This window comes from Strix aluco, chromosome 4 (assembly GCF_031877795.1).
Source record: "Strix aluco isolate bStrAlu1 chromosome 4, bStrAlu1.hap1, whole genome shotgun sequence".
Classification (NCBI taxonomy): Eukaryota; Metazoa; Chordata; class Aves; order Strigiformes; family Strigidae; genus Strix; species Strix aluco.
In genome coordinates this window covers 17,109,450-17,210,506 of record NC_133934.1, presented here as the reverse complement: position 1 = coordinate 17,210,506, position 101,057 = coordinate 17,109,450, and the positions used below count along the sequence as shown (strand labels likewise).

At 39.4% G+C, this 101,057-nt stretch overlaps 2 protein-coding genes across 10 annotated transcripts; both read left to right on the top strand.

The window, feature by feature from the left end:
- Positions 1–28,703: 28,703 nt before the first annotated feature.
- On the top strand, positions 28,704–94,107 carry PROM1 (prominin 1). Of its 9 annotated transcripts, XM_074822175.1 has the most exons (28): positions 28,704–28,850; positions 35,194–35,599; positions 51,992–52,050; positions 55,200–55,226; positions 56,763–56,968; positions 64,162–64,282; positions 66,993–67,056; positions 69,360–69,449; positions 70,118–70,141; positions 70,776–70,993; positions 71,396–71,470; positions 72,663–72,726; positions 74,503–74,662; positions 76,714–76,866; positions 77,692–77,815; positions 78,220–78,323; positions 78,728–78,812; positions 80,134–80,280; positions 80,551–80,622; positions 83,291–83,383; positions 84,114–84,140; positions 84,511–84,564; positions 86,590–86,670; positions 86,749–86,817; positions 87,361–87,453; positions 89,016–89,131; positions 92,388–92,428; positions 92,659–94,107. In XM_074822175.1, exons 2-27 carry the CDS (start codon positions 35,380–35,382, stop codon positions 92,404–92,406), a joined length of 2,565 nt encoding a protein of 854 aa, XP_074678276.1. In that variant the 5' UTR covers positions 28,704–28,850; positions 35,194–35,379; the 3' UTR covers positions 92,407–92,428; positions 92,659–94,107. The 9 variants fall into 9 exon arrangements, with proteins under 9 accessions (XP_074678276.1, XP_074678273.1, XP_074678275.1 ...); XM_074822172.1 differs by lacking the exons at positions 92,388–92,428; positions 92,659–94,107 and adding an exon at positions 89,562–90,570; XM_074822174.1 differs by lacking the exons at positions 92,388–92,428; positions 92,659–94,107 and adding an exon at positions 89,562–90,569 and having other exon boundaries at positions 84,123–84,140.
- Positions 94,108–97,108: 3,001 nt separating this feature from the next.
- Positions 97,109–98,950, top strand: FGFBP2 (fibroblast growth factor binding protein 2). The gene has a single exon (XM_074821371.1). The coding sequence runs from the start codon at positions 97,132–97,134 to the stop codon at positions 97,756–97,758; it is 627 nt and encodes a 208-aa protein (XP_074677472.1). The 5' UTR covers positions 97,109–97,131; the 3' UTR covers positions 97,759–98,950.
- Positions 98,951–101,057: the final 2,107 nt, after the last annotated feature.

Below are 101,057 nucleotides of genomic sequence, written 5' to 3'. Positions count from 1 at the left end.
CCCCTTAAATTCTCTGAGAGTCTGGTAGGGGCCCAACTGGGTGTGAAATGTCATTGTTTTCTCTTGCTCCAAGCTCCCTAATTGTTCTCATGGTTTTGTTCATGATTATTAGGGATTCATTGAATATCTAGCAGTGCATCTTTAATGAAAGGTCATAGCTTCTCTGACCCTGGGTGGTCCTCTCAGAACTCTAGAGGGAGAACAAACCACAAAACAACAACAACAAAAAAGAAAAACAGCAACCCCAAATTTCTTGTCTATAGATACAGTTCTTTATTTCTTTAGGTTTTCATGAAGAGCTCCTGTCTCAACAGTGAAATAAGAGCATCAGAGGTTAAGCAGTGAATAAATTGAGTTACTCAGTTCATAAATCCATAAATTCAAAGCAGTGATATTTCAACTAAAGTCACAGTTGCCAAATTAATTCCAAAAGCACACACAGAGTACAGTGTACATTCATAGTGGGAGCATTAAGGAACAACTGTGTTTTCCATAGGATTATTTAATTAATCTTTTGAAGCCTTTCAGATGTTCATCAGCTGAGCAGAATTTCCCCTCAGGCAGAGTAGTTTTACAATCACAAGTGTGCTGTTAATTTACTTGCCTCTTAATTTAGAGTGAATTTGTTAAAACTTTTCAACTTGGTCTTGTTTTTCTGTCGTGCAAAATTGTGTGTGTTCTAAATATTAATTTCAGAAATCTGATTTTGTAAGTCAGCATAGTTGTTGAGATCACTGCTGTTAAAGCTGGTATTTGCCCAGTTGTGGCTGCTATGCCAGCTCAGCTGTTGGGCTACAATTCTGAATCACTTTGGTAGTGGTAAGCAAGGATGAATGCAACTTAATTATAGCACAAATGCAATCAGTCTGTGAAACTTCTGAAACATTGCAACGTATTTTCTTAGAAACTGGGTTATTCCATTGTGCGTAAGCTAGGAGTTGTACCAGCTGTGTCAGTCTTGGGTAATTGTGGTTTCAGAAATGCTCTTCACAATTACTAAACAAAGTTTGCTCTTAAACTTCAGAGTAATTGCTTTTTCTTAGAAATTTGGACTATGTTAATTTTGCTGATTCCAAGGAAGCAAATAGTTTTGTGTAAGCACGAAGCAGCTAGCAAAGGGGGCTCTAACACTGTGAAAGTGGTGCAACAGGACCATCTTCATCTCAGGGAAGTTTTTCTGTATGCAGTGATATGAAATGCTTAGACTATGAAGGCTATCAAAAACACCTAGCGTATCATTTCTGTATGTCTTTCGCAGAGTAGTATCTTCCATCGGCCATGCCAACTAAGCCTGGACCTAGCTACACTTTTTTTAGGACCTCAGTATCTGTTATACTCTGATTTAGAAAAAATGCTGCCAACTGAAGAGTTGTAAAGAGGGATCATGAATATGTAACACCAAAGAACACTCTTTAGTAAGCTCACAGCTCTAATAAGAGAAAAATCAAAAAATATAGTAAGTTTTTAGAATATTTCCTGGTTTTGACCACAACACTATTATCATGTTTGCAATGAAATAAACTCAGATTTTAAAATGTGCCCTCTTGTAAATATGCTGCCCACCTCTACCTCACAGCGACTGTTTCAGGCTGTGAAGACTGTCATTTCTTCCATTCATTACTACTTTGTAGGAGAGTAATGCTGTCAAGCAGAGCCAAGGTTTCATTTGTAATTGGAGGCAGTTTTGTCTTACAGCTAAACTGCAGAAAATGTTGAGAGAGAGGAGTCAGTTCTTTGTGAGCACAAAGGTGTGGGTTGCAGCAGCACTACCTTGGCTTCTAATTTTTTTAGGGTGAGTGGTGCAGTTCTATTGTAAACTTTGTTAAATAAATCCTGTATTGAATAGGCAAACATTGCATGGATTATACATTATATTACATTTACTATATTGACATATTTTTATCACAAACTACTTGTTAATCTGAGATTGGTGGTATAAGAGCAATGTTGCAAGGTAAGAGCAAGTTTTGGTGTTCAGGGAAGGTTCAGGTTTTATATCGGTGTTGCTTCTTCCCATCCATGCTCAGTTTGTTGGACCAAAGCAGTAATAAGTTTCTGTCTATGTTGACTGCTCTGAGTATCGGAAAGAGTAAGTTCCTCTGGTGCCCTGTCCTCACAGATGCTAATATCTGCTGTTCCTACTGAAAATAAATTAAGTATCAAGGTAGCTCAGGAATCACTTGTTTTATGCTGACAGTTTAAAACAGGTAATTCAGTGAAGTGGAATTTCGGAATCGTGGGAAGTGATGCCTCTAATTTACTGAGAAGTCTGGCAATGAAACTTAAAATCCAGCACTGGACAGCACATTCTTAGGCTCGGTACACCAAATCAAAACAGGAACGTGTTTGAGTTCATGCTAGCAATTACAATCCTGGTGACAGGACTGTCAGTCCAAAATTTTCCTGCAGATTTGATTTGAACTTGACATTCTTGTTGAAGGCACCAATATAGCCATCAGCCAGCTTCTTTCTATAGCTAAGGCAGCAGGAGCTGTGCTAAACTAGTCTCTTCTGGAAACAATTCTTGAAGTGTCATGTATATATGTATCTAACTCAAAGCTGTGGGATCTTGTTTTCAGGTCAGTTAACACTTTGTGCCCTTTGGACTCCTGCAAGGTGTAGCTGGAGTGAAAATGAATCTTGCATTGAGGCTTGGCACCAGCTACTGATTTGAGACAATGTCCTTAATACAGTAGCAGAGAACCCACCTATTGGGCTGATGTAAAAATTTGAGTTGTCTTTAGTCACTTAAAATTTCCTTGACAACTGAAGGAGAGCAAATTCTGCTCTATCTGAGGTAATGGTTTATGGTACTTGTTTGGTCATTTAGTGACTACATGCTGTTCTGCCTCCATGTAGGCAGGAGTAAATTCTCTAGCTTTTTGTGGTAGACACTCATTTCTTGAAAAGCAAAGACCAAAGCCCCAGTGTGTATTTAACAAGTGATTCTTTACAGTAGATGTTCTGCTAATGGCATCAGAGTAATTTTGTGGAATTGATTTACCTGCTTTGTACATCTTATGTTCAAAATGGCAAGTTGCGTGAGTTAAGTTTCAGCTTTTGATCTGAATACACATGTCACTTACTGCTATTTATTTAATTGATTTGACAAGTTTAGTTTCTAAAACATTAACATTCCAGTAGTCCCAATTTTCTATAATGTAGATTTTTCTCCCAAGGGGCCTGTGGGCAGTAGGTGTGCTAAGCTCTTGATATGCTAACCAAACTGCAAACCCTAAGAAAGAAAAATACAAGCTCCATAGTTTCACATAACCAATGTGAGGAGGAAGATAATCTCTGGTGTGAGCAGCCCATGAGAGCAGCAAGAGAACAATTCACAGTATACTCAGTTTGCAGGTCTTACAGTTTACTTGTAAATTCTCCTTACAGTTTAAACACCAAGGAAATGAGCTAGATCTTAAATCTGTTTCCCTTGCTGTCATTTCGGATATGTCAAATTTTCATTGGTTATTCTAGTGTTCATCCAGGCCATAATCTGCAGGGGGTTTCTTTTAAGACAAAAGACTGAATAAATCTTGTCTGTAGAAGAAAATACTCTCACTGGAATTTAACTTGGGAAGGGGTCTTGGACTATTAAAAAGTGTTGGTGGTCTTATTTTTATAGTGATTACCTTTTCTTCCTCTAAAGACAACTGCTGGCTTTCAGTTTGCCATAATATTCCAAGTAGCTGTCAGCAGCCTGTTGTGAATAGTGAGATGGGGATCAAATTGTCAGTGTTATGATTTCACTACTGGATAATATGAGTACGAGGACATCTGGTAGCCTTCAAACACAATCCTGCAATGGCTATAAACTAGAGCTCCCTAATTATTGAGAAGCTGTGGCCTAAAAGCAACATGAAACCTGTTAATTCTGTTTAGCATGTTGTGAAGCATTTGGAAGTCTTTCCTAGTGTCTTGACGAGGAATTGTTCAGGATAATATTTTCCACAGAAGAAATAATCAGTGACTTTTCTCCTTCTGCCCACTGTGGGGTAATGCTTATCAGACTGGGGCTTTGAAAGCCTGTGTCATTTATATGGTTGCTAATGATTTACAACGAATATATATATGATTTCATTTATTTAAAAACAGTGAGGGGGGGGCTGATAAATAGCTTCAACCCATGGAAAAAAAAAAAGAAATGTTTGAAAATAGCCTCTGCAAATGAAGAACTTCATATATGAAGTGTAACAGGAGGAATGACTTGCATTTGGGTGCATGTTTCCAGAGATGCATTTGTATATATTCACAGGGTAGGGACAAAGTGTAGTGTAAAGTCTTCTTTCATTGTCATTCCACACTCCAAAGCTGTGCCATTTTGTCACTTCAACTGTCAGCCTAGCCTCTTCAAATCAACCGAATGGTCCCTAAATGAAATTTGGCTGTAACACTAGTTACTGGGTCCTTTTGTTCCCCCAGTTGGACACCTGGTCTTTGAAGCATGTAGTTGCCCCTGCAAAGGTACATGCTCAGGGCTTGGGGAAGGTCTCCCTTTGAACAGCATTTTCTCTGATACCAGATAAGAAGCCCTTGTAGAGCAAGATCTGGTTATGTAAATGAGAACAAGCCCCCTTGTTCACGGATAGGTGTAATCCTTGACTGACTGAGCTGGAGGATAGAGGGGGGGCTGGCTTTGTGCACTTGATAAGAGCAGGTATTTCCTCTCCTTTTTTACATTGCTCAGGAATTTAGCCAGGTATGGTTTCCCTCTGCTGATGGGTGCCAAGGTGAGGCTATGGCCTGATGTGAACTCTGACAGGCTCTCCTGGATGTAGATTGCATGTAGAGAAGAGAGCAGAAAATGGAGGCCTTTGTTAAAACCCCCTTTGTAACCATAAATAATGAACCTTTGTATCGCAGTACAGAAGTTTCCTACTTGACCTGATGTTGTAGTAAATGGTACACTTGCATCCAGAGGGAATCATTTAGAAAGACTTCTCTTGCATTTCAAAGCCAACAGCTAAGTGCCCAGGGGAGGGGTGAGGGATGGTGCTGTGGTGATGGTGATGATGATGGTGTGATTTGACTGGCACAGGAAAAAGGCAGACGGGCTTTGTTCCATGTAAAATGGGGTGGGGTTGTGTGTGGGCATGTAGCAGCCTGGCACATACACTATGGGAGATGGGGGTAAGAACATCTGAGCTACAGCCAGTGCCTTGTAGAAGGCAAAGGAGGCATTTCTAAGAGTTGTCCTACAAGTACAGCAGCTCCAGCCCTTCCATTACTGGACATTTTTAAGCTACTTGCCTTATTAGGCCATACATACACACAACAGTCACAGTTTCTAAAGAATTGGGGAAGACAGTCCAGTACACTAGGCTGGAGCAGCCAGAGTATTTTGGGAGGCCAGTGTCATAATTTAGGTCTTTCAGTTTTATTCTGCTGTCTTTTCCTCCTTGTTCCTCTGTGTTGGTGCTCATCACATAGTCCAGCACGGGTGGCTGGGTTCCCTGCCACAAGAGCAGTGGAGAGCAGCTTGATGTCAGGGCTGAGGTTTGTCCTCTGAGATGTTCAGCTGGTTTCTGCCTGTTTTGTTTCGGTACTCACCACTGAACTTGCTTGTTTTACTTGTCTACTTTTTTTAACCATGTTACTAAAGCCTGTTTCGTGGTACCAGAAGCTGGATAGAGCTACTTACTCTAGTTCAGGTCCTGTTCAATTCATGTACTTCCTGATATTCACTTAATATCTTCCTCAGTCTTAAATGCCAGAGATTCCACAACCTTCTGAAACAGTAAATAAGTACACTGCAAATGCTGTTACTACCTGTAGCAAACTTCCTACTGTCTGATTTAAATCTTACTGAAATTTAACCCCCCCTACTTTTTGTCCATCCTGGGCATGGAGAATAAATTTAACCTCTCCTCCTCTCTCTCTCTTTTTCTCTTGGATCCTTGGCAGCTGACACTGCTTCATGTTTCCCTTCAGGCTCCTTTGCTAAACAACCCCAATGAGTTCAGCTTCTCTTTGTGCAGGCAGCTTGTCTCAGGCTTGTCCTGGGCACAGAACTCCTGCTGATGCCTTCCAACCCAGCTGAGCTGAGCCTGAGGATTACATCAGATGGCTTTTACTGCCATATCCTGGTATGGGATTTACTACTTTAAAACAGGATGCCACTTTGACCCAGGAGAGTTTGAATGCACTGTGAAATCTGTATGCTTTCTATGGAACTGCCTAACTGTTCCCAAGCCTGCATTTGTGCTGTAGTGTAGTGCTGCCAAAATGTAAAATCCTGTATTAGAGTGGCTTAGGTTTAATTTTTTTACCATCTGTTTCTGCGGTTAGTCAAGTTTGTTTTGAACTCCTGTTCTGTAGTGTATCCACAGCCCTTCCTTTACCTTTCTCTGGCACCAGCACAATACTACTGATTAAAAACACTGAATGGCAATGGAGCATGAAAAAACCTCTGCAGAATCTTACTCCTGTGTGATGATGAACTAGTGAGAAATACTCCTCAAGCAGGATTTCCCAATAAGCTTTGTCAACTGCTCCAAGCAATTTTAATCTGTACTATGTTTTCTTAGTTTGAAAATATCATGTGGAAGAGTATTAAAGGCCTCATGAAAATCAACATATGTGATTATCTGCTGCTTCTCACCTTATGGTGTATTACGCTGTTGAAGGGAAATGCACTGGTTTTAAATTTATGCTGGCTTTCATTCATCATCATGTTACTCTTCAAGCACTAAAAAAGAACAAAACCCAAATCTGATTACTTGCCCAGAAAAATTTTGGAAGACTGCAGTTGGTTTGATCTATCGTTTCCTTTTTCCCTGCTCTAAAGATTGATTGCTCTTTTAAATCACAAGAAAACTGCTAATGACTCTGTTAGCTACTTTTTCGTGTTTTTTGTTTTGGTGCCTGGGATAAGACCTAAGCTGAGTGAAAAATCTCACATACCTCAGTACTGATGTGGGAGGATCCGTATGAGTCCCTGTGAAACTGCTGGTGGTATATTTGGTAGGGAGAATGGTGGGTTTGAACTGCTGTGTTTTGTCTTTGTATGATGTTCCCAGAAAGAAGGTCTATATGAATGGAGTAAGAAGCTCTCATGTTGTGCAAAGCCTTACTAATGTGTCCTCAAGTACCTGTAGGGACAAAAGGAGGAAAGTGCTAACCTATCACCAGAATTTATGTTTATTGAAGGACTTTAAGGAGAAATAGGGAAGAAATGAGATAAACCTCTGAAGTGTCTTGTGATGTCCTAATGTCCAGTGATGAGAAACAAGAAAGCAAAGTTCTGTCAAAGTGAGCCAGGCAAAGCAATGTCCCACCATGACCCTCAAAAGTGAGGGCTGTGGCTCTGCCCCTGTCCCTGTCCTCTGCTGGCTCAGGGAGAAGGAGCAATATGCAGCTCAGGCAGTATTCAGGCATCTAAAATGTTCACTGGAGGGATTCCCCCATATTCCTTCCTGTCCTTCCCTTGGATTTACAATAATGACCTAATTTCTTCTGGTCCTTAGACTTTAGTCCAGATCAAGCTGTTATTTCTTACCAACGGGCTCCTGTTACTGTTTTCCTCCCAAATCTTACTTAAAGCCTCCCCATCCTGGAAAGTTGGCAGGCAAAGAGGCTTTCTTTGTCAAGAGGATTCCCATCTTCCTCAACAGCTCATGCAGTCATCCCATGGCTGTGGGTGACAAAGCCATCTTAAAAACATCATCTTTGTACTTGTCTCCAGGAGGTATTTGGTTCCACCTGATCCTTGATCAGAAGGATTGGGATTCACAAGTCTAGAGCAGCATCACCACTACTTTCTCTCCTGTTCAAGCCTTCCTTGAAAATATCTTAATTGAGCAGCCAGGATCACTCAGTGCATGACTCTCAGCTGTCTTCATGCCTCTCCAGTGCCTTCGGGGATTGAGTGCTGACAGAGACCCCATCTCCTGGGCAGAAGCCCTTCTATCATGTCCAGCTGAAACTGCACCAGTCCCTGCTGCTTTTTCCTTGCAGTGATGGCTGTGAAATGTTTTTTTGGCATGGCATTTATTTTCCCCAACAAGGAGTGCATCCTTACTTGCTGGCAGAATATTGGAGCAGCAATTTAAACCATCTTTAATCTGGTGACTACCTGTTAAGAGCAGAAGCAGAGGAAGCCTGCGATATGTTCATTTCCTTTCTCTTTACCCTAGCAGATAGAGTGAGCAATGAATCACTTTCTTCATAACAATATTTTTAGTGGAAGACTGTTATCATACCTCTTACTGATCATCTTTTTTTCTAGACTAAAGTAGCTTAAAGGTCTTTCCTCTAGACTCTCCATAATTTGCCTGCATCTTTGAAGTGTTGTCACCAAAAGTGGAGGCAGTTCTCCTGTCAAGGCTTCTTTGGGAACAAAACCAACAGACTAATTATTTCCTTTCTGTTTTATGCTCCTATTAATGTATCTTATAGTTGATAAAGCAAATCTTTAAGTTGTCTCTGTCAGCATAAACTTTGGACATTTTCCACATAGGAGCATGGCCAACTGCACCAAGTCTGGGCTAGCCTTTAAAAGGATTTAGATACTAATTAATATTGATAATTAGTTAATAATAATTAATATAAAAATAATGCTGAATACTTTTAGAAAACTAATCTCTTGCATATTTTGTTGATATTGTCCCTTGTCTTATTAAAGTATGATAGCCACAAATATGGATTAATGGTTTTCTTTGGGACCCCAATGCCTTGATTACAGATAATCACAAGTTACTTTATTTCAAGATTTAAAGCAGGCAATTAAGATGCAATATTGGCTCCACTTACAATGTCACTATCTTGACATGAAATCCTAGATATAGCACTGTGAAGGAGAGATGAAAGTTGCAAGCTTTGCCTGATATCCTTTGCAGTTCAATAATCTACATTTATACTTCCAGTGAAGTGTCAAAGATTTGGATGTTATATTTTTGGATGAGAATTGAAATAAAGTACTTCAGGCAAGAAGTCAAGTCCCTGAGCCTGTACTCTCAGTGGAATACCAGCAGACCACAAAGAATCACAGAGACATACTTCTCCCTGACAGGTTTGCCGTGCGATGAATGTGTGTTACACGGTGCTAATTTAGTGTAAAGACCCCACTCTTGTCTATAATATCTAATAAAAAAAAAAACAACAAACCCACAAAAAAAACCCCATACCAAAAAAACCCCACAAAAAAACCCCAAAACCTCACAAAACCCACTCCACACTGTATTTTTAAGGCAGATGATAACGATTCCCAGGACATTGCAACTTACAAAAATCTTCAAAATGATGTGGGGCAGCTCGTCAGATCTAGCTGACTTTTCCTAATTAAAACAAGTTCAATTAGTAATTCCTAGATTGTAAATTGAAAGCAACAATATAGCTTGCCCTTCAATGCAGTAACATTTAAAGATACCTTTAATCTGAAGTAATTAATTAGGAAATACACTATAGTTTCCCCTAGGCAACTCCCCTGGCAAACAGCTGGCACTACTTAAAAGCTTGTGCCTGCTTGAAAGTGATATACATATTAAAACATATACCCCAAATTCTATAATAGCTTTCATTTAAGCCACAATCCTTTCTGCTTTTTGAAATGTGCAATAAATCCCCGTGCAAATATAATATCATGCTTTCACATTTCAGCCAACAATCTCAAAAACAATAAATCTCAATTAAGCTTCACAGCAGCACATTCTCCCACAGTGGGACATAAAAGACTATTTCTGCTTAAGAAATTAATTAAATGAAGAACAAGGAATCTATTTCGCTGACCTAAAATCTGTCTCGTAGTAAGGAACAAGGCCAGAAGGACCTATAGTGTTGGTCAATCCTACAGAACTGTACTTTCCTGAAACAAAGGAAACTATTTCTTTTACTGACATTGTGTTGGGCTTCATCAAGGGAATGTGCAAGGGCATTTCAGGCCTAAGCTTCAGGATTATCCATTCTCCATGGATAAAATTCTGAGCAGGTTCACGCCTCTCTTTAGCACTGTGATTGATACACACCATGATATTTGAAAAACAAAAAGGTTTGGATACCACTTTCTTTTCTTGGACCTCCAGGACATCTTTTTTATTATTATGCTTTTTTTTGGAAGTTTTTGTCTGTAACCTTAAGAGCTGGAGGCTTTTTCTCTAAAACAAATACGTAAAATGCAGATTGTCATACAATCAGAAGACTGCAGGCGTTACAGCCTTAGGAAATACAGCAAGTGCACGTGTTGTGAGACTGGCAGGACTGCAGTGCAAAAATGAGGCTTACCACCTTAACTAAACATTTTCTCCCAGGGTGAAATACTCCTCTACTGCAGAGAACCCACAGAAGTACTTTTGCATCATATTACTGTATAATTATACAGGCTTATTAAGAGCAATCATAGTAAGAACTGCACAACTCCTAATTCCCGTCTCTGTCATAGGCACACTAGTGAGGGTTGCCTTGGCTTCATTCAAGACAGCAACTAGAGCAGACGCTTTTATAAACAGGGTTAGCTGATATTTGTCTTCCAGAACAATTTACTTTGAAAAGTTGTCACAAGTGTTGAGTTTACAGTCACATATAGCTCTCTAGAGCTAATAATATGATAATGCAGTGAACACTTTTTCTCTTTCCTTCTTTAATGTATATGTGAGAATTCTTAAATCTAAGTCTTTCTCATTAAAGAATGTGTCTTCCTCTTTCCTGACCTCATGATTTCTCAGCATCTTTGAAAGGCACAATTAGAGATGAGAAGGCATGTCTGCTCCAGATCTAATGTACCATTGGTCCAAATTTAGTATGGCAGTCTAAAAATGATAGTACACCTTTGGTGAGGAAAAGTATACAGTAATTATATCTACCAGGTAAGTTATGACTGTGACAGCAGTACTCTACTGGAGCTTCTCAGTTCATCTGTCAGAAGTGTCGTTGGCTGTAGTAGAAAGCTAACAGTAGAATTTGGATCGGGTAAGTACTGAAAAAGTATCTTTTCTCTATTTTCATTCCATTCGAGCCACATCCTCCAAAACACATCAGTCTGTATGTCTGTTTCCCAGTCCTGTCCTAGAAATTGTTCTTAAATATGTAATGAAATTCAGCACTGGTCACATGCATGGAGGATGTGCTCTGAATGTATTTCCCTCACTAGCAGGAGTATTTGTTATTTGATAACTATAACTGTACTGAGTCAAGGCCAACCACTGTGCTACAGTTCAGGTTTACATTGTGTTAAGGGAGCTATAAACATGTGTTGGGAATGACCATCACTGTATAGACAGTTGGGGATAGTAACTGATGATCTGGAAACTTGACTTGAGTGAGTACCATTTGCTTCTAGCTGTATTCACCTGCAGAAGTTTAACAGGAGCATGAAAATAAAACAAAACAGCAATGTCTATTGTGCTAAACCAGGCAGTTTCATCTGTTCATTACTCTACTGAAAAATAAGTTGAAACTATCTAACTCAGCTTTAGGCTGGAGTTTTGATAGGTCAATTCTCTTCAACAAACTCTTTGAGTAGTTCAAATTTATTTGTTTTCAAGAAAAATCACAAAATGTAAATCAAACACTGCTGTTTCAAAATCCAAACGCCTGTATGGTTGTAGCATATAGAACTGATCAAGGATTTAGTAACTGTTTGAAACAAGTTTGAATTAGACTGCCAAGGCTTGCTGTGGGGCTTCCCACACACTTTCCTTCCTAAACTGTGACCAGTTTTCAACATCCAGCCCCTCATCTCAGTGTGTTTGTTTCATGTTACAAGGCCCTTCTAACACCTGAATAAGCTCCTTTAACCTAACAGTGTTTTATTTAACCCAGTGGTTCCCACTGTAGGTTTACAGGAGAACCAACCATGGCAGAGTGCAATAACCATCAGAGAAAAGGACAGTGCACGAGCATACCAAACAGCAGCTGCCTTTCCAAAGAAGACCCTGTTTCACGGGCTATAATGAAGCGATGGAAATAAGTGCAACTGTGTATTAGTGCCCAAACGGGGTTGTCAAGAATTTCTCATTTCCAGTCACTTAGGATCACTTTTTCCAGAACATCTGGTATTGATATTAATAATCTCTCCCTCTTTGATCTTCCCATTTTTTTACTGCTTATTGCTCTCTCACACAATTAGTGCACATTGTTTGTGCCCTTTTATGGCCACCATATGTTGGAAACCTGAACTCTGCAGGGAGACTCAGCGCTGCACAAGCTGTTGCAGTGTTTGAACAGACCTGCTGGAGTTCTGCCAGGGAAGGTTGCTCTGGACCCATCCTGCTGGATTTGTCTCTGTCTGTTTTCCAGACCCTCTAATATTCCTGATAGCTCTAATGATCAGGGAAGACACTTGCACACACACAAGCAAGAGGTGGTTCATCTAATCCCCACAGATTTTCAACAGTTGAGAGACTGAGCTGGAATCTGATATCTGTGAAGGACTACAGGGAGAAATTTTCCAGGTTTATGTGCTGCTCTGTCCAGTTGTTGTTTGATGTTCAACTCAGAAATATAAAACACTATTGTCACCAGAAATTCTTTTGATGAGTAGCTGAGAGTTATTTCTAGTAGAATAATTATTTCCTCTGAGGTTTCTATTACACACCAAAAAAAATGCAAGTTACTCAGAAAACAAAGTAAACTTCTTGCATGTTATTTTGACATGAGAGTCTTGGATTCCTTCAAGTAACAGTGATTGCAGCCCTGCACAAGCAAAGGCTGCATAAGCTCTGGATGTCTCTTAGATGCTTGACAAAGGGTCAGATGGGGCACTGGGCTTACAATTTTTGGATGTCAGACATCCCTTCATGTGGATCTTCTTTACGACGAGTGCTAGTGAACAAAGGGTAGCCCAATGTGACAGAATAACAGTGGTGTTGACACTGCTTCATTCGGTGATCTTGCTTAGAGGTGTCCTTACTTCTGCTTTGGCTATTAGCATGAATAGACTTAGAGAGTCTGGTCCCATTGTATGAAAAAATGTTGCGTAGAACACAACTGTGTAAAAAGAAAGGGTTCCATTGATTTTGAGAGCATGAAGGAGCTCTCCCTGACCAACGAATGCCATAAGGAAGGCAATATTCACCCTCTATGGGTAATAAAGGGATGTTGAGTGATGATGGCATGGTATGATATAGACTATCACATTGAGTGTAAGTATCACAGGAGTGCAAATAAAACTCAAAATTCTCCAATGAACCGAATTGCAGGTAGAGAGAAAGAAATGGCCATAGAGGATGAGATGACAAATAGTTTAAATCTTCCCTTTGTTTTTTTTTTCCTCATGGCATAAGCATAACTGGGTGCACTTAGAAAATACTGAGAGAATGCTCCAGATTGAACAAAAATATCTCTATTTCTCTGCAACTGGAATTTAAAAGAACTGATTTTTTTTTTTGTATGCCTTCAGGGTGCATAGTGCTCCAAACCACAGGGGGAAGAATGCCATCTTCCCCCTTTAAGCTGGCTATAGACTGGACTGTGAATATTGAAAACAAGACTCTATTGCAGCATGATCCAGCTGCCAGCTTGAGGACGGACATCTTCTTTTTTCATGTTCTTCCAAACAGGTAATGGGAAAGGCTTCAGTGTTGTCATTTTCTTGGGGAAGAAGTTTTTCCAGCTCAAAAATAATTCTTAGGGAATTGCATGAGTGACACTTATTCCTTTTTTTTTTTTTTCCCTTTTAAACATTGTTATTTCTGTGCCTTTAAGCAGCTTTGCACTGTGAGTTGCATCTATTTTGAAACCTAGAGACTAAGTTTTGTATGAATACCAGTTATGGAACCTGAATCCTTATCAGCAAGAGTCAAATCCCACTAGTATTGCATTTTGCATAAAATATTCAAAATGAATTATATGTATTTGTAGTGCAAAGGAGGAGTAAATTAGTAAATAGGGGAAAAAAAGAATTTATGTAGGAAAGCATGGCCTGAAGTGTGTATCTGAGACTTGGGAAGTTACGCATAATGAATAGGTAAGTGTGCTGTTGAATTTGGATATTTTCTGTAGGTGGATGATGGAAATTGCATAGCACTGATGTGTAAATAATGCACATACACTTAGTAACTCTGACCCGTTGTTTCTGAAACAGAGGAGAATGTACCAGGAAAAGCCTGACAATAATGCTCAAAATAAGTCTCTAAGCCACATGACCATATACAGCTCCCAGCAGTCATTACAGAGGCAGACTGACAATCTGGGAATTGTATTTTCATGATTCCTTCTCCCCTCCTGCCCTCACTCATCACATGGGGTTTTTTGAGACTATATGGATGGGGGTTTCCAATGCATGACTTGTTCAAATGGCGAACTTTTCAGTTGCCAGAGGGTAAATTCACATAAAATGTCTGTTCTCTTTGTGTGCAACTGAAAATGAGTATATACACAATCTAACTTGTTTATAAAACCTCAGAGATGAACATGTACTGCTGTAGATGAACCTAAAAGAACAGCTGGCTCAAGCTAGATGCTGTGGATTGGAAATACTAATTAATGTTTTTCTAAAGGCTGTATCTCATACTGCAATTCACCCCAGAACTAGGGAAAAAAGATATTCACAGCAAGACACAAAGCACTGCAAGTGTTTGTATGCTACTGAAACCTTCACTCAAAAGCAGTACAATTTTACCCTGAGCTCTTCCACTGCTTCCACATCCCTAAATGGCTCTTTGCAATAGATCACAGCGTTTGTCTTTGGGGAAAACTATAGTAAACACAGAAGGCAGGAGGGAACTAGTTTTTCTATATTCTGATATCTTATCTACTGCCTTTTTGCTCTGGTAATTGCAGTGGTCTTGGCAGTGGAGTAAGCCCCAGGTAACCCTGCCTGGTGGGAGCATGAAGAACTGTGGCTTCTCAAAGCGGAGCCACACGCTGGGGAGTCTTTTTTCAGAACGTCCTTTAATGTTTTGATAAGTAAAAGTAACCAAGTCTTGTGAAATCCTGAGCCAATAACTCCTCTACATATTTTTCCCATTAAAGAGGACAAGAAAACCCCATTTGCCTTGTCTTTGATCTCTACAGATTAACTGGGGGAACTTAGTCGAAGATTTGGGTCTTCCTCCAGTTGACAGCAGTGTTCTGGTCTTTATTTCAGTCTGTAGCCTCTGAGGCACCAGGATTCCTGCTGTCCTAGCAGACCTCTCACAAATAAAATAATGCTGTGGCTTTGGTAGCCTCCCATTACACTTTTTATTGCCTCCCTGACAAAATGTCCCTTCCTTGCTGTTTGTTGAGAGAGCTTCAACAGCCTTTCCCTTACTGTATGTTAATAAGACTGATGGAAGATCTTTCCACAGTACAGAACCCTGAGCTTTGTCCCCGTCTGAAATGCCGTCTAACAAAAATGATAAAGGAATTAAATCTTCCAGCAAGCATCTCAAATAGATGTGATATTCATGTTTGGAGGTGATGTATATTTTGCTCTGAATATGGAAAACTAGCTCCTGTCCAGTGCATTCAGAATGGATAAACAAGTCATGCATAATTTTAATGGTGAAAATAACTTTGTATGGGTGACAGAATGAGGATAAATGCATTTAATATGAAATCCTGTTTTATATATGGACGCATAGGCTGTATTTCTCATACATGATAGCATAATTTCTAAAGCATTTTTAAGGTTTTTATAGCACCAGTTCTGCTTAAAAGAGAATTCACCAGACGGTGTGGAAACTGTCCCCCTCCTTTAAGGGCTTAATACATGGGCAAAACAGACTGTTGCTGAAGACAGAAGCCTGATAGGGATGGCAAAAACCCTACAACAGGCAGCCACTGCCTCCTTTGCTTACAAGAAGGGGAATTGCTGCTGGTGATGAGGGTTTCGGCTTTGTGGGGCAGGGCTGCTCTGGTGGCAGGGCAGAGGCAGATCTGCCTCCATTTTTCAGTGGGACCTGTATCAGGGAGATGTTCACAGGTAAGAAGCAGAAGTTCAGCTTTGTCTACTCTGTTAAGACCTGCATTGGCCTTGTCCCATTCTGACCTGTGTGAAGTTGAACCTCTGTGCAGGATGTGAGCACTCTGATCTCAGCTGAGCTTCTATAGTGTTGTGGGGGTAGCAAATAAAAGCATGAAATGGTGGCTAATATATATTTGGAGTCTTCTGCCCTGGTCAACGGCCATGATAGCTGCACAGTGTCATGCTGAAGGCAGGTTTTCTCTCAATCAAAATACGACAAAAGGAAAAAGCTCTCAATGATGCCTATGCTGTAATTTCATTTCTAATGGGTATTCTACTATCTGAAACAAAAGCTCAGTGCTGCCAGGGGGTTCTTGCATGGATATGACTAATATAAACAAGTATTCAAAAGTGATTCTTCCTTTGCAAGCTGATCCCATGGTGTATTTACCTAAGCCGTTCTCTTCTGGGGGTAGCTTGGTGACACTCTTCAAGTATAAGAATCACTAAACTAGATTTAGTCATGCATACTTGAGTCACAGCCTGGTGTACTTAATTTAGTACAGGCCATTAAATATTTTTACCTCTGTATTAGGGTCAGGACAGGAGAACTAATCAAGCGAGATTCACTGAGGCTTTGTATGTCACACAAAGTACTCAAGCTAATCTTCCACACTCAAACTTACTCCCCACCACATGTGACTGAGACAGAAATACGCAGGGGTCACGTATTTCATGTATACACACATACGTTTACTCATGAGTTTGATGAGACTAGTGTGCATGTGTGCAAGGGCAACATTAAACATTAAAACCATCTTCATGCAAAAGCAAAGCCTTTCAAGGTAGAGATAAAGATGTTCAAGGTGACAGCCAGAGCAGAGATGCAGGATCGCCAGCCTGGTCTGACCTGAAGATATTTTATTGGTACAGATACACCATGGATGCATTGCAGTGGCACAAAATACTGCTTACTTCAGCATGGCTACCCCTGGTGCAGGATATGTTCTCTGGGGTTTCAAAGCATGAGATTCATTAATATATTAAGAGATAGTTACACTGGTAGAAACATCCTTGCTACACAGAGGCCTGAAGTAAAAAGATACATTTGGCACAATCATTTTAGAAATCTTAATCTATTTAGCCTCTTTAGTATTCATCTTGTTAAACATGTACAGCACTAAATAAATTGGTGCTACTTAAATATTTATCAGATGTCTCCCTGCATGTTTAAATAGCAAGTAGGCAGCCAGTCATAAACATCAACTTTTTTTTTTACCATCCCTCCAGGATCATCTACGTTTCTTCTTTTCCCCTCAAAGGCTCAGCATCACGGTCACCCCGGTGCCACCAAGTGGGGAGAAGTCGGGCAGGGTCCGGCAGGCTGTGTGGGAGCACTCCAGGAGGCTGGGATGGAGCCTGGGACCCCCCTCAGGGCTGAAACCCAAGTCCCTGGCACAGCAGCGGGTCCCCTTTCCCCAGGCTGCAGGCTCGGCTGTCTCAATTGGTTATCCAGTGCTGCTCGGGGCACTGAGCAGCCATTCCGGCGCATTTTTATTTGAAACAAGTTTTGTTTACCCCCGCGATTACAAATGTCACTGCGGCTTCAAGCTGTTATATTATTATAACCTTTTCCTGCAAATAAGCTTTAAAAAAACTGGTTTGCATCATTGCCAGGAAGCTAAAAAGCAGAAAGGAGTCAACTATTTTAATATGAATTACAAACCCATAGCAACAACCATTAACACGGACTTGTCCCACACCCCATTTTCAGTGGTGACTGGTACATTTTAATGGTGTGAAAGTTTGTGTCAGGTGCACACAGGGAATTGTAACTAGAATTTGTTTCCAGCCATGTTTCACAGAGCGCTGGTGCCAGTCAACCTCAAACACAGGTCCTGACAAGATCACGCTATGGTACAGACCTGGGTTCTGATACCAAGAGTTTAAGCCCTACAGAGTCAATGGGTTCAGCAACATGAGTTTCAACTAGCGTGAGTGATGGTGGGGCCAGATACACAACCATTTATATTCTGCACTTCAGTAGCATCTTCCCCCTGAGCAGCCATGCACTTCACAAGCATTTTCATTTCCCTTTTATGACAAGGAAATCAATGAAAAGACAGGTTATAATAGCTTTCTATCATATGTATAAAAAGTTGGGGACAAAATGAACAAAACCCACCAGAACTCTCTGACTCCTAGTTTTATGCTACTACCACAAAACCATGCTTAACCCTGCTCCATGTGCACCCAAGAAAACTGGCATGTCAAACTTTTCATTGTACACAACAGGGTGGTTACATATTAATGGTTCAGTAGCAGCCTCTGAAGGCATTTCAGCTGGGGTCTTTTGGGACCCATTTCAGTGTCTGCCAATACTTTCCTCATGATACAGATAAGGTAGTAGAGGCTGTCCTTATAAAATAAACAACTGATGCCAATTTGAGAGACACAGCAAGCATTTTGGAGACAGGATTATTCAAAATAATCTTTATAAACTGGGCAAGTCCTAAATCAAAAACATGAAATTAAAGAAAGCAAAGTGAAAAGGAGAAAAAAAAATAAAACACACAAAGAACCCCCAGGAAATACTTGCCTGGGTGGCAGTACTGCATAAGAGATTCTGGATATTGCAAGGACAACACACACTGAGTATGCACCAAGGATGGGATGCTCTTACCAAGAAGGGAGATTCAGCAGTGCATGAAGGAGAGGCTAAGTATGGTTTGGGACATCAAGTTGCTTTCCTCAGGAAGAGAACCCTCAGCTGGAGTCGCATGTTTACACAGGGGAACTGTATGTTTTAAAGGACATATGCAAATTGGAGAGAGGTCACAAGACAGAAATGAAAACATGACTCTTAGGATAGCTTTGAAGGACTGGGCTTTGATCCAGAAAACAGAAGGCCAGGGGAAGGACATGGTAACATGTTCCAGTGCATGTTCCAGTATTTCAAATACTGTTATAAAAACGATGACAATCAATTACTCTCCATGTCCACTGAGGGAAGGATGAGCAGAAACAAACCTAATTTGTGGCAAAGAATATTTAGGTTAGATATTAGGAAAACTTTCTAATTATGAGCATAATTAAGCATTGGACCAGACTGCCTGAGGGACACAGTGAACTTGCCTTCACAGGAGGTGCAGGTTGGCAAGTGCCTCAGGATTCTCTGGGCAGACTTTGCAGATGGGAGAGGGAACTGGGGACCCTTCCTACTCTGTTTGTATGCCTACATGGTATTTCTGAAGTTCCAAGATCCAGTGACCAAATGAAATGTAATATTCCTGACACTACCGTTTGTCTTAATATTCATCTGGTCTTTGTAGCAGCTTCTGGAGCAAAAGAGAGAGACTAAAAGTTTGCTCCAACTGATTAAGCAACGCAGTTGATAAGACTGAATAAATGTGCTCCAGAGAAATTTTCTTGGTCACAAATAAGTTCAAAATTACTTCATACTATGATCAAAGCACTGCTAAATCTGTGCTAAACCTCTTCCTGCCCACCAAGAAGAACTGACATTCTGCAGATTTGAAATACAGCAACTGAGGCATCCTGGATACAAAGGTTAACCTAGACAGATTAATATGAGCTTGTATAAAGCTCTTAATGCTATTCCAAATGCTAATAGTGACTGACATTATAGGGTTTCCTGGAACTGATTTAGAAAGACGAGAACTGTTTGCAATAAAAAGTCTGTTTATCTAATAAGAAGAGCAAAAATTCCTTAATTACCCAGCAATTTAACCAATTATGATCTCATTTAACAGACAAATCATTTCTAAACATGGCATACATCTGCCTGATTTTCCCAAGACACTGTACTGTACCATACAGGGTTCTTCAAACAGGGATCCAGAGGCACTTCCAAAATATATGCTGACAGAAAGCTGTGAAAAAAGGCAAGTTTTATTATAACCATTTTGCCAACCGGGAAAGCAAGCTGCAGCAAGTACAGTGTATTTCTCAAGGTGAGAGAGAGGGGGACAGACAGATTTATAGAGTTTTAGCTTCACAATGTCTGACCCCTAGTTGTTTGTTCCAAACCTTGGGATACACAGCTCCTGGTTAAGCAGTAAATGATCCTCAACACTCTTCAGAACATAGGTGCTCTACAGAGATGTTTTTGAAGCTTTACAGCCATGCACATGCGTTTCCTTTTTATTTCAGCCATGCACATGCTTTTCCTTTTTTTTTTTTTCGTTTTAGTGAAATAACAAATACGAGACTATTGTGAATCTGGCAAAGGCATAACGGGAATTTTGAGAACGTCAGGGAGCTGAGCCATTTCACTGAGAGTAATCTTAGCTCACAAATAGAACAGCAGTCCCTGGTAGTATTGCAAATCCTGCTTCAGCAGCAAAAATGTCTTAGAAGATTTTTTTTCCCTTCTTTAAAGTCAGTGAGAAAACATATACTTAAAATCTTTAAGTGCTTTTGCCAAGAAAGGCTGGACCATAAGATCCTTGAGGTCCTGTCCAACCTGGTATTCGATGATTTTACAATTCTATGATTTAAGCATCCAATTATAAAAATACTATCCCCCCTCCTCCATCACAGAAGAACTTCAATATTAAAAAAGAAATTGGGCTTCTCAGTCAAAATCAAAAGACAAGATATTTAATTTACTGTCTTTCAGATGTTGCAAAGTGACTGCAGAAATAAATAATGGTTATAATATACACAAACTTAGGCTGGAAATTCAACTGGAAGGATTTTTCAAGTATATGTGGTATGCTGTGTCACTAAGTACAAACTAATAACATTTGATGTATACCAGAATTCAGATTTGGCTGACAGCTACACACACATATTTCTCCTCTTGTTGGGCTCGATGCAAACTGTATTCCCATCCCAGGGTAGACATTGTTTCCTAGTCTTTCTGGGAATTTTCACAGATTTCACATAGGCAGGAAATATTTTTCATGTGATCTCTCTGCTCTTGCTTTGGCAACTCCTGGGAGGAATTACTATGCACACTTTTTTATAATGTTTTGCTGGGTTTTGCTCTATCTATTGAGATATTCTGCAAGCTGCTTAAATCCAATTAAAAAACCACTGCAATGTGCATGTTTGGTAATATGAAACAGCTGCTAAAGAAAGCTCAAAATACATCTGATGTGCATTTTTTAATTGCATGTCTTTACTGTACCAACTCTCACATAGCTCATACAGAATATATAACTAATATGTTTTACTGCAGTGAATTGTGGATTACTTTTTATAGGATGATTGCTTCTACAACTACAGCATGATTTGGGAATTTATTTATTTTCCTTACTTCAAATAGCAGAGGGTAAAAACTACAAATCTGCAAAAGCAAATATTCAAGCCTGCACAGAGGCAAATGCTAGGATGAGCAAGGTACAACAGAAACTGAGAACTGGTAGCCTTGAGAAACCTTTACCAAAATATGGTGAAAATTACTATCGTTTGTACTTGTAAAGTTAAATACAACAAAGCAACACAAAGTTCCTATGTTTGTGGGAATAACCTGCCTGGCAGGTAGCTGCTCTTGATTGTCCTGTAAGGCCATTCTGTGACTGCCTCTTCAGATAGGCAGGATGAAATGCAGAGGAGTTAAATGAAGTGTCCAATTAGCGAGCGGAGTGAGAACAGGAGTTTGTAATCTAAGCTCAGACTATTAGACCTCCAGCTCTTCAAATGTCTGTAATACAATGTTCAGGGAAATAAAGAGCAGAAAGACTGCCACAATATGAGTCAGGCTCAGATCTATAGATAAAGCATTAGAGTAATAAACAATGGCTTCCAGATTTGTCAAAAGACCTTTTCTACCTTAGCAGCTGTGCAGGATTTGCAGGCTTTATACACTGAAGAAAATATTGCAGATTTCTAGTTGGAATTGGTGCCAAAATCCCAATCTTCTATCTGTCATGTCCACTTCGGACCACTGCCTCTTCCAAGCACAGACCCTCTTTTTCTACACTTATATAGCTTGTACCATACTTGCCGGCAGGGAAAGCCAACAACTTTCAATCACAGGCACTATTTTAATCAAGTGACCAGGCAATACCGGTGCTGATGGGTGTTAAAACATATTATTTAACATTTTTTTTTCTAATATTTAGTTCAGAAAAGGAGAGAAAAGTATCAAAGCTCTGCTTAGCAAGATTCTCTTCAAGAATGGTGCTCCACTGTCGTAATAGCTTTAGTTTGTCAAAGGAAAAGACTAAAAGAATCTCATAAAGGTCAAATGGCACCAAACAGTGTTGAGCCAAGATGTAGATGTTAGACTTGAAGACTAGTATCACCACTGAGTGGTACCACACCTAATCCTTTGGTATTGCTTGGTACTGTGAAGCCACTGCATTGGGCATCACTGTTATGAGGCTGTTCAAAAGAGTAGAAAAGAAATTGGAAACTGAAACTAGACAATTCAGGTGAAGGCTAAAATTTTAATCTTTAATAATGAGAGAAGATGGGCATTCAGACAGTTCACAATGCAACCAAGTTCTACTGTCATCTGAAATCTAGGTACATCTCTCCAGAAGTCTGCCATACCTGATGAGCTTGATGTTGAAACTCGTATGTGAGTCGTTATGGCTTCATGTATGTTGTGCATGTGAATCACGTGCAAGGTAATCAGAACAGTCCTCTCTGACTTAAAAGGAAAACCCCATAAATCAAGAGGCTTATGAAACAATACTCGATCATTCATTTCTTCTCCAGATGCAGTGCAGACCAAAGAGTTCATGACTTGCTGGAATCCCTTTTATGAAAGCAAGTGACGAGAAAGTATGATAATGAAATTTAATCTTTGTTTTGCCCAGATTATGTGTGCAATGTCTTTGTTTTCTGTGCCTGTGTGGGCCTCCATTCCCAGGTCAAAGTGTGCAGACTGTGGGATGTGCTCAAGTGAACGACCTGCACCCCAGACTTCACTATTCCTTGAACCGTGCCAGTCTGGAGACTACATGTGAACTAATATGCAGCCAGACACTGGAAATCTGAGCAAAGACCAAACCAGCATGACAACATGGATGCGTCCCTGCTGTACTGATCAGCTCAACTGTGAACTCAAGCACAGAGAGAGGGAAGCTGTAGCCTGCAGCAGGGCAGAACTGAGAGGTACGCTGTCGCTCTTGGAGCACGAGGCTGGTTCTTGCTCTGCTGCCTGCACAAATATAGCTATGTGCTACCTCTTACTCAGGCTAGATTTTAAGACTGCAGATTAACTTTAAAGCAACAAACCTCAGGTATCCTCCAACAGTATATGTGTTCCCTGTTCTCAGATGCTTAGTGTTGCCATCAAATACTTATAATATGGAAAATCACTTGACATTCTGACATGGAAAAAGGCAAAGGAGCAGAGTTAAAGGTCAGCTTCTCTTTTTTACATCTTGTGTGCTTCAACAGCCGGAAGACTTTTCCCTTTCTTGTTCTCTCATAGTTTAATCAGCAGGGAGGTAGAATACAGGAAATAATAAATTAATGAGAACATTAGGGAAAGAAAAAGCCAATCTCTTCCGTAAAATTCTGAAAACACCTTGCTTGACCAAAAAAAAAAAAAAATCCTTCTATTATAGAGGAGAAAATGGCATTTTGCTTGGAGCATGTTATCATCAGGGCTGCAATCTTTTCCTCAGCTGTAATGAACATTTGAGTACCAAACTTGAGAAGACCAAGGAGGGAGCTGGAGCTGTGAGGTGGCAAAGGGAGAAGCTGCACTTCTGTTTTGCATGATAACGGCTTGCGGATAGTAGATGCTGTCCCAGTCATTCAGTGGAAAATGTGGGCTTGGGATGGGGAGGCACACAAATGGTATTTTTTTTACGTGTGCAGTTTAACATGAGGAGAGGGAGGGAAAAGTTCACCACCTAGACCAGAAGCCTGGACAAGGTAACAATAAAAATTGTTCTCTATCCATGCAATAAGAAACTTAGGGATCAGATACTCAGCATGCCTCTGCAAAGGGCTTATAAAACCCAGGCATCTTACTGTCCTGGTAATAAATTTTCAGCTGAGGTACAATAAGATAAATCGTTATACCTTATAAAGTTCATTTGAGGAGACTTGCAGTAGGTGTGAAGTTAATAATAGAAACTAGAGCGAAGGGGTCCTGTCAGGTTAATCCTGCGATGTGTGTCGTTTGTGTGCTTCCTGCAAGATGTTGTAGGTGGTGGTGTCACTCTCCCTGAAAACATAATGAACGGATGCCTTCCTTTCTTGTATTTTGTTGTGCTACAGATTAGTTTATACTGGTATTAAAAATAACCTTCTTCCAATCTTCTTTACTCACGTCAGACAGAATTTACTCCAGAGCAAGCAGACAAAAGAAGGTCACTGCAGCAGCTAAGCTCCTAAGGTAGGATTACATTTTGTGGGAAGCATGGGATAGTTACTTTGCACTGAGGGGACTTCTGCTTATCATAGGGTCACAAACAGAGCTGAAAACTGATCTTTTTTTTTTTTTCCTGACAACTGACTATCAAGATCGATGACTTTGCTTCTGTGCTAGCTTTCATAAGTGTACTTGGTTTGGCTGGTTAGTTATTTCTGTAGTGTTTTGTTCTTACTGACATACAGGTACTCTTATTAGATGCATAGCTTGTTTAAACTGTATAGTACAGCCTCTCCGGCCTCTGTCCAAGCAATCCAGCTCAGATCCTGGCTTTCAGAAGAGATTAATAAATTAATTGATTAAAACAAAACCAAAACAAATACATAAGCCACAAGAGAGAACAAAGAATCTTATCAGTCCTAATGTCCAGGTGTCCATGACTGTAGCCCGAGGTGAGGCAGCAGGCATTCCTGACATAGTAATTAATCAGGATGTAAAACATCAAAGCTTGTGAGCAGAAATAAAACACAGAGATGATGGAAAAGCAGACTGGGGGGGAGATCATAAAAGAAGCTCCAAGCTCCAAGTACATGCATCATGTAATCCCTGTCATTTTGTATCTTTGTTTAGCTGTGAAATCTGTTATAGCAACTACTAGTGGTTTCCTCAGATGAAAAGTGATGAATATAATTTTTAAGTTCCTTGACAAGTTGTCATGCAGATCTATCACAGTCGCGAGAAGGGGGCACAGCAGTGTATAATGGCAAGACATGTGTAGCTGACAAAACATCAACTCTCTGAAGGCATCCTAAAGTGATATACAGCAGGATAAATCTTCCGTTCAAATGAAGGCAATCCTCACTGAAATCATATCCTAAACTGGCATGAATCAAAGGTCTACAATGAAATGTCATATTGTTTTCTAAGTTTGAGAATGAATGTGAGTAAGATTGTCCATTTCCTTTTTTTATTTTCCCTCAGGAGTAAGAAATTAAGCAAATACACGGCAGGCTATAGCACACAGCAATTGTGCTGTTTCCCACCATTTTTGTGGATCCTAATAACTCTTTCAAATTTTATGTGTTTTGCATCTAATACAGCAACACATTCCTCCTGCCTGCTATGACCCCCATTCACTGCTCTCCCAGAGCCTGCAGAGCCTGGGCTAGCCTGGCTCTGGCCTGGTATAGTTCACAGCTCGGAGTTTGGGCCGTGAACTCATACAGCCCATAATCCTTGCATCCCACAGGAGAATTAAGGATGAGGAGGGATGCAGGTGTGTGTGTCAGAGAGGGGAGGAACAGTGCCAATGGGGAGCTGAGCAGAAGGAGGGCATGGGGTACGTGGGTAGCTGGTGGGTGCTGCTGGGCAGCATTAGCTAATTGGGAAGGCTGGCAGAATCCAAAGGGCTAAGTCAGACCTGAAGGGAAGGGTGGCATCAGGCAGCAGGAGGGAGGGCAGAGCTATGCAGAGTGCACAGTGATAGTAGGCAGCAAAGGACTTGGAGGGTATAATCCATGGAAAGCTGGGCAAAGTGGGCATGCATTGGGCTAAAGGGTAGAGCTGACAAGAGGGATAGGTAGACTGATTGGATTTTGGGGTGTTGTCAGAATTCACTCTTCAGCGTGTTCTTGGCAAAGGGTGTAAACCACTTTTCTCCATCGCCCTGGTGCAGGGAAGGCATGCTCTCCCTTACCTCCATACACCCTTCTCTCCCTGAACACACACTCAGGGAACAGACAGGAGAAGACTAAATGCAATATAAGTGGTTTTCTACCTCGATGTTTTTCTTTTTGGGAGGTTGAAAGGTTGGAGTTATGATTTTAGATCTCTTCAGGCAATGCTATGCCTAGCTTAACTTCAACTAATGAAAAAGGCTATTTATCTAATAGACCTTTAATCATGAGCTCTACTTAAAAATCAATTACATGATACAACCATTATAGTTAAGCTCTAAATCTCATGTGCCTTCCTGTTATCGGAGGATTTTCCTCTGAGATAACAGAGATGATTGATACGCAGCCAGATTTTCAAATGCTCACCACAGAGTACAGGCCAGGTTTTTTCGTCCAGCTGTTCCTGTTTTGGATGCTTACAAAGCAGGTTTTCAAAGGCCTTAGCACCTACTGCGCTGTGGTTTGAAAGACTGCTTCCTCATTTGTGTGAGCAATTAGGGGTCTAGCTGTCTCGGGAACCTGACCACAGCTCTGAGTGCTGAGATCATTTAAAAGTTTTGGCCACAGAGAATAAAGCCAGAAGGCATCTTGATTAATTTTAGCCCAATCGCCCTAAGGCACAAAGCACCACAGATAAAAGACAGTTCAGTCCCTGGAGCACAAGTTTTCCTGATCCCTTCTAAGCCTGATAAGACTCCACACCGTTTTTACACGTTCTGCTTCTCTAATGTGACTGTGTTACACTGTGCATGCAAACCACATACCAGCACATCGTTTGCAGTGCCCACAGCCAAACATCAAGCAGGTAAGCGTGCAGCTAAGCAAGCCCCAACACAGCTGTGGTTTGGATGGCAGGGAGACGGAGAGCGAAGGAAAAGGCTGCAAACTGGTGCAGTATTTCCCACTCTACAGCTGTCTGCCTCTACCTGACACGCAGTTAGCGGAGAAGAAACATCAAGGAAAGGTCAACAGCTGCTCAGAGCGCTTTCAGGTCAGACATATACTCGGGGTTGCCAGCAATGTAATAGGAGGCAGCTGAAGAGGTCATGCTTCCATTTACCATCTCACACCGACAAGCTCTGACATTTTAACTAGGTGCTACTCAGAGAACCCATTTTCAGCACCTAATATGGTATAAATTATCTTAAATCAGTCACTTCCAGAGACCTTAGGCAAACTCCTTGTATCAGGCTAGATACCAATAGTACAATGAAACTCAGATGTGACTGGAAAGTTTTCTTATATCGATGGCATCACCCGTAAAAAAAGCAGGAAAGCTGTTAGACATGGATCATACAAATCAGTGTTGGCTTAGTCTGCTGAAGAAATGTCTCCATTCATAGTGCTGGTCTCAATTTAGTTTCAATTTTTCTCCAAAAGCTAATATCTTTTCCTGTAACTCTAGTTGCATGTCCTTGTTTATGCACACTACAGACATTTCTCACCTAGAAGCCCTGTGGTAGCCTACTATAAATGGTAGTAAACCTATAACTTGTATAAATTAGTAATCCAAAAGAAAATCTTAGTGTCTTTGGCTCCAGCAAGGCAAGATTTCCTGAAACTTCATTCCATGCTGTTCTCTTCCACATTTCCACATTCTCTTCAAGTTCCTACAGAATATTCCACCCTTGCAGTTATTTATCACATAGCCATATGCCTTCACTCTGCGGTTTAAAATCAGTCAATGAGGCCAAGATGGTCTGTGTTTTCCCCAAGACTTCAGCACTGACCCTCTTTGACACACGGCTTAAGGTGCATATGAGAACTCTAATTAGGTCAAGAGCCTTTCTTTGAGCTCTGTGCCACTCCATTTTGGGTTGTACCATTATATATCTTCCTGCTGAATAAGTCCAGGATTAGCTGTGGTCAGAATAATTGTTCTACGTGCAGACAATGTGGCAGCTTGTTCTTCGATGTGCGTTGCTGACAAATGCCCTGAGCTGAAATACAGGTAGAGTTCAGCAACACCAAGTACCATTTGTGGCAAAGCTGTTCGATGTTTGGCCAAACTTGCATCAGCAATGCAGACTGCTGCTGTAGCCGTAGCCTTGATTTCTTTCTGCCTGACAAAAGGGAGACTAACTGCCTTCTCCATCAGTGTTTTAAGGATTTCCAAGGAACCAGCATGACCTTGGATCTCCAGCACAAATTCTTGCTTTGCCTCAATCTGTGTTGTTGAATGACAGAGGGTCTAGTAAGAGAGGTAAGAATGATGTTTATGTTTTAATATTGCAATGGGAGAACCATATTAAAATACCAGAGCTGCAATTAAGAATCACAAAGGACAGAAGGAGGAAAGTGCAGGAGACTTTCAAAGTGTGTATTACTGTATTGCAACCTGTAGGAAAAGTGCTTCTCATTTTACCAGTAAATCACTGGCCATCAGAAACAAGAACCACTTCGGAACACAGATACCGGCCCTAAAAGAAATGCTAACCCCATCAGGAAATAAGGACACCCCTCGGGAAGGGTAAATCAAGATGTTTTCCCAAAAGCTGATGGGGTAAGTCACCTTGATGGGAAAAGCAAACCCGCCTGAACTCAAACCGAGCCCCAGGAGAACTCGCCGAAGAGGGATGGCACGGCCACACTCGGGGGCGCAAAGGCAGGTCGTGCCTCGGCGGAGGCCGCTCGGTGTCGGGGCGCCCTCCCGGCCGGGAGCAGGGCAGGGGCCGGTCCCGCCTCGCAGCCGGTCTGGCGAGCAACAGGTCACCGATCGCTGTGTGCTCCCGCCCGGTGCGGGTTCGGTCTGACCCGCTCGGCCGCCTTTAAATAGCCGCGGCGCGAAGCCTCCGACCCCCTCCCCAGCTCCCGTTCACCCGGCGGGTCCCTCCGGGGTTAAACCCCTCACGCTCCTCCCTCTTCCTCCCCCCTCCAGCCCCAGCCTGTCGGGGTGGTCCCGCCGCCCGGGCCGGGGGCAGAGCCCGCCCTCCATAATCCATGCGCGGGCGGCACCGCCACCGCCGCGGCGCTCTGAGGCGGCAGCCGGAGCGGAGCGGGCCGGACCGTGCCCCGCCGCCTCCGTCTCGCTTTCCCCGCTTGGCCGGTGAGTGCTGCCGGGCGGCGGGTATGTGAGGAGGGGTCCGCGCTGCCCGTGGCGGGGCCGGGAAGGCAGCAGCTGGGGGTGGGGCTCCGCCGCCTTCCCCGGCTGCTCCCGCCGCGGGCGGCAGCGAGGTCCTGGCCGGGAGAGCGCGGCCGCGGGGCAGGAGGGGGGCCCTTCCCCCGCGGGAGGAGAGGTGTCGGCGGGCGGGTGAGGGGAAGCCGGGGGGGGGGGGGGGCGGGTGGCCGTCGAGGAAGGCGGGCGCCCGAGGGAGCGGGCCTGCCTGTGGGGAGGAGGTCGGTGGCGATTCCGGGGGGGTGCGGGGGGCTTCGCCGAGGCTGGGAGAGCGACCTGTGGGAGCGGGGAGCGGTGGGATGGAGGTTCTGGGGCGGGAGCTCCGGCCCTGAGAGCGTGGGGTGAGGCGGGGACAGAGGGGCCGGTCTGTGCTAAGGGAGCCGGGGAAGCGGGCTGGCGGGCAGGGGCTCTGCGGGAGGGACGGGTTTGGCCCGGGGAAGGGGCTGCGGCACGGCGGGGCGGCGTGTGCCGGTCCGCGGGGAGCGAGGGCGGCCCCGCCCGCGGAGGAGAGCGGGGCGGCGGGCGCGGCCGCTGCGAGCGAAGCGGGTTCCCTCCCCGGAGGGCCGCGTGTGGCGGGGCGCGCTAAGGAGGGGTCGGGGGCCGGCTGGGAGTCTCTGCCCGCTGGAAAGAGAGGAGTGGCGGGAGCGGGGCGGGGAGAGCCCCGAAACCTCCGGGGAGAGGGAGTCGCTCCGCGGGGAGGAGGGCGCCCGCTGAGGGCACCTGCCCGGGGCGAGGCGGGGGGAAGCGGGCGGTGGGGCCTGAGCGGCGCCGCGGAGGCGGAGGGGGCCACCGTGCTGGCCTGGACACGGGCTCGGCGGCGGCGGGGAAGGCAAAACCGTGCCTTGGCTCTGCGGCGAGACTGTGGATGTGAGCGGGGAGAGGGGCCCGTCCGCTCCCACCCGGGGCCCCTCTCGGCACGGCGGCGCGCTGCGGCCAGTGCCGCCTCGGAGGAGTTAAGGGAGGCGGCGGTGCTGGTGGCTTCCTGCTCAGTCTGCACCTGGGCAGATCGCGGCAGCCCAGCCCGGCTGGTCAAACCTTTTTCTCGTTAGGGGTGAGCGCTGCTGCGAGCCGGGGAGCTCATCCGAGAGCCGGCGGGAGGGGGCAGCTGGGGGTAGCAAACGCGCGCTGTGTCTTCCTCTGCACACGCGTGCAGGGGAGCTGCTGGAGGAACTACCGAATCGGTCGGTATTCCAGCAGAGGCAGAGCTGCGGTACCCGGGCCACTATGCAGTCTGCAGATCAAGTACTTAGCAGCGTGGTAGAGGAGGAGGTCTCTGCAGGTTTAGTAATGGGAAAGACGACGACGACGACGGAAAGACCTGGTCTGCCCGTGGAAGTACGGGGGGTCTGTTGTCGCAGCACCCTGGTATTGGGACATGTACTCAGCCCTCGTCAGTTCACATCTGCCAAAAAACTGCCTGCTCATGCGCTGGCTTTACTGTGTGTTAAAATCTTCTGTGTGATGCTGAAAAGTGCTCTCACAAGGAATGCTCTGTGAATACTAGGGTAAATGCATCACTTAATTTTTTTTTTTGTTTTGTTCAATTACTCAAAATGTACTTTAAACGTTTGGGCAGTCAGCTAAAAATCAGACCTGCTGATGCTCTGGGGACGATACCTCACTTGGAATTTTTACAGGTCTGCTTCTGTTGTTTGCAAATGGATGTGACTTGTAAAACAGCACGATTTTTTGGTGTTGATTTATTTATTTTCAAGTTAAATACCTGTTCAAAGTGAACTGGGTTCCGAATATCCAGTTTTTCCTGACTTGAGCAGCTGCTCATTTTGAGCATATAGCAAGCATGTCAGGTGCATACTGAGGCTACCTTATGTGGAAGATTCTATTTGGTCTTTGTCAGTGCTGCCAGACTCTGTTCTGCACTCCCTAGTGCTTATTAAGTTTATTTGGTTCTTACTCCTCCTATAGCAACAGGTTGTAATTGTTGGTAGGCTTAGGACAGATCTTGTAACAGAAAACTGTACCTTTTTAACTTGCCAGCATCTAACTTGTCTCTTGAATGGGAAGGCGGTGGTGTGGGGTTTTTTTTAATGCATACTTAGGAGCCTTAGTCTACCTGTAGCTATCGGTTTTGTGGCTGTTTTAATTGATTTCGCTCTTCTGGTGGTTGCTCTCACTTGAGCAACCTCACTCAAGGGGATTGTGGACTTAGATTTTCAAATGACTCATTAAAAAGTGTAACAAACATAGCCGGATCCCTTGTGTGGGCTTCCTATGGACAACTGCATCTTCCACCATCTCATCCCATCCTGGTTTACTGCTAGCAGGCTCCCACATGGAGCTTTAGCAGTCTAGCCTCTGGCTTGATTGAGTTTCAGTTCACAGGGTTAATCATCATTGCATCACTGCACTGCAGTGTTGTATTTGCATGGATTGCAGTGTTAAACACAAGGAGGCCAGTCCTGTTGAAACAAAGAGTTGGACACCATGCTGTTTCTGAACTCTGTTATTTAGAATTAATATATCATGGAAGCAGTTGCTGAACTCTTCTGCATCTCTTGCTCAGTCTACCCTTCCCCCTCTTAAACATACAGTGGAGTTGCTGAAGCTTTGTTGGTTTCGGAAAATACCACAATGTTTTTAATAACAGGTAGGATATATCAGAGATACAATAATACTGTATCATACGTGGTAGAAGGATGATGATGTTCTGCACAGGTAGTGTTTAAAACCCCAGGAATTATGTTTAGTGGCTTGTACATGTAGAATGTTAGTGACAACCACAGAATAAAAAGCCAAAGCTGTAGTCTTTTAAAGATGGACACTTGCAAACCACACAGAAATTATTATACACTTACATTATTATATATCTCATTAAGTACTTAACAGGGGTTGTGGGTTTTTTTTAATTAAAATGTAGTAATGAAATGGATATCTTTGATAATTAATGTAAGCACTTCAAAGGTTCACACAGCTTCTTTTCATTCACTATTTACTTGAACTTGGGGAGAGTTGTACTGGCAGTTACTGTAGCTCACTGACTGTAGTGATGCCACGCTGTTTCTGAGGAAATGAGATGGCCACATGCTGCAATGAAACACTGCTATGTAATTCTCTTTATATGTGTCACTCGTGTGTGTGTCATTCTTGCAGTTCTCACAGTAACAAATTTCACGGATAGATTTTTCCTCTTTAATGCTCTTTGTCTAGCATATTTGACTACTGATATGCTCCCAGCTAAGTTTCTTTTGGATACCAAGATAACTGCTGGGAGCTTTTTACATCGGAGTTATTTTTAGGTAGGTTGAGTACATGCTGAATGCTCAGAGGTGTCCTGAGTTACAGGTTTCATAGTGTTTCTGCAAGTTCCCGGTCATTATTAACGTAACCTTGAAAATATATGAAGTGTTTTATGTAGTGTGGAGAAGATCTGGTGTCAGCCTGGAGGAATTGCCCAGTAAGGTTATATATACCATGTTTGTCATGATATATTTCTCCACAGAGGGAGAGGAAGACAGTGTGGTCAGAATTCTGCAGATTCTTTGATTTGCAAGAAACCCACCTGCTTTGCTGAAAAATTCTGAACTTTATAAAAGCTTAACTGGAAATTAGGAAGAGTTGGAGACTTCGGTAGTCTTTGTAATTGAAAGCTAATAATGAGTCACCACTTAGCAGGATATTGTTTGTACCTGCAGTACAGGTAGTGTCCTTAGCAATTTCATTAGTGTCTTTGTCTTAAAACCAGTATTATGTCTTGTATGCCAGCTTTATGTCTTGATTAATACATGACTTCACATTTGTAGCAGGCGTAGTGTTTATTTCTCTATATTGGGAGGACAGTGTTTTATTTGCCTATTTGAACAGTTAGATACACTTTAAATTGTCCTTAACATAAAGTCTAATAACAACAACAAAAGTTGTATGTACTTTCTCTTCTTCTGCCCTCTCTCTAGTGTAACAGCATGCACTACAGAGAACATATGCCCTGTCTTCTAGCTTTGATTTAAGACACCAGTTAGGGAGGCCATCTTCCCCTCAGTTTCATCTTTCACAAACACATCTAACATTTCCCTGTATTGCATGCATTTATATCTGTTTTCTTAACTTTTGGAATCAAGGCTCAATCACCATAGGTGAGCTTTTTCTCCCGACTCATTGAAGTATTGCAACTGTACTTGAGAAATCTCCGGAAAACTAAACTTTACTTGAAAAAAGTTTGAACAGTTTTTCTAAGAAAACTAAGTTGAACTGTACTCTATTAGACTTGCACAATCTTCACTGTTCTGTTATTAAAGCAAAATATTTTTTTTTTTCACTTAGTTCTGGTCTTGTGACATTTTGTCCCATAGAGTTTCTGTAGATTTGAGAATAAACTGCAGCCTAAGCAGTTTTCAGTTTCTGACCATTTCTACGTTCAGCCCTAGTGTGTAATAGGTGCATGAAAGAAAATTCCACTGAAAAATACCTTTTAGGCTGAAGAAAAGTAATCTCAAGAAAAAAATTGAAGGAAGAAAAATATTTTTGGGCTGGACTTTTTTTCTTTCATTATTCTTTAACAAAACATTCTTTTCCAGATAGGAAAATACTCATGGTTTGATGTGTTCTAAGTTCTTGTGCTCCTGTGTTGAGCATCATATTTCAAAGTGGTTGCTAACATTGCCTTTTTGAATAAGCCTTGGATAATTCTGCTATTCATAGCATTATTACTGTTCATTCTTCTTGGTTTTCACAAGCCATGAGGGGGAAATATAGATTTGAGTTTTTCTTCTTCACTTGATTGGACTTCAGAGAAACAAAACTGTCTCTAGTTCTTTGATTGGGTCTTGTACTCCTCTGTTCCATATTTTTCTTGATCTATCCTTTGATTGCAGTGTGGACTACTAAACAAACATGCAACATGGTTTCTTGCAAGTCAATACTGGTTTTCAGACAGGTAGGCTGTGTTTTACCAGACCATAAAGCATGGGAGAGACCTAAGTTTCACCTTACTACTGGTTTTTAAGTCTTTTGTCTTCAGCATCCCTTTGACCTGGAAGCACCTTGGAAGTCAAGGTATTGGTGTAGGATTGGGCTGGCCGAGGCTGTGAGGTGTTTGTGTTATTTTTGGGCTGGCTGAGGGTGTGAGGTGTTTGCTGTCATTCTTGCAAGTGAATGGTCTGAACACCAAGGTGGAGATTAAAATGTTCCTGTTGGGTTGTGCTGCTGAAAAAGGCGACGGAGACACAACTATGCTAAGCAAAGGCAGTTTGTGCTGAGTGCTCCCCAGTTTGAAGTGGGCGGCTTGTTACGAGCAGTGTGTTCCCAGCTGTCCCCACCAGTGGCACTCTGGTAGATCACCAAAGACATTTCAAAGATAAGCCAGTCTGGGTGAGAAGGTCAGTGTGGTGATCCCTGGCACACTCAAGTATGTGCGGCTTCCAGTCAGAAAGAAGCAGAAGTTTTCTGTTGCCTTTTGTTTGGCCTTTTTTTTTTTTTCTGTCTGTTTCCTTGAAGGCCCCCATGGCCCACGCTGAAGTGAAGGAGTCTTGACTAGCCACAGATAGATGACAGTGTGGTCATTTGTTTTGTTGGAAACCCAAAGGGGTTTCTGTTTACGTTTCTGAAGTGGTGGTTGATTAAACTGCTGTGACTTCATAGATTCAGAACATTCTTAAACACGTGTAAGCATCCAGAGTCATCTTAATGATACTCAGCTTTAGCAAGCTATGAATAAAAAGAGTTGACTTCTTCAGTTCCTAAGGAGAGCCTTGAGACAGTCTGAGTTAATAGAAGGTAATTACTGACACCCATTGTTACCTGTCAGGAGGGTGAAATTCTGTTGGTCTTTTGTTTTTGCTAACTTTTCAGTGATGATTTAGAGTAGCTGACATCCAGAAGGTTTTACTGAAAGGCTGAGATTAAAGAAGCTACAGGATGATATGACTTGTAGTAACTGCTATCAACTACGGTAACATCAGGTGGTTGATTAAATGCATTGTTTAACTGTTGTGGCATGACATATTGTGCTTAGAAGTGTAATTCATACATTGTCCCTTTAGTTTTGTTTCCCTTGGAGCTGTCCCAATGCTCAGCTTTGTTTGGTTTTGAAAACTCACTGACCTGGAACTATGCATAATTGTTTTTTCCCCTCTTTCAAGTACACTGTATGTAGTTGACCATATTATTCACAAACCTCAATCCTTTTTTTCTTTTCTATCCTATCTGGCTTGCTTTTACAACTATTGATATGTTCAATTTCCAAAGAAGATTGCAGCTTATCTTGCACTTTTCTGTTTTCTTGCACACACTTTAATGAGCTCTTTCTTGTTTTTGCCAGAGATGGTGCGCTGAGTCATTTCCACAAGAGGCTTCTGTACCACTTCGAAGCAAGAATACATTAAAGGTGTGAGGGCACACCAGCCTTTTCCTGGCTAGAAGGCAAACCCTCAAGTGAATGTATTGAAGATTTCTGGACTTGGTGGAACAAATATCTCTACCTCCAGTTTTATGAATACTGCTAGCAATGGCTGTGGAACTCTGTTTGCTGCTGCTGCTGCTTTGTGGAAGTACAATTTCAGAGGTACAGCCTATATACAAGCCACCTCCTGGGACTTTGGATTTTGGATTTGTACCAGCCAAGACGTATGATACAGGTGCATACCATGAACCTGGGCCAATAGGAATTTTGTTTAAAATAGTACATTCATTCCTGTACTTAGTGCAGCCAAATTCTTTTCCTCAAGGTAAGCAGATAAACTACTTCTTTTTAATAAAGCTTTGTTATTGACATGTTTGTCCTATTGTAGATGCCAAGACCATAATCTGGAAGTAAATGATATGAAGGGCTTTGTTAGTACCACATGTTATGAGTCATCCCTTCTTCTAAAGGAAAATTTAGGATGTCGGAGAAGTGTGTGCTTATTGAGGTTGCATTGATTAAAGGTGGTTTTTGGGAACTCTGTGTGTTTGTGGCTGTGGTAGTTGTATTTTCCAAATTTTCCTAATTTTCCAAAACGCTTCTTGCTTCATTTAGCTCTTAAAAGAAAATGCTAATGTGTTTGTATAATACTGACACTTAAAATTATATGGAGGTGAATCTTTAATAAAATCTAAGGTTGCCTTTGGTTTGTAACTGATACCTTTTGGTGGTTTAGCTGTAACTGTGTATGAAAGGCGTTTATATTATTTTATAGTACATCTTTAAATTTACATATTAAAACCTTCAGTAATTTAGTCTTAAATAAATTCTTTGGTCACATCCCGATGCGATACCTGTGAACTATTATTTGCTTGTACTTTTGACATTTCTTGAATAGCTGTAGAAGATTGAGCTCAAATGAACTTGAATGAATGAATTCTATTTAGACAAGTGCCTGGAGTCCCAGGTGTTAACCAGGAGAGCAGAATCCTGGCCTGTTCCCTGCAGGATCTGCCTTCTGAGCAGGTCTTACACAAGGTGTAATGAGGGCAGTTGCATGAAGCTGACAGTAATGTCACCTTTTCGAGGCACTGTTTCCAGATACCTCTGCTTTTGTGGCCTCTTCCTGCCATTAAATACGCAGATGAACTATTTGCCTCTCGGAGATCTGATATGTTAGCATTGTTATCTGCATTCAGCTCTTAGAAACAGGCCTTTGTTCTGCCGAAGACATGCTTGAATGTTCTCTTATGATTGTGGAAACTTGATTTCAGTGAGATGTTTACTATGTCTTTATATTAACAGGAATTTGCTCTGTAACCTTTTAAGTCAAATTTAATATTATGGATCCTAAGCATGTAAATAATTATTGAGTATAGAATTTGTGATCAAGATTATAGTCTTGTGGGACTGCTTGTGACAAGTTCTGCATCGAGTAGGTGTTGTGAAATCCAGCATTAAGGAGAAAAAAGTCATCCAGAAGTAAATCATTTGTTCTTGGCGTGTAAGTTTTGAACATCTCATACCTCTCCTTCCTTCCTTGCAGATACTTTTTTGCCAAATCAGCTATTTTTATAAGTTTGGCTTTCATTATTTGCATCAGGTGAGGTCTTTTTCCCATGCCCCTGTATACCTCACTGCAAAATACAGATTTGACGGATCATGTTGGTTTGAGTCATACCATTTAATTGGTTAATCCCCATAATCTCTTTTGCCATATGCTGTTCTATTTTCATATTCAGTGTATTAATGGTGTGGTTACATATTTGAAATGTGGTGTTTTGTTTTTTTTTTTAAACTGCCAATTTGAAATACAGTTAATTCTGATTCAGGGATGAAAATAAACATAATAGCAAATGGGCACAAAAAGCAAGCCTTTTGATGTTTCAAACTCAGAACTTTGTCATTCCGATTGGGCTGGTGCTTCAGAAGAGTTAGCTCCAGGTTGATGTCCCGGTGTATTGCATAGAACCATAACATAGAGGAGAAGCGTGATTCGTGTGCAGGACTTGGTATCAATCGCTTAGACCTTTGATCTTAATAGTCTTATACTTTTTCCTAATACTTGGAAATATTTGATGTTTGGTTTTTCAATCTACTGTTAGTACTCATAGCTGTGAGGAAAAAAAAAGTGACAGGATTGTCAAATTGCATGTAGATATTCCTGCCTTCACAAGTCATCTTTGTGCTTGCAGTAGAGCTCTGATGGAGCTGAACATGTTACAGTGTAACTAACATTCATACTCCTTCAGTCCCAGATACGCCTTTTATGAAGAAAGCTAGTATGAGCTTTATGCTGTTATGGTAAAGCAAAACATGAAGTACATCACGAGTCTTTGGGAAACATTCTTAAAGTATTTGCATGCTTACTAAGCCTTTATTTAAATGTTCTTGTATGTTACTTAAAAGTTGAAAAGGATCGCTTAATTTAAAGGAAAAAAAATCAGTCAAGAAATATTTGTAAGATTTTTTTTTTGGTTAAATCTAAGTAATTACTTCTAAATTTGTTCCTGCCATCTAGTTTGTGGACATAAAACTTAGTCTAGATTTAATAGGTAAATTATTAATGGGATTAAATATAGTGCTTGCTTAAAGCACAGTAACAGAACCAGGGCAAGGAACTGTAACTCCTTAAGACTTTTTTCAATTGCTGAATCTTTAAGGCAAGCACTGTGCTCTTTGGATATGGCAAGAAACTAGTTTTTAAAAATTGAACTAAGATACCTAATTGTAATGCTTCAGTGAGTGTAAACAGATTCTGCTTTCAACTCCACCAGTCAAATACTTTTGTCCTCGCTAGATGATGTACTGGTGTAAATGGGAGTGAAGTTACCCCTAAGTGGAAACTGTTAGGCAGGGAAGCAGCCTCTGCTTTGAGTTAATGATACACTGGCATGGAAAAGACTGTGTTTAGTCACTGATTAGCTACCTGAGATTCACTAGGTCACTTTAATCTTGCTGTGCCTTGGTTTCTCCATTTGTAAAATGGAGCTGAAGGTGCTACTACTCCTTTTGTTGAGAACTGTGTAGGATAGAGCATCAGTATTTCTTCCTGTTAATAGCACCACTGACAATAAATTGATGATAACAGGGAAAGTACAAGTTGTTTCTATCACTCAGCTAAGAGGACATCTAATGAAACAAATTGTCGGTTTTTCTCTTAGAATTTGTCATAAACTGAAGCATTAATTTATTAAGTCAGTTCATGGTTGTGACATGGTGCATGTCACCTGTTGTGTTGGAGACCTTCAGATGTGGACTTGGTGTAGACAGAGTATGGTCACTATGATCCTCTGGCTGTTACAAATATTTTATGGTTTTGTTTTTGTTCCCATGGAAACCAGTTGTTAGTTGCAGTAAAATGATGTTAATCTGAGATTCCACTTGCTTGCAGGATGTGCACAACAAGTCTTCGGCTTCACAGCTTGTAACAAAATGTGAAGAGTTCACAAAGAAAACAAGCTGGGAATAAAGCTCTCACTCCTCCTATTTTTAGGTGAAATAAGACAAAAAACTTACAGGCCTGTTTACTGTACTCTGTTGTACCTGAATGTATTGCAGTACAACTGTGCCGCTTATGTTAAGTTACAGCTACTTTGTTCCAGCTTCTGCTTTTTATTCTGGATAACCCTGTTTCCGCTGTAAGCGTGAATAAAACTTTAACATAAAAATCAACTGTTTAATGCAGATACTTCCTGGGCAAAACATAGTGTGAAAAGTTAAATGTACTATTTGTCTGTGGGGAACAAGAACAAGCCTGGACTGCACCTCTCAATTATGTTTGTGGAGTCTTCACTTGTTGAACAGTTTGAGCATAAGACTGGGGATCAGAACTTGACTATTTTAATGCAAAGTCCTGTCTCTGATCCCTTTTGGTCTTCCTTTCTCCTCACCTGGTCAGCCTTTAAAGCAGCTGCTAAGTGGGGAGTTCAGCAAGTTAGTCTTGTGTCCCCTGTCTCTGCAATTAATATCTCACACGAGTGTATTCAGCAATTAAAACACTTTAACATTTTTTTAAATAAAATCACATAACTTGATGTGAAAATAAACAGTGTATTGATAGCTAGTATAGCTGTAATAGAAAATGCATATGCAAAACTGTTGTTGTAGGTAGGTTTGAGCTTCTAGGATATTGGGGTTTTTTTGGTACATTAGCTGTGTTGGATGTGAGATTCTAAAGCGAATAAAAGACTTTATCACCGCCTCAGCTAAATACTCTGATATTTAGTCAGATTTTTTTTTTGTATGTGTAAAACTAACTTCTTTGCCTTTTGTAACTATTTAGTTCTTGGTTGCCTGTTTCTACTTTAGTTTTGCTTCCTGTTAGTAATCTTCCACAGCTCTCCTACAGAAAAAAATTGCACGTGTCTGGATGTTGCAGCACTGGAACTAAACTCAGCTACATGTATTTGGTAATCCCCTTTTGTTTTTAAACTTGAGACTTTCCAAGGAACTTGGACATGTCCACACCAGCATGTGGTGAAAGGCCTGTGCTCTGGCTCTGACTTGAGCTCTGACTTATGTGCAGGTGCTGCAGTCTAGCAACGTAAGATACTGCTCAGGTACCCAAAGTTATTATGACCTTTTATAAAAACTTAAATTAATATCCTTTTTCCAATTGTGTGAAGTCTCAGAATTAGTTTGGGTGTGAAACTGCACTGGTGTGATAAACTTCTTTTTTTTTAAGCTGGTGTTTGACAGCTACCCCCCCCCGTGCTTGTGGGCTGGTTTTCTTAAAGCTTACATCTGGGAGTTGGATTAGGAGCACAGATGCAATTGCTGGCGCAGGAACTGAGAAGAAGGGAAGAAGTTCAAGACCTGCCCTTTAGTTAGCTGTTAGATTGGCTAAACCGTATGGTGAAATGACAATTTCAGTAAGCTGTAGAGTCAGTGCCTCCACCACATCCCTGTAACTTTTTTCCAGCACTGTGGCTAGGGCTGTGACGTGAATTTACAGTAGTAGCTGAAGTGTGTGTATCAAAAAAGCAGGTTTTGGTGACAGAAGTTATATATAGCAAGTAGTGGTGGTGTCATTTGGGTAGAACTGGAATAAGAAGGCGGACTCATAGTGCTCCTTTTTTTGCTTATATGTTCTATACATTTAAAGAAGTGTCTTGTGTCTAACATTGGAAATACTGAAATACTGGGGAAGATGGAGCAGCAGGAAGATACAAAATAAATTAGCCTCTTCTTTTCTCTGCCCACTTGTATACATTTAAGGAAATAGTGTTTAAAAAAGCATTGCTCACTTCATTGCTCACTTCATGCTGGGAACTTAAGAGATGCTCTGCTTGATGACATACCCATGTAAACAAAAAACACTCTGAGAATGTTTCTGAAGCAGATTTAAGGCCTGCTTTTTTATTTTCTTAGTCGTCAAAAACGTAATTCCTTTTTCACTGAACTATTCTGCAGACTGATAGATTGCTTGTCAAAAGGATTTTTTTTGTGAACGGGGAGGGAGACAGGTTTTAGGGAGGGGAGGCTTATACAGATTATCTACTAGAGGCTGCTGTAGAAAACTACAGTTGCAGACATTAACACTTCTCTGTCTTCCTGCCCACTTCTTTTGGATTACATAAACAAGGAATTTCTTGCAGACAGGTGTTATGTGGAAAATATGCAAGTCATTTTTTAATCAATGTAGCATAGCTAATCATCTGAAAATCTTGCACTATAAACATATCTGGAATCCTTTCTCTACAGTATCCTCAATGCTTGCCCTGATCTGGTTTGGTACAGCCTGCCAGCTGTGCCTAGGAGAAAAAACATGCCTTGACAGCAATTGGAAAATGACAATTCAGCTTCACAATTTCAACAGTATTGGGACAGAAGGGAGAAACTACTGAAAGTGAGCCTCAAGAAAAGTTTGAGGCAGTTGGGTTACTTTCTGTGAGGAGAGTGTTCAGAAGTGGCATTACCACAGATGACTGTGGTAATAGGCTGGAGGGCACCTCAAGCAGTACTGTGCCTTTTGGAGACTAGGTTATAATAATAAATAAAATGGGCCTACAGTTGTGTGATATTAAGACTCAGCTCTTATTTCCCAAACGCAAACTGCCTTCCACCCCTTCCAAATTAGGCAACTATGTCCTTTCTGTCTGTTGGGAATGTTTCCTGGGAAGTGGGTTGGACATTTTCTGGGTGAGGTGCTGACTTGACCCTGCTGATAGTTACAGCATGGGAAGTGCCAGACCAGTGCTTGAAACTATCCTGATCCTGTTCTGTTTGTCTATAGACATTAATGGGAGACAGAAGGTAAAACCAAACAGCTGATCAGCAGTGTTCCCTGCCTCAGTGTGCGGGGGATAAGCTGGGTGCAGCTAAATTCGGGGATGCTGACTACAAGTAAGGGAAGGGTGGGAGATACAGGATGGTATTGTGACAGAAGGTGACCTTGTTGTTTGCTCATCATTCTAGGTAAAGAAGCCTTGTTGATAGAGTTTATGTATTTTTAAAGAAAAAAGCAAAGGTACCATGTCCTAAAAATGCATGTATCTAGATAATTAGTACTACTGTGTGGTGTGTGTAGTGGGGGTGGTAACATTAGATATGTTGAATGTAGCGTGGTGTGTGTCTACTAGCAATTACAATAAAACACTGAATTAAGCTTTGCGTGCATTCATCTTTCTTAACTTCTCTGAAAGATTGCCCACCCCATTTATTATCTCATAACAAAGAGATAAGCATGTTGGGCATCAACTTGGTCAAAGCCTAAGTTTTGCCTTTCAGATGCCAGTGCACAATCACAGAGTACCCGATGTGAAGAAGGCCCTCCCTCTATTAACAGGAAATGTAAACCACTAAAGGCATGAAAGCTTGTTTGAGACTTCCAGAGCATATGTACAGCATCTTGTATGGTGAGAAGGGATGGAAGAGGTTTAGAGTCAGCCACATCCTCTAGTAATATGTATTGTGTGTGAGCTTCTTTGAAAATTATCTGTGATTGCAGATATCTTAGAGGTTTTCATGCTACTCTTCTGGGGCTCAATGATTTTCCTGGTTTAACAATGGCAACTACAGTGCTGTCCATCCTCTCCCTCTATTTAATTTTTACAAGCTTATCTATCTACATAGTGTTGAACCTCATTCTCTTTTCTAACTTGTAGTTATGGCACTGATGGGAGGAGAGAGAGGGGATATCACTGAATTTACTAGAATAATGTTTTCACAAGCCTCTAAGGGACCTCTCAGTTCCCTCATCTTGGCTGTTATGAAGCGTTTTGAGTTAATCACATGAGATACTGTATGGATGCTGCCTGTTATTGGCAAAACAATCATTTGACTTTTTCTCTTCTTTGTTATAGACCATCATAGTTAGATGACATTAGCCTAGCCCTCTCATTTTTTGTCTGACAGCTTGCTTAGGTGGTTGTTTACAGAGCAACAAAATCTAAGTCTTGTTCAGCGATGGCTTTTACTTGAATGATGTCAGCCAAAGTAATAAGAATTTGATAGATCTTTGCAACAAATCCTTATATTCAATGTTTAATTACATTAAAGACTATGAGAATTAGATTTTTTTCCTCTCCCTTTTTCTCACTGTGTTTTTTTGCTTCTCAAGATGTTTTGTGTAACTTCTAGATCTTAACAAAAGTGATGCTTTTTTCTAAGTGAATATGCACTATTCAAAAGTTCCTGGAGCAAAATAAATGTGTAAGTATTAATTTTAGTGGGTTTTGTCATCCTTTTAACAGTATTAAATCTTTCCATATTGGTATTAAAGCTTTTGAGTATGATTCTACCATTTCCAAAAGCAAGTTATCTTCTTGTGAGAAGGGGAACCAGCTGCCACAAATGTCAACTATTGTAGTTTAAACTAACTAATCTATCAGTATATACATCTTAGTGTAAGCCTACCAGTTACAAAAAACCCCCACAAACCTGCTTTGATGCTTTTTTGCAATACAGTTATATTTCTTTTCATCTAAAACCAGTTCTGTGATTAAATTATGACCTGTATTGCATCATAACATAGTCAAGATCTTTCTTTTATTTGAAAGTATACCAAATGATTTTATTTTTGTGAACCTTTAACCATGATTACAGTGGTGAATGAATATTCTTAGGACTACTGAGTATTGCTTTAGCTGTTTAACTCAGCTGAAAGATGCCTGGGTGTACCTGTACAGAACAAATACAAACTTGAGGCCTAATTTTCTTCAGAGTAGCAACTTTTGCTTTGATTTTTGAGTGAAGTAGTGTGATCTCTGTAGTAGTTTGAACCAATATGTGCACCACAGTTATTGAACATATGTGGAAAATTGTGGGCCATGCAGAAATGGATAAACAGAGGGAATCCTGAGGAATCTCAGTGAAGCTGCCAGAACGCCAGTCACTGAAGTAATTAAAAGCTGGTACCAAAGGGATTCCAGCATGTTGTTCCCAATTATCTTGTACCTAAAGGGGACCTACAAGAAAGCCAGAGAGGGACTTTTTACAAGGGCATGTAGTGATACGACAAGGGGTAAGGGTTTTAAACTGAAGAGGGTAGATTTAGATTAGATATAACAAAGAATTTCTTCACTGTGAGGGTGGTGAGATACTGGAACAGGTTGCCCAGAGAGGTTGTGGCTGCCCCCACCCTGAAAGCGTTCGAGGCCAGGTTGGACGGGGCTTTGAGCAACGTGGTCTAGTGGGAGGTGTCCCTGCCCATGGCAGGGGGTTGGAACTAGATGGTCTTTAAGGTCCCTTCCAACCCAAACCATTCTATGATTCTGTGATGTGTTCATATTCCCAATAATTCAATATGAGAGGATTTTTTGTGCTTTCCTCAGTTTACAGTAACTTCTGTGGAAAGAAAGGAGTAGGAAAAATGCTGCTGTTCATCCAGTCTAAATATTTACTACTTTGATCAAAGTTACAAGTCCAATATGTCTACACAACCCACACTATCAAGAAGTTGCTCAGTCTCTGAAGTGTGCTAAAACAGGCAAGCATATACAGTGCACCAAGCAAAATCTTTATCCATAATCTGTCGTAAATCCTTACCAGATGGTGGCCTAGAGAGAACTTTAGGTAGCTACTCCAAACAAAGTAAGTGGCAAAAAATAGCTGCTGTGGCATAAACAATGTGCTACAGAAGTTTTGCTGTCTTCAGAAAATGAGAAAATGCAGTTTCTATGTGTGGAATATTTCTTCAAAGCTTTCTACTTGACTTTGTCTATGTGATACATGCAAATTTATTGCAGCCTTCCCAAGCAAAGATTTTTCTAAAGATTTGTCCCTTTTTGTTCTTTTTCCAAAACTTCAGAAGGAACAGAACTAACTTTGTAGCAAAAAACAACTAGAAAGTCCCTACAAAGGTTATTTTCAAAGGTGAAATCTTTCACTCTAGGTGTCCTGTAACAGTCAATGTTGTGGCAATTTCTTTTTTTCTTTAAACCTTTTCCCAACCAGGTTTTTTAACATTGTGCGTGTTGATGGAAAGCAGAATGTGCCTGAACAGAAAATGTGACTGCACTAAAGGAGTAAACTCAAGTTTGGGGCAGCTGTAAGGTGTGAGGATTTTCTGTGGAAGACTTAAATTACCTGTTTGGACTTCCTGACTAATAATAACCTTGAGGAAGCTAAATCTGTAAGACTTCCCTTCTTTAATCCACGTTTTTGGGAAATTGGGGAACTTTTTGTGTGCACAAATGAAGTTAGTTAACTATTACTGTTATCTAATCCACTGCTGTGTAATATCTTCAGTGGATCAATGGTATTTTCTGCCAGGAGCGATGCAAAGGGGATCTCCTTTTAATTTCATGTTCTGGTTAATGCAGCCTCCTCTGGTTAAAGCTTGCCCTGTTTAGACCACTTCTACAGTTTCAGTCTGGCTCATAGCTGTTCATTTCTTCATTGCCTACTTCATATTGCAGCTCTACCCCTCACATTGCCCCTCACTGCATCCAGTATAAGCCAAGACTCAATTCTAGGTGGTCTAGTAGCTTGTCCTTTCAACTATGAATAAAGCAGTATGTGCTTTACAAGTCTGCCAAGACCTTAAAATGCATTTACTATGTTTTCACTTGTGTCATGTTGTGTGTTGTTGGATTTTGAGACTGAGCCAGAGTACTGTAGGATCAGCATGTAATTAACAAATGCGGAGTCAGGGAATGGAAATGGATGATGATCGTGTTGATAAGAGGAAACAGCATACTGAAGGCAGAAGCAGGTGAAAAGACAGGTTGCAGTAGCAGATGAGATGAGAAGTTAAAATACTGAGGCAGTTTAGTATGTATTTGTTGGTTTTTACCTCCATTCAAACAAATTCTTCCAGCCATTGTAGAAAAACAGGTTCTAGGGCTTCATTTTGCACGTCAGTGGTAAGGTGCAGCAACAAGGTTCCTCTCTTACTTGCCTCTTTTTCTTGTCCAAAGACATGGCTGATGGTTTAAGACTATAGTTTTTGCACATTATTTCTTTAATGCAGGTGAATAAACAGGTGATTGAACAGAAAATTTCCTTTCACCATCTCTGTAGTGTAAGTAGGTGGTCTTGATTGTGGGCTTCAGAAGCGAGGGAAGGTAGGTGTCACTTGGGAGTTCTGCTCAAGGGGAAGAAGGCCAGAGTGGCCTCTTGTGAGGAGCAGGAGAGTGGAAGCTGAACCAGCCTGATGTTTCCAGTAGCTCAAGGAAGAAACCTGTGAATTGTATAAAGAGGTAGCTTGTCTAAAATTTGTGGGGAGAATTTATCTGAGAAGGCTGGGTTTTTTGCTTCGTTTGGGGCCAAGGGTTATGGCCCAAGTCTGTCTGAGGGAGATGTAAAGAGGGGAGTGACCCTTTTTTTTGAATCTGGAGTTGGAAAGGAATGGTCTAGACTGTATGAATGAATGCATGGATTAGACTCCTCATCTGTGGACTAAAGTGGTCTCTTACTGTGTGGGAAATGAGAAGATCCCTTCGCCTCTGAGACTTCCCACTTGGCCTACAGAGTGAGTTTTCTTATTGCTCTGCAGAAAGAGGACAGGCAGCATGGGGTGAGCAATGCAGCAGGACTTTCTCTGCAGTCTCAGCACCAACGTGTATGGTGGATTCTTTGGCCATCAACATTCCTGAGCTCCCACCTTGCTCTGCAGTGGAACCAGAGCCAAGTGTTGGCTGTGTGATTACAGTAAGAGTGAGCAGAGGTGTTATGTGGCAGTAAAGGGGAGGACCATGGGTTACCTGCTGAAGGAGACCTCTTCAATGGGAGCTAAGTCTGGCCATAGTAAAGGCTAATGGCTAGAGGCTTTCTAACTTTGGGGAAGCAACCAAAGGCCCACTCAAGCCAAAGCAAGTATTTAAAATGTCAATAAAGTGAACTTGCCATAAAACTTGCTATAAGATACCTGAAAGGTTTTTATCTCTGATGGGAAGTCTGAAAGGCTAATATAGCTTTCCTGGTTTTCCTGTACTTGGAAGAATTATTTGTTAGTCTGAGTCATAATTAGAGAGGAAAAAATCGAAGCTTGAAGTCATTTTAATTAACTAATTTCAGGCTAATTATTGCTACTTACTTATGACACTAAATGTGGTCAAACTGACCCATATTCAGAGAGATGCTGAACTGTTCAGTGTGTGTGTGTAGTCCATTGACTCTGTTATAGATGAAGGGGAATGAGAAGAAATGCTATGATATGCATTAGAATGAGATAGCAGTAAAGCAGTTATTAATTTATCATGTATATTATCTATGTAATTCTCCCCTGTTCTGAAAAATCTCTATTAAGTGTGACATGAATGTTTCAGTCATGGTTCTTACTGGTTTGCTTCAAGTCCTTTTCAGAATAGAAGCCTAATATGTTATATTATGCATGAGAAATAAACTAATTTCTGGCATAATTTGATTAATGCTGGAGTTGCACTGTAACTGAATGGACTCAATGGAATTGTTTGAGTGAAGAGGAAGCATAGCATTCCCAAAGGTTTTACTCCAACTGTTTTCCTGTCACCTAGATTTGAAAAGCTTTCTTGGCAGAAGAATTTGTAATTAATTTGTGTTGGTACTTAATATCCAGACAGCTTATTTTTAAATCTCTATTATTTTTGCTGTCCCTTTCTGTAGAGCAGTTCTAAGAAGCAAGCCTAGTGCTAACCTCATTTTCTTGTATGGGTAATGAGATACCGCGTGTATGTACACAATATGTGTGCAATGCAGGAGTTGGTGATTGTGTTTTGTTAACCGGGGCTCCTCAGAGGTGCTTAATATTTCATCACAAATTGCATTGGTAAATTAACAGTTCATCTGGCTAGTTAGATTTACTAGGGCAGATGGCATTTCGCATGTGTGATGAGAGCAGGAAGGAGACAGCAAAGCAGTAATGTAATTAGCTGTGTAAATGAGCCTCACAAGGTAAATCTCTTTAACCCCAGTGATAAAATGTGTTCTCTGCTAAAGCCTTGGATTACTGGTCCTGTGAAACAATGTGTGCAGCTGGTCAAGCCGAGATTTCAGAAGTAATCCCGTTAATTTGAAAATAGAGGACATGGCTGCTTTATCACACCTTCCTAGCACTTTTATATTTGAAACAGAAATCAGCCTCAAGGTGGTACTGTACCAATAATGCAGATGAGAGTTGTGTGGAGTTACCTTAGTTCAATTTAAAATAAAAACTTATTTGAATGCTAGAGATGAGATGTTCTAGCTAGGGAGGAAAGGTGTTTCATAAAAGCAAACTAAAATCACAGGCTGAATTAAATGTGAGCTGAGGTGTCTCTTCAGTGTGATACAATGAGCAGCGTGGCCATAACTGAAAACATGATGCTTGTGTTTACACAGTACCTGGCACAGGATGTTCCCCCGCTTAACCCTTAACTGCTGCACTAGTAACTAGTATCAATGTGCATAAAACCAAATAGAATCAGAATAGTTTGGGTTGAAAGGGACCTTTAAAGATCATCTAGTCCACCCCCCCCTTGCAGTGAGCAGGGAGATTCTTGATACTGCAAAACCACTAAGGCATGTTTGTGCTTACAGATGTGTGGGTGAGTAACTGCAGGTAATCTCGCGTGCAGTTATAGCCAAAATTATTTTTTTATGGGAAATATATATGACTTCCACATTTAATTTGAAACTAATTAGCTGGGAACGTGTCTATAATCTAGTTGATACTGAAACCTATTGAAATAGTAAATTCACAGTAAAGACTGGTCAATCACTGTGTGCTGCCTGGTGAGAAAAACACCCTGAAGCGTCATGTTACTTCTGAAAAACCATTACAAAGCAAGTAGTAAATCTTTATTCAGCAGAGAAATCTCACATTCTGGAAAATTAAGAGGAAAACATGGGCTGTGTAATAGGGGCCATTGCGCTATGTATAAAACCTGTATTGTTCTCACTATTTAAGTTATCCATGTGGGAACTTTTTCTACCTATTTTCAGTCTTTCTTGTTTATTATAAACCTGAAGCTGTTTTAGTTTATGATGAACAGACTTTAGAGCCTCTAAATTTCAAAAACACATTGAAAATGCTGTTTTCTGCATCAGTTTGTCATAATGTATTCAGGTTGATTTCTGTCTTTTTTTTTTTTTTTACTGGCAGGCTATAAATTATGGAAACAGTATAAATAAAAACTGTGAATCAGGAACATTCTGAGCACTTTAAGCATATCACAAGTAATCAGAGCAGTTTTGGGTGGGTTTTGTTTTGTTTTTTTAAGTATTGGATGTTCTCCTTGGAGATGCTGAAAACCTGACTGGACACGGCCCTGGGTAACCTGCAGTGGGTGACTGCACTGAGCTTTTGGACTGCACTGGAAGATCTCAGGGGGGGTCACTTCCAGCCTCAAATATTTTCTGTTTCTCTTGAGTAATTTTACGTATACATACAGATGTCCATAAATATATATGTGTGTATAGATGTATGTAAAACTTGATGTAAAATGTTTGGGTTTTTTTTAATTTTCATTTTAATTGATGATGGGGACACACACTCAACTAAAGAATGGGTAAAATTTTTCTACTTTTATTTAACAGGAAAGGCTCATGCTTTTAAAATTTTATCTTGTGCTGATTCCCAACAGTAGGAAATGTATTAAAGGAAGCTTTTGTCAGTAATAAGATTTAGCTTTGTTACATGCTTCCTGGCAGTGCTTTCACTCCTCCATTAAATAATTTATAATAAGAAGTCAGCATGATTGTACGATAACTTTGAAATAATTTAGATCAGAAGCGACCTCCGGAGGTCGTTGTGTCCAACCCTTTTCCAAAGCAAGATGAACCTCTGAGTTTGGAGCAGCCTGGAAGTGAGGGCAGGATGCTGGAGGCTCTCCTGCTCGGTTTCAGAGTAGCATCAAGGAGGGTGATGCCACAGGGTCCCGGGCAGTCAGCTCCTGTGTTTGGCCGCCCACATGCAGACGGTCTGTACTGCTCCATGCCACCAAGGATCACAGAAGCTATTCCTTTTTTCTTCCTTCCCATTGCATTCGATAAAAGTTGGTAGAAATTTCTCTTTAGCAGCTGTTCTGTGGTGTGTTGTCACACAATGCTAAGTAGTTGAATAAATATGTAAACAAGGGTTATTTTAGCCCTTCTCTTCTCCTGCTTGCTAAAAGGCATTTAGCTGTAGAGAAAATTCCTTGCATTATGTATTTTATGCACCAATGCTTCTTAAATTTACTTATTTGATAGGTATATAGATATAAACAAGAAGAAAGAAATGTTGCCTCTGCTGAAGAAAAAAATTGTCTAACAGCCAGTGTGAATTAAATTTTTGGGGTTTGCATAGTTCTGCCTCATTTGGCTGTACACTTTCTTGACACTGAAACTCCTAGAGAAACATGGATGGTGCCTGGGATGGTTTTGATACAGGGAGGGGGCTCTGCTGGTCCCATTGTGCGAGAGGTCTCAGAGCTGCAGCGGTGGATCAGTTGCTTGTGCAGTGGTGTGTGCCCTTTCCTTCAGCAGACTCCTGACTTTCAAGGTGCAGAGCTTGAGAGGATTGGCAGGAATGTAACTGTTGTTCTTCCCAGGTGCTTATTACATATGTTTTGGGTTTACTTCTGTTACTATGGGATTCAGCCTTATCTTCTAGCATATGTATGGTCTTTCCAAAATTAGGTTGCCTCACCTTAGAGAGTCCTTGACCATCTGCTGCTAGCACTTTTCCTGTATTTTAGAATATACTTCCTGTCTGTGGATAATTTGAAGCTTGAGACTCCAGTGATATGTTGACAGATTTTACTTTTTGGTCAGTCTTGCTGGCTGCATCTTCCTTGCAGAGAGTACCTTCCTTGAAACAGCTGTTGTTACCTCGCTGTTGTGTGCTTTCCTTCCTTGGGCATACTTTTCTACAAGGAATTCTTCAGGATCTCTTCAACTTGCAGATCAGTCGAGTCCATGTTCTCCCTGTAGGATGTTGGGGAGGGAGGACTATGGATGCAGCTTGCTTAGGGGTTTCTTTTCCTGAGCCATATACAGGCTTAGAGAGATGTGAGATCACACCCCCTGTGAACTCACTGAAGATATTTCGTCAGTGCTACAATAAATTCTGAGAGGGCTTGGATTTTTTGGGAGGAGAACAGTCAGTTTTGAACCTACAGGCCCTTTACTGATCCCCAGGATAGGTAACTTACAGGAGGTTTTTCTGAAGTACGTTGAGTTGCGTATGGGGAGACTAACAGTGGGGCAATAGTACCATTGGGGCAATAGTCCAGCTCTGTATGAACATGATGGACAGAGTGCTTCTCCTTGAGGTGTAGTGTGCTCCTTCATAATGTGTTTCCTCTTGGCCAGAGGAGACTAGAAGTTCAGACAGTCCTGCCTCCCAAACGTCCAAACACTGCTGCTTGTAGATAACCTAGCATGGAGCACACCCAGAGCCACTGATGCCCCTCTGAGTCAGAGGGTCTGCAGAGCTGGGGGTTCCTCTCTTCAAGTACAGGGTGTCACAGAAATGACCAGGAGCCACAGTTTGCAGCATAGTTCCCGTAGGATTGGCAAAACCTTGGTGGGGGTAGGCTGGTGATCCATTTGTTGCGGTGGCTGGGGTATACTGAAAGAAGCTGGTGTGGTGAAATCGTATCTGTAATGTTAAGTGGCACTATTTGTGTTAACTTTCTACTTCCTTTTTTTTTGATGGTTGTATTTTGTCTATATTGTGAATAAGTTAGGAGTGAGTGTGTTAGATGGAGCTGTATGCACCGTAAGTTGCCACGTGTTAGGCTTTCTGATTTATTTTGGCAGTGTTGCATACTCTAATGCAGAGGTGGTTGGTCCAGAGACACAAAAAAAAGGAAAGAAAAAAAATTAAAATTGGGATAATGTTGGCAAGATAAGGGCCTTCTTCCTTGTACTATTTGATCAAGAAGTTATCATTAACATGCTTGTTTTTCATGTTGTATATCTAATTCTCTGTGTGTATATATGTATGTATGCATGTATGTACTTGTCGTAAACATGAAGCAAAACTGATACTCAGAACTTTGTCCAAGTAATTGATAAATTTGTGACTAACTTTTAGTCATGATTCTATAGTACAGAGGATGACCTCGGAAAACCTTCACTGTATTTCAGTGGGAATTGATTAATTGATAGATAACCTGGTTATCTTCTTGTGACTTCATAAAATATACGGTGGATTAAACATGTTGTTACTGGACAGGTTTATGGAAAGACTTATGTGCTTCCCAATTCTGTTGATGTCTGTTCTTAATTTCATCTTGCCTACTTAACAGTAGAATTCATACCATCCTCTTTCCCCTGTTTTTATTATTTATGTTTAAAACTCTGGAATATTCTTGCTTATTTTCAGATCTCATCAGAAAACTAGCACAGCAGAAGTTTGGAAATACACAGGGCGATTATCAAAAGGTAAATTGTCTATGTGTATCTGCATAAAATAATGAAAACAATTATTTTGAAATTCAGTTTTGTTTCTAAAACAGGAAATAGTATTTTAAGGCTATAACAACAGGATACAAGAATGACATTTGTGAATGATGTGTGTGATGGTTTCATACAGAATTTGGGACCAGAACCTTTCAAAAGATACTAAGCCACTGTAAAGAAGCTACGCATAGTTAAGGCTAACTTATAAATTCCAGCTGTAATATGATTGTGGTGTCTGTTGCACAAAGACTGAAGGCTCTTTGTATTGAAAATTACTGCTTTTATTTAAAAACATTTGGAGAGAACCATTAGTGCTCAGCTCTCATGTTAGTGTCAGCTATTGTTCTCAGAAAGCTGAATTTATATGCTGGTTCTGCTGCCTTTGTAAAACAAAATTTCCATAGCCTACTTATAAAGTGTATTTTAGTTTACATAGTGTGCTAATCACACCAAGGATATTTTCCATTCTCTCTTTAGGTTTGTGATTATCCTGTTACAGTGGAAATTCGTAGGGTACTTGGTAGCAAGAGAAGATAAAACATAATGTGGATCTGACTTTAGGCTGTTCTCAAGGACAGTACCCCATCTTTGAAGCAATGTCACTGTTTGAGTTCCTGCAGTAGGAACCTTAACCAGGACCATGCAATGGACATGTTACTTCGTACGAGCTACTTCCTTACAGTCCCTGCAGTATGGTGTACCAGTCAGGAAGATGAGTATGGAACTTGGCATACAGGCATTGTGCTATTGCCTTGAATCAGGATGACCTGAATGATCTTGAGATTTGACGGGGGGAAAGCCTTGTGCTTCCATGCCTTCCTGACCATGAGCCTATCACTCCAGTAGCTTGATAACCTCTGAATGACATCCGAGCATGTGGATGCTGTTATGCTGCATCAAGTGACTTGTCAATCCTGTATGCTTGTTTGGTGGGGCTTTGAGAGCAGTGCATCACAGATTGTGCCTGTACACCCAGTGAAGAATGTGGGGTGGACCTGGTTGGCAGAGTCTTCGGACAAAACCAGTAGACCATAGGTGGTATATATGAGTGTGAGTATAGGATTTAGTAACTACTATGAAAATCACGAGAAATTTGAGACTAATGACAGCTGTAATCCAGCGTAGTGGAGATACTTGCTAAAATACTGTGTGGTTATAGAGTGGCAATACAGTATTAGGTGTGCTTAGGAAGTACAACAGATACAGGCCATTTACAGGTCCTAAATTTGACCTGAATACAATGCAAAAGTTTAAAACAAATTTGGAAGAGGAAAATCTGAGGGACTTTTTACTTGTCTTGGTAGAAGACAGAAGCATCAATGAGAGGTAGCTGTGAAGAGGCCAGTATGGCTGTGGGTGTGCCCCTGGACGAATTCCCAGTGGCGATAGGGAAGTGTGAATGTCAGTGAAGGGTGTGGGTAAGTAGTTAGAAATGTTGCCTGTAGTTTTGATCACTCAAATTCAGGGAGAATGAACTTGGAGTAGGATGGGTTCAGAAAATGTGTATTAGGATGATCTCAGAAACACACAGGTCTTCAGAGGAGACTGGAAGAGTTTGCTTAGCTTAGCAAAATAACTGATAAGGGGGGTGGTTACTCTTTATAAATAAATATATAAATAAATATACTCTATATAAATAAATATGAAGAAGAAACACCAGGAAGAAAAAACTGCTATTTGGGCAAAAGATGGTGCTATCACAGAAGCAAAGGGGCAGAAATGGGCTATCCATGTAAGAAGACTTGCTAGTTCACCAAGCATTGGGAACAGCCCTTCAGTAGCAAGAACGGGAAATCTGCTTCTGATATTTATCCTGTTAAATTTCTACTGTTGTTCCTCGGTATCCTTTTTTTTTTTTTTTTTAAACCTATTTGTAGAACGTGTTAGTGACCCAGGAGGCCCTTCCCACTTCTGTGCTGCATGTCCCTGTGTTCCCAGTTGGACTCTTACCATTAATGTTTCCCCGTCCCCTGTCAGGAAGAACAATCTGCCAGGACAGCCTAGCAGCTGAGCGCAGCTGCTGTGCTGGCCCAGAGGGGGGCCAGCTTGCTGCTGCTGCCGCCATTGCTTTACTTCTGTTGGAAGATGTGCTTACTTAAAACCTTCAAAATCCTACTTAGTACCAGATTTCTAAAGGAGGATAAGCATTTGTTTTCCTCCTGTTTAAAGTATAGCTCCGAGTATGAGTTGGAACACTTTAAGCATATTGTCCGGTAGAAGCTTCATAAAGATGTGTGTGGTGCTGAAAAAACTTTCCTAAGATTTAAGAACATTTTCTGATTCTCATGCATCAGGCTTTGGGTTGAGGGGTCTTGCTGTCTTTAGCTCATCCACTTCCCTTTTCTGCTTATGAGAAAGGGTAAAGCGTTATAGCTGTGAACTTGTTATAAAAAGATGAAGGGGAAAAATACAGGAAATTTTATTTCCATTCTGGAAACAAAAGAGACATTGGGTTCTTCTGAAATTCCTGTCATTGAATATTTAGTTTTTGGTGTTTTTCTGAAATTACACCTAAGAAATCAGTTAAGAACCTGATAAATAGACTTTCTCAGTCTTTCTTGAATGCCTTTTTCTTTTTTACTTTTGAATAATTTAAAATAAACCTCTGCCCAATTAGTTAAAAGTGAGGGTGAATTTTGTGTGTAATGTGATATGGTCTCAAACTGCTACTAAAACTGCTGCTTTTATGCCCCAATAAAATAAGTGTTGAAGAAGTTAGGAATATCATAGGTCAGTTCTGACAGGTGGAATTCATGAAGAAATCACTAAACCACATAGTAATGCAATCTCTGTCCTTCTGTAGGATGTGTTGGGAATTACATGAAACACGCTCAGCGCAGAAATAACTCATCTGTTGTTGTTTTAAGTTGGAAATATTTGTTGGACAACTAGATTCCTTTCACTTACCAAGGAAGCCAGAAATTACCTGCTATGTATTTTATTGTAAATAATTTTCTGTAATTATTTAATGGTGCTTCTATGCATTATTTTACTTCAGTGGCTTTTTGTTATTGTTTCTGTGTTGTTAATTGTTTTAGTCATGGTTAATTATTCATTATTCACATGATATTTTTTTTTGTGCATGCTGCCTGTGTATTACACACATTCTCCATTTGTTTTGACTTCCACAGCCAGAAAATGTTGTCCTGACTCTTCAGGTAATGTCTTATGGTAGATGTACAGCTCTGAAAAAAAACTAACCGTGTCTGTAAGCACTACTTCTATCAAAACATCCATAACTATTTTTAATGTTACTTAAAATGTGTTCTTCTATCTAACCTATTTTAAAATTTATGTTGTCAAATAATTCTTAGAGTGTTCAGGTAACCGGAGAACGGTAATTCTTTTGCAAAATCTGGCCAAGTTCTTCCTAGCATCTAGTTTGTATTTTTCAGAAGGGATTAACAGCTTTTAACCAGCAGTTGTTAATAATAATAATACAAAAAAAATATTTCATCCTAGAATTGGTAATTAGGTCAGAAATTTGCAACTCTGCTAATGGTGGTGGTTGCTGTATTTGGATCAGTTGGTAATTAGGGATTGTGAGGGAGGGCATCAGCAAAGCTGGAACTGGAGCATGATTGATAGCTTGTGAGAAATTGTAACTAACTTTGCAGGACAATACACAACCTCAGTTTCATCCTTTTACTGCCAAGTTGCCCTTGTGCTGGCAGATTAGTAAAACAGAAGAGGACTGAAAGTACTAGTGTGAAATTCATTCTAAAATTGGGAAAGGAAAGGAGAAAAGAGATTTATCAGGGAAGAAAGACCACTGGGACATGCCCACACTGTGCTGTTTAGCTCTGTGCACAGACACCTGCCCAATCTGGTTCTGGATGTGTTGGCTTTGTGTTCGCAGCAGAGGGAAACAGCATGGCCAGCTCACAGCTTGTCCCATGGAAGCCACGCTGCCTTGCGAGGGGGCTGTGCCAGGGCTGCCTGGCTTCTTGGTCCTGGGGCACTTGCACTGCTTCCAGCGTAAAAGCTAGTTAGGATACGTTGTACTGCATTGTTCCCTTTCACTCCTTCCAGCTTTTGAAAGCATCCTTTCAGTTGCTGCTGCTTTGCTGTTTGGCAGCAGAATAAATATCTTTACCTGAGAGAGCTTAAAATCCACTCCTTCATGTTTTCCAGTCCCTAAGCAGTTTTAACTTCAGCAGTTTGGAGAAACTTTGCCATTGCAATCCATCATGCAGTGAAGTACTTCCCTTGGTAGTTCATATGAACCTTTCTACTCATAACTGATTAAAAAGGAGAACAAGCTAAGCCTTCTTCCCTCCTCCCAGATGAAGTGTTGATCTAGTCAGCCTTGCTGACATTTGTGGAGCCTTTTTGGAAACAGATGTGAGAAACAATAAATTTGGGGTCCAGGAAATCAAATGTCTTAATTTTTAGCCTGTTTCAATTGCATTGATTCACATTTGTTTCTTATGAGCATATTTCTCTCTTAGCACTCACTCCTGTAGTTTACCTAGCTAATATTCTAGCTAAATAATTATTAACTATCAGTATCTACAATGTTATGTATCTTTTTGTAGAAAAGTTGTCAATTACTGACACAATACACCAAGTCCATAACCTTGGTAACTTAGTAGATGGTTTAGTCTGTAGTTTGATTTTTAATTATTTGCTCTATATTGATTGCAGTTACTGTGTGATATCTGCTATTACCACTATTTTTGTCTGAATTACAGGCCATCTACTATGAAATCGGTTTTATAGTCACCGCAGCCTTGGGATTGCTATTTATTTTGTTACTGCCTCTTGTGGGACTTTGCTTCTGTATGTGTCGTTGCTGTGACAACTGTGGTGGGGAAATGCATCAAAGACAGAAGAAAAATGCTGACTGTCAGAGGAGCTGTTTTGCAACATTTCTTTTTGTTGCTTCTTTAATAATAAGGCAAGTGTAACAAAGACAACGTATGAAGCTTGGTATAGCACTAATTTTGCAGTGTCATATGACAAATAATGTTACTGTATTGGCCTACAGGTACAGAAATTATTTTATTAGTCTAAGTAATATTATTGCTTATTAAAGAAAATGTGACTGCATTAGAAAAATGCTACTACCATTGCTATCCCTAGGTCATTATGTACTCACTTCAGAGGAATGTAGGTGTGAAACAAAAAAAATTAGGCTTGAGTTTAGCAAATGAAGTTTTTGCCAGTCTCAAAATGGCAATTGCAGAATGCTGCGTTAAACTTATGAACATAAGATACTGTGTCCTATGTTCAATTACCATCCCATAGAGAACTTGAGGTACAACATACTGCTTTGTTCTCGATAGTGTAGTAGTGGTGAGAAAAGCAATTGTGTGGCCTCCTTCAGCACATGCTGTCCTCCAGATTTTCTTATTAGTTCAAAATAATGGGTTTTCTTTTGGGCACCGAGTTGTTTAAACCATGCATGCACTCACTGTAAAATCCTGGTGTTTGGAGACATTTTTGCACTATTGGTGTTAGGAGCATACTCCTGTTCTGTGCTGGGTGTGGAAAGGGTGATGAAGGATTACAATCAAGACTTTTCTTTTCCCTGTAGGTGCTTTCAAAATACATTGTTTGCTTTTAGGCTTTTTATTTTCCTTCAACTTCTTAAGATTTTCACCTGCCTACTATCCTTATTTTGTGATTATATTTTTTTTTTAAAAAAATCAAGTCTCTTGATCTGTACTGTGTGAGTGTTCAGTCAGGTGGGACTTACTTTGTCACTTCACTGTAATCTAGAAAATTTTTTTATTTTTACTACTGTTTGTCATGACAAATTGAGACCATGCCTGTGCTCAAATGTAGGCCACACTGATATTGGGTATGGGAACATGCTCTTTGCTCCCTGGCATCACTAACAAACATGACACTTAAGTTGAAGACTGGAATGCTGAATGGTATTGTAGGTGATAGGTGCATCCCTGCCATGATGACAAAACAGAAATTCTTCATAGTACAATGGTGCCTCAAAGAAAGTAAGTTATTAAATTACCTCTCAGCATGCCAAAACTGAAGGCAGCCTACAGAGCTTGCCAGCTATCTTTACACTGTGTTGCAGGATGCTCTTTTGCAAGATGTTATGTTCTGGTTATAATGGCTGAGGAAAGTTGCCTGTCAGCAGAGGAATCAAGAGGTTGCCCCCTTGTTGGTCTCTTTAACTTGCGCATTTGCTGCCAGCTATTTTTGTAGTATGAAGCATACCCGGCATTGATAAGTGCTTCTTCCCAGGTCATGACTGGCAGATCCCTAGTAACATGCTTTCCAGGACTAGGGAAACTGCCTCTCTAACTCATCTTTTTATTTTTCCTTTTGTACAAGACACCAGGAGTATCAGATGCTTACCCTAAGGGAGGGGTTGGTCTGAGCTGTCTGCAGGTTTCCACAGGTGGAGATAATCTCATATGACTCCCTGGCTAAATCTCTAATGCTGTGAGTGCTGTGCAAGGCAAGATAGGACTTTAAAGGGCTAATATTACTGACCACTCAGGTCTCCAGTACGCCTCCATACAAAGCAGGATTCTGCTGCCCTTCCTGGATCTTCTTTCACAAGGGAAGAGAAGATGCTGTGCCTGGATCTATTTAAGCCCATGTCAGCTTGCTTACTGCTGTGCTGAAACACAAAAGGACAGTCTTGTTGGTAGCCATTGCCCCAACAAAAAAAAAAATGGAGAAAGCCTGAGATTTGCTTAAACTGTTTCTTCATTTCTTATACTCTACTCAGACTAAGTCTCCTTGTGGATTTATTCTCTACTCTTCCCCCAAGTTAACATACAATTTCAGCTTAGGTGGAAGATTCACCTGTAGTTGCTCTTTGCAAAATCACAGTTCTCAAGGACTGTGCCACAGCTGAATACATAAGCTATGACAATCATCGAAAGAGTTTAGTCCTGTGCAAGTTAAATGCTTATGGCTACTCACAGACAGAGCCAAAAGAACAAAAACTTAAATGATCCCCGTTACATCAGAATGTGCCGTGAAATCACTAAAGCGGGTCCTCTCATTGTTAGGGTATAGTTTAAAGTTCATGCAGTATTGAGGACCTCCTTTGGGAGTATGTCTCCCAAACCCCTGACTGGAAAAGTGACTGAATGCCGTAGGCTCCTTCACCAGCTGCTGTCCTGCTTCAGAATCACAGAATCATTCAGGTTGGAAAAAACCCTTGGGATCATCGAGTCCAACCATCAGCCCTACTCTACAAAGTTCTCCCCTACACCATATCCCCCAGCATCTCATCTAAATGACCCTTAAACACATCCAGGGATGGTGACTCCACCACCTCCCTGGGCAGCCTATTCCACTGTCTGACCACTCTTTCTGTGAAAAATTTTTACCTAATGTCCAGTCTAAACCTCCCCTGTTGCAGTTTAAAGCTGTTTCCTCTTGTTCTGTCACTAATCACCTGTGAGAAGAGACCAGCACCAACCTCTCTACAATGTCCTTTCAGGTAGGTGTAAGGAGTGATGAGGTCTGCCCTCAGCCTTCTCTTCCTCAAACTGAACAGTCCCAGCTCCTTCAGTCGCTCCTCGTAAGATTTATTCTCCAGGCCCTTCACCAGCTTCGTTGCCCTCCTCTGCACTCGCTCCAGCACCTCGATATCTCTCTTGTATTGAGGTGCCCAAAACGGGACACAATACTCCAGGTGTGGCCTCACCAGTGCAGAGTACAGGGGGACTATCACCTCCCTACTTCTGCTGGTCACACTATTTCTAATAAGAGCCAGAACGCTGTTGGCTTTCTTAGCCACCCAGGCACACTGCTGGCTCATGTTCAGCTGCTTATCAGTTAGAGCCCCCAGATCCTTTTCTTCCAGACAGCTCTCCAGCCACACCTCCCCAAGCTTGTAACAATGCATGGGGTTGTTGTGGCCCAAGTGCAGGACCTGTCACTTGGCCTTGTTGAAGCTGATCCCGTTAACGTTGGCCCACCAATCCAGTCTATCCAAGTTTCTCTGTAGAAGGTGCACTTAGCAAGGTAGGCATCCATCAGAGTACCCTGAACCCACACCTCTGCCAGTGGAGCTTTGCTTTAAAGACCTTCCAGTGGAACATACATATAGACAGCTGCTGAAGGGAACGGCAAGGATTTCTAGGGAATGGACTTCTTCAGGATTACTATCTTAAGTGTATGTTCTGCATCTTCCTCTCCCTCTTCTTGCAGTGCCAGCCATTCTGGGGTTTTCTCAGTCAAAGAATCAGAACTTTGAAGAGCAGGAAGCATAAGTCGTTTTTTTTTTTTTTTAATTAAACTTTTTATTTTTTCAGTCCTTGGTATGGAAAGGCAGGTCCAAACTGTCTTTCCTTTGCTGGGAAGTACAGGTCAAATGCATAGTAGAGAGTATTAGTAGGGGAAAGACTCTGAATCCAGAGCTTGCAATAGGTTGTGTATATAGACAACAGCTGTTGAAAACTAGTAACATGGGGATGGCTTTTTTATGTGACAGGGTGCAAGTTCACACTGACATATATATTCTGTTAATGTAGATTTTAGAAGATTTCAGCTAGCAGATTTTAGTCATGAGGAACATGATTTCTTCTCACTTTTCCACTGACATAGAGCTTTGCTAATTAGGATGAGGTTTTAATACTAAGTTTACTGGAATGATGTGTAAGGGAAATACAAAGATGACAGATTTTTTTTTTTATTTAAAGAAAAAGATATTCTACTTAAATCTGCCCTCTGAAGGTGGGGCATATGTGGGAAGTATACTTTCCTCAAGGAGAGGTATAAGAAACAAGACAGAAGACTTGTGATTACGTACACAGTTGTTTATCTTAAATAGGCCTTCAGTGTGTCACTTTCCAGTATATGCGCTTTGTGTTTGAAATACTTCTTTTGGTAGACTGAGTCAAAAATACATGCAGTGGTTTTGGTAACTTACTGTTTTTATACATGAGTGTTGTCCTACAAAGTAGGATTCTATTGCTGAAGAGCACAGAATGTAGAAATAATCTGTCACATAGATAGATGAGTAGGTTTGATATTCCACATTTATCATTAAAACAATTATGTGCTTTTCTTCAGAGGTTAACTGAGAGTTTAGGGACAGAGACCTGCTATTACATCTTATTTCCTAGTCGTCTGCAAGCTTAGGCAAACACATGGTTTCTCAGGGAAAGAAATGTATTTTCATTAATTCCTCTACATTGTAAAAGCAAGGAAGGGACATTTGATATAAGTTCTTTCTTGAAGCTGTGGCTATTACTATGTATGAAGCTAGGGAAAGCCAAGTCTGAAGAAAGGGAATGATCCTTGGTATCTTGGCAAGTACCTCATGCAGGCTTCATAGAAGTCCTCTTGGCTTTGTAAGATTGGTGATGTATGTTGTTCAGGACCTTGGAATCGACACTATCAGAAAGAATTGGTGAAAAAGTTGGTACAGAAATCTCTAGCCCATTATTTTTTAAATTCATTAGTAGTGAGGAAGGTGACATTCTTCCAATATGTAAATTGGTTCAGGATTTCCATTCTGTGACTTGGAAATTTTTTGCAAGCACAGCTAAAGGAAAAGCTTGAGTCACCCCCTGCAACTGGATTGGTAACATCTATATTGGTCTGTGAAACCTGACAAGAAATTAAGTGTGGAATATCTGACTCCTAAAGAGACTGTTTAAACAGTTCTCTAATCTGTTACAGAAAAGGCATGTCCTGCTTTATAACTTTCTTCTCATAGTTGCTTATTGAATGTGCCTCAAGGCTCAGTTACATAATAAATAGATTTTTCCTCTCTCCTGTTGTGTGTTTGTTTAGTTACGTTTAGAATGTAGCTGCAGTTGTTCTGAGTGCCTTGTCTGCTTAAACCATCCCTGCTATCTTGTTTCCTCCTGCTCCTTCCATTTAGGAGACTGAAGAAAAATGATCGTGGTCAGGTCTTACAAAGTACTGCTTTGTTAGCTTCCAACTGACCTTTCTGTTTTGTGAGCCTAACATTGAAAGGACATAAGAACGCTGGCTGTCCAAAGAACAAGGATGTTGTTATAAACTCCGAACCTCAGAGTGACATACAAATGTTTACTTTTCCTGATAGCTTGAGATAGTTTGTCTTCTGATTTAAAAAAGAAAGTTTTAAAAACAATTGCCATCACTATAAAGTGAAAAGAAATAATACATTGCATGTGTTCAAAATGAAACCACTTACTTCTGCTTATGTTGAAAGTTACTCAGTTTCTTGGCATTTTATGTGTTCTGAATTCTCATGCCATGGGTGGTAGCTGATGATAATGGCCGGTCCGAGTGTTGGTCATAATGGAAATAAAACTATGCCATTTGCTGTTAGTTAAATAAGTAGAAACATAAATGTTGGTGTCCCTTTGTTAGTTAGTGACTTCTGGGAAGGTAGTTAATAGTCAGTTTCAGAGACATAGCTGTGAAATTTCGGGTAGAGAAGCAACTTCTTTATGTTGAACTCTGTCATCCTGTTCTGAGTATTTTTGGATATTTAGAAAAATATTAGTGAAGTGATCCTAATATATGCTACAGGTGCTGGTCTAGTCTTGCAATCTCTCCCTGTATCATGCTCCGAAATCAGAATTTTCCTACTGAGAGTACTTGTCAGAGCAGTAAAAATTCTTGTAATTGAGACCAGTGTTACTGGAGGAACAAGCCTTTACACTGTGTAGAAAAGCAAAATAAAGATGAAGATTTGGTTTTGGATTGCTGATAAGAGGAGACAAGCGTCATCAGGGTGTTTGCTCCTGTCTTGCCTGGATATACAAATCATGTTATTTTAGGTATCCATTTGCTCTCCACCATCTCATTTCTCATTTATGTGGCTGTATTATGGCTTCCTTTGAGCACACATTATTTGGAGCAAGAATTATACTTACCATATACATTTTGCCCCATAGGGACCCTGGTATGGGTTTTCTCTAAATCTTATTTGAAAATATTAGTATTTAGGTCTTCTTGACACCCCAGCTCAGGAGGTTTGACAGTCTGGGAGGAGTACAATACCATTGGTGTTAGTGACTCCCTTCTCCTGTCCATCAGGCCTTTCAGGGTACTGCCTCTAGTACTGAGCTGTTGTACTGCAATGCAAAGTAAGAGACTTGAGCAAGTGTGCCATGCAGGAATTGCCTGTAATGCACCTGTCTGCATCCTCTAGACAATCTTTTGTCCTTTGGAGAGGTGTTGTGCATGTGTTGAGAGGATCTGTGCTGTCTACCAGTTAAATCTATGGAAAGTTAGTGCTCAATCCATCAAGTGGGTTTGTAGTCAGCCTGCTTTTGAGGCTATTACTTCTCTGGTGGCTACTCTTGATTATTCTGGTGCTTGTCTGAAAGGTTAGCTGTTGTGAATGTGAGATGTTTAAAAACAAAAAGTCATCCTTCTGTTTAAGTCTGGTTTACACCTAAACTAAACAAAAAAACTAAGGATCATGTATGCTAAGAGAGCTTTTGAAGCCTCTCATGGGACTTTTAATTGCCTTTTTACTTACTGTTTGTGCAGATCTGCCATGCTGTAATTAGAATTTTACAGTGGGGAATGATCAGATGGAAAATAATCAGCAGCAGTGCTGACTGGAAGTCTAGCTCACTTGCCACCTTTTGTTTTAGTATCAGGAAGTACATATATATTAGTGTTAAGAGGGACTACTTGTATGCTTTTAAAATATCTATGCAGTTATGTAAGTAAATTGGGCCATATGAGTAAATGTTGAAGTTTTCAAATGTAAAAGATTATTTTTCACAGCTAATTTATGAGCATTTACTTGTAGCTGTGTCAACATTAATAATACTTGTAAAAGAGCCTAAAATTTCTAAGTCTCTGTACAGTTTACCTAGGGTTACCTGTTACACATTTTCTGACAGTATCAATGCAAATGGATAAGTAGCTGTACGTTAATAACTTCTGAAGACTTTGGGTTAACATTGCTTTTTCCTTTCTTCTTTTGAATTAGCAGTACAATATCGGTCCTTATGGCTAACTCCTGTACTCTGCCTCATGGTGCATGTGAGAACTTGTAGTAAGAAAAAGAGAATGTAAATTTATGAAGACCTTTATTTGGATAATGTAAACTTTTTTTTTTCCCTGTAACTTTTTGGTTCTGTTTTATGTCAAAATGGGCATTTACAGTAATAAATAAATATCTATTATCTGTATTTTTTGTAGTGTTGGAGTGCTCTGTGCATATGCTGCCAACCAGCATTTAACTAACCAAGTCCGAGGAGCAAAGAAACTGGTTAACAGTAATTTTAAAGATCTGAAAATTTTCCTTAACGACACACCAGCGGTAAAGAATTTTTTCTTTATGGGGAATGGGGGTGGGAGGGAGGAGGTGTAAGAAGTATTGCAGAAAATAATTGTTTCTATTTTGTATAAATCACACCTGCAATATTTTTGTTTATTCTTTGTGTGTCAGTCTCACAAAGTAGAACTAATGATACAAGGTAAGACATTTTCACACAGCAGTAAATGTTTGGGAGTTATCCTGATGGATCAGCATTCTTTGAGCAACTTTTGAGTTGTGCTCCTGGAGTATGCTGTGATGATTCTTATAGGTCCTTTTTCCTCCTACTGAACTCGTGTAGATCGCTAGCAGAAGGTGAATCATTTGGAAAAATATATTTTTGAAAGGAATACATACAAAAAAAAAATTACACGAAAACTTGGATTCCTTGTTGCTCTCTTTTGTTTCCTTGTATTTTGGACTTACTTGTATGTGCTCTGGGACTGAGCTACAGTAACTTCTTTTCAAGAAGTATTTTTGACTGTTTTTTCTTAAAACCAATGTAATACTGTGCCGTACTGAACAGGAAAGATTCTCTCCTTTCTACTTTCAAACTTTCCTTAGAGTCCCAAAAGCAGTCCTCTGCATATCTTTTTTGCATTGAAAGAAAAAAAAAATGCTAGTAAGGAAGACATGTGAACTTTCCCATGGACAAATTTCAGTTCTTCTCATGGATTAGAGGAAGAAAGTCCAGTAGTCCTATGACCTTGGCTTTCATTAATTTTAATTAAATTAATCTGTTTTACTTCCATGTAACTGATAAATTAGATATAGGTGGAATTCACACAACTATGTGGGATCCACAAGTGTGGTAGCATCCCAGTCACAGTAACTCTGGGCTGTTTTTCTGCTGACAGGACTGTATGAGAACAGGAGACATCTGGGGATGCCATTAAATGTTTGCATATCTGGAGTTGTTCTGTATACAATTATTAATTTGCTCATAGTGTTGTGACAGTCTAGTGATGGAGGTATATGGCAGGAAGTGGAGGTCATGCCAACAAACCTCTCTCTTGAAACAGAGTGCCTTTCATCAAGTCTGGAGCTGACTCAAGGCACAGAAAGATGTAATGAAACCACTAGACTCCACAGCACGCTGAATGCCAGCAATAGGAAATGTTGGAGTAGAAAATCTGTTACATAAAAGTAACTATCTTAACAGAAAAAAAAAATAGACACTGCTAAAAAGTTAATAAAAACACCTGAATTATTGAATTTAAAAGTGTCAGGACTCGAACACTTGTGCCAGGGATTCCTCAAAATCTCACTTAGGTAGTAGGTTTTTAGTTTCTATGCAGGATTATTAATTTTTCTTTTTTAGACGTGATGACAGTGATGCAGTCACAGGTATATCTTCTAAGTCACTTTGTCAGACAAGATACGGGAGTAACATGTATACACACATTTGTAGGAATTTATTGAGGATAGACTTCAGCTTCTTGAAAAAGTTGCAGAATCCAACTAATTGGCTATAAAGCTTTGAAATCCTAACTGATGTCCTTGACTTACCAGGATGAGGTGTACAGCATATAAGAGGATTTGTAAAAAGAAGTCACATGTTAAGAGTTCATGTCATAGAAGATTTGCGGACTATGAGTATAGAGTGATAACACTATTAGTTATACAGAATCGCCTTTTGTCTGTGACATTGCTGGAGACAGTGCAAAACCTGCAGCCCTGCAAAATTTTAGTCCTTAGGTTAGCCTGGGAAGACAAAGCAAACAAATAAACAAAAATATACCTACAGCCTTCTTAGTAAGAAATTATCTTTTTTTTTCCCCTTCTTTAGAAACAGGAGGTCTGTATCATACTTTGCCATTTAATTACATCCACTACTGTGTGATCAATAGGTTGGTTTGAGTGTGGCTTTTTGTCTTTTTTTTTTCCTTCACTCCACAAGAAGTTTGAGATTGCAGGCCAGATAAACTTTGGTACACATTTGAGTCACCCATTGAAACCCGTTTGTCAAGTGTGTTAACTTTTACATTAGCTCAATTGTGGTAGAATTTGTAATGCATTATTTTAAACATGCAGAAATCGATGAAAGTTATTTAATGTCTTTTCAAAATTAGTATAGTAAGATTTCCACTTGGGATGGTTCTTTGTTAGCCTTTTGTCCAAACCCATAATCTGGTGATAACTAAGTTGCTGTTTTATATTGTTACGGTTTCTTGGTAGAGCTCTGGGCCAAATCCAGCTGTGGGTAAGGAAAACCATTTGCATTAAGACAGAGAAGCCAGCTCCTTTCCGCAAGAGAAGCTCTGAGAGGCTCCCCAGATACAAGCCAGGCTGGTCGGTGATTGCTTCAAAATTACCACCCCATCAACTTGCCACATGCCTCTCTCTGTGAAGTAGGAATTAATGCTGCTAGAAAATCAAATAACAGAGATGAAGACATGCAAAACCTTATTGACCTGACTCACTTGAAGCCTTCATAAGGCCACAGTTCCTGCTACTTAACACTTTTTAGCTGAATCGTTTACCTCAGAGATGTTCCAATTAAGTAGATTTGCCAGTTAAACACATCTTTTGCTATGTGTAGTTCTGCCAAGCAAGGTTTTAAAATACTTAGTTAACTGAAAGCAGTAGAGAGCCAGGATTTTGGGGGTTTGCACATATTTTGATTGTTTCAAAGTGGCAGTTTGACTCATTATTTGAAAACATTACTTTTTTCCAATTATTTTAATAGGTTTTTTTACCATCTTCTTTTCAGCAAATTGACTACTTGGTGAGCCAGTACAACACAACTAAGGATAAAGCACTCTCTGAACTAAATAGTAAGTACTTTGATTTAAGGGGGGGGGGGGGCGTGGGAGGGGTAGCAATGTGTATTTAAAGACTTCAATGACATGATGTAAATAGCTCATAATGCAAAGTGAAATTTTATTTATGAGAATGTGGTTTTCAAGCAGAAGTGCTGTTCTCAGTGGTAAATGAGACTAAAACCCAAAATTCATTTCATGTAAAATGTGTTAGAGCTGGTATTATGCATATTGTTTCCTGAAAGAAGTCTTTTATTAAATTGCTTATACAATAAGTCAGGCTAATATTTTATTTTCTTTTTTATACTTCAGTAACTAGTAGTACGTAATGATCTTTTTAGAATATTGTTCCTCAGTTTTTACCTATGGAGCCAGATGTCAAGGAACAGAGCTACTAGCTGTTTTGATGGTTCCAACGAGTGAGAGATCTCTGTATTTGTTTATTTTTGTTGTTATACCTTTGTCTTCTACTCATCTAGAGTTGAGGTATAAGCTTATCTTCTTTATAAAGCTGCTTAACCTATTTGCCATTTCAGAATGAGCAGTTGAAGAGCAGGAGATAAAACTTGAAATACAACTGCTGTGCTTTCCCCTTCAGCACAGTTACAATGAGGCATCACCTTTTCAAGCTCTCTAAACAGAAACAACCAAACCACTGATTTTTTTTTTTTTGTAATTTAAGCATCAGTTTCCAAAACTGATAATAGAAAGGGCCAGCCATATTCAGTGCAGATTAGAATTCAAGATGTGTTGTTAGCAGGTGTTAATAAATGTGTACAGGTCTGCATTTCAGACTGAAGTGAAATACAGAAATACCAAAACTGATTTTAAACAGGATTGTTGCTGAGATCAAACTATGCAGCGTGCCACTTATTATAAATTGACTTACCATGCTCAGAATCTATGCTTCTGTCTAGGTTTAAAACATATTTTAAAGGTAGTTTTCAAGGCAGCCAGCTGGGCATACCCTGAGGTCAATGTGTCTTGTCTATATGAGGCTACTAACACACGTTGAATGTGATTGCAAAAGTAGCAGTAGTAGTTAAGTAGTCTTCTTACTTAATTCTAGGCAGGAACATTCTGGTCTAAAAAAATGTGTGTCATCTTTAAGTCTATAATAATAATAATAATAATAATAATAAATTTACATCTACATTTCAAGTACTACCTTGTAGCTTCCTAGGCACTCCAACCCAAAATTTCCAATTAAATATTTGTTCTCAATGCCAATTTAATACGTTAGTTAACAGGAACCTAGCTGGATCTGTGATGAGAGTGCTCATTAATAAATAAAGATAGCTTTTATTTTTCTTCAAGTACCAGAGTTAAATGTGTGACACCTGGGAACAAAAGGATTTCATTCTAAGGGAATCATCAGTATCATAAACCTCAAGAGAAGTGTAGTTGAGTTCAGTGTGCCCACCCTAAGGAAATACTGAAAAGTGTTTTCTGCTTGATAAAAATTCTTATCTCAAGCCAGACATGACAGTGCTGACAGTAATGGATGCTTCTGTACCATGCAGTATTCCCATCTCATTAGGAGCAAAGACCTCAAAAAGCTGTTTACCATGATCTGAAAATGGAGGGGACCCAGCGACTACCTAAAGGATATGTTACATTAAGATGTTTCACCAAACTCTGCTTGGTGTTTGTCTTCTTGCTGAACTAAGTGTCATTTCTGTTTGTGGGCAGTGAGATGGGAGGGTTTGGAGGTGAGGATAGCTATGGGTAAGCATGAAGCCAGAGCTGTGAGTATCAGTGCTGAATGCACTGTGTGAGTGGGCAGGGACTGGAGACACGTGCTTAACACGCTTAAGGGATTTCAGCGGAGATGGCTGGCAGGTCTGGGTTGTGGGTGACCTTGACATTCCTGGATACATGAGGAACAGGAGAGGGGAAAAGAATCCCTTTTCTAGTTTCTCTTGCACTACGAAAACAGTGTGTGTAGTGAAAGAGTATGCCACAAAATTCCTGTCCAGATGTTGGACCTCTTAAGATTGATTGTGGAAAAAAACCCATTTCCAAAAATGGTAGATGCAATGAAATGCGTATTTTGGAGTTTGTTGAAATATTAACCTATATGGTCAAGTGCTAGTGAATATTCTCTGCTGTATTTTGATTTACTGCTTTCACTTATAGGCTTGTAGGAGAACTATGTTCCTGCATTATCTTCTGTCACTAAGTTCTGACTGTCAGACCTTTGAGAAGTTTTAATAATATGTATACTTTGTTAAGTAAAAGTCTGACAGCATCTATGCTAAGAGGTAGATTAAATTGAACTAGTGTGTAATGGCTTTTTTTATCGCTCCATAATACAGATGTTGGACCTTTGCTTGGAAGTAGAGTTCAAGAACAGTTGGGAAAAGAAGTACATCCGGCACTTGATGCAGCTCTGACAATGGCAGGAGGTAAAGATGTACACATTGTTGTGTTAATGTTCTGTTATCATGGTAAGACAGGTATCATCTTTGTAGTGCACAGTATGGGATGGTTTTATGCAGTACCATGATTCAACTTACCATTTCTCTACAGGCCTTGATGTTTCTTTTAAACTGAGGGTTTTGTATATTTTAAGGCGCTTAAATGTATTTAAAAACTGAATCAAGATTTATGTGCTGTTGATACCTAGTTTCAGCAGTCATTGAAGAGAGATGAAGTCTGAATTCCGTGCTCCAGCTTGTTGTCCCTTTTCACTGAATATAAGGGAGACTAGGAAAATTGCGCTTTAAAAGCTGTCCATAGGTCTTTACAGGTTAGTCTTTGACAGGTCAAGGAATGAACATACATTGGCCTCATTCCTGTACGCTGCCGAGCTTCTTATCAGAATGCTAGCCATCATTTCTTCATGGTGTCTTTGAGTTTAGCATTGCTTATGCTTAGTTGTCTCCCTTTAAAGAAGATACTCCTTTATTATTTTTTCTATTTAAGGCTTTTTTTCCAGAATCAAGTACAGCTTGTAGAGCAAAGGGAAAAGCATCTGTGAACTTGAGTCACTTTGCTTTTTTTTACCCCTGAATTCTTTCTCATTCACTCGTCATTCTCCTTTTTTGCTTTATTTCTCTTATTTGTCTTGAAGTCAAAGTGGAAAGGGCTATCAAAGGTAAAATCATGATAGAGCCTCGTGTTGTGTGAAGTGCACTTTATTTTTGTAACTTGTGTATCTTTAGTTGTATCCGTGTGGTTTTTTTGTCTTACTAAACACCTGTTCAGTGGTTGGGTTTTGTTTGTTTGGTGTGATTGGGATGAAACTGAAAGCCAGATAGTGTTGAACACTCATTAATGCTTGGCTGATACAAGGTGATCTCTTTCCCTTTCATCTTGTAGCTACATAATTTGTGAGTTGGATTATAAACAAAATACTGAAAATACTATTTTGTGGATATGGCCTTCCTTTTAATTTCTAATGACCAAGTGTTAAAGTTCTTTACTGAAACCACTGAATAAGAAGAGGTAGGGAAAGGGTAGAAAAGAGTTTTCTGGGAAGTGGATAGAATCTCAATAAAAGTAGCCTGACTACATTTGTTTGTAGGAAAACATAAGTGATGTATTTTTGTGCACAATAAATATGTATTCTGTGCTAGAGGTTTTTTTCCCGGGAGGGAGGCAGGGTTATTTAAATCAGTATTGTTAGAAATATCATAGCATTTACACAGGTGCACTTTCTCTTCATATCTGTATCTATAGACTGGTTTCTAACTAGTTTTTTTTTTTTTTTAAACTTCACATCCTTGCAGCCATCAGAGAAACAAAGGAAGCACTGGAAAATGTGAGTGTCTCTGTAGAGGTTTTGCAGGAGGGAACAGAGAGGCTTCATGCAAACTTGACAGATGTTAAAATGCATCTAAACAACACCCTCGGTGATTCTGCATGCTCTGCAGCTCAGGCTGCTTCAACTTGCAATATCATCAGGAATTCTTTAAATCTGCTGAACATCAATGCCAATTTTAGTGGGGTAAGAGAATATTTTTCAGATTCTTACAGTGTGATTGCCTTGAATGAGCCCAGTGGTATCTCTGCAACTTAATGGCTTGGTGTGTGCTGTGACTTGTGAGATAAGGGACCTTCCCTTATTCTGTGTTTCTGGGTAATTCCAGTCACTGTTTTAATCTTCTGTGTGAAAGAGGATAAAATGTGTGTCAAGCAGCTATGTTAAAGTGCTGCTCTGGGCAGTGAAATAATCTGCCCTCCCAAAAATGCTGAGGTTAAGCTTTGGTTTTGTACAGCAAAGGTTTCAGGAGTGTGCTAGAAAGATTCTACTACAAATTGTCTTTCTAGTTTCTTTACCTTTTAAATATTTAGTAAATTAGCAAGACTGTTACTTTGATGTGACTAAAGAATGCTTTTTGCTTCCTAGTTGCCAGGAGTGAGCGCACAGCTTGCGAAGGTCAATGACGTCCTTAAAATAGACCTTTCTAGTCTGGTTCAAAAGGTATGTTTCTTGACAGACTTGTAAACTGTTAATCAATAAACTGGAATACTTGCAGATCCCTTGTTTTCCCTTGGCTTTCTCAAACAGAATTCTCTTGTCCCCACCCCATCCTGCCTCATGGTGGATATCTCTCTATTATTATCCCATTGTTTGGCCAAGATTTAATATTTGATAGTGTGAATATAGTGCTTTATATCCCCAGGGTACTACAGATCAAAAATGTATTGCTAATTGTCTGCTTGAAAGAACAGTCCTTAAAAAACAAAGGTAGAAACATGGATATGCCAGCACGCTCTGTATTTTTTGGTCAAACTAAAGAAACAAAAATCCACACTCTCCTAATTAGTTGTATTGTCTTCCAGCTTTTTTGAAATATGTCTTTCAAAATCTGTGTGTGCGTATTTGATATTAAATCTGGTGCAGTGGACCCAATGTCATTACTATTAGTATTTCTGCAAGACTATCTACAAAACACAGTGATTTTCACCTAGGAAAAAAAAGGCTTAGTTTGAGTAGTTTGAAAATCTAGCAGTCTGAAAATGTTTGCTAGGAATAGAAGGCACTTTCTGAAACCAAAGGCTGTGTGTTAGGGGGCTTAGGCCCCTGCCTGCTTCTAAAATGATCAGGCCTGCAGGGAGTAAGACTTCAAGCATCCACTGCAGTGGCTTCTCCTTTCTGTCCAGATGAGCTACTGAGCTTGGTCCCTGTGGTTTAGACCCGTTCTTTCCCTTTCTCACTGAAGAAAGCATTGCAGTGTCTTTAGAGGCAGTTGGATTTCATTGTGTAACATGCATTTCATGTTAAGAAGGCATAGACTTGCAAAGAGGAGGTGTTTGACTGGTACACAGGAACTCCTTTCACTTCGTGAGGCTTCATATGTGCACTCTCAGTTTTATATGAGGTACATCTGACAGGCAACAGTACTATAAAGTTTCTGATGTCTGTGACCGATACATGTAAATTTAAATTCAAATGATTTTTTTCAAAGAATATCCTGGAGAGCAAACTGAATCTGAGATATACTTGAGTTCCTATTTTGCTTGGACATTTTCTAACATACAGTGATAAAAACATATTTTTCATAGTATGTACATTTTAGCATGTGTATGCCTTTACTACCTGTGTAAAAGAAAGAAAATTGCAAGTAATTTGGCAATGAGAAACTCATAAATTTTCCAACTTTTATTCTTAGGGTTATGCAGCATTTAATGATACTCCAGACTTAGTGGTGAATCAAACCAGGAACATTTTATCAGGTGGGGACAAACTATCTCTTCACTTTGATTGTTTAATGCTGATGTTTTTACATCACTTACTGATTTTTTTTGTTTGTTTTCTTTTATTGATAATGTATTTCCTGGGCTAAAGATCATTGAAAATGGAAATACAAATAATATTTTTTTTTTTAATTTGGTGCCACCAAAAAAACATAGAAAGTAACTGCGTCTTAATGAGAACCCCAAATTCAATCTAAGAGTAGACCATATGGTATTTTATGAAGTTTTATACTGCTCAAATAATGAGAAATCTTGGGATCCCAACTGCACACTGAAGCTTTATCTTTATTTGGTTGAAAAGCTAATTTTCCTTGACCGATGTGTCTATGATGTATTTAGGAGTTTGTTAAAAAACCCGAACCTGCCTGCTGCTGTATTAAAGTGTAGTGGATGGCGAAGGGGAGGTAAAATATGCCTTAAGGATAATTTAAATGTCTGTCTTAATTGTTTTGTTACTTGGACTTTACACTGTTACTCTTTGGCAGTACCTGGACACTTGACATTTGAATAAAATGTAGTATAGTGTATGTATACTAATCTGTTTTAATTTTTGTTCTTGCATTATGGACCTGTTCTGCATATATAAACAGCTGTTCCTTGTAAGTTTTTCTTCTTTTTTTTTGTCCTCCTGGGCAAAATGAAACACAGTATTTATACAAGCATAGCATACTGTGTGAACTTGCCTAAAATGAGCCAGTTTTCCAAAACTGATGTTACACTTTTCATTAGGAAGTCTAGTGCAGATTTACTCACTTTCTGTATCTGCTGATACACCTAAACACAGACAAGTCATCTTAATTTATATATTTATAAGTTGTTGGGGTTTTGTCTTTATAAAAACTGAGTTTGAGTTACAAAGCAAATAAAAAAAAAATACCTTTACTAGAAAAAAATTGCATTTATTTGTAAACTTCTTTTAAAAGAAGAGTGTTTTGCTACCTGATTGAATTTAGAAGAGTAAACATCAAAACAAACAGCCAAAAACTGGTTGTTTGAGAAAGAGGAAGGTGTTGCCTACTACCAAACAGCAACCTATAGTTATGCATCCTGCTGTTCCAAGTATGTTCCAAGTTGAAAGAAGGGAAAGAGTAAACAGAAACTGCATTTTAGAAATAGACAATATGTGTAATAAGAGAATGAATCATGTCTTTGTGTACCTAAATAGTGTGTATCTAAACTGTAAGTATAGGGTAGCATGTTCATTCATAATTTGAGGAAATGGCTTAATTGATCATTATCTCAAGAATGTTGCTAACTAATTGGAATGAATTCATTTAAGCAATCTTTTTAAAGAAGATTTAAAATAACTAGTATAGATCCTGAATATAGGCTCCTTCACAGTGTTGTATTCCCAAGGGATGAAGTTTAAATAGATTTTTGATCTCCTCTTTCGTAAACTTAGTGGCTAATTGTTTTGCTCAGTGTTACCATTTGCAATATTGCGTGAAAAGCAAGATTTAAGCTGGCTAGATAAGAAGTGACATAGTCATTATGACGACAGGAAAGAGAACTCTGGCTCGACATCTACATCTTTCATCATTAAACTGAATGCTAAAAATAAAGAGTGTGTTTTAAAATGCCATTGTGTTACTTTGAAGCTAAATGTTTGTGTTGCCTGCTTGTCTCTTCCTCACACTTGTCTTCATGGCTTGCTTGTTACATGTGGCAAATGGCTTAATAGCGTTTTATAATGCATACATGGAACCTAAATTTCTTCTATGAATCTGTAATGGTGCAGTATGTTTATTCTTCTAGATATCAAAAGCGTGCTGGAATCCATTGGTTCAAATATCACTACCTTCACAAAAACACTGCCTGTCCAGAAGATTTTAGCAGATTTGATGGTATCTCTTACACAGAGTGAAGCATATGTTCAAGATTATTTTCCAGTCGTGGAGCAGTATGATTTCTACAGGTATGTACAGGAAATAAGGCAGGAGTCAATTGCTACCTGTGGTTAATACTTCATAATATTTTAATGTTCTGTAAAGGCGATTAAACTATTAATGATGAACACAGTGAAGCAAAGATGCTATAAGGCAATTGTTTGTTACTGGCATTTTGGTAAAAGCCAAAACTGCAGTTAATCAACAATTGGATGCTGTTCCACTACAGAGCAAGAGGTAGTTTCTAATCTGTAGATCTTCAGGTCTTTTTCAGGAAGAATAGGTGTAGGTAGATATCAAAGATGTAATGCATAAAGGAATGGATTGTTTCACAGTACCAGGGTGACGTCTTATTGAGGGCTTGTTTTTGTTGAGTTGCAGGTAAGTTGCGAAAGCATAGGACCAGAGAGGCCTTGAAGCCAGTCCCTCTTTATTGCACCCTTTCTACCACAGAGGAGGAGTATCAGGGATTCTGCTTCACACCTTGTATATCTTTAGGCACCCATGCTACTGGTGTAGTACTTGTCCTTGTGAGTGCATGGGTTGATTGTACGGTGAGAAAAAGATATTCTTCCTATCTGAGACTTGTGTGACTCCTGTAATTGAGTAATAATCTCATATTTTGAAGCATAAAGCTTTTCATTTCATAGCATTTAACTTTATCCAGATTTAGTCATTTCAGTCCTCAAGCTCATCAAGTTCTCCTACATTTTGACACTTCAGTTGATCCTGTAGTTGATAATTCCTTCTATCTTTGTGTCATAATCAGTTTCACTGCTACAGAATAAGTGTGCTAATGGCTTTAATGCAATGTTAAATAAAAGTGAGCAAAAGACTGAACTTGGAAGAACCTTACATAACCTTACCTTTAGCCCATTCCTTATATGTCAGTTTTTGAGGTGAGCCTTAATATGACAAATTATCAGTATTTTCTTTGAAGCTCAGATTGCATTTAACCAAATAAATATATTGCTTCATTCTGCTACAGTATGCCTCTGTTAATCTTGCATTTAAATTCAAAAAAGTGGAGAAATAGATCTCTTCTACATGGTACTTAAATACCCGTTCTTGTCAAACCTAACCTAGTCGTACCTCAAGTACAAATGAAACCAACAAACCTGTAGTTGTCCAAATTATTTTCTATCCATCCCTTTCTTAATTACAGGTGCATTATTTGTAGTTTTTAATAAGTATTCTTTTACAAATGTGCCTGTCAACATTAATGTTTTTCTTTACTGGCTGTGCATATTCATTACGATACTCCTTTTTCTGATTTTTTTGGATTCCTGTTTTCTCTCTACAAAGGTACAGGGAGGAGAAAGGGAAACATAAGAAATATAAGCTGAGAGAAGTGATGACAAAAGAGTAAAGAAAGGGCAGGGGAGATTGGGAGTGGGTGAAAGGCTAGAATGAGAGATAAAATGTGTGAATAAATGGATGTGCTCCAAATAGTTGGGCCGATAGAACTGTTATGTGATTTAATTAATAAAAATGAAAGTTCAGTTCCTATCCAAGACCTTTGTCCTGATCAAGTTCTATTAACAGCTCCATACATTGAAAGCATTCCATCACAGATACACAAAGCCTAGGTTTTAATAGCCTTAAATACAGTTATGTACAATTACAAGCATAACGCACTGTGTGAAAAAAGTAGTAAGCCTTACAGTAAGAGCAATTATGTACTTCGTGACCAATGGCCACATTCATAAATTTCTCCATTGCTTCTTGTATAAATTACTGTTCGAGCATCTGCCTCCTCTGAGTCATTGTTTGCTCCACTTGGTGCACTTTGATGCTTCAGAACAGTCCACCTGCAGTAACTGGGGTTGGGAATACTTTGCTCCTGTGGTGTTTGTTCCCCAGGCCTTCAACAGCAGCTGTCTGTAATCCAACAGTGATTATGTTCTGGCCCAAAATACATGCTAGTGTAGGAGAACCATTTTTTCATTCCTAACATTTGTTGCTCAAACAGAACTGCGAGTGGGCCAGTTGGGACTATAGTATTGCATTATGTATTCTGCAGGTCTCCAGTGTGTTCTTTGCATGCTAATAACCAAGCACTTTGGCTTTTATTCCTTAGGTGGCTGGGTTGTCTCATTCTGTGCTGCATGGTGGTCCTGATTCTGGTCTTCTACTGTCTTGGATTGCTATGTGGCACCTGTGGTTATGATAAACATGCTTCTCCAACAACCAGAGGCTGCATCTCCAACACTGGAGGAAACTTTCTTATGGCGTAAGTTTCACTTATTGGTGAAATAAAATAAAGGTACCTGTAGAAGGCTGTTTTTATTGATTTTGAAAAGAATTTTTGTTTATTGATGTATATGTGCTGAAAAAAAATAGAACAAAAATAAATACTGATCTCGCATACTTCCACTGAGGGACTTGGGGATTTTGGGTTGCTCTCTCATTGAGGATCGTAGCTGAAGAATTAAATCTCTGAATCTACTGTTGTAGGTGAGTGCTGTAGCTAATGAAATTCTTTGTAAGTCCGTTTGGAAATTGCAAAAACTGGGAGCAGATAATTGAAAATATAAAGGGAATTCATAGCTTTTTAGTATGATTGAGCATTTGCTTGAAAGAAAAAAACAAAACATGCGAGTTGACAAGAAACACTTGACTTTCTCAGAGCACTTTAGGAGGTTTGAGGTTGCTCTTGGAAGTTCTCAGTAGTGGTTTAATATCATTTCTACCAGGCACAAGAGAAGATTGCATCTGAAATTTGTCTAAAACTCTTTTGAGAGCACAAGGCTAGAGAGATGAATTTAAAAAAGAAAATTACATGCTTTTGTGGCTCTTAAACTTAACTCTTAAAAGAGTTTGCATACCCGATGCAAATATGAGCATTTTAGATGCGCTTTAGCTGAAGACTTTACAGGGCTGAAACATATAAGATGTTTCAGAGGACAAGAACATATTTGGCAAAGAGAAGTATTTCAACCATCTGCCAGTTTTCATATCTCTATTATAGCTGCTAACTGTTGGCTTTGCTGTTGCCCCAAGTATATATACTTTGTTCTTAAAAAGCAAAAACTTACTCAACTTATTTCTTTTTCAGTGGTGTTGGATTCAGTTTTCTTTTCTCCTGGGTGCTGATGATTGTAGTGGTGCTCACTTTTGTCGCAGGTGGAAATGTAGAAAAACTGGTCTGTGAGCCCTTTGAAGATAAAACTTTATTCAAGGTGAAGTTATTCAAGTTATTAAACAACGAATAAAATCCCCATGAGTCCCAATGGTCTTGTCCTTTATGTATTGCATTATTATTTTTTATGGAACACTTCAAGTGAGTTTGGATCTGGTTTTACTTTCCCCTTGCACACCAGAGACATTGATCCTTTCTTAGTTTCATTTGCTTTGCAGTGTAAATACTGCATGCCTATCTTCCTTTGGAAATAAATTTTTCTGTGATTCTGCATTTCATGGTGACATGGAGCTTTAATATTCACTTTCTTCACCAGAGAGGTTGAATTCACTGTTTTGCTTATATTTCCATTAGTGGGTGGTAAGCTTAGGTGCCGGTATGTGTCAAAAGATCATGAATTGAAAACTCAGAACTATAGTAACATTACTGAATTTTGTCTTCTAGGTTTTGGATACTCCCTACTTACTAAACCAACACTGGAAAAACTACCTTCCTGGCATCCTGTTTAAAAATCCAGATATTAACTTGACTTTTGAAAAAGTGTACAGGTATTAAAGTTACAGTTAAGATTTAATTCTATTTATATGTACCGGTTTTGTGGTATGCTTCATATTTCCAGCACATGTAAAAATCACACATATTCCAGAAGACATTCTGATTTTCTAGTGAATCACTAGCAAAAGCAATTTTCTCCTATATATGAGTTATTAGAGGTAGTCTTAGCATAATATTGTATAACGATACCAGTTGAGCTCTTTGATAAAATATTTTGCATCTTTGAGACCTGCAGAAATTAATTACTTGCTTTATTATAGACTCAGCTTCAGAAAATATAGCCAGAATTTTTTTAAAGGGCTGATTTTCTTAGAATATGAAAAAGTTGTTAATCATTCTCTTAACACTTGTTCCTCAAGGTGGTTTTTAGGTTGATGTATGTATGTTTATTTTATAGTGATTGCAAGGAAAACAAAGGAATTTATACTTCCCTTCACCTAGAACACATGTTCAATATTGATGAATTTCTAAATATTAGTATGGTAAGTAAAGAAAGCATGAGTGAGTGCATCATTATTAATGAAGACTGGAGAGGTATTTGCTCTTAAACACAGTATAGCATGTCTGGGTTTTATGGGATTTTGTTTTTTATATACAATACATCCCGCAAGGAGGCAAGAACTGTCCAAGCTAATTTGAAAGAAAGAAATCTATTTACAAATAAGATATTCTTTACCAGTCTTAGTGGACCATGGAAGTTTTTCTGATGTGCTGATGGGTGGTGATAATAATGTTGGTTTTAATTTTGAAACTTACATAGAAGGTTCAAATTTAGCATCTTGCACAGGCTGCTTACTGTGTTTAATGGGTCTTGCTCTTTATATAAATGTCTTCCTTGGTGTGTTCTCTTCTGTTTCCAGTCAGATTTATGTTGATCGAGGACATGATATTCTGTGCTCCTAAGAATACTTCTGATTTTGGTGGGAATGGGTAGGGATAAAACAAAATCTTTTCAGTTAAGCTGTAATAATACATGACTGCACTGTCATTACATGACTTTGCTAATTTTGGGGTTGCCTAGAATATTCATTAGAGCAACCCCTAGGGGATCTATGTTCCATTCTGCCAGGCACTGTACCCACACTTCATATATACAGTCCCTGCCCCAAATAATATACAGTTAAAATGAACAGGGAACATTCACTAAGAGAGAAAATTTATTTTGAGTTTCTGCAGCAGGCTGGGAAGGAAGTCAGGTTTCCCGATTCCTCATCTACTTTTCTGTGCCCTGTGCAGGACAGGTAACATTTTAGGTTTGGGTGCAGTGCAGGAAGACTTCAGGTAACAATAAGCAAGTCATCTTTAGTCACCACTAAACATATTTAGAGGAGGCACATTCAGTCCTGTGGCCAATACAGCAAACAGCGTCTGTCCTGGCCACAGCTGAGATACTGATTATCTAGGTTTCCTTGATTAGGGCCAGGGGTAGAACCTAAAATTTTTAAGGATAACATTTCCTGGAGGGGAAAGAGAATTCTGTTTTATCTCAGTCTCCTCTTAGGAGGGACCAACTATTCAGAGAAGCCTGCTTAAAACTTTATGGAAGGCAAGTAATTCATTGGTATAAAAGATGCATAGGTAGGTTAGCACATGGCATGGCTAGACTGTGGATACTGCAGGGAAGGGAAGAACATTATGTGGTGGATTCTATCAAAGTTAATTAAACTGATGCAAGCGAAAATCAATGTGTGCTGCTTCGTGAAAGTGATGAGTCAGCAAAAGCAAGATGCTTGAGGGGGGTACTACAGAGAAATATGCACTGGGTGCAAACTACTTCTGTGCTGTGTTTTGTTTCCCTCTCAGTATACAGAAGATGTAGCACTTAAAATTGAACATATTCAGATAAACCTCAGCAAAATCATTCTCCTGGATGAAATTGGGAAGGAGAATCTTCTGGATTTCAGCTCTTCAGGAATAGAAGGGATAAACTTTGCAGCATATTTGACAGAGGTGAGACTGTAGTAAACTAAAGACATGAGTGGGACACTGCATAAAATGAAATATTTAACGATGGGCAGACCAGAAGAATCTGCTTTTGTGTGAAAGGGTGTGTTTTGAAGAATAACAAAACTTGGAGCAAAAGCACTTCAGAAGTTGAGGTCAATAAACATTAAGAAATAAAGGGTAGACAAAGTAGGTGGTGTGGTTGAGTGCAAGCAGTCTGTATATGCAGGAACAACATACTCTTTTTCTTTCCCTACTGTTCACATCTTGTTTCAGATCAATAAAAGTGTTACCAAGGTTGATCTTCTGTCATTTGCTAATGACTTAGAAGCAAGAGCAGACCAGCTGGTAAGTTTAATTCTCTAATACAATAATACATAAAATGTATTGTTTATATGGTATGTAAGTATAAATACATAGCCAAGTATTTAGACTTCCTGTGGGAAAATTCTTGTACTTCAGACATTTATATACATGATGCATTGTCACGTAAGGAAAAACTTTCAAAAACTATATTGCGCATGAGCTGTATTTAAATACTGCTAATTATTGATTTTTGTATTCTAAGTGTTGTACACTTTCTGCTTTGGAAGTATAATTTCTCAAATTCCACTGTTTGCTTAAGAAACGAGGGGTATATTCTGTTTTGAGTATTTCCTGTTATGCTGTCTGCATTTTAGGGTCCCAGTTGGAAGAAAAATTGTTTAGATCGTGATGGAAAAGATGATTTGAATTAATTTTTCAGTTAGTGAGGAGAAGATTTTGCAATCAGCAATAAAATTAATGCTGTGGCAGCTCATAAGGGTTCTAATGAGAACTAGAGCTCCATTATGGAGGGAGAATGCACAAAAGAGATCATGTCTGCTCTGAAAAGCGTTTTGAATGCAGACACATGGACAATGGTTAGAGGGTATAGCTACAATGTTGCCCACAAATGAATCTGTAGAATGACACAGCTGTGTTAACAGATAGTGAATATTCAGTTGGTATGTTTGTATGCGTGTCAAGGTCACTTTTTTTTGAAATGAAAGCCATAGTTTGGATGCTAGATTGGACACTGGCACAAGACAGATTCCTCCCTTGCCATGTAGAAGAGAGAATTATGCTGCACATGTACTAAGATTGCTTGAATCACTAAGGGAAACAGACAGCAGAGTGAGACCATGATGTTTGGAATTTATCAGATACCCATCCCTCCTCCAGGGAGAGGAGGGCACCAGTAGAGGGTCCTGGTGTGTTTGTTCCAGGTTTTTGCATAATTTGATCACACCTGTTGCATTTTTTTTTTTTTCTGCCACACGTACACTCATGTCAAGGTTAGGCTGCATGATTGTTTTGTGTTGTAGTTAGCATCCTCTCCAAGCACCATGGGTGAGCCACACGTTTCATCATGTAGGTTGTCTACTAACTTGGACAGATAGCAGTAGCTTTGGCCACGCTTCATTTCCATTTTTACTTGCTACTGTGCCATATTGAAGGTTATACAGGTGGGGAGTTTTCACTGTTGTTTTGGGGCTGTTTTCTAAAAGAAAGCTGAGGTTCTTCAAACATGTTACGTCTTGCATAAAATTACCTCGGAGATGTCTCTTTAAAGGTATATTCCACATAGTTCTGTAAAGAAAAATATATTGTGCTCATAGGTTGGTTTTTCATTAGTTTTTGTAACAGAATTTAAAAGAAGCATTAGAATCGAGAATAGATCAGGCAGAGTAATTTCTTCATATAAAAGACAAAGAAAAATACAATATGAAATGTGTTCACTGTCCCAATGTACATTTTTATTTCTTCCCTGTGATGCTCTTAGGTGTAATCTATGAAATGTCAAAAAAAAAAAAAAAGGCAAAAACCAAACACAAAATAATCCCACAACAATATGATGTATTACAAAAGTTAAGTTGTTTCAAAACTGATGCTGGTTTCCAAGGATATTTTAAAATCCCACTTTTTTATTAGTGATAGCTGTTAAAGTTTACAAGAAAAATCAATTAAAAGATAAAGTAAAAGCTTTTGGAATTAATTAACTTTGGTCGTATAGTTTGCATTTTCTGGCACCTTACACAAAATCGAACATATGATTGTACACTGGAGTGAGCAAATGGAAGAAAACTTGCATCAAACCAAGGGGTCAGGTTGTGGAGTAGGGAGCAATACCACCCACAGGTGTTGTTAGGGAAGTGAATTCAGCTTGTCAGTACAGGAGATGAAGCATCCTGAAGCTGCTCAGTGTCTACAGCTGACTGCTTACATGAACACTTCACAGGAAGCAAACACATCTCTGAGCATTGAGGTCTACCATTATTACACTTCCAAAATGGAGTTAGCAGTGTGTATGCAGGAAGCCAAGTGATCTTCCACCAAAAGAAAATGGAAAAGAAATGCATTTCTGAGAGGAAGAACAAATTTTACAGTATTTTGTAAGAAGTGTGAGCTTCAGACAGGCATTTGGAATCAGAGCATAAACTTGTATCTCCTAACTGAAAGGTGGGAGGTGCAGAAATGAAAAATACCCTTCACAGATGCATTTTCAAGTCACTGACTGAAAATATTTAAACTTCTGTGCCCTTCAAAGTAGAGAGTGCCTCGGGGTGATGTCCACAGTGCCCAAAACAAAATCAAGTACCTGTGACTGGGAGATGCTTGTCCCAGCTGGGGTGCTGTGCTGCAGGGTTCTTGCAGTGAAGTCTGGCTTCTGGCGAGTGAGAGGGGGATGTGCTTGCTCTTCTGTATTTAAAATGACTTAGTGCACCATGTGAAAATTATCTTCAGTTAAATCTGTGTTGATAATGTTATAGCCAGGAAAGCAGTATAATATATCTGTTTTGGTTGCTGAGGTTTGAATTATTAACACAGTGATTTTTTTCCCCCCCTTGTGTTGAGGAATTCAATTTGCCATATCCCGTTGCTAGCATCAGCTGTTCTGCAGCGGATGAGTATAATGTGCAACTTTCATTGTTTTTTGCTTAGTTGGAAAGCTTTGAGACTACTGAACAATGCTGCATAATTGAATTTTTTGCAGCCAAAAGGAGCACTGGAAAATGCCTTAAAAGGACACGCAAACAGCATTCGAATGATTCATAACCAGCAAGTCGTTCCGCTAGAGCAAGCTATGGTAAAATATTAAAGCAATATTAAAACACATTTATAGACAATATGAATCACTAAATCTATTAAATACAGTTTAGAAAGCTGGACTTCGGCTATTATATAAGCATGGATTGCATTTGCATTGTGTCACTGAAGAGTAATCTGGTTAAAGTATGTGTTTAATAGTTTTCCTACTTATAATACTACTACTTTATAATACTGTCTAAAATCATGACCTTGTTCTTCCCCATTTCTTTGTATGTATTTGTGATTATATATGAATAAAAGAGGAAGCAGGAGAGAACTTTATAAAATTCTAACACTAGATCACTCTTTTTTTTTTTTTCTTACCATTTGTCTTCAGTAATAAAAGTAGTTACCACTTTTACAGTTTATTTCTTGGAGTTAGCAGTCACCTAACAGTATTGAAATTGGAAACTTCAAACAGCAGTATTTAGAGCAAAAGAAAAATCTCTTTCATTGATGCTGTAAAAGATGTGAAAGGGCTTCTGACTGACTTTTCTGGGCACTGATTTGTATAGTATCAAGCTGTGAATCTCATATGCTGTGTATTGTTATTTCCTCTACATAACATGAAGACTTTTAGTTTATCCTAGCATCTGATACAGTATTTCTGCCCCTATCAAAGCCCTCTTGTAAAAAAGCATTAGGTCTTTTGTTCCACTCTGATTCTGTGCTGTTCTTTCCTAATTAACTCCTAATTATTCTCATCTCTTTTTCCTTTTACAAAACTGACTGTCAAGAAATATATTAAAGCTAGGGTAAGTGCTTTTTCCCTTCTGAAATTGCACAATATAGAATTCTCTGAACACTTGGTTCTGATTTTAACTGTTCTCTCTTTCATCCAAATAAATCTCACTCAGTTTATTGGTACTAACTTTAGTTAAATCTGAAGTCTTCCAGTACACGATTCATAACTATGTAGTGCTGTTGGTCAAATACTGATTCAGTGATTAAAACCACAATATATGAGTTTTAATACAACTGTTGTTACTATATATAATGTGATATGCTGTGTTAGAAACAATCTATAGAAGATCAAAGCATGCTTATAATGTTAAAACAGTTGGGCTCTTACCTGTAGTAATGACTTCAGTCTTCTTCTTTTCCCCCCCTCCTCCTTTCTAATAGAGCACTTTAAATCAGAGCATTAGGTTGCTGAAGAGGACATCATCTGAACTTATGGTAGGCTTTTCTTTCTGGCAACAGGACCATCTTTGTGTGTTTTAAATCTTATCTGCTGCATATGCAGGGCATATATTTTCAGTACAGCTTTTTTTATTTGTAGCTGTTCTGTTATTGGAAGAGATTGTAATGCATTGAGGTAGTAACAGGGATTTAGATATCTATCCTGCATAGCTTTTTCTACCCTGTCTTTCCCTTCCTTATAGAGAAGGGGGGGGGGGGGGGGGGGGAAGGAATTTTTGGGATATTTTTTGAAGTATGAATTGTAAACTTAATTGTCACGTGATAATGCAGTACATGGAACTGTACTGAATCTGTGTTATTCATGTTCCTAAAAATGTAGTTGTGTTTTCTAGAATCCTTGAATACAAAACTTGTGGGGGGGGGACAACCAAGAAACAAAACACACATATACAACTGAGAAAAGAGAGCTTTGCGATTCACATCCTTAACCACCTCTTGTCCAATGTCCAGCTCCCACTGGGGCCTGTTTCTTTAGCATTGTACTGTTACCTTCCTGTTCCTGCTTCTGCAGCATCAGCCTCGCTGTGGGAACCTGGATCTGTATAGAGGCTTCCCCAGGGCAGCCCATGTTTCTTCTCTACGCAGCAGTTAGTGCCTGCACCCCCAGTGAGACCAGCTGCTCTGCCAAACTCAGGAGAATAAGCAACAGGATGGTCACTTTTCTGGCAGCAAAGCATTCTATCGCCACGGGCCTGCCTTGGCTCTGGTAGCAAGAATCCAGCCACACTAGCTAGCACTTAAAGAGTCTGTTGTGTTTTAACCCCAGCTGGCAATTAAGCACCACATAGCCACTTGCTCACTCCCCTGCCCTGTAGTGGGATGGGGGAGGAATTGGAAAAAAAAAGTAAAACTTGTTGGTTGAGATAAAGACAGTTTAATAGGACAGAAGAAGAAGGGAAAATAATAACAGTAGTAAAAATGGTAATATTAGAATATGCAAAACAAGTGATACACAGAACAATACACCTGCTGACTGATGCCCAGCCAATCCCCAAGCTGTGGTGTCCCCTGGTCAACTCCCCCCAGTTTATATACTGGGAATGACATCATATGGTATGGGATATCCCTCTGGCTCATTTGGGTCAGCTGTCCTTGCTGTGTCCCCTCCCAGCCTCTGATGGCAGGGCAGCATGAGAAGCTGAAAAGTCTTTGACTTAGGATAAATACTGTTTAAACACAACTAAAACGTCAGTGTGTTATCAACATTATTCTCATCCTAAGTCCAAAACAGCACTATACCAGCTACTAGGAAGAAAACTAACTTTATTCCAACCAAAACCAGGACAGAGTCATAGTCAGAACAGCTTGTTCCCATTGAGGTTGTCACCCATCCACAGCAGCAGACCAGCTAGATTTCTTTTAGAATCTGTGATTTGAACCAGTATGGGGAGGTAAGAACCCATGAAAGAAGGTGTTGATAAGAAAAAGGATGATGTTTGACCCTTAAGTATATTTAAGAAACATCTCTACAGTTTCAGGCTGCATGTACATTATCCTTTGTGTGTGTTCTTTGAGAGACTTTTACGGGGTTGTACATATATTGAAGGAGTGTCTCAATCCTTTTGAATATTGATTCCAGCATATTCTAGCTGTATAGACTAATACTCTACTAATCATGAGTTGTAGTAGCACATGTTTTCCTACTGTTTTGCCGTGCACTCTGTGTGTCTGTAGTGTATATACATACATTGATGAAAGTATTTCTACACTTAATGAAAGGAAAGAGAATGGAAAACGGATCTAGTATATAAATTAGTTACAGGAAAAGATACTGTTTGTAACCACAGATACATTCCTTTTTTAGTAGTGAGAGAGTTTTGTCAGATGATCAAGAATCCTTAGGCAGGCTCATGTTCTGTGTGGAACTGCACGTTTTGTCAGGTTTTGACAGGACAGTGATGCTGTTTTATCAAGAGAATAGGTTCCCGACAATGGCTGCAGAGCCACTGTAACATCCTGAAAGGGATTTATTTATATTAAACACCATCTCTTCCTTTCTAGGTTAAGGTGAAAAATGTCATTAGTGCTGTTAATGCTGCCCAGCTTCTCATAAATAACAATGCTTCTCTAGTTATTGTCCAGGTAAGCTTTATTTGATGAAAGTACATTAATCTATGATGTCATGGAGATAGACATTCACTTACTTCTGTCTGTTCCTAGGAGACAAAAAAGTACATGGATACCATAGTTGGCTACTTTGAGCAATACGTCGAGTGGGTCAAGGAGTCGGTAAGGTGCATTTGCTTCATTGAGAGAAGCTGTGTTTAAAAAAAACCTAAAAAGCTAAATAATAATAATAGAAATGTTACTTTGGTAGCATATTTTATAGTTTCAGTTTGTAAGATAGTTGTACTTATTATGAAGGGGAAGACTTTTCTTCTATAAATAGTTTTGTTGTTTGAAGTAGAATAGAAATTATGAGTTCTGCTGATTGGAATAAAATGCAAATTTAACATAGTATCATTTCTCCAGGGCTAGCCTGAAGTCTAACATTTGTGCTAATATTGCACTGAGCCTGATCCTGCTTAGTTCAAATTGATGTCATTAGCATCTTGTTTTATTTTTCTTTCTTTAGCTGCAGCCTTTGAGAAAGTAAGCTGATGTTTTAAAAGATGTTTGGTTGATAGCATATCCCACTGGAATTTATTTTGAATTTGGATAGGGTGAGAGATAACAATTTAGTAAACAGTATCTGTAACTGCAAGCAAGTTATGAGATTCTTATTTTATTCTGTTAGATACTTCAAACTGTTTTTTTAAAACTGTCTTTCAGATTGCCATGGAGGTAGCAGCGTGCAAGCCTATTGCCAATGTGATAGATACAGCAGTAGATATTTTTTTATGCAGCTATATAACTGATTCTGTGGTAAGAACTATTTTCTGTTACTCAAAATTGGGGCATCAAGTGGGAAATTCTTTGAACATAAATCTGCATTTAATTATTCTGCCTAGACTATTCTGAAGTATGATAATAAAGTATCACATTCAAAGTTATGCAAGGAAAAAAATGTTCTGATCTGAATCAAGTCCAAAGGCAAGCCAGTGCTGGACTTGTTTTAGGTTCCCATTAAACTTAGGCAAGTTTATAAATTGCTATAAATTAGCAAGAATTCTGTGAAATTAACTGTTCTTACTAAATTTCTTCCAACTTGAATTGCAAAGTAAATACAGTACTATTGGTTTGGAATAAAAATTCTGGAAAGGGTGGGTTTCAGTTTGCTTGATTCTGAACCACCTTGAAAAGCATAAAGATCTTGAAATGTTTACAGCTGAAACATCTACTTAAGGGGATGGGGTGGGGACAAGAAGTGAGTGAGAAATACCAAGGAAAAACTTTCTCAGGTATCTTTCCTGGTATCTAGAAAACCTGAATGAGGTTTTATCACTTGACTTAGAGCAGACAGATCTTGATTCATACTGGTGCAGTGGACCCTTTGAGCATAACTGATAGCAGTATATAAGGGCAATATTGGCTTTTTCATCTTGCCAAAAGAGCTTGGAAAGAGGACAGCATGTATTAGAAATAGAAGAAGAAACCACATGCCTGGAAACCACCTAAAACATTTCCTAGCTGTTATTTAGCTTTATGACACTTTTAGCCAGGTCTTAATCATATGAACAGTAAATGCATGTCATCAATCAAAGCCAAAGCACTCTAAGCTTGATAATGTTTAGCCATGAAGTGCTTAACCTTGAAAATGCTTAACCGTAAAAACCTCCTAACCTGCCAGAATCATAGTGTATTCATTGATTATCTCTTGTGTTAGAGTTTCTGTTCTCATTTGTGTAGCCACTAACTGGTGGGAGATGGACCATGATTGGTTCTATCCTGATGATAGAACTTAACTGAGTCACTTATAAGTCAAAGTGCCTCCAGCCAACACAAATCAGATTTGAAAAATCATCATTTTAACATCTGGTGATAACTCAGTTCAACTGTATGTTAATGAAATTAGTTACACAAACAGGCTGCAGTTAGCAAGTTAAAAAATACCTTGAGAAAGTGCTGGAAACTCAGATTTTGACAAGAACCGCAAGAAAGACAAATACTTTAAAATATCAGGAAAGGAAAAAGAAGTAATGTGGCTAGTAAATTAATGCTGAGACACAAAATTACTTTCTAGCCTGAGGCTATGTTGAAATAACTTCTTAGGGCACTCTGGCTGTATAGCTTTGAGCAACTTCGGACATAATCCTGTTTGGTTACATTGGTGGTGTTTTTACTTTAGTTCACAGTGACAGTGAAAAATGCCTAACATGCCCTGTTCCACACTAGTATAAGGACCCTCAGGTAGTCCACAAGATCAGTGCAACTAATTTCTACTGTGTTCTTCTAGTAACAATGCTTAGAATATCCAGCAAAGATTTAGTACTTTTCTGACAGATTTCCTCTGTGATCTTTTTTTCCTGGATTTTGCTTTGTTTCAGAATACCTTCTGGTTTGGTTTGGGAAGTTCTTCAATATTCTTAATTCCTGCCATAATTTTTGCTGTGAAACTCTCCAAATACTATCGTAGAATGGATACAGAGGATGTATATGATGAGTAAGTATATACTCTTAAGTAAGCTAAATGGCAAATGGATTGAAATGTTTTTCCTAGTGTCTCACATGAAGGCGCTATAATCCTTAAACAGTCTGTGCTGTCACATTAGAATTGCATGTTCTTGTGAAATACTGCGGGTTTGGGTTGGTGCCTGCAAAGTGCTTCATGCAGGTGGGCTTTGGTTGCCTTGACTTGCCGTGATTCTGTGCAGATATTGCCAGCTCTGACTTTGAGAAACTTGTTTCAGAGTGAAGTCTTCAGAGCTTTGTGTGCAGTGTTTACATAAATATTTTCCAAATGTGCAAGTGATTAGCTTTGCTAAGTAACCTGTTAAGGTGAACTATGCCTGCTTTGTAGTCTCTTTGAATGAATTATTTGCTTTCTTACTGTCTTAGTTATTCCTAACCAGTCTTTCCTTTTTCAATTGCAGTTCCTCTGTCTCAGGGACTTGGCATTTTACTTTATGATAACTGTTCTTACATATTTTCACATCAGTTTTGTTTTTACTGTGTTTTTTTCCCCTACTCTTTGTTTTGCTCATTGTTCAGTTCACCTGTACACTGCATTTCTCAAATTTCACACTGGTCATTTTTCATTACACATTCACAAGTCAGTAGAGCAGAAACAGGCATGTACAGCTAAAATTGCTCACTACTTAGTGTCTTGTTAATTACTCCTCCTTTTTTGTGTTTTCTAGTGTCGAAACTATACCCATGCAAATGTACGACATTTCTGCTGGTATTTGTTAAAATTATTTTACTTAGGTGGGAGAGTGTATATTTTTAATGTAACTTGTTACTTCAAAAGAGGTAACATGTTCTGTTTCACCAGACTTTATAGTAGAGTATCCAACTCCACAAGTATAGCAAAATAATTAAATACTTTTTGGAGACTATAAAAATATTAACAAATGTAAAATATAATTATGCCATAACTCCTGAATGTTACAAACAAAGTTATATTCTATTGTACAGACACAGTTTATCTTTGCATATAATACCATCATCCACGTACATGTCTTAGAAGCCATACTGTACATAGTGCATCTTATAGTTAACATGGTCTTTCTTGGTGTATTTATTTTATTACAGTACGGAAAATGGTAATAATGGTTATCATAAAGAGCATTTATATGGTATACACAATCCTGTTTTTACAAGGTAAACCAAGTCTGAAACTGCATGCCTTCATGTGTCCTTACTTAATCTACTACTGTATTAATTACCTATCAATTTTCTTCACATTTTAAAGTGAATCACTTAATTCTCTAATTTTTTTGCATGATTACTCACTATAGAAAATGCTGTATGATTTATATTTCTCAAATTTTCTTTACATAACAGCAGATGTTGTAGTAGTTTCCAACAATTTAACAAAGCAATTGTCTAAATTTGATCTTAAAATCCAGGTAGTTAGGTATTTCTCTAGCACAGGGGGTGGTCCTAAATTGATACACATATTAAAACAGTCTGATAGCAGTTGAAAGTGATAGAATGGGGTGCATTGTTACTCCTGAGTTGTCCTAGTTTTCAGATGGTGAGGAGAAGAGCTTTTCCTGTGCAAAAGGCTGGTGAGCCACAGTATGCAGAAAACATGAACAGAGAAAATGGGTGTTTCTGCATGGGTAGAACTAGTGTGTGTAACATCACAAAACAAGACATTCAAGTTATGTTTAAAAGGAGGAGATTTGGGTTCTTTTCTGTCTCTACAACTTCTGTGCTGTAAAAACTTAGCTAGCTGTGAGACACTTAGTTTCCATAGGGGTAACATAGGATGTCCCACAACTTCGGTATTTGGGTTTGCAAAATACCTGAGTTGCTTAAGGAAGGATCTGATTTCTGATTGAAATCTGTAGCTCACTGTGCCTTAACTTGCAACTTCATGACTGAAAGTGTAGGTTGAGTATTGGCAGAGAAGTAAGATACCACCATTCTTTCAGTAAAGGGTAAATTCCAAGAGAGCTCAAAGTTTGGAAGTCTTGCCAGGTTTTATGGCTGCATCAGTTGTATATTATTATTTATTAGAAGTGTATTTTATAATAATTATTTACTGACTAAATCTTGATTTCACATTCCTTCTGAAGGAAGGAATATAACAATGTTTTTAGTGGTATTTATGATTACAATTGTCATGGTCTGTTCTGCAACTTAAGGGTACTCCCTAAATTAATATACAAGGTGTTTAATTCAAAAGTACTCTCCACTGACATATCTAAGGACTCTCAGTTTTAAGGAGTTTAGATATTTTACATGAGAGGGAAATAATAATTGCTCAGCCTTAGAAGTCCCTTTCAGATCTCTGAATCTTTAATACAAATGTAAATACTCTTGAGGTTCATAGCATGTTTTCTGTGATATTTCAGTGATTGATGAATAGTTTAATACAGTGTTCCTGAATAAGCTAAAAATTACTAACATAAAATAATTTTTTAAACAAAGACCCACTAGTTCAGTCCTGACTTCCTTTTCCTAAATTTTAAATTACTCAAAATGGGCTTCCATAATACAATGTAAGGATTCAGTCTGAAGCAATTCCGATGTGCTGAGATTATTTGAAAAACTGCTAATTATGAGATACACGCTTTGAATTTCTCAGTTTGGGATTCCCATAGCAATAGAGACTTGTTTTTAACTTTCAGTTCAGCAAACTCTTTGTTTGTATGCTATCCTCTCTTCTTCTCATTTCCTACGAATTATTTTGGGAGATACATTGAGAGCTATGACTTTGAACAGTTCTCTGTACACCTGTACTTTTGCAGGTGTAAAGAATCCCATAGAGTTTTTTTGGCCTTTGAATCAGCTGTATGATTTTGCTGGAAAGAGATGCAAATACATTTCTTTATAAATAGAAGATGTAGGTACAAGTATGACATCTGTAAGAAGTATATTTATATTTGTATAGTTATCTCACGTAAGTGTTTTTATGTACATGTTGAAGATACAAAAGACCTCAAATGCAGTCACCATTTTTGTGAGAGCAAAATTGAAAGCTGGATTAAATTCTCAAAGGAGTGATATTGAATAGGTAATTCAAGCATTTCTTTCTATCATGAAGCAAAGATAACCGTAAGGGTTGGTGAAGAAAACCACAAATCTCTATTTCCTCTTGTTTGAAAAAATCTTGATTAAATGGGTAAAAGTTTGAGAACAGTTTGTGCCAGCTCAGCTTGTCTCACCTTAGTTAGACACAGTATTTCTGTTCCATTTGTGGGCAAAAGAAAATGATTGTTTTGGTTTGTGTTTTTTTTCTTGTCTAGCTCTGTGGAACAGTGGTAACACATACTGGAAACATTAATGGGTAAGCAATAAGCTTTTTAAGTCAGTTCAAGTCTTACTACTTTATTAATTTTAAGAAGGCTGCTTTGCTTTCTGTAACATGAGTGCTGCAAGGTTTAAAAATAAAAAATAACAAAAATTATTGAACCATATTAATGTTCATATGAAAATCTGTGCCTTCATTGTGCTTAAATTACATTATAATTCTGTCTTCATCAAATTTTCCTGAATTGTTTTTGTGATTATTTCCAGGCTGTATAAATGAGGCTCAAGATTCTTCTGCAGGAATATATCATTATTCTTCCAAGTGTATTGGCATTTGCGTTCATCTTCCAAATCCTGAGCCACTTGTTTTATGTCACCCGTACTGTAAATCCCAAATGTACTATTGAATGTTATGCCATAAACTACTGTACAGAATATTTTGCGATCAGGGCACTGCCTCTCAAATACCACTGTTCAAGGCTTGAATTAAAACGTTTTCTGTTTTTTACTTTTTTACACTGGGCTTTCTTACATCACAGTATAAAAATTAATTAAATTAACAGCCTTTGCCTAGCAATCCTCTGACAGTTGGTCAAGTTCTTATCTTAAACTGTTGTTTTGTGTTAAATACAGTACATACACGTTTACATAAAAATACATTTTGTATACAGAGACTTTTGTATATACATTTTTCTTAAAACTTATAAGTGTTTAGTTAAGATTTTAAATTGTATAATAGTCTTCACCAATGAATTTACCAGCATGATCAGTGTTGCTATTTGGTGCTCTTGAATGACCACTTTGGACTAAATTTGAAGTGTAATGGGATCCATGGTGTCTCTGTGTGTGTCTGAAAAGTTCAGTTGCAGTTTTGTTTTCTCCCTCTTTTTTTAATTATTTAATATTTAGTGGTTTTTGAAGTATAGACCTAAAAGGGACTTTGGAGAAGTTTATTTTGAAACTCTTTGGGTGGGAGGGTTGGGAGTTGCGTGATGCGTAATATAGTGAAAAGGCTAAGCTTTCTAGAGTTCAGTAGTACTCAAAAAGAGCATGAGACATGTCATATATTGGTGATTTTTAGAATGTTTTACATTTTCTGTCTCCCTTTTCCTCATTCACACTCATTTTTATAATGTCCTTAATAGTATCACTGTTAAGCTGTGGCTCTTTCAGGGGGCAGTGATACTATTTTTGCTGAATAATTTCAAAATATGATTTCCAATATTGAAATTCAGATGTGTTCAGCAATTAGAGTTAACATTTGTACTGGTAGAGTAATTGCCTTGAATTTAGGCATACAGTTGCATTGCTGAATTAGATAACAGCAGAATTCATCAACAAGGCCAAAAGTATCTATGTTACTAGTGTAAAAAATTTCAGCGGGTGAAGTAATTGGGTATATTGATCTAAAATAGTGTCTCTTTATTTATCAGTATTGTTAACTTTGTTTCCAACAAGGTTCATTGGCTTGAAGTAGGGATAATCCTGTAAATCATTCATATAATTTAAAAAAAATGCTGAAAAGTGATACCAGTTTTTAATCTGGAATAACCTTAATTTTTTCATTTTTAGGTCATAAATGGAAACATTTCTAATTGACAGTATGTAGCATATGTGTATATGTAATGTTCAGAACTGCAGATTTTTAAAAGTTTCTATTTTTAATTTGAGAAAATGTTCCCAGTTCATTTAAATAAAAAAGAACTTGCTTAACTACCTGATGTTTGATTCTCAATCATTTTGTTGTATAGACCTGTCTCAGAAGAGTTGCACTGAGTTAAGATCTTACGAAAATGAATTTTTTTTACCCTGATTAAAAATTTCTGCTATATTTGACTTATTGATGACTTTAAGCAAGATAAGAGACCAAGAACTGGAGCAGAAAGGACTGAAAAAGAACATCGACTCTGGGTGAGGGAGCTTTCAACTTCCACAAAGGATATGATTTATGCAGAGATGGTAGGATTTGAGCTAATGAGTTGTGGAGGATATCTACATACCCTGCAACTGCTCAAGGTGTTATCACTGACTTCTATTGTTATTTCTGTAGCACTGACAGCAGAATTAAATGTTTGCTGGTTCTTCAGCTCCCATAGTTCACTGCTGGCATCCTAGCTTAACTTGTAAAAGGACAATTGTTTTCCACTGATATAACAGACTGTGAACTGTTTCATTTGAAGCACAGACAGACAGGGGACACAAATGTCAGATGGGAGTGAGACAAACAGTTGGCAGTAACATATTAACTGTAATACATAAGTACACCAGAGCTCTTGAGTCCAAGCTTTGGTACTTGTCCTTATCCTTGTAGTCTGATATGTTTTCATGATTACACTTTTAAAACTCTGAGAACAAGAGATCTGAAACTGGTATAAAGTAACTTTTAAGTAGTTTTGAATTCTTTAACAATTATTAGAACAAGAGAGATGAATGCCTTTAGCTTCTGATCTAGGAACTGTCAGTGCTGTTGTGCATAACCAAGTGTAAATAATACATTTGTTTGTCAAATATTAGGAGTCTTTGAGTGCTTGCAGTAGGGATTTTAAATCCTTGAAATAGAGTGTGAAGTAGGCAGTAAGATTCTTCTGTCTGGATGATGGGTGATAAGGCTCCCCAAAAAGCAACAGAAGAGTGAATTGTAAATCTTGAGTAGACTTGTACCATTGCTGTTTCTCTTTAAGACTTGACTGGAGAGCCACACCACTGTGCTTTGAAAGAGACAGTCGGGCAAGAAGCTAGAAATGAGCCTGAAAATGTTATTGAAATAGCCTTAGAGAGGGGATCAAAAGAAAACAATGTTGTTCTCTCTATCAAATGGTATTTAGTCATGGGGAAATTCATGACATGTTCACTGAAAGAACAAGGTTCAGGCTACCCAGACCAGCTGTTCTAGGTGGCTCCATCTTCAAGCAGGCAGCTCTCAGGCTAGCTGGGGTGTCACAGTAGCTAGGGACTCTATTGTCGAGTATTAGAGGAGCATTTGTCAAGTATTAACAAAGCTGGTGAAGAGCCTGGAGAACAGATCCTATGACGAGCTATTGAAGGAGCTGGGACTGTTCAGTTTGAGGAAGAGAAGGCTGAGGGGAGACCTCATCACTCTCTACAGCTACCTGAAAGGACATTGTAGAGATGCTGGTACTGGTCTCTTCTCACAGGTAATTAGCGATAGAACAAGAGGGAATGTCTTTAAACTCCAACAGGGGAGGTTCAGACTGGACATTACGAAAAAATTTTTCACAGAAAGAGTGGTCAGACAGTGGAATAGGCTGCCCAGGGAGGTGGTGGAGTCACCATCCCTGGATGTGTTTAAGGGTCGTTTAGATGAGCTGTTGGGGGATGTGGTGTAGGGGAGAACTTTGTAGAGTAGGGCTGATGGTTGGACTCTGATTCCAAGGGTCTTTTCCAACCTGAATGATTCTGTGATTTTTTGCAATTTTCTGCTTCACTGTCTGTGTTAAATGAAGGTTTTTGCCTTGGTATTTTTTTAGCAATACATATTGAGTGGCTAGATACATAAAATAGTATTCTATTCCATTATGTACGGCCACTCTTAAACCCAGCATTTCTAGCACCCCACAGTTATTCAAGCATACCTAAATAATGTGATACCCCTTCCAGAAGCTGTTCAGGTCAGGCTGGATGTAGGATACATGTCTTTGAAAGAAGTGCCTAGTGGGGTCTTATTAGCCAGAAAAGTACTCTGGCTTGCAACAGCATGGGAAGGATTTTTCCTCATGACCTCCTGAATCCCAAGGGAGTTACCATGATTTTCTTTAGCTCTGCTTTTAGTTACTGCAGCAGAAACTGCTAGTACAAGATTGTGCATTAAAATACTTCTGTTCTCTTGCCTTTGTTTTATGGTGTTTTTATAGATCATTTATTATGAAGAGGAAAGTATTTTTTTAAAAAAAGTGAAAGGTGATAAAGCATGTGCTGACATGCTCTGGGGTCTATTCCTTGCTGCTGAGACCCATGATAAGCTATTTCTGCTATCTTGTTCTGACTGATAATAACCCATGGTGTGACAATTATGGTAAAACTTCCAAATGTTTCATTTATATTTAGACCTGTAGTACCTTATTTTGCTAGAGCTTTATTCCTTATCTTGGTTATATATTGCAAGTCTAAAAATCTTTCACGCCTCAAAGAACATGCAGTTGATTCTTCCATGTGTCCCCACTGCATGTCATGTGCTGACAAAATGAAGTACTAAAGTTGCATCCTTACTGTGCAAATCCACAGAAAACCCATTCCACAAATCAGCCTTTATTAGTGGGACACGTTTCTAATCATCCAGAGGTAGCTGCATAGATTGCTTTGGCACTTTTATCTTTTTTTACTTCAGTATAGTCTTATAAGCTCTGACATGAAGATAACTATAAAGCAGCTGGAGAATGGAAAATATCTGTTAAAAATCAAATATGACATGTTCATCCTGGATAGGAATGTGCTTCTCAGTTACACAACTATCGTTCTGTATTTAACTGCATTTACAAGATTTGTCTTGTTACCTTCTTGGGAGTTCACAGGTTATCCGACACTCCCTCAGGCTATAAATTATGGGCACATGCCTGCTGAAGTGTGATTTATTATTTTTATAAAAAAAACCCTTACATCCCCCATTTCGCTGGGAAGAGGCTTCTTTGTGCACCAAGCCTTTAAATTGTGAGCAGCCTGTTACTTACTGGTTTCACTTTTTTGGATCGTGTTGCTCAAGGATCTCAGTCAACTCCTCTCACCATGAAGAGTGTTGCTCTTCTTTTCCTAGTAGTGATCTGTGGAATGGGAGGACTGGGACAGAAGCTGAAGCCAAAAAAAAGAAGCAATGGAGAAGAAATCAACTTTCGGACTAAAACCAAAGATATTTGCACAATGAGAATGAGTGGGGATGAGGAGAGGAAACTTAGAATTGAATGCAAAAGCCAAGGCATGTCCTACTGGTGTGAGTTCACTGGCAAGCCATCGATCTGTCGTGCTTTCAGAAACAATCCAAAGATTTACTGGAATCAGATTGCCATGGAACTTAGAAAGCTCCCGCATGCTTGCGAATCCACACAAGTGTTGAAGACTACCATGTGCCAAAAGGCTCCCACAGAGGCTCTCATGAAGCAAATAGATGCTGGTATGGAGCCAGAAGATCTAGCAAACCAGGACAAAACAGTCCAGAAAACTTCCACTTCTATGAGGGGAGAAGGGAAAAGCTCTGTTAAGAAAATAGACAAGCCCCCAATACTGCCTCTTATAAAACCAACCCAAGATGGTCAAGGATCTGAAAATGAAACAGAAGCAATGAAACTGGCACGGGAACACTGCTGGGAATCCCTGCATGGTGTCTGCTCCTACATTATTGGCATCTTTAGAGGTTAAGGATTTGCTTCAGGTAAAACTCCCATCTTGAAGCACAGCGGGATATACCTAAGAGTAATCCTGTTGTCATTTTGTTTTATTTTGATCTTGGGAGTCTCTCAAGGGTGTGGACAGGGAGGTTCTAGTCTTGCTCACTAAAATCTAATGTGGTAAAGCCTCTACTGTGGCTTCTGAGGGGCTGGACGGCCTAAACTTGCAGTGATAGCTCGTGATATCCTTCTGTGAGGTCTTTGTCCTATCTGTTATTAATCTTATAATATTTCACTTCTGTTTGAATTGGGCTTATTTTATGCCTTCTGTCATTCCTTCCCTCTTGTGCTGACTTTTGGATTTAAGCCAGTGAAGTGGGATAAATAACAAATGCATCAGCTAGAACAATTTAGAACTAAATTCAGAAATTGGAAGGATAAAGCTTGTTCATCAAAACTGCTAGTTAATAACCAACCGTTTTAATTTTTAAAATTAGTTCGTAAACAACTTGCCGAAACGAATAAAACAAAACGGACTGTCTTGGTTTGTGGGTCTGTTTCTGTAGAGGCGATAGGGGATCATATGCAGGCTCTTGTCTAGTAAGTCTTGGGTTTTCAGTCAAGATTTAAAAAGGCAAAGCCCTCACAGAAATGATTGGTCCTATACCTGCTTCCATTTCTGCTCAAAGAGGGAAGGCCGGGAACTAATGTCTAAACCTGGCAAGCTTGACAGAAATGGGAATATATGCAGCATGAACCAGCAAGTTGGTTAAAGTGTTTAGGCTGCTAATGATCTTACTTGTGCCTTAATACAACGAAGTGACTAATTTTTTTTTTCTTTCTTGTTTTGCAGAGCAAAATTTTTACAGCTGAAGAAGGGTCCTTGCTGTAGTTTAATAGACGTGAAAATTTTGGTTTCAAAATGAGTCATCTCTATAAGTCTTGTAGCTCTTTCCTCTTTCCACCCTTAAAATGAAACTTTTCAACAGCCCTGAAAAATGCATGAAACTGGAGTGACTGTACTTAAAGTGTTAGGATAAGCTAACTGTTCCTAGGTCTATTACACACCGAGGTGTACCGCATTTCTGTAACCAAGGTTCCACTTTAAGAGTGCTGACCTTGAATAGGTTTTTCTGTGTGCTGATTCACTTCAGTTTGTTAGAGATGAAAGCTGTAAATGATGCTACAGTTAGTGCAAATAATAAAAATAAGATCTTTGAAAACCTACTCAGTGTGCTTTCTTTAAATGGTGCTAGTTGTATAAAGTCATGGTATTTGATACTTCTTTCTTAAGAGATTGTTGGTAGAACATGTAAGAGAAGTTACAGATCTGAGTCCCTACTTTCCCACTGAACATGTTTTCATTAATAGTAATATTTTAATGTTATTGCATTTATATTACAATTATAAGTTTCAGCCAGCAGGGAAAAAAAGGTTGGAGAAATGAAAGAGTAATCTAAGAATACATTTCTAAATATAGCAGTTTAGAGTTGTTCATCTGTGATGCATCTGCAGAGTTCAGTGTTATTAGGATCTGCTAGTGGTAATATTAATGCTTGAGTTCAGTAAACAATTTGAGAGGTAACTCTCATCTGCACTTGGGCACTTGCATAAATCTCATCAAAATACAAAGCACAACCTAATAGCCTGTTGTCAGATTTATATTCAGATTGTCATTTATATTCAGATTATTTTTTAACAATGATCCTTTTTGTTCCCAAGTGAGCTTTGCAGCAGGGATATAACTGGAAAAGCTTTGTGCCACAGAAATTAGTAGTGCTCTATATTTGCCAATTAAACAGTTTCTGCAAGGCATTGTTACACTTAACTACTTCTCCAGCTTTACTCACAGATTTTTAATTCTCGCTTCACCATTCCAGATCGTGACTGTCCAATCACTAAACTCTGTGCCTTGTACCAAAAAAACTTGAAATAATTTTCAATATTTGGATATTGATCAATATTGAATATTGAAAATATCAATATTGAAATATATGGAAAGGAACAGCAAGTCATGAACATGGGATCAGTGCAGAAGGTTGTATGTATAAGGCAGAAATACAGCTTGAACACTGATAAAATGCAAGCACAAGCAAATCTGTATTTTTTCAGCCATAAATCTAGTGTGGTTAATCTTAATTTGAAGCTTCAGTTACCCTTGTGAGACTTTTGTGCTGTGACTAAAAAATGTAGTAGTACATGTATTCCCTCATTTCTGTCATAAAAATGAATATAATTGTTTGATTTGCAAACATGCAAGATGCATTAAAGTGATATTTGGAAACTATTTGGAAATGTTAAGGTCAGGTTGAGGGTTTTCTTGAGGTGTATCTTTTAAATATTTTAAAACTCCTCTTGTATGATGCGAAATCCACACTGCAGAGTGAATGTTTTGCAGAAGTATCCACTACAACAGTAATGACCTCAAAAATGAGAGTGTCTTGCATTGAGAGAAGTCTGGGAGAATCAGTCACCCACCATACTGCTAGCAAGAGAAAAGAGGTTTCATCAGTTCACCAGAAGAAAATTTTCCCCTTTGTGCCCTCTTCTATGTATATGCACTGAGCACAGAAGGCAGCAAAGTTATCTGACACTTTGTAGAACTCTTAATACAATCTAAAATATGTGGCCACCGTTGATTCTGCTTAGCAGAGAACAAATGTCACATACACTTGCTAGTGCACTACTTCCTAGGGAACTCTCATCTCGTTTCAGTAGAGCAGAGCTCTGCTGCACAGGGCTCCACGCTTGGCACTGTGCTGACTGGAATGACTGTCTGAAGCTTCGCTGTTGAAGTGGAAACTAGAAATCAACTAGTCTCGCACCAAAGGACCCTCTTTCATGAAATGCTTTTTGTAAAATATCCAGGATCAAAAATATGTAGTTAAGCACTAGATCTTACAAAAAGGTGAGGATTTTGGTACCAAGGTGATGCATGGCTTGGATTACAACCTCAGCAAGTCAGTTAACTATAATGATCTTACTTTCAAAATTTAAAAACTATATGTTAACTGAAATACCCCACCTTAGTGTAACAGCGCTGTGATTGTATCAACTACGTTACCATTTAATTGTGTTTAGCAGTGGAAATGTATAGTCATGACATTTCAGTTACCTTCTTGGCATGAAAGTGCTATTAATTAATGAAAGGATGAATTGAAAAGTGTTTGTGGTGAGTTTAAAGCAATCTTCAAGTACCTTGTGAATGAATGAAACCTGCTGTTTCATTCATTTCAGGTTAACCTGTTAGTCTGCATATACCTAAGTATCTCAGGAAATCTGCTCAAGTGGAGATGGAATTTGTTTTTATTTTCCTGACAGGGGAACAGC

Bases quoted from the DNA above. Each gene is read 5' to 3' on its own strand.
- FGFBP2 (XM_074821371.1), top strand. From the start codon at position 97,132: ATGAAGAGTGTTGCTCTTCTTTTCCTAGTAGTGATCTGTGGAATGGGA.
- PROM1 (XM_074822172.1), top strand. From the start codon at position 35,380: ATGGCTGTGGAACTCTGTTTGCTGCTGCTGCTGCTTTGTGGAAGTACA. The intron at 55,227-56,762 runs GTAATGTCTTAT...TCTGAATTACAG, and splicing joins ATGTTGTCCTGACTCTTCAG to GCCATCTACTATGAAATCGG. The intron at 64,283-66,992 runs GTAAAGAATTTT...TCTTCTTTTCAG, and splicing joins TCCTTAACGACACACCAGCG to CAAATTGACTACTTGGTGAG.